This window comes from Nelumbo lutea, chromosome 7 (genome assembly GCF_056320005.1).
Source record: "Nelumbo lutea isolate HS-2025 chromosome 7, American lotus-T2T, whole genome shotgun sequence".
Classification (NCBI taxonomy): domain Eukaryota; kingdom Viridiplantae; phylum Streptophyta; class Magnoliopsida; order Proteales; family Nelumbonaceae; genus Nelumbo; species Nelumbo lutea.
In genome coordinates this window covers 5,771,393-5,882,147 of record NC_142690.1, presented here as the reverse complement: position 1 = coordinate 5,882,147, position 110,755 = coordinate 5,771,393, and the positions used below count along the sequence as shown (strand labels likewise).

Below are 110,755 nucleotides of genomic sequence, written 5' to 3'. Positions count from 1 at the left end.
GTGTTCAAAGGTTGGAGGCATCTTTGTTTCTCTTCAGCTTCAGATGGAGAGAAGACATGGAAGATGCCCTAGCAAGGGAAGGGATGGGGAGAAGAAGAAGCCCAGGAATTTTTTTCAGCAGATGGTCGTCTTGTTTGGAAAAGGATGTAGAGAAAATGAGATTTATTTGATTTTAGATATCTATGGGATACCATTACATGCCTGGAGTACAGAGGTCATTGGAGTCATAGGAAATGCTGAAGGAAGCTTTAGAAGATTCGATTTTAGGAATAAAAGATGGGAAAAATAAAGGGAATATTAGTGCATTCCCATTTGACCAAATGAAATTTTTTAGTCCCCCCATAGAAAATCCCTCTGAATGTTCTCAATTTTCCTCACCACTTCATTGGTAACTCTTAATAGGGAAAGACAATATGTTGGTAGGCTAGAAAGAACCCTCTTTATGAGTGTGATCCTCCCACCCAAAGAAAGATACTTGGCTTTCCATCTATCTAACCTCCTCTCCACCCTTTCTATTAAAGGTCTGTGGATACTGCTAGCTGTTGTTTTTGCTCCCACCAGCAGTCTAAGATAAGTAAAAGGTAGCTCCCCTACCTTACATTACTTAGGTTCCCAACTCCTATCAGTAAACTTTTTTTTCTAAATTCACCTTAAGAACCATCAACATCTCATAGTTGGATAAAATAGTCCTTAGATTCAGCACTCGATTTGCTGAAACATCTAGGAATATTAGCATTATCATCCACATATTGTAGGTGAGAGATACACAGGCTTTCATTACCGACTTTAAAGCCTTCTAACCATCCTCTCTGCACTCCTCTTTTCATAATCAGATTTAGTGCTTCCATGACTACTACAAACAACAGAGGGGAAAGTGGGTCCCCTTGTCTCGGCCCTCTAGAAGCTTGGAAAAATTCTGGTGACAACCCATTGACCAACAGTGAGAATGAGGCTGATGAAATGCACCCACATATCCACCCTATCCAAACCTCTCCGAACCCCATCAACCTTTGCATTTCCTCCAAGAATTCCTTCTACAAAAGCCATCTGAGTTTCCCCTATCACCTCCTGAATTACTTTTCTCAGCCTTCCTGCCAGCATTTTAGCCAATAGCTTATAGGGGCTGCTTAACAAACTAATTGGTCTGAAGTCTTTGATGTTCACTGCCCTGCTTTTTTTCTGTAATAGAGAGATGAATGTAGCATTTGTCCTCCTGTCAAGAGTTTTGGGTTCCCAAAACTCCTTGAAAATCTGCATGAAGCCCCCTTGCAAAAAGTATCAGCAACTTTTAATGAAATTAAAGTTGAAACCATCTGGCCCTGGTGCTTTATCACCAACTCACCATTGATCTTTTTCACAGCCTCCTTTACCTCTCCAACTTCAAGATCCCTTTCTAACCAACCTGCTGCATTGTTGCTTAGCCAATTTGGTTCCAGATCTCCCAAGGACACTCAACTCCAGTTTCTCCCCGTGTACAGCTTTCCATAGTAAGAAACCACTTTTTCTTGAATCTCCCCCCATGTGTCTATCACCTCTTCCTCCACTTGGACCCTCGTCACCAAATTTCTCCTCCTTCTCCCATTTGCAAAAGCATGGAAGAAAGAGGTATTCTTGTCTCCCTCTTTCAGCCACATAGCTCTAGATTTCTGCCTCCACCTGACTTCCTACTAGGGATGCAATGGATCAGATCGGAACATATTCGAATCAGATACGATCGGAACATATTTGAATCCTATCAGTAAGTAGGGCCTTCGGGTCTAATCCGGTTCAACTTGTTTTCTTTGAAAATTAATAAATTATTAAAAGAAAAATAAAATATATTAATTTAAATAAAGTAAAAACAAAAAATACAAGTATTTTTTAATTATTTTCATCATATATATACATGTTTTAAAAAAATAAATAATATAACAAATTTATAAAAATATAATATAAATAAATAACTAGCATATATATGTATTTTATATATATATATATATATATATATATATATATATATATATATATATATATATATCGGATCAGATAGGGGTGATTCGAATCCGACCCGATTTCTGATCGGATCCTATTATCCGATCCAACCCGATCCCAAGATCCGAATAGGGGTGATCCGAATTCAACCAAATAGGATTGGATCTCGAATCACCCCTACTTCCTCCCTCAAAAGTAGTTCTGATTCCAAAACAGCCATCAAAATTTTGGTTTCTATCCTAAACATCCTTCCTCTCTCACTCTTTCTAATCTGGCCAGTTTTCCAAGATCTCTTTTTTTCTGTCCTCTTCCCCTCTAAATACTTCCCTCCTTCTCTCTCTCAACTCTTGTTTGATAGCTTGGAACTTTTTAATCACTTTTAGGTCTGCTGGTCGTTCCACTTGCAAATCCTTCTACTTTTTACCCATTCCACAAAGTTTGGTTGGAGTACCCCCAAACATTTTCGAACCTAAAAAATTTGAACCCTACAACAACACAGAAGGATTGGCTTATGGTTTGACAATTAGATGCTCATTGGTTCTTGAACAACTTCCCCCACATAGTCTGCCCAATCTCCCAAGAATAAGAATCTGTCCAGACTCCTGAGAATAACTGGAATTTGGCCATTTGACCAGGAGAACTTCCCTCTAATCAGCAGTGGGTGGATCTATCACTCATTATTTTTTTGATGAATGAATATCTATCACTCATTATTGTTTATGAATTCGTCAAACCTCCTCATACCTACAGAAGTTCTGCTATCCCTTCCCCCATTTATTGCACTTCTCCCCTCTTACTACATTGATGTCCCCACCTACACACCAAGGCCCATCGCACTTCTGTCTCAGCCCTCCAAGTTCCCCCCACCCTCACCCCCTCGTTTGTTAATGAATTCGTCAAACCTCCTCATACCTACAGAAGTTCTGCTATCCCTTCCCCCATTTATTGCACTTCTCCTTCTTACTACATTGATGTCCCCACCTACACACCAAGGCCCATCGCACTTCTGTCTCAGCCCTCCAAGTTCCCCCCACCCTCACCCCCTCCTCATTTGGCCCATAAACATTAGTTAAACCCCATCTCCAGTCACCATTTACTTCTTGTAAGCACACTGAGACTGAGAACACTCCAACTTCCTCCCCAACCTTTTTAAAGACACCTGGATTCCATATAATTACACACCAAGGCCCATCCCTCTTCTGTCTCAGCCCTCCAAGTTCCCCCCACCCTCACCCCCTCCTCATTTGGCCCATAAACATTAGTTAAACCCCATCTCCAGTCACCATTTACTTCTTGTAAGCACACTGAGACTGAGAACACTCCAACTTCCTCCCCAACCTTTTTAAAGACACCTGGATTCCATATAATTACAACTCCCCCTAACAGCCCCATAGCTCTAAGCTCCACCCATTCACCTTCCTCTTCACCCCAAATTTCGTTTTTCATTTTTACATAAAAAAAATTCCAGTTTTTTTCTTGAAGTAACACCACCTCTGGTTTGATACTTCTAAGAAAATTTCTTCCTTCCCTCATACCCCTCACATTCCAGCTAAGAATCCTCATCTTCCTCCCCTTCCCCCTGGCCCCCAAATTTCACTCAATCTCGTACAGTCCCTCTTCCTCTCCCCCTTCCTCATCCCACCCCTTGTTTTTTTCTAGATATTCTTCCCTTTTCTTTTTCTCTTCTCTTTTCTTTTTTTCAAATTTCTCAAAAGTTATTCTCACGAAACCATCTCTTCCCCAGAAGACTAAACCGAGAGACTTTCTTATCTCGACCTCGCTCTCCGCCAATTTGTTAATATTCAATTTCCCATTCTGAACTATTTCCGCAACTTCTTGATCCTCTTGAATTTGTCCTACTCTTTCTTTCTCTCTATTCCCGTCCCTGGTCTTTAAAGCTTCTCCTTCTTCCCCATAATTCTCTCCTTCTAGACTCTGATTTATATTTGAATGTCTTCTTTTTTTCTATTATATGCCCTATCTCGAGTTCTACCTCCTCCCTCCTCCCACGATTTTCATTTTTTTTTTGTTATTTTCTCCCCTACCTCTTCCTTTGTTCTTTTTCTTATTTCCCCTTCCCCTTGTTTGGAACTTCCAACTCAAGGATGCTCAGTGAGCAAGACTAATTCACCTCATCAGTTTTGTGCTAAGATACTAGGATACTAGTATCAAGTCGCACATGTGCTTCTTTCTTACTTCCTTCTGTTGTCTTTGTTGTTTTTTCTATGATGCTTGGATCCTGGTTGTCGGAAGATCTCTACTCCTCTTGAACATTCAGCCTCCCTGATACCCCCTTCTTTTTTGTGCCCCTTTCTTGAAAATTTTCTCCCTTACTACTTTCTGCCTCTGAAAATGAATCAAACTCCCCTTCTCTCAGCCTATTTGAGGTCTCTTTGTTTTCCTGAATTGTTGTTCCATTACTTCTCTTTGAATCTCTAGTCTTCTCTTCTAATACATCTTTTTTCGAATCTCCTTCTACCATCGAGCTTGTTAATCTCTTCTTTTCTACCTCACCTCCCAAAAATTGATCTTTTTTCCGATCTCAAACTTGGTCACCACCCAAATCCAATTACCTTTTTTTTCGCATCCTTGTGACCTATGCCAGTGGTTTTCCTAGAACTTAAGCAGTCGAAGCTGGCCTTCTTCGAAAATGAAGTGCTTTTTCAAAGTTTGCCCCCCTTGATCTCTGTCTTTCTAACTCTCAATGCTTTTCTGAAGTTTACCGCTAACTTGATGAAGCGGTAATCTCTTTTTAGGCCTACCTTCTTGTTACCAATTAGCGGCTAGCGACTTTTCCACTCCCCTTCTATTTACCCCTTCCTCTTTAAAGTTATCTCCCCTATTAGCCCAGGCCCATTGACCTCCATTTGTCCTCTTTCTTGATCTGCAAACCCATCCCCTCCTTCCACGTGTGTTTTCTTTCTCAAAGATTCCACCAACTCATCATCTTCTTCCTCTTCCCTTCATCTCTTCATCTTCTTCTTCTTTGGCTCCTCCCTTGTTTTTCCACCTGCCCTTTCTCCTTCCTCCTTCCTCCTTCCTCCTTCAGTCATTCCTCCATCATCCTTCCTCTCTATTGCTTTCGTCCGATTTCATCTCCGCCCCTTCTTCCTTATCTATCATGCAGTATGTGTCGTCCGTTCCTTCAACAAACAAACTTAGAACATATCGTTATCTGCAAATCTCAGGTTCATCCTCTTTGGAACATCTAGCATATTTTCTATTTTGACCAGTATCCTTCCCATGCCCATTTTCTCCCATTTCCGATTTCTATCATCCAATTGTATGAGCTTCCACAAGATGTAGTGGTTTCCTCAAAGTCGAACGTATTGATGCACCATGCATGCAGTGGGATCCCCACTATATCCATCCACATCACACAACCCCGCCTTCCTTCTACCAGTTCTCCAACTGCTGACAATAATAGATTGGCAAAGCTATTAATGAGACTCATTACATTGACAAAAAGCTATTGATGTGACTACGGTTATAGACACAGTTATGGATGCAAGTAAAGCTTTAGGCTTGTGTTTGTTGGGAGGTGAGTCACTTACAAGGAAAATGTTCCAAGATCTGGAGGAACACAACATGATGCTTGAAAGAGAGACTGTTGAAGATTTTCAAAGTGCATGCATAGCCAATAGATGAAGGCCACAACAACTTAAGCACAACTAGTTTGGAAGAGGATGGTAGTGAAAAAACCGAAGCTTTAGTTGATACCCAACATAGTTGTCAAGGCGACACCTAGGTGACAAGGCGCCCTTTGAGGCTCACCTCGCCTAATCGCCAAGCAGTTTTTTACTTCCTACCATGGTTTAAAGCATCGATACAATACGCCCCGTATCGAGCGTATCGTACCGTATCTTTTGAAAACAATACGCTCCGAAATGCCTGTTTCTAGGGGTTTCGGAACCCCAACTTTTTTTAATACAAAAGCCTGTTTTTAGCTTCCCAAAAAACCAAAATTTGAAAAAAAAACTAAAGAAAAAAGAGTTTCGGGTGTTTCTAAGTACTAATACGATACTGCCGATACGCGTATCGTATCGATACTTTGAACCTTGCTTCCTACTATAAAATACTTTTTTGTTCATTCTTTTTTTAGATTATAACTATAAAATAGACATTATTAAACTAAAATAATCATTTTGTATGTTGATATACTAATTTCTTTTTATTATTTCCTTATTTATTAGGCTTTAATCAACACAAACATTGCTAAATTTTGTTTTGAACCCTCAAAGACTTCAAAACCTGAACTAATAAGTTTTTTTTTGGAAAAAGGTAAAGTAATTTTATTCAATGAGAAAGCCAAATACAACAAGACTTAGGCCAACTAGGCCTTCCTGAGCCCAAAACATATTACAAGAACATCCATGATTTAGTACAAAGAAGGAGAGAAACATTCTGACTTTTAAACTCCTCATTCACCAACACCCAGGAGCAAATCTTCCCCACCACTTTTTGCACAATCTCATCTGGACTTTTAGATTGATTACAGAAAAATTCTATTGTTTCTTTCCATCCAAATGGACCAAAGAACAGCCTGCGGAATAGTATTCCAAACAAGCTTGCCTTTCATGCTAAGACCCTCCAATCTCCAACTCATAAACAGCTCCTTCACAGACTTAGGCATAGCCCAACACACCTCTAGTTTCTTGAAGAAATGTCCCCAGATTGAAGAGGGGATCGGACAATGAATGCACAAATGATCTATAGATTCAGCACCCATGCCGCATAAGAAATAGGAGGGATCAAGAATCTGCATACCCCTTCTCTCCAAGTTGACCCTAGTTAGACATTTATTCAAAACCATTGTCCAAACCAGAAAGTTAACATTGGAGGGACAGGTGGGGTTCCAAATCTGCCCATCCGAGAAGTTCTCCTGACCTGAGCTGCACATCTTAAGGAAAAGGGATTTAACTGTGAATCTACCATCTGCATTCCACTTCCACGTCCATTCATCTTCCATACTCATATCAATTCTTTGATTTTGAATCTGCCCCAACAGACCTACATACTCCTCCACTTCCCAGTCTAGCAAATTCCTCCTACATAGGGGAGTCCAAGAGAAGGAGCCCCCAACGGTACTAATGTTATCAGCAACTGAAGAATCTTGATTCACTGCAATTTGGAACAGTTGGGGAAAAGCATCAGCCAATGGGGCCTTCCTCACACCAGGAATCCTTCCAAAACTTGATTCTATCCCCTTTTCCAACTTTAAACTTGACCCCATTCATGAAAAGAGTACTGATCTTACAAATACCAGCCCAGAGAAAACTACCCCCAAATGAAAGGGGATCGAGAGTTTTCCAATTTCCCCAATCCACACCATACTTAGCCGCAATGAGGCACCTCCACCAAGCATTTCTCTCATAAGCAAATCTCCATATCCATTTGCTAAGAAGAGCAGCATTGAAATCTTTTACTTTCCTAACTCCCAAACCACCCTTCTCCTTAGGCTTACACACTTGCTCCCACTTAACAATGTGAATTTTCTTCTCATCCTCCCATCCCCTCCATAAGAAGTTCCTTTGAAGCTGTTCCAACCTCTTTGCAATTTTATTTGGAATTGGAAAGAGAGAAAGAAAGTGTGTTGGGAGATTGGACAGGGAGCTCTTAATCAATGTAACCCTACCGCCAAAAGATAAATATTTAGCCTTCCAAAGAGCCAACCTCCTCTCCATTCTCTCAATGATTGGACTCCAGATTGAAGAAGATGAACATTTTGCCCCAAGAGGCAACCCCAAATACTTAACCGGAAGGAGCTCCATATGGCAGGCCATTATCTGTGCACAATCTTCCAAATTTACAACTTGACCCAATGGGATGATCTTACTTTTGTTCAGATTGACTTTAAGACCCATAACCACTTCAAACCAACTCAGAATTCCAAGAGCTGTTTCCAACTGAGGTAGAGATGCGTCCACAAAACCTGAACTAATAAGTAAGGAAGAACTTAAAATTTTATCTAATCAACACATTTTCATCTTCCATATATTCTTTTACTACTACTACTACTACTACTACTACTACTACTACCAATACTTTTTTTCTTTTCTTCTTTTCCTATAACAAAAATAAGGGTTCAGCCCCTATATTTTTTGAATTTTATTTTCCTTCTTATCTTTCTTCTCATGAATATGTTGATTTTTTATACTTTAATATGAACTTTATAACTTTCATATGAAAATTTGGGAAATGTGGTTATGGTACCTAGGGAACTGCCCTAGGATCTATATTTTCAACATAAAAAAATCCATCACCTAGGCGAGTAGGCGCCCCCTTGTCGCCTAGCCTCGCCTTGGCACCTTGAAAACTATGATGCCCAATCTTTGAGAGAAACACAGTGCTGGAGTTGGAAAGGATTCGGATGTGTGTTTTAGTAAATAGAAGATTTAAAAAACAAAGAAAGCATTGAGACATTCTGGTCTCAAAGGCTTTTGCTAGACTAAAAGGAGGCTTCTTTGGGATTAAACCAAGCAAGAAGATTTTGAGAACCAAGAAAACCTCTAGAAGCTTTTAGCAGTTAGTGGAATAGAGGTTGCAGTGTTTGAGGGTGGTTTTGGTGTTGATTGTTCAAGGGAGGCTGTTGTTTCTCGTGGGTTTTGAAGTGTTCTATTTGTGCTGTCTTTTTTTTTATTTCCTTTTCAAAGGGCTACCCAACAGGGGTAGCCCATCCCCCAACCCAGGCGCAGACGGGATTCGATCCCAAGTCTCTGCTACAACCAGCAGGAGACCTTACCAACCAGCTGGTTGGCACCTTGTGCTTCTGTTTGTGCTGTCTCCGAGGTAGAGTTTTTCTATTTTTGAGTTTGCTTAGTCTCTGGTTGTTGTGGTTTGTGTCTTTTAGTGCTCTTTTGGGCTCTTGGGTTTTGGTGATTTTGAGGCTCGGCTGGGTTGGTTATTATTTGAGAGTTGGAGTTTGTTTTTCTTTTCTCTCTTGAGTGACTTCTGGTCACTCCCCTTTTGTACTCTTTTTCTGTTTAATAAATTTTATTTCTATTACCAAAAGAAATATTTGATAAAATATTATATATACGATACCATATATACATACATGCCATGTATACATATATGCCATATATACATGTCATACATACTATACATATATATGTGGCAAAATACTATACAATTACATAAAAAATTTAAGACACTATACCAATTATATAAGATATTATAGTACATATTATAAATATACATGCAATTTCTAGGCCTAGGGCAGTAGAGCTTGTCGGGCCTAGGGATTGCTTGGCCTAGGCCCAGAGTCCACATTCTTTGTGGGCTTGATGCTGGTTCAGGCCAGGCAAGATCATAAATGATCACCCCTACTGGTACCCCACCTTCAGACACACTTAAATTGAACTCTGATGGATGCCGTTTAAATAATCCAGGGATTTCACGTATTGGGAGAGTGATCCACAGGAGAATGTCCTAATTATCCCAGCCTTATTGGTGTTGGTAACTCAATTGGGGCAGATCTTCTATCAGTTAATGAAGGGCTTAGGATCCATTCATCACTAAACACATCAAGGTTTCATATGGAAAGATTTGAAAGTGGTTATTGGACGGGTGAATGCTTGAGTTTCCCTGGATGTGGTTGAAGAAAGCTTATGAGGTTCTACCTATTTAATGGCAAATTAATGTACTATTTGTAAATGCTAATGATCAAAACAGCATAGAGTATGTATTTGCTTTCTTTCTCATATATATTTTTTTAGGTTCCATTTGGATGAAAGTTCTGAGGGCTCTTAGCATGGTTTTTTTTTTTTGATAAGTGGCTCTTAGCATAGTATTAACCAAGGCATCTAGTGACTAGCTATTTTTGCCTGTAGCCAAGCCCATATAGTTGGGATAAGGCTTGGAGGATGGTAATGATGATGGTGATCTCTATTAACCAACAACAGCAATCAGATTGTATAAACATGAAGTGCAGAAAGAAATTTAAACATTCCAAGAAGCTTGGAATGATGAGATCAGTACCAAAAAACCAAAGTCTGACAAACATGTGAATACTAACAAAGAACCAAAATTATAGATTCAATTTTGGGCCTGGTTCCCCACAAATAAGATCTACTAGAGTAACCCCTGCCCCGGCTAAAGAGCCAGCAATACTGTTGGCATGTGAACAAATGTTCAAGTTGGATCCAAAGGCCTTGGCTTCCCTTCCTCCCTCCCTCTCTAACTTTGAAGAGTAATATTTTTAGTTATATATTCTAAACAGTATTTTATTATAATTAAGCAACATAACATTTAAACTTGCTACATGTATATAGCACAACTCAATATTACATTAAGTTCAAGGATCTTCTATACAAATTGGTGTTTTAAAATGTGGAGGAATGATGCGTGGTAATAGGACCTTTGGATGCTTCAGGCATAAGCCTCAAGTCATGAGGCACCTCATGATTTATCACTTTCTTAGGAAAAACATGAAAATCAAATAGGAAAAGCATAAAAAATATTGGGAAGATGAGTGTACTTTTTATAATAAAAATAAATTCATCAAAACAAAAAGAAAGTACAGGGAAAAGGTGATAAGAAATCACCTGAGGGGAAAGAGGAATGCATCTGTATGGGAAGAGCATATAAATGAACAAATGATTACATAAATGAGGACTATAAGAATGTAAGGAGCTTCAGAGAACCTCATCGTATTATTAAAAATCATTTAACAACAAAAAATAGACAGTTTTACATATATTGAAGCATAAATACATGCACATGCATATTTTATGCATACAGAAACATATTAAGGCATTTCAAGCTGTAAGGAATGTACCTTGTACTTTCATGGATAAACCTAAATGATTTTTCCTTAAGCTTTGCCTCAAGGTATAAACGCCATACACTTTTTTAAAACTGGTAGAAATATATATATACACACACCTTACCTACTATGAGTATAGTAGGCTAATTTTAGACACTATTGCAGCTGTTAAGGTTCTTGTCAAGGTGAACTTGATAATCTGAGGATGCATCAACTATATGGCACCATACATATTTTCCACATCAAGTATAATAGACAACAAGATATATAAGGAAACTTCAATTGAAAAGATGCATATGTTTGTTGCTAAATTATGCGTTAAGATATGCATGAGTGATGAGTTGATTTTATGAACTACCATATAGAAACATAATCCAAGTCAAATTTGCATTTATCTTACCTTAATGTTTTGCTTTAAACCATAAAATTCATCTCCATGAGAACAAGAAATGGGAAGTTTATTTATTCTAAATTAAAAGAAACCTAGTAAAATAAAACTCAAACTACGATACAGTCAGAGAACAATACTTTACACTACTACAATAATCATAATAACACATCACCGTCCCTTTGAAACTGCTTCATCCAACTCCTCATGTGATGAAGGAAATAGCTCTATATAACGACTCCCAAGCGTCATCCTATCCTTTGCCATTGCTGCTTTTGAATCCTCTGCGCTTGGAAACTCCACAAATGCTTCTCCTGTTGGCCTTCCATCCGAATTCATTGTGATATGAACAGAATCTTCCGTCAGCATGAAATCTTTAAAGAACTCTATCACGTCATCCTTGCCAGCTGAAAATGGCAATCCCCTCAATCGCAAGACCCCTGTATGCTCAGCCGAATCCTTCCCAGCATCATAGGATCTTGCCTTTGCACCACCCCGATGAGGTGAACCACCACGAGCATCTGAAACTTCATTTGCTATAGCCTTGTAGTATTCTTGCCTCTTACTCCTGAAAACCTCAATGTACCGCCTGCCCATATTCTGCCTATTCCTCTGAATTGCAAAATCAACTTGAAGAGGGTATCCCAACACACAAAAAACCTCCCCAGTGAACCTGCCATTTTTGTGGACAAAGAGGACATCGACAATGTCTAGACCATGAAGGAACTCTGCCACATCGGCTTCCGTGCAATCGAAGGGAAGTCCACGCAATCGGACAACAGGAAATGGTGGGGGTTGGCTAGCATAAGCATAGGAAGAAGCATTGTACATATAACTCGAACCGGGGGCTGCCCCATAGAATGATGAAGGCTGATCAATTATTCGCTGCCGTTTTGGACCCATTTCTCGTCCATCACCACCATCAAAGTACTTCCTTCACTCCCCAGGTGCACAGAGGCAAGAGACACAACAGCCCACTCGTCAATACTCCACTTGCAAAATACCCACTCAAGAATACAGTGATTTCAAATGTTGCATCTTCTTGCATTTTTCTATTGGCATCTTTGATTTGAAAATATAAAAAACAAGCTAAACCCTAGAAAGCAGAAAAACAATAAACAGACTCCGAGTGTGGTAATTAAAAACATAAATTATAGCTCCAGCCATGCATATCCATTTCTGAAAAAAAAATAGTAAAACACCCAGAGAAGGTGCTCTCAACCCAAAAATAAACGACAAAAGAATTCGAGAATGGAGACGAAAGGATTGATGCTAACTTGTGAGTTGCGCTTTCTGCATATATTTCAGTGAAAGGTTCCAGTTTAAACTAAAGCAAAAGAAAGTCAACATAAATCTTACGAAACCCGCATACGAAAACCTCATAAGTTCAACACGAACAGCATAATGAAACAAAACGAAACGAAACGAAACATGGATTTCTGAATCAATGAGGAAAAGGAACCGAAAGTACTGAACATGCACTTACCCTCTGTAGAACATTTCTCCTCGACGACCCCTTGATCCCTGTGCTAGACTCGTGGGCTCTCTCTCTTCGAAGGAAAACCAAGAAAGAAAATAAACTATTTTACTAATTTAAGAAAAAGATAGAAAAAAAAAAAAAAAGAAATGAAAGAAAAACGACTATATATATTGATTTGATCAGAACAAAATTCAGAACGCAGAAGTGATTACTATATACAATGCGGATGGATGTAGATATAAACGGCAAGAAAACACCAGCTCCAGAACCCGAGTTCAACCAGCTCGTCAAATGCAAAATAAGGGCTGCCCTAATAAAAGGCCAAAAGGTCAAAATCGTTTTTTCACAAGATCGTAGGCGCTAATTGTAAAAGGTGCCTCCACAGCTTAAACGACCGTTCGATAACGGCTGAAGTGGCTGAAGTAGCTGAAGTAAATGACTTAATTTGTAAAATACTAGTTTGTCCGGAATGAAAAAAACAGGCAAACAGCTTAAAAAAAAAAGGTGGTTTAACTATTATAGAGAAGCCTACGAGGAAATCAACTCGGGCATTTTTGTAGACGTGAATATATTAATAATACAAGCTAGTATTAACATACTAAAGGTCCGTTTGGGTTGCAGCTGGAGTTGGAATTAAAATCAGAATGGATTCCTATAGCCTGTTTGGTTCATAGAGGAATGGGAATAAGAATTGGGATCAGCGTGAATGGGATTTTATTCCCAGGGGAGGGGCAGGGAATGGCTATTCTCTCAAATCAGCAGGAATGGGAATAGGATTCCGATTCTACTCAACCAAACAATTTGAATCGGAATAGTTCATTCCAGACCCCTATTCATGAGAATCAAGTGGGGCCTAAAACCTTAATTGTATTAGATGTCAATCCGGTTATAGGGTGATTTAATTCTTGGAAATGAATATTTCAATTCCAAACCCCTATTCCTATGAACCAAACGAGGCCTAAAACTTTAATGGTATTAGATATCAATCTGGTTATAAGTATCATACAATCGAAGATTTTGAAAGCCAGACCGGCATGACCTAAAACCATTCCCCTTAAGATTGGACATAGAAGATAAAGAATTAATCCCACAATGTTTGATGACCGGCTAATATAGATCCGAGCAACACATTCAAAAAGTAGTAGCTCATTCAGAATATCTTGTAGCAGAAACCAAATATTAATGTCAGGACCCCTTGCACAACTTGAATAAGGAGTAGTAGGCATTTCTTGATTTAATGGAAGAGCCCTCCCTTGTCTTGTTTAATTTTCCTAATTATCAACAAAAAAGAGAGGCGAGTAGTCGCAACCAACAGAAGCACATGGAATGGAAGTCAGACTCAATCCACGAGCAGTTTGAAGACCTTAAAGCATACACAAAAACACGCTTTAGAGAATAATATCAAACATGGATGATCATCAAAACTAGGAATCAGAATTTCAGCGAGCAATCAACCGGGGCCTACTATTCTTCGAAAATTTTATTGGAAGTTGGATCAAAGACTAGGATAATTAAGCTCCTGCAACAGCTTGTTTGTAGACTCAATACTTAGCTTTAGATCATCTAGTTCATTTTCAACCTATTTGCAAATAACTTACCTGAAGTTGAACCAAAATTTAATTTTCATACAAAATTACTGCTCTAAATAGAAAAAGAAAATCGTAGTACAACTATTGTAAAGAAGCATATTACAAGGCACGTATTTGCAAAACTCTTCCACCATCTAAAACTAATTAGTTGTGGTTCCCCATAGCCTATTGTAAATGGATGCATCCATTCTTCTAATAGTCCTAAACCGTATAACATGAGGTGCATGGAAGAGAATACTACTTATAGTATATGGGACAACTTCGCCTGATAATACCAAATGAAGATGCAAGGTAGGCTTAGCCTGTCTTGAATGGCATGAATCAAGAAATGAGCAAAGACCTCAAGATATCCTCAAATGCACCTATAACCCAAGCAAATTAGTAACACCCATACTTTACAAGAGAAAGCCAAGCAAATCCGAGAAATTAGAAGCTTACGTCGAAGAGGAGACATGCTTCTTTATGCTAATACCTCGAGAAGTTGTGGGGCATGCCCGCAATTCATACATTCTCGAAGCCTGCATCTATAAGGCATAAGGATATTAGCATCACCTTGATAACCGACAAACATTGTCTTCAATAAATGGTAAAAGTTGGATGAAAGACTTTTGACAATGAACGCATACCTGTGCCACTTTCGAATTTGTATCATGGCGGAATTGTGCGGCCATGACATTCATTTGCAAAGAATATCCAGTCACAAACAGGTTGGGAAGAAAAATCTCTAAAAAAGAATATAGAGGAAGGTGGTGAAAGTGTCTTAATTGGGTTGCAACATATGCGAAGCCATGATTCATTGTTGCTGAATCATCTTCGCCAACGCTTTCTTCAGGAAGTAATAATCCCCGAAGATGTTCGGATAGATTTAATAAACTAAAAAAATAATAATGATAACATCAACAATAAAGAAATGACAACAGTAAAAAAAAAATTATAGCATATAAAAGCAACATTGTTTTACACGATCACAGTCAATTCTAATGCCACAGTTGACAATGCAAAGTCATAAGAACACATCTGCAATGAAGTGCTTGAAATTGATTTAGAAGTAACTTTTTAATTTGTGCGAATCCAAAACCATCATCTCACAACAAAATCATACGCTACAATAGCAAAAGTTTGCTCATCTAGTATGGGTTGGAAAGGTACCAAGAAGAGCATATCCCAATGGAGAAGAGAAAGAAATACCAACCTTGTTGCAACACTGTCCTTTCCTTCTTCTAATTGTTTAGGTCTACCTGACAGGTTTGAATAATCTGAGCCAATTAAAATAGTTTTGGTTCCATGATTGTGTCAAAATCAATAATTGGGTCAGTTCGTGTTCTTCACTTGTCCCATACCGATTCATACCCAAAACTAATTATTTTGTTATGCATATATAATATTTCCTTCATTTTCTTATACTTGTTATCATATTATATGCTTAAGTTTGCATTTCTGCTAATTATATAGTTAAAGGTGTTTAGACTTGTTAACATATGAATAGTTTAGTGTTTTCCTATCAATTTCATTAAAGTTATATGATCAAAATTTAAATTTTATGTTACCACTTAAATAAGAAAAGTGGTTTATAGTATTATTGGTTCGATTTCTAACATAAGTTAGTGTTTAAGCAAAATGATGGTTTTGTGTCTATGATTTTGTCTCGGTTAATAATCGGTTTGAGAGTGTTTCAACATAGACCAAAACCATACCCCACCTGTCGACAGTCCTATCTTGAATGGTGGCCATCTTCCAATCGAGCCACCACCTAAAGCTTCATGTGGAATAGTTAGCAGCTTATCCTATGAAATAAATTGGAAAAAAAAAAAATGAAAGTCTCCTAAGCATGGGGTATGTCCTATACTTACAGTGTCATCGGAAACCAAAAACAATGGTAGGGTGCATGAATCAGCAACTCCTTCCCCAAATGAGTGAAGACCTTGAGATATCCTCAAATGCACATAGAATACAAGCAAATTAGTAACACCTAGACATCCACAAGAGAAAGTCAAACAAGTCAAAGAAATCAGAAGCTTATGCCAAACAGAGGACAAGCTTCTTTATGCTAATACCTTGAGATGCTATAGGGCATGTCCGCAATTCATGCATTCTTGGTGCTAGTTGCACCTATAAGACATGATGTTATTAGCACCATCTTTGTAACTTACAAACATTGTCTTCAAGAAATGATAAAAGGTTAGATGAAAGACATTGTACAACAAGCACATACTTGTGTCGCTTTCCAATTTGCATCATGACAAAATCTCCTTTGTGCGCTTATGACATTCATTTGCCAATAATATCCAGTCACAAATAGGTTGAGAAGAAAAAACTCTATAAACAAATATAGAAGAAGCTGGTGAAAGTGGCTTATTCTGGGTTGCAGCATATGCGAGGCCATGATTCATTGCTGCTTTGATTCAAACGTTTGAATCATCTTCACCAGTGCTTTCTTCAGGAAGTGTCAACCCCTAAAGATGTTTCGGATTGGTTTAAGAAACTAAAAATAATAATAAGGATAACATTGATAACAAATGAATGACAACCATAAAAAAATTTACAACATATAGAAACAACTTTGGCTTACACGATCATAGTCAATCCAAATGCCATAGTTGATAACGTGAACTCATAAGAATGCGCTTACAACAAAATAGTTGAAATTAATTTAGAAAGCCAACGTCTCATAGTAGAATCATACACTACAATGGCAAAAGTTTATACATGTAATATGGGTTGATAAGGTACGTACCAAGAGGTGTATATCCCAATGGAGAAGAGAAAGGGATACCAATGTTGTTATAACACTAGCCTTCCTTTCTTCCTTATTCTTCAATCAAGGGCTGTCAATGGTTTGAGTCTACCTAACGGGCCTGAACAGTCGAAGCCAATTAAGACAATCCTGGTTCCATGATTATGTTCCAATCAATAATTGGGTCGATTCCTATTCTCACCTATCCTGAATCGATTCATACCCAAAATTGACTACTTTGTTATGCATTCACTTCATTTTCTTATGCTTGTTATCATATTATATGCTTAAGTTTGCAATTTTGTTGAATAGGTAGTTAAAGGTGTTCAGTTTCTAACATTAAAATAGTTGTATTTTCCTATCGATTTTATTAAAGTTTATATATGATCAAAATTTAAATTTTAAGTTACCATTAAAATAAGAAAAATGGTTTTTAGTTTTGTTGGTTTGGTTTCTTACATAAGTTAGTGTTTAAGCATAAATTTTAAGTAAAAAACGACGGTTCTAGGTTGATAATTTTGTCCAAATTAATAATTGGTTCGGGAGTGCTTTAAATTAGACCTAAACCAAATCACAACCATCGATAATCCTACCTTAAATGGCGGCCATCTTCCAATTGAACCACCACCTAAAGTTTCATGCAGAATAGTCATCCGCTTATGCTATGAAATAAATTGGGGAAAAAAATTAAAGTCCTCTAAGCATGGGGTATGTCCTATACTTATAGTGTCATTAGAAACCGAAAATAATGGTAAGGTGCAAGAGTTAGCAAGCCCTTCCTGAAATGAGCGAAGACCTCATTATATCCTTAAATGCATTTATAACCCAAGCAAATTAATAGTAGCCAAACATCCACAAGCGAAAGCCAAATGAAACAGAGAAGTCATAAGCTTACATCGAGGAGAGGACAAGCTTCTTTATGCTAATACCTTGAGAGGTTGTGGGGCATGCCTGCAATTCATGCATTCTCGTAGCCTGCACCTATCAGACATAAGAATATTAGTGTTGCTCCCATAACTGACAAAGAAATGATAAAAGGTTGGATGCAAGATTTTTTATAATGAGGCCATGGTTCATTGTTGATCTAATTCGAACACTTGAATGATATTTGTCAGCGCTTTCTCTGAGAAGTGTCAATCCCTAATTCCCTAAAGATGTTACAGATTGGTTTAAGAAACAAAAAAAGGGATAACAACGACAACAAAGAAAATGATAGACTTAAAAAAATTATAGCATATAGAAACAATGTTGTACAGGTTTGAAATGAACATCCTACAACAAAATAGACCCTACAATAGCAAAAGTTTGAACATCCATATGGGTTGGAAATGTCCTTACCAAGAAGAGATCCCAATGGAAACAAAAATATACCCTTTGTTATTCTTAAAATAATGATTGTCAATGGTTTGGGTCTACCCAACGGACTTGAACAGGCTTATCCAATTACAATGGATTCGATTTCATGATTATGTCAAGACTAATAATTGGATCAATTCCTATTTTTACATGTCCTGAACTGATTCACACCCAAAACCGATTATTTTATTAAGTATATATAATATTTGCTTCAATTTCTTATAACTTTTATAATACTATATATTTAAAATAGCATGTTTGATGGATAGATAGTTGGAGGTGTTTAACTTTTAACATATAAATAATTTAATATTTTTCTATCAATTTTATTAATGCTATATGATTGGAATTTAAATTTTAAGTTATCATTTAAATAAAACTAGTGGATGTGCACATGTGATGTACATGTATGTTCACCATATTGTTGCCAAAAGAACATTTTTGAATTATATAAAGCGGTGGCTTTCAAATATGAAAAAAATAATAAAATCAAGGTCAAGATATAATGCCTAAATTCAACATTTCAAAGCATATGGGATCACAACTTTCGAAATTCAACATTGTAGAACTTTGACATAGAACATGAATACAAAAATTAATTCAAACAAGAGGATTGAATCAAGTGAACCAATTTTATTTATTTATTTTTTGCCTAAATACCTAAGTTGATGCACTACAACAGTTTTTAGACATTTGTTAATTTTCTGGAATTATAATATAATTTGTTTATCTTTGAAAAAAAGTTTTAAGACATAAATAAAATTTTAGAGAATTCATTAATAAGATTTATGATCCGATGAAGACACAAAGAAACATACCCTCTTTATAATGATAAAAGATGATAATAGAGTTACCTTTGTTTCTTATTAATAATAATTAGTTACGTTCTATCTCCTTATTAAAAATGGGATGTGCTTGAACAACCAATCGAATTTGTACTTGTACTCATTCTGAAATGAGCCATAAGCACAAAAGTAAATTAAAACAATAATAAAACCATTAACTTTGAGGTGCATGTAAGATATTAAGTCATTCAAGTATATATATGTATAGAGGGATCTTTATTAATTACATTTATTGATAACTCTAATTCATATGTATTTCCAATGACATAGAAGGAATCAACGAGGAGCCTTATTGTTGCAAGATCTTTTCATCACAATAATAATTTGTTCTTTATTGTAGTTCAACTTTTGATTTGATTTATATTCTTTAAAGATAAGACACGTAGCATGAATAGAATGAATATCTTAGATACCAACAAATCAATAACTAATGTCAATTATAAGATATATAACTAGGGCCAATACCACATAGTTCTATAGATGCTCAAATTTAGAGTTAGTTCCAAATACAATAGAACAATACAGTTAAGATGATATCTCTCCATTTTTTATTGTGATTATTAAAAAGTTCACCATATTTATAAATTCAAAATGAAATGTTGAAAGGTGTTGTTGAAATCCACCAATAGTAAATACTTTATTTTATTATTGTGCATTATAAAAGACCATTGCATAAACTTACACAAGGTAGAACTAATTGACTAATTTTTTAGGTTCTACAGTGTCTTGAGATGTCCAATGAGATGAATGGAGTAAAAGATCATTTTGACAACCTATGGTTGGTTTTGGTAGCATGACTATGTTGTTTCCGATACATAAGATGTTGAACCATTTCCGAATGCTCGAGCCTTATCTTATTAAAAGTATATAGAAGCTTGTGAAGAAAGTGTTGAAATTTAAAAGTAAAAAAAGTATGATACCCAACCATTTGATAAAAAAATCTTATATATTCCAAAAAGATAAACATTTGATTAGCATATTGATGAACTCCCCCATTTGGGGTGGGTTGCAACAAGTGGACAACTGCCCAATACACTTGGCCAATTTCAAGCAATCTAAGTCTATAACATGTGTCTCAAATGTCAAATTCTCAATATCATTGGTTGAAATAACAAATTAAATAAGGGGTATAATTGAAAAAAAAGTCTGAATATTTGAACATAAATTTTAAATTTACTTGGACAGTAATGGGTATATGATTTTGTTATGGTTAATAATCGATTCGGGAGTATTTTTACCTAGTTCCGAAATGGACCCCACCCATTGATAGCCTTATCCTAAAAGTCCATTAAGCATGGGGTGTGTTTTATACTTACAATGTCATAAAAAACTAGAAGTAAAGCTAAGTCGCATTAATGAACAACCCCTTACCCAGACCTTAAGTGATCCACAACTACACATATAATCCAAGCAAATTAGTAACCCCTAGACAACCATAAAAGAAAGCCAATGGAGTGAGTGGATAAATGAGAACATTATACTAAGGGGTAGTGCATCTTCCTTATAGTAATAGTTTGAGAGGCTACGCATGAAGTTGCAATTCAAGCATTCTTGGTGACTACACATATAAGATGCATTGATATTATGAATGCTTACATTACCGAAAAACATTGTATTTTAAAAATGAGAAAAGTTTGGATTATAGACATTTTACAACAAGTACATACATGTGCCACTTCTGAATCTGAATCACGGCTGAGTCTTCTTCGTGTCTTTATGACATTTATTTGTCAAGAATATTCAGTCAGAAATAGATAGAGAAAATTTGTTTTAGAAATGAATATTGAGGAAGCTAGTTATATTTACATAAAAGAGTCATATTTATATAAAAATACCAAATTAATAAACATTTCCAACAAATTAATAAAAACTTAAATAGAGCGATAATTATTTTATGATGTTTGAATGTTCTAGAGTCTCGATATTATTGATTGTAATGTTTCTCTTCATATAGCCTATTGTAGTATGCATTTTCTCATGTGTTCATGCTTTATTCATAGATAATTCAGCTTTTAATTTAGTGTTATCAATGTATTTATGTGATTTCTATATATTTCCCTAGCATATCCGACATTTCTATATCTTTCGTTCGTATCCATGCATTTTTGAAACATATCCGTATCTATACCTGTATCTGACTTGTCTGATACGACACCCAATACCAATACCTTGATCCTTACCTCACCTCAAGGCTTAAGCCTTTTAAAACAATTTATCTAAATTGAAAATTAATATAATTTTAAGGAAATTTCTACTAATTTAAAAATATTTTTTTGGTAAATTTCTACTAATTTCTAATACTTATTAACTAAAATTATATATTAAAGATCAAAAGAAATGATCTAAACAACTCATAATTTAAAAATGGACGTGGCATTAAGCGTAGCATGATTGCAAAGCAAGATTTATGTAACAAAACTTGTACAATTGCGACAAGAGTTATAAATGATGATGATATGTTATGACGACGATTATAAGTACTTTGTATAATCATTAATCAAAACAATTTGGTACCTATGATTTTGATTTTAGGTGGACTCAATTGACGATATATAGGCAAGGGTAGAATTTTGGTGGCTTAAATTGGGATTGAGGCCAACTTGACCCAATTCAATAACTTGGATATCGGGCATGACCCATCTCAACTTGGTATGAAAGCCTAAGTTGGAATTAGAGGTGTAAATCGGGCATGGCACGACCTAAAGGCTGTCTCGAATCATGCCTCCCTCCCCTGTGATAATTTGGGGGGTTGACCTAGCATGGCCCATGGTCTAAGACCGCACGGGCCTATGTCATGACATGTTGTGGGTTGAGTTGGTCCGTGGGCCAAGCCTTGGATTAGGCCAGGCTAAGCTATGAGAGGTCCATTTAAATAAAAAATCAAAAAAATGTTTAAAATTTTTTATTTTATATGATTTTTGATGTATACAATTACTTATATATACAATAATTAAATAAAATAGCAAAATAAAATTGAAAACAAAATTATATATATTAATATATTATATATTATTAAATAATTATTTATATAGCTAGCCGTGCTAGCCCATTGGCCATGGGTAGCACGGCTCGACAATGCAAGCCGGGCTGAATTAGCTCAAAATCGTACTAGGTCACGGGTTACACGACCCAATTTACACCTCTACCCTGAATCATACCTACACAATCAATTTTATTGCTTTTTTAGTAGATAAAATAATTAAATAATTAATAAAACAATTAAGAGTATAATAACCTACCCAACTTCATTTTCAGTGATTAAGGAATTCACAACTTAAAATCTTTTTTTTAACCGAAAAACAAAGCAATAAGATTATGTTCTACCGCTTCAGCTGTTATCAAGTGGAATGGGAAGCCTGAGCAGACTTGAACAAGTTGGTATACGCTTGGCCGACAGTACAAGTAAGACTAAAATCGTTTTGGGTTAAAAATTTGTTCTTTCAATGCTTTTAATTCATTATCATTTAATCAATGGTTAATCACGATATTCCAATTCTCCAGATGAAGCAATGTTGAACCAACCACCAAACCCCACGTCATCAGTTCAGTGGCCTAGTATTAAAGAGTAGAATTATAGAAGATTCCAGCTTGAATACCTGACCAAACAAATGTTCGGTAGTAGCAGATTCCCAAGGGTCGGGGATAATACCTGTAGCTCCCCATTTCTATTGCAAATAGGATGACGTGGATTATGGATAAAAGGCTAATGTCTGTACTTTTAAGGTGGGTGGATCCAATAAATCAACATGGCGCCAAACAATCTAGTACTCAAATTTTCGAAATGCGTCAATATAATACCTGTTATTAACGAATCGGCAAGTGTTATGGGAAAAGACACAAATACCCTTTAAGTGTTATCTAATTTTTTTTATCAACCATCTGCATGCCTGTAAGTCTACAACAACTATAGAGAGGAGGTCAAGCACCTATAAACAGTTGAACAATCCATTCACCCAGAAACCGGTGGCCTGGAGAGTGAGCTCTCCAAACAATGAAGGAGTTGTTGGATCCTATACAATGAAGGCGCCGGCGAACAGTGTTGCATCAACAGCGAGTGCGTGCGAAGGTTACTATTTTATCTCTTTATATATTAATAGTAGCATCACTTCCTTCCTCACCAAAGATCTCTAGTCTGCTACATTCTTTTTCTTCTTGGTTGTATTCAAATTGGTTGCAGAGCTTACAACGGGAGCTGGTTCAACGATGGTCTCAACCGTGGTCTCCAGTTGTAAGTTGTTTCTAGAAAGCAATAGGAAATTCGAGTGTCAGTACTGTAAACGCAAATTCAGGAATTCTCAGGCACTCGGAGGCCATAAAAAACGATCATAAGAAAGAGAGGCAACGAACAAAGCAAGCCCAATTCCAAAGCAGTTGGTGGTTCTCAGCCGCAGCCTCCCCACTTCTTAATCCCCACGCAGTGTGGTCAGGGCCCTTCTTAAGGTTTGTCGTTGGGCATCAGTGCAACCGCTCAACTCCACTCTTTGACCAAGTACTATGCATCACCACCACCGATGTTGTCATCTTTATCTTCTCCCCAGCTTCCTTCTTGGCTTTACGTCTCTCGCCCACTCCAATTTCTTGTGGATCCTGACATTCGTCCACACCTTGCTCTATTGATAACTTAGTTTTATGAGAGAATGATGGAGGTGGATGTTGGAGTTGATCTACATCTAAGCCTTGCACCCTCCTCTACTTCGTAATGAGCTAGCTGTACTACATTAAGATCGACGATGCGACTGATGAGCATCAACTCCCCGTAAGTCATTGCAACATGTTATGAGTTATGACTTGGTCTGAGCGTCTTCAAAAATCAAATATCTCACAGTCTCCATGACTCGACAGAGTAGAAATTAACCTGGTTTTTCAACCATGATCGTATCTCCTTATTAACACGAGAGACTTTATTTTCGTTTACTTTTGTATTACCCAACTAGTATTAGTCTACGCATATCTGATTTATTTTTCAATATTAATTTCAATCTTAATTTCTCTTTCTCTCTTGCCTTCTTTTCCTTTAAGAGAGAGAGGGGTGAAAGGGGAAGACCTGGGGCGGAGAATGTTGGAGATACTCCGTCATTTCAATCGATTATCAGATGTTAAGTTTCTCGGAATTGCTGAGGTTAATTGATCAGTCATCAGTCCCGGTGAGCCGTGAACAGGATGAGGATGATTTGCTTAAATTCTTAGATTATTCTTGTTTTGTATATACTTCCCTGCGCAACAACTCCAAACTCATGTAAATTATCTGCATCGTTTTTCCTTTCTAATAGAAAAATATTACACACGCCCAAATTCATAAATATTGAACAATATCAATAGGTTGAAGACCAGAGAGAGATTAACCAGAAGGTACGTGAACCAGCAGACCGGAGATCATGCTGGTTCAACGATGGTCTCATTACCATAAACAAGATGATGAACAGTATGTAAGGGTAATTTTAGCCTGGGTAAATTTTTTAAACCACCCTTATATTTTAGCTAATTGACTAAGTGTATCTTTACTATTTTAAAATTTACTGTCACCACCTTACTATTTCTGACAATTGTCTAAATCTTAGAGTTGTTAAATATATGCAGAAAAATCAAATGTCCATTTTACCCTTCTGCCATCTCTGCCTCCCTCCCCTCCTCTGAGGTAGCTGACCACTTGTCTTATAGTGAAAGAAATAACACAGAAATGGTCCGAAGCTGCGACCATTTTGATAGTGCTATTGTTCTTCGAAGCTGCGACCATTAGATATGGAACACTAACTTTCTTCACCGACAGATCTAATGGTAGTGACTTCTCAAGGTGCAGCTTGAGATCTGGACAGTAACGGCCATTGGATTTAGAGGTTGTGGGAGAAAAAAATTACCGTTGTGGGAGAATAATAATGTCTCAAGGTGCAGCTTAATTTCTTGCTGCTACTCCTTGGAAGTTGAACCATTAGATCTAGAGAGAGAGAGCAGATGTGGGAGCCACTGGTGGACGGTGGAACAGTGAAGAGTGGAGGTTGTGGGAGAAATAAGTTATTGTTCATCGTCTCCCACCTTGAGACGAAAAACAGAGTAGCAACAGCAAGAAACCTCTCTTCTCTCAATGACAAGAAATCTCTCTCTTCCTTGTTTGACTTTGGTAGGAATGGTTCTTTTTGTTTTCAACTGCCACTACTGGTGGACGGTGGAACAGTGGAGAGGGGAGGTTGTGGGAGAGAAAAAAGTTATTGTTCATCGTCTCACACCTTGGGATGAAAAACAGAGTAGTGGTGGTAAATAACCTCTCTCCTCTCGGCGACAAGAAGGTAGGAATGGTTCTTTTCGTTCTCAACTGCGACTGGTGGACGGTGGAACAGTGGAGAGCAGAGGTTTTGGGAGAGAGAAGTTATTATTCATCGTCTCCCACCTTGAGATGAAAAACAGGGTAGCGGCGACAAGAAACCTCTCTCTTCTTGGTGGAAAGAAATCTCTCTCCTCCCTATTTGGCTTTGGTAGGAATGGATATGGTGGAGGTCTCTGTGAATATATGAGGGTGCAAAGAACAGGATCTGATGTAGGAGTACCATTAGACGTGATTTTTCTCCAAAAGACTTCCTCAAAAAAATTCACTTTATTAAGGCTGCTAGGATTTGCTTGCCTCTTCCATTGTATTCTTTCTCTGATATAGAACAAGATAAGCCACTTGGTTTGCCAAGGGCATTTTTACTTTCTTGAATGTGGGGTTGAAAATAGCAGATATCGGCAAAGGTTGAAGATAGCATGCATTGGCGATGGTGTCAAATTTCTCCTTATTTCCCCTTCCTCCTCTGCTCTCTCTCCTTTCTTCGTTCCCCATCGGACCTCTCCCTAGAGATAATGCAGAGGGTGCTTACTTTGGGTAGTCACGTGCAAACTACATACGGTTTTTGACAGAGAATTAAGGGTAAAGTTAGTCAATTGTCATAAACAGTAAGAGTAGCGACAGTCAATTAATAACATGTTTGAGATTTAATATTAATAAAATTAATATATTTATTTATTTATTTTTAAATAATATCAATAAAAAAAAAACATTATTCATCTTCTTCTTCTTGCCATTTATTCACCAGAGCCACCGCCTATCGCCACCCGCCACCGCCCACCTCTACATCCGCCTTCGACAATGTTGCCGGAGGTGACGGCGGCAGCGCTGGTGGTTTTTCTATCCAACGCCGCCACCTCCGCCAACGTTGTTGGAGATGGGTGGAGACAGAGGTGGCGGCGGCGGGGGTAGAGGAATGACCACCAGTGCTGCTGCCGCCACCTTTGCCTCTGGCTACCTCCGGCAACGTTGCCAGAGGCGGAGGTGGGCGGCGGCGGCGGCGGTAAGCGGCAGTGGCGGATGGTGGCGGGCGGCGACAGACGGCGGTTATGGTGAATAAATGGCAAAAGAAGAAGATGAACAGTGTATTGATATTATTTTTAAAAAGTTAATCTATTTTTTTTTTTTTTAAATATATTACTTTTATTGAGATCACTGTATTGTCGCATTTCGAAAGTTCGATTATCGCGTTTTAAAGTTCGGGTTCTAAATTCGCACTCGGACTATCGGAAAGTTCGATTATCGCATCAGGAAATTCATATTATCGGATCAGGTTTGGGTTCAGTTCAAAATATGAATTTTGGTAGATGATCGAAGATCCAAAATATGAGTACAAGAGTTGGATCTTGGATTGTAGCGTTCTGTTTCAGAATTCACGTCGCGTTGCGAACCGAGAAGGGAAGAACTCGAAGTCTGGAAAACGTGTTTAATTCTTGTCACAAAAGTCTCTATAAATTAAATGCGCCTTCATCAGTATATGGCGTCGTCTCTCTGCCTGCGTGAGACTATCGGTGGAGGTCTTCATTGTTTATTTAAGCTCATTAGTTGCTATGTCCATTGAGAGAGAGAGAGAGCTCTTTAAGCCAGTTATGGTGGTGGTCAATCGAGGGGGAGTTTCTTATTGGGCATTAACCGTTTTCAGGTGATGCTTCGAATTTGTTGAATGAATGGCAGGAGTTTCAGTGGATTTTTATTCAGTTTCCCGCGAAAATAAATTCTTTTATTATCTTTTTCCTTTTCTGATACGAACTGTTAATGGATCCTCATGGATTTAGCTCTTTTATTTTGTGATGGGCTGATTCTGCAAATTCCTCCCTCTTTCTCTCTCTATCTTTTTTTTTTTTTTTTTTTTTTTCTGCAGGTATTCAAGTTGGTTCTTAGTTTATAAAATCGGTTTTTATTAAAGTGGAAGTGGAAAAGCAGATTCTTTACTGCATTTGCTGGAGATAGAACGTGCCAATGGGCCATAGACCGTAACGAGATTGAAGTAGCGATCCAGTTCATCTAGAAAATTTGAGTGAACAGTGGTTGATGCTAATGGAATCGGAAGGAGGAGCGGTTAGTATACGAGCCATTTCCCTTACTAATTTAAAATTCCTTCTGCGCTTAATATTTATTTTCTTCGTGTCTGAGATTCTGGGTTATTAATTCCAAGCACATTTTGTATGTTTGTTTGGCCTAATTCGTTGTGTAAACAGGAACGCCATTCAACCTATATGGCACTTGAGAAGCCAGGAGGTTAGGCAGACCACACTAAGGAGATTACAGAATTTTGTTTTAAAATGCAACCTTGTTAGTTTCTGGAGATTACTGTGGGATTCTGTGACTTCATTCTTCTTCTTGATTTTCTTCAAAGCTTTTGAAGAGCCTGGGCAATCAGGTCTGCCAGATATGTGGTGACAATATTGGCACCACGAAGGATGGTGAGCTGTTTGTTACGTGCGATGTTTGCTCGTTTCCAGTTTGTAGGCCATGCCATGAATATGAGAGGAAAGATGGTAACCAGTCTTGTCCTCAATGCAAAACCAAATGCAAAACCAAATGCAAAACCAAATACAAGATGGCACCACGAAGGATGTTTGCTCGTTTCCAGTTTGTTGAATTGGTCCTTGTTCTTTGTACTCACTGTTAGTTGGGTGCACAAAATGGTATGGGAGATGTGATGTGTTGTTCTTCTCCTTTTGTTAATTCCAGGCAGTCCTCCAATTCGTGGTGATGACATGGAAGATGGTGAAGCTGATGATGTGGCAAGTGATTTCAATTACCCTTCAGAGAATCAAAATAATAAGCAAAAGATTGCAGAGCGCATTCTCAGCTGGCGTTTGAACTATGGACGAGGAGAAAATATTGGCACCCCAAACTATGATAAGGAGGTTCCTGACAACCATATTCCCTTTCTCGCCAATGGTCATGCTGTATGCTTCCTGTTTTTCTTTCCATGCACCCATGTCATCATTGAAATTTGTTGTGGAATGATTTTCTTTTGTCCTTGCCTTTCAGGTTTCAGGAGAGCTGTCAGCAGCATCTCCCGAGCGTCTTTCTATGGCATCTCCTGGATGTGGTGGCAAGCGTATACATCCACTCCCTTTTCAATCACGTAAACATCTCTCTCTCTCTCTCTCTCTCTGTTTGTATCTGGTTTGAAATCTCTTCATCCTATGGGAAATATTCTTTTTGCAGCTATTAGTTGTCAAGGATTTGGCAATGTAGCCTAAAAGGACAGAGTTGATGGCTGGAAGGTGAAACAGGAGAAGAATGGAGTTCCAATGAGTACTGGCCATGCCACTTGTGAGGGCAGGGGAGCTGGAGATATTGATGCCAGCACTGGTGTGCTTTTTGATGACTCCTTGCTGTGAGTTCCTACTTGATTGAATATCATTAGTTTTTTATTCCTGAGTTTAGTTTTTAAGTATGAACCTGCTTTATAACAGGGTTGTCACTATCAGTCTGTATAAATATCTATCATTACAATTTGATAAGATTTAAAAAATCATGATTCTTCTTGACTACTAGTAATAAAATGAATTCTAGTAAACAATGGATTTTGCATCTATTAGAGACTTCACACTATAGACATGGTGGAACTGATTTTTCATGGGTCCCACCTTGTCAGTAGGGTGCAGAAATCCATGTTACATAAATTCATTGTTTACTACCATTCCTCCTACTAATAATTATTAATGTAATGCTCTGTGCAATGTGATTCAGTTACTTGATCATGCATTTTCTAAACAAATCCTGAAGAATGCAGTCTTATTTACATCATTTTTTTTTTTTTTGTTGTTTTAAAGAAAACAACCAACGACCTGTTCCTTAAGTTAGACCTTCTAGTGGCTATTTTTGTTGCTGATTCCATTGTAATGCAGGAATGATGAAGCTCGGCAGCCTCTCTCAAGAAAGGTCTCTATTCCTTCATCTAGGATAAACCCTTATCAATTGGTCATTGTTCTACGGCTTGTAATTCTCTGCATTTTCTTGCACTGTCGAATAACAAATCCTGTGCCCAATGTCTATGCCTTGTGGCTGATATCTGTTATTTGTGAGATTTGGTTTGCCATATCATGGATATTGCATCAGTTTCCTAAATGGTTTCCAGTGAACCGTGAGACATATCTTGATAGGCTTGCTCTAAGGTAAAGGCATTTATAAATCTTCATTCTTCAACAATTATCTCATGGAATTATGATTTTTCAAAAGAGTATCATACTATTTTTATCTTTAGAGTTCTAATACAAAGATCATATGAGTAACAGATATGACCATGAAGGAGAGCCATCACACCTAGCTGCTGTTGACATCTTTGTCAGTATTGTTGACCCTTTAAAGGAACCCCCACTTGTCACAGCAAACACTGTCCTGTCTATTCTTGCAGTTACAACATTGAGCCACGAGCTCCAGAATGGTATTTTGCTCAAAAGATTGACTACTTGAAAGATAAAATTCAACCATCATTTGTCAACGATCGCAGGGCTATGAAGGTAGAATTTTTGGTGCTTTGATCTTTAATTTCTATCCTTCTCTTTTCATCAATCATTTAGATGTTACCATCTCTGCTTGTCTTGTAGAGAGAATACGAAGAGTTTAAAGTTTGTGTCAATGCACATGTTACAAAGGCACAAAAAGTTCCTGAAGAAGGACGGGTAATGCAAGATGGTACACCATGGCCGGAAAATAACACCAGAGATCATCCAGGCATGACCCAGGTTAGTCTATTTTGAATTTGGAGTATGTGACGTGTTCAATATTTATGCAAACCTGGTTTTCTTTGAACAAGGAATACCTTTTGTAGAAAACAAACACAGATCATGCATCCATAATTCATGCTTTTTTTTTTATCTTATTATTCTTTATCATGTACGCATTTCTCCTTTTTACTATTCCCATGTTTTCCTTTCATTGTTGGTCTTTCCACAGTGATCTGCTTTGTGAATTATCGGCAATACAGAGTGATGCTAAATATTGTACTCAAGTTCAAAATCTCTTCATTATTTGCAGGTATTCTTGGGCCAAAATGGAGGGCTTGACAGTGAGGGTAATGAATTGCCACGGTTAGTCTATGTTTCTCATGAGAAGTGTCCTGGATTCCAACATCACAAGAAAGCTGGTGCTATGAATGCACTCGTAAGTAGTTAAATCATCAAGTTGAATCTTATTGATGTCTAGGTCAATCTGACCTCTAATGATCAATATATCTTTCCAATAGGTTCGTGTATCAGCAGTTCTTGCAAATGGACCCTATTTGTTAAATCTCGATTGCGATCACTACATAAACAACAGCAAGGCTTTGCGGGAAGCTATGTGCTTTCTGGTGGATCCAAATCCTGGGAAATCAGTTTGCTATGTTCAATTTCCACAGAGATTTGATGGTATTGATAAGAATAACAGATATGCCAACCACAACACTGTTTTCTTTAATGTGAGTTCCGTCATCTATTTTAGGATTATTGTCACCTCTTGTTTGTTCTTTGTGTTTCCATTGAATGATAACTTGTCTGTGTCTTCTTTCAGAATGTGCCAGTGTGTATTTTTGGTTATTCTCAAGCCTCAACTTTTAAATTTCTAAAAATGATCTAGTAACCCATTGACAGTCAGATTTTCAATTGTTCCTTTTCTGGATTTAGATAAACTTAAGAGGTTTGGATGGCATCCAAGGTCCTGTATATGTGGGTACTGGATGTGTCTTCAATAGAACAGCTCTGTATGGTTATGAGCCTCCTCTGAAACTTAAGTTTAAAAAGGCAGGCCTGTTCTCTACATGCTGTGCTGGGTCACGGAAGAAGAGATCAAAATCAAGTAAAAAGGGCTCAGACAAGAAATCGAGCAAGCATGTGGATCCTACTGTGCCTATCTTCAATTTAGAAGATATAGAACAGGGTATTGAAGGTATGGTTGTTATTGGTTTGTTATTTTTGTCTGACCAAATTTACTTGTTCAACATACAAGTGATCATGTCAAATGGGATATATTGACCTAGAGTACCATTTCCAGAATTCATTTGGCATGCTAAGAAGTTATTCATTGAAACAATTCTTGCATTTCCCTTTTGATTCTCTTTTTAGAATGTTAATAATGTTTTTTAATGAGGGGAATGGCCTTGTAAATCCCAAAAGAATTGATCAAAACCCCCAAGAAATGATTATTTTCTCTATTATATTTTTCTCCTTCCAGAATTCTATTTTTTTTCTGTTCCAAGGGATATTTTTTCAAACATTGGAATTTCAATAATTTTAAAGCATTTTGACCTTCATTTATGTTTATTGTCACCCTTTTGACTTTCTTTCTTTCCTTTTTAGTTTATCCATATCAGTTGCAGTGAACACTACCTTGAAATTTAGCTTTTGAGCAGATAATTTATGTTGCGGTTCTTTAGGATTCAATCTCATCAGGGTTTTCTTTGTCAATGTTTTCTCCTTCCTCTTTAGTTTTATTTTGTAAGTTAATCTTCTTGTATGAGTATGGTAAATAACCCCTTGCTTTGGCACATTTATGGTTTTGCAGCAATCTGGTTATTATTGGTTGCATATTCTTTTTAACATTAAACTGATCTCCCTTTTTGCATATTCCAAAACAGGTGCTGGATTTGATGATGAAAAGTCACTGCTTATGTCACAGATGAGCCTGGAGAAAAGATTTGGTCAGTCATCAGCATTTGTTGCCTCCACTCTTATGGAAAATTGTGGTGTGCCACAGTCCGCCATGCCAGAAATTCTCCTCATAGATGCTATCCATGTTATCAGCTATGGGTATGAAGATAAGACTGACTGGGGTAGTGAGGTATGTCTCTCCTAGAGTATTGTTCCTCCAATTTCCTTAATTGCTTTCATTTCTATGTTCTCCTTTTAGGTAGGAATGGCCAAAATATTCTTATTTCTTATTGAAGTGGTGTATACCTAACCTTTTAATCTTGTACATTTTGGTAAAGGGTTCCATTGTTTAGTGAGATGGTAAAATCTCAGGATACCAAGCATAAAAATGTGTGCCAAAGTTCAAGATCAGTCACTCTGCTAAAACTGTTGGGAATATCCATTCCATTCCTCCCAAGACCAGGGATATTCAACATTAGCATTTTTTTTTTTTTTTTTTATACATAGGTGAGAGGAGTTTTAGAATTTCCACATGGACCTTGGTCTCGTACTAGAACCTCTCCTAGAGAATTTTAAAATTTCCCAAGTGGATATCATAGTGCTTAGGTCCCACTATTCAAATGTTTTATACCTTTCCTTGTCTTGAATTAGTTCTTTCTTCAAACTCTAATGCATACTCCATCTATTTCCATCCTAATCTCTCTCTATTTAAATGGCACTTTCTAATAAAATATGGTTATATAATCTACAACATAATTAGGTTTATATGTACAACGTTATCAGACTAAGAAAGCTTCTTCCTTCACACACAACATTCTTGAAACAAGGTTCTTGATATAACTTTTCCAGAACATTTTACCAAATACGATTTTTCTCAAAAAAAAAAAAAAAGATTGAAAGATATATTTTTTTCTTTATATCAAATACAAAAATGACCTTACAAGGTTAACAAATATGCTAGAAGCATCTCAGAAAACCTCTCATCCATGATGCTAATTCTTTTGGTTAGAGGAGGGGGATTTGGAAATGTGTCACAGGAGCAATGGTCACCTGATTGGATTGAAAGCTTTGTAGTGGGTCCCATCACTCGCAAATCTCAAATATTTCTTTCTTTGCTTCATATGATCCATAATTCAAATGAAATAATACCAATTATCTCCTTGATACAAATTATAATATTTATAATTTATTTGAGTTTTATGCCTCAAAATGCCTTGAGGATTACAACTTGCATCTTGAGGCCCAACCATCTTGCCTCCACCTTTAGCTTTTTGGACCCTCATTCCTTACTAGGCCTGTTCTTTTTCAAATTTTGAAAGTGCACATCCAAAGCCAACAAATCAAACTCATCAGAAGAAAAAGAAATTAGCAATGTAAGTATTATTGAGTTGAGTCTAATAATTAATGGAAGTATTATGATATAAAGGTCCAAAGAAGCTTGTTTTGAATTCAGCCGATAAATGAACTGAATTAGCATGGCTAGTTTGCATATAGCCTAACTAAAGTAGCAAGTATTCTGGCATTTTTTATGGGAAAAATTTAAAATATACTTTATTATCTTCATGGATTTTCCAAGGGATTTTTTTTTGTATTAGCTATTTATGATCATGCCTTAAGAGTCAAATCCGTTTATGTTTAACTAGAACAGTTTCTTTTGGGTTCTATTAAACATAGAAAAACCACAATATGTTTTCTAGTGGTGGATGGTCTTCTAACTTCCTAATCCTTCATGCTCTACAACGAGCAATAAAAGAATAAGAAACTTCTAAGGAAAAATCTATGCTTCTGGAAAGACATATACCTGAAGAGCTTTGACCAATCAACCCTCCAGTTACCACTTTTGTGATACCAGTTGATTGGTTACAAGTTTTTTCGGTATCATGGTCAAACCAAACTTCTATATAGCATTTAAATTACATAATTTTCAAACTTGAAATAGTGAAATTTAGTGCCACTGATCAACTTGGTCTTAATTTTTGGTTGGAAGCATTGGAATTTTCTTTATTTTTTCTCTTTTCCTCTCTTTGCAGATAGGATGGATGTATGGCTCTGTTACTGAAGATATCCTTACAGGATTCAAGATGCATGCTTGTGGTTGGCGATCAATCTACTGCATGCCAAATTCACCAGCCTTCAAAAGGTCTGCTCCTATTAACCTCTCTGATTGTCTGAGCCAAGTGCTTCGGTGGGCTCTTGGTTCTGTTGAAATTCTTGTAAGTCGACATTGCCCTATATGGTATGGTTACAGTGGAAGGCTGAAATGGCTAGAGAGATTTGCGTACATCAATACCACCATTTACCCAGTAACAGCTATTCATCTTCTTGCATATTGTACATTGCCAGCTGTCTGTCTGCTTACTGGAAAATTTATCATTCCACAGGTAGTTATGACTTTCCTCCTCACTCTGAATGTATTATTTTCTAGTTTTCAGAATTCTGGTCTCAAGTGGGTTGAATATCACTGAAACTTATAAACTTGGCTTCTTTTCATTGCAGATTAGTAACTTTGCTAGTATTTGGTTTATATCCCTCTTCCTTTCAATCTTTGCCACTGGTATATTGGAGATGAGATGGGGTGGTGTTGGCATTGATGAATGGTGGAGGAATGAACAGTTTTGGGTTATAGAAGGGGTGTCAAGCCTTCTCTTTGCTGCCTTCCAAGGCCTGCTCAAAGTTCTAGCTGGGATTGATACCAACTTCACTGTCACCTCCAAGGCATCAGATGAGGAGGGTTATTTTGCAGAGCTCTACATGTTCAAATGGACAACCTTGCTCATCCCACCAACAACACTTCTCATCATAACTTTGGTGGGAGTGGTGGCTGGGATATCATATGCAATCTACAGTGGGTACCAGTCATGGGGTCCCCTATTCGGGAAACTGTTATTTGCCTTTTGGGTGATTGTCCATCTATATCCCTTCCTTAAAGGACTAATGGGACGACAGAACCGAACTCCCACTATTGTGGTTGTGTGGTCAATTCTGCTTGCTTCCATCTTCTCATTGTTATGGGTATGGATCGATCCCTTTACCACTAGGGTGACTGGCCCAGGTATTCAACAGTGTGGAATCAATTGCTAGGGGGAAGTCAAAAGACTGAAGATCAGTAGTAATGTGGAGATCTGCTGTAGGCCCTCATCAACCAGACGGTAGGTGAGAGGCTCTTGGTTTCTTTTTTTTTTTTTAAATATTTTTGCTATATGCATTTAGTTGGTGTTCTTATGGTCTTGTATGTGTAGGATAGGAAAAGGAAACTGGAACATGTTGATATCATTCAATTATGCCATAAAGTATTAAATTGTTTCTGTATCATTTGTTAAATAAATGAAAATTTTGGTTAATACTCAACAGATCCTATTTGGATTTTCTTCTGTTGTATTCATGGTTTGACAATTTAACATACACTAGCAACCAATCAATTGTAAATATGAAATGACTGAATAAAGGTGACCATCGTGGAAAGAGACCATTATGGGTGTGGAGTGTGGACTGTTATAATTTGCCATTCTAATATTGTCAATTTAACATACACTAACAACTATATAGTGGTTGTTCATAATTTTGGGGATGTTTGGTTCCATTGGCATTTATTGAAAAAATGCCACCACATCAGCGCCACATAGGTGTTGGCATTTATTGTAGATGAAGGAAAATGAAACAATTGTTTGATTTCACTGTTTATCAAATAAATGGTAGAAAACTGAAACATTTTGATTTTTGTGCATGGGCATTTGGGGAAATGTCAAATTCTTGTTTCCCCCAAGGCCCCAGCGTTTCTTGAAACCAAATGCTCTGATGTGGCACACTTTAATGGGTATTAATCTGAGGTGGAGAGTAAAAAACGTTTAAAGTGAACTTCAACCAAATAACAAAAACAGGAAATGTGTAAATTAAAAAAAAAATGTTTAAAGTGAAAAAGTATAAATAAACATTTAAAGTGAAAAAGTGCAAATAAACGCCCATGGAACCGAACACATACTTAGTTGGACTGAGTAGACCAACTCTAAAGCTGTGAGGGCCGGTCTATCTATATCCAGTCTACCCCTCCCAAAACCCCCGAGAGCAGGGACCAACATCGGATAATTGCCTTTTACTTCATAGCGTCACATTCTTGAATTAAAATTCAAAGTCCCAACTATAAAAAGATAATTGTCGTGTTTAATAAGAGAGGATGAGAACTCAAATATGGAGGAATTGAAATCACGACATTATGGCAATTTGATCCGTCCCCAACAGGGCCTGCCCCGCCCTGTTGCCATTCCTAAGCCAACTCTTGCTGAACAACTGCATCTCCATGCAATACATGGGCTGCAAGCCTGCAACGGTGAAACCTATTATCAAATATGTTGTGAACTTATCTTTGGCAAGGGTTGGCTTGACCTCAACCATGTGAGGTAGCTACTTCATTGTTTCGAATTTGTCAAAGACCTCTGAAACTTGATATGGTCGCTCAGCATCACTCCAAAAGCACGCATATACGCGAAATTAATCAAACCTGCAAACCTGCCTGCTCTTCAATGGTATAGCCACCAGGCCTCATATGTACCCAGCTCTGTTCCCATTCCAGTCACAGTTTCACTAACCTCTCACCGATTATAGCTGTCTTTTACTTATTAATATAATAATTGATTCTTTTTATAAACTTGTGTAATAAATTAGCAATTGTCCTCATAATAAAGAAACGCAATTTGGCTGTCTACGTTCAACAGCCTGTGCTGTTCACAGCTCACAGGGCTCTCCCTGTTGGTCCATACTAACTTCCTGTAATAATAAGAGTGATCAAGGCATTCTTCAAAGTAAATAGTACATTAAAAATTACTTTTTTTAACATTCTCTCTCTCTCTCTCTCATCTTTTTCAGATTCTAAGCTCCACCCTACAATTAGAAAAGAGGGACTTATATAATAGCCTCAGAAATCAAATTATGAGAAGGGCCAACAGTCTGCTCAACCCATTCCGAGGTAACATATTTGAGATGAAGTTTGGCCTTCAGATGATGAGGAAGAAGTCATATTGGGTGGGACCAACAGTGGGGTTAGGGAAAGCTAATTAAATTAGGCTCGCTGTTTAGGGAGTTTGGTGGCCAGCCTTCCACAAAAATGGTCAAATTCATTTTGGCTCCAATTACTTTTGATTACTCTTAGATGTCAATTCTGCTTTGCTGGATTCAATCTTTCGGCAAATCAATACTCAAACAGTTTGAGGGTCTCACTGGTCGTGATTTTCCATTGTCATTGATTTCTAATCAATTTCTGCTGTAAATCATGCGCTTTTCAAGCTTAGACTTGATTTATTTTCAATGAAACCAATGGTACGTACCTTGCCAGTAATCAAGTCTTGTCTTTTTATCTTGAAGATGAACCACGTGGTTTGTTAGACTGCCATGGGGTTGGCTAACAGAACTTTCTAGATCAGAAAATGTTCAGTGACTTCAGTCAAGTTTTTAGTTCTGCAAGTAATCTTGTTACTCGAGGGCCCAATTTTGTTTTGTGCAAAAATAATATTTTTGACCTTTTGTTTTTGTTTACTTTTTTTTTTTTGGGGGGTTTTGGGGTTCAGTAGATATGTGGCTTCTTTCGTATCAGAGAACTTATATTCTTAGGTATTGATGTTGGTATTCTGTTATTTGACTTTATACGAGAATCTCTGCTTGCTACGCATGGAATCTTACGTAGGATTTCCCTCACGAAAAGTATGCTCAAACCTTGGAAGGCATTAGAATCTTGCACGACTGCAGAACCCAACGAAAGTCAGACACGTGGAAAAAGAAGCCACCAAATTGGAATACTGTCGAGATGCGACAGAGACTCGGTGGGAGCTCAGCTTCGATGAGTGAAGGTTTTGAAAGGAGCCATTTGGACCTCAGAAAATCGTCTGGTGAGGGTTGAAGGATCCTCGAAAGAACGCGTTTGCATCCCAACTTCCCAGCCTCCACAGCCTGTTTCTTATTCAAGGTTCATTCTCCCTCTGCAATTTTTCCCATACCCAGTTCATGAATCTTCTTTAAATTCTCTAAAACTGATCTTTGGATTTCGTTGATACCCACTACAGGTTTGCAATTTTTCCTTGGTGGGTATCTCTTATTTCGATCCAAATTACAGTTTTAAAGAAGAAATCTTGGTGTGGTTTCCAGGAAGCTCTTTGTTTGAGGGTGTGAGAGGATGGTGGGAGCTCTATCAATCGTGGGCTCATCTATGGTCGACACTCATGCTAGCCCATGTCTTTGTTTAGATGTTCTTTCTTCATCTAGTATGAATTTCAAGAGTTCCGGGAATCTGGGGTTGTACAGAAGTTTAACAGGTAAGAAACAATTAAGGCGGCCGGGGACATTGGAATTGAGCAGCTCATTCATTGATGCCTGGCACGAATCGCGTCTTTCATTCAAAGCGATATCAGGTTCTGTTAACCAGCGTTCGAAGAAACAGAGAAAGGCTCGGCGTCTTGTGATCGTCAATGAAGTTGCAGGACAGTATGAGGATAGCTTTGATGACGTTAAAACGGTGAGCAAACCCATCTAAATCGTCCATTATTGTTATTATGAGCTTTTTATGAACTTTTAAGGTTAAATTTTAATGTGGTTTCTTTGTTCACAAAGCTCTTATGCAATTCAAAAATTTTGATTATGGAGAAATGGAAATTAATAATATTCCTCACTAACCCTTTAGTTCAGTTTGTAAAGAGTACAAATACAAATATGTACAGTGCAAATTCAAAATATAGTGTTTTGCACTCTACATATTCGTATTTGCACTCCTTCCAAACCAAGCCTTCATAACAGTTCCTTGTGGAGTTCAGTACAACCATTGGAAAACACATTCTGTGCTTCTTTAAGCACAACTTCTTTGATGAATTAATCTAGTTTTCTATGAGATAGAGGACCTCACAACCATTGGAAAACACATTCTGTGCTTCATTAAGTACAACTTCTTCGATTAATATCTGGGTTTGACGAGTTGTAATTCTAGACACTCTCGAGATGAGCAAATCTCATCAAAGTGAACTGAATCATAAGTTCAAAATTTGCACTGGATATGGTATCGGATACAAAATTTGCACTAAAAATTGAAGTATCTGAAACCATATGGCACCCTTGTACAGGTATCTGGATATCATAGCTTAGAATGAACCCATCCAAGAAAGGGTGGGGAGTTGATATCCAAGTAGCCATTCTTTCTTTTAAATGTGCTCTCTTGAAAGATTTTGGTTCAGATACAAGTTATTGTTGTATGCCTATGTGACAATAGCATATTCTCTTTAGAGGAATTTCTATATAAAATCATTGCTTGCCTTCATGTGAATATCTTTGTGGATAATTTCAGAAAATACATCTATGCATGAATTCCATTTCTAGAAAGTTAGTATTTCTGGCATTTCTGCATTTCTACTTGTTAGTCTGCTTGCTTTGATTAATTCCATTGTGACTTGAAATTTTTTTTTTTTGAGGGAATATTGGATCAGTATCATTCTCAGATTAATGTATTATTCCCAATCATACTATTGTACTCTGACCAAGAATCTATTGGCTTGCAGCAATTACTCAACTATTTTACATACAAAGCAGTAAGGACTGTTCTTAATCAACTCTATGAGATGAACCCTACACAGTACAGATGGTTTTACGAGTAAGTGGACCATTTTCTTTTCATTTCTTTGTAAAGACTCTAATTGATGTTTCTTTTGTGATTATCCAATTATCATGCATCTTGTTTTGCATACCTGTATATTTTCTAGACTTGGAGACTTTACTCATTATCTGAAAAATTGAAAAAAAAAAAAAAAATTAAGGAGTACCAAATGAAAAGGTCATATGTGTCTGAGCAGAGGTTAAAATAGTCTTCATTGAAAATCTTTAGGAAATAAGAGACTTGCCCAAGTCAATAGCAACATGGTGGATTTATGCTTATTCTTTTTAGAGGGGATTGCAATGATCGATATCATATGAAATGGTTTTAAGAGCTTTTTTGATCTTTTACATTCACTAGGCAATCAGGCATCAGCAAACTGCACTTATGCTGTTACATTCATTAGGCATGTGTTGAATTTATCGATGCTCCTAGTCATCATTGATGAAAGGATTTTATAGTTGGTTGAGCAAATTCTGTATGAAAATTTCCAATTTTGGTTACTAAATATTGGCCTGAATTTCCAATTTTAGTGATAAACCCAGGCCTGAATTCTACTTTTATTGCTTTAATACCAAAGAAGGTTGGGGCTTCTCATCCTAAAGAGTTCAGACCCATCAGTTTGGTTAGCAGCCTCTACAAGATCATTGCTAAGGTGTTATCTAGAAGAATTAGAGAGGTGCTCCCCTCGATCATCTCCCATAACCAAGGTGCCTTCGTGACGAATAGACAAATTGTGGACCAAATCTTAATTACAAATGTGAGTGTGGAAGATTATAGAAGTAGAGGTGAGAAAGGGCTAGTGTGTAAGTTGGACTTGGAGAAGGCATATGATCTGGTTGATTGATCTCTGTTGTTGGAAGTGCTAGAGTCTTGTGGTTTTGGGCAGAGGTGGTGCAAGTGGATTAAAAGGGTGCATTAGGACTTGCCATTGTTCTGTGTTAGTAAATGGCAAGGTGGTGGATCACTTTCCAGGTGTGCGGGGTATTAGGCAAGAGGACCCCCTCTCCCCTTTTCTCTTTACCCTAATTGCTGAAGTGCTAGGGAGGCTTATTGAGAGGGCAGACTCCAAAAATCTGATAAGTGGTTGGAGAGTGGGGAGGAATAGGGTTTCTGGTCACTCACCTACAATTTGCAGATGACACAATTTTGTTTAGTGATGGAGAGGAGATTAGCTGGGTGTGCAATATGAAGATGGTGATTAGGGTGTTTGAACAAATGACTAACCTCAAGGTAAATTTGGGTAAGAGCTGTGTGATTGGTATTAATACGAGTGAGGGAGAGGTGGAGGAAAGGGCTCGAGTGTTAGGATGTGAGATAGCTCATTGGCTACTGAAGTACTTAGGGCTTCCTTTGGGAGACAATCCCAGAAAAAGGAGCTTTTGGAATCCGGTGATTGACAGGTTCACTAAAAGGCTAGCTTCCTGGAAGAAGAACTACTTGTCTCTGGGGGGTAGGATAACACTGATTAAGTCAACTTTGGCAAACCTTCTAGTATATTTCTTGTCGGTGTTTAGAATCCCAGAAGGAGTTTGTAGAGAGTTGGAAAAATTAATGAGGGACTTTTTATGGGAACTTGGGGAGGAGAGAAAGGACCATAGAGCTAGGTGGGATCTAGTTACAAGGCCTAAAAGTGAAGGGGGACTGGGGCTGGGAAATCTGCAGAAGAAGAATGAAGCTCTTTTAGGGAAATGGTTATGGAGATGGTCCAAAGAAAAAGAAAATGTGGGCTAAAATAATCTTAGGTATTCATGGGCAAGAGGCAGATGGCTTGGATCCGGGACTATCATCTAGGGCTTCAAGAGCCTCCCCTTGGAAGTCGATTCATGCTGTCCTGCAGCCTTTTCTTCCATTTATCAGGTACGATCTTGGTTATGGTTTGTCTGTACTTTTTTGGGAACACACTTGGGTGGGGGATTTTCCCTTGAAAGAGCAGTTTCCCTCTTTGTTTGCTCTGTCTAGGTTTAAAAATGAACCAGTAGCAACATTTGCTACCTTGTCTAATTCCGCTACTGGTTGGAACCTGGGTCTCAGAAGGGCTCTCAAAGATTCTGAGTTGGAACCCATTTCGAATTTGCTTAAAATCTTAGATGAGGTAGTCCTTGAACCTTCCATTGTGGACTCCAGGGTGTGGTCTCTTGTCCCCTCGGGTATCTTCTCCTACTCCTCCTTCTTCAAAGCATTGACACAGTCTAGTCCGGTACCTGGGCCTCCTTTTCCAGTTCAGGAAGTTTGGGGTAGCCCCATCCCTCCTAGGGTAGGTGCTTTTTGCTAGGAAGCAATCCTAGAAAAGTATAACACTTGTGACCTACTTCAAAAGAAAAGGCATAATTAGTGTTTATCCCCACACTGGTGCATCTTGTGTAAGAAGAATGGTGAAAGCTGCTATCATTTGCTTGTCTCTTGCCCTTTTGTTTCAGATATTTGGTGTTGGTTCTTTTCTTTATTTGGTTGCAGGTGGCCCTCCCCTTCAAATGTTCAGGTCCACTTCAGTGAGGGGTCTAAAGAAGATAGGTAAAATTTTGTGGAAATGCGCTTGAGTTGCTGTTTACTGGATGGTATGGGAAGAAAGAAATCAAAGATTATTTCATGAAAAAGAGAAAAGCAAGGAAGCCCTCATAGAACTTGTATATGTCAGGGTGGCTCATTGGGTCAAGTCTTTGAAGCTTTTTGAAGCCTATTCAATAGGAGACATCATTAGAAACTAGGAAAAAGTGGCTCGGTAGCTCCTATGTCTAGTGATATCAGACCTGTTTGGACTCCACCATACTTGGGTTTCATCAAATTGAATTTTGATGGTAGTAGTGAAGGAAATCCAGGCCCTTCAGGCATAGGTGGTATTTTCAGGAACGAAGAAGGGCGTATTATTGCTATGTCCTCAGGACCTATAGGCTGGGGGGATTCTCTGAGAGCCAAAATACTAGCAGTTGTAGAAGGAGTAAAAAGGGCTAAGCAGCTGAATATTAGCAATTTGCTGGTGGAAGGTGACTCCCAACTGACTATTAGATGGTTGCAGATGGAAGAGTCCAGCATGTGAAAGTTCTCAAATGAAAGAAAGAAAATCAAGCAACTAACTCAGAACATGACTATAAGGTTTCAATGGGCTAAGAGGAGTACCAACTCCATGGCTGACTCCTTGGCTAAATAGGGGCTGGGAAGATCTAATTTGTTTTGGGCTATTCTGTAATATGTTTTTTCGGGTTTGAAAGGGAGGGTTAAGACATTTTACCCCTCCTTTCTGGTTGTATCTTACATATCTCTTTTAATAAAAGTGTTGTTATATATATATATATATATATATATATATATATATATATATATTGGCACACAACCAAGTGGTTGTGGCATTTTATGATTTTTTCTCTCTACCTTGGTAAAAGAAAGCAACTGAATTAGGATGGAGGAAGCAATCCCTTCCAACTAAGATGTCAGGAAGAAGCTTGAAGATAGACTCCTGTAACTTCTCTTGATTTGGTGCAATGCACTTGATAAATAGGGAAAAAAACTGTCTATCGAGTAATGTGCTTAGGTCAACATCCAGAAAATCAGAAAGCATGGCTTTTGCATTGCTGATGATTGCTGTGAGATGCCACGGATATTAAACATCTTTCCTCTTGAGCAGGTTGATGGTACTAATGGAATCACCATAAATAGTGAAATCTATCAAACTAAAGATCTATTGCAAGTGTGGGCTAATTTGGATTTCATAAGCTTCTGCTTCATCTGATGATGCATCAGAAGGGGATGGATAATGACAGCAATTAACCATTTTTCTTCTCACACTTGTTTCATTCACCTTTTTGACAGTTTTGTAGTGACTAACAAACCTGGTGATGGAAAGCGCTTTATCCATACTCTTGCAAAGGTACAGAAACTTGATCTGAATGAAGCTTTTGACTAGTTTATGTTTGGTCGAGTAACAAAGTTTGGAACATACATATATGATTTGCAGGAGAAACATGATCTTGCTGAAAGAGTGATGGTGACCCGCCTTCACTTGTATGGTAAATGGATTAAGGTATGCTTAAGTTTCTACTTGCAGGAAATTTGTTACTTTAAATAATCAACTCACTTGTCTTGCCTCTCTTGACAATACAGAAATGTGATCATGGTGCAATTTATAAGGAGATCTCAGATCAGAACCTGGAATTGATGCGCGAACGACTCATGGAGACTGTCATATGGCCATCTGATGATACAAACACCCCAGAGAAGATTGGGTGATGGGTTACCCACTTACTCTGATACCACATTTATGTTGCTCTTCTTCCCTTTTCACTTCCAAAATAACAGTAGATACTTACATTTAGCCCAACAAATTTGGTTTTAAAAGTTTTCATTTGAATTATTTTCCACAATCTAATAAGAAATGTTGCACAATGTATTCTTGTACATGTAAATATATCAAGTTATCAATACAAAGGTAACAGATTGGCGGCTTAATCTTCACTCTATTTCCCATTAACTATTGCGAATGATACAGCACAGACAACATGAGGTACCTGTATTTTCAATTTAAGCAAGAACTTGAGATGTTTACATGCTTTTATGGCTAAATTTATGGTTCTTAATGTATTAGTGGTACAAACAATGTGACTGAGAATCTGACCGATGGGATCAGCTACATGAATCCAGTTTGGCCATTCCATTCTATTTAGTGCCGTATCCATTGTTAAATTATAAGCGCATCAATCATTTTTTACTGCTTCAACCCATGACTGTTTTGGTCTGCCCCTAACCCTTGTAGCCCCTTCCATTTGCAGAAGATCGCTTCTTCTTACAGAAGCTGTAGATGGTCTTCTTACAGGGGACTGGCTAGTGCTTTTGGTTATTTTGGGAGTGATGTATTTCTTAACATTGTTGATTCTGGTAATGATTTCAACTTGGCTGTAGAAGGTTTGAATTGGTACTTCTGCAGTGCTGCATTCTTATAAGGCTTAGGCCCCATATGGCATTGTTCCTGCCTGTTCCTGTTCCCGGAGAAATTCCTGTTCCAGAACAGGAATTGAATTTCTGGTTCTTGGGGAATAACACTAGTGTTTGGCAATTTGTTCCTCAGGAGCAAGTTTCTATTTTAAAGAAACAGAAACAGCGTTTTTATTTAAATACGCTATTGAATCTTAAGATTGGTTTTTCAAATCCATCCACATACAAAGCATGGATTTGAAAGCAACGATTGTTTGCAGGAAAAACAATTGTAAGGAGCGAGGGGCTCTTACCTGTGAGGCGGAAAAACTTGAAGGAACGATAGTTTGCAAGAAAAACAATTGTTTGAATGCAACGAAAATGAGTAAACAGAACAGCAAAGAGATTAGCCTAGGTTGTTGAAAGCAAGAAGAAATTATAAAGGAACGATGGCAAGGAGTGATGGGCTCTTACCTGTGCGGTAGAAAAACATGAAGGATTGATTGCAAGAAAAACCCAGGGAGCCTGGTTGAAGCTCTACAATAGGTTGGGAGTCCGTTGGTGGTAGGAAGAAGGAAGAAACCCCACTCAACTTGACTTTGGGCTTTCTTAGCATGCCTTTGGTTCTGTGGGCGTTTATGGATAGGCTGTTTATTTGTACTTTTTCATTTTAAATGTTTTGTCACATTAAATGTTTCTGATTTTTGTTGTTTGGTTGAACTTCACTTTAAAACATTTTTTATTCTCCACCTCGGATTAATACCCATTAAAGTGTATACAATAAATGTCAAAGCCTATATGGCACTGATGTAATAGCATTTTTTTCAATAAACACCCATAGTAGCAAACACAACCTTAAAGAGAATGTCTTGAGATCTACGTGTTCCCAAGTTTCTCATTTCGTGGAATTACGTCCTGGCCACTCCAAAAATACAAGTTGGGAATGCATCGTTCCCACCTAAAATGTCATGCCAAATGTGTTTCCGTTCCGCAGGGACATCAAGAAGGTGAGGAATACTCCCGCGGAATGATGCCAACTTGATTTAAAATAGAAATGGGACCAAGAAAAAGAATCTCAATTTTGAAAGGCGTTGTTTGTCTCAAGCCCAAGCCCGGTCCATTGGAAACAAGCCTGAGATTCCCTTTTCATCATCTATGTCTTTTGGCAACAAGCTGTAAGTTTTTTCCCATTGCGAGCTTTTTATTTCAGCTTTCAAGCCAAAAGCGATTGGTTTTATGGTAATGGATCTTCAGATCTGGGGTCAGACTTTTAAACCTAGTATTCTAGATCTTAGATCTAGTTAAAACTTATTGAAAAAGCTTTCTATAAAACCTAGTGCCTGTTTGGCAAGTCTTTTCCAGAAGATCTGTTATAAGAATTGATGGTTAAAAGATAGGGTAAGCTTTTGCAAATATATCTTAGAAGACCAAAGACTGTTTGGTTGAAATATTTTACATAAATCTCACAAAAGATAATAAAAGCTACAAGACCGTTTGGTAATGTGAATGTCTTGTGAGTGGGCCAACAAATCTTTCATTTAACACGTGGGATCCATATACATTTTCTAAGGTGAGACCCACGTACCATTGGTGGACATGTATGTGGAGCCCACATACATTTTACAAGGTGGACCTGACATACCACTAGTGGACATGCATGTGGGGTCCATGTGTTGACATGTATGTGGGGCCCATGTACATTTTACAAGGTGTGCCCATCAAACCATTGGCGGCCATGCATGTGGGGTCTATGTGTGGACATGTATGTGGGGCCCACATACATTTTACAAGATGGGCCCCATATGCCATTGGTGATCATGCATGTGGGTCCATGTGTAGACATGTACGTGGGGCTCACATACATTTTACAAGGTGGACCCCACATGCCATTGATGGATATGCATGTGGGTCTATGTGTGGACATGTATGTGGGGTCCACATACATTTTACAAGGTAGGTCCCACATAATACCTAATGTGGGCCCACATACATTTTCCAAATTGAGCCCCACGTACCATTGGTAGGTCCCACTTATACATTCAAATAGTTTTTGTGGAAAGATAATCCATTTTCTCCCAAGTGTATGCATTGTACCACACGTTCGAAGAAGACGGAGCACTAAAAGACTGTAAAAGCTTCATTTGAAGCTTCCTGAAAAAGCCCAAATTCGGGCTTCTGGCATCTTTTATGGGCTGGAGCTTTTCCCGAATAGATCTTTCTATTGCCAAACGGGAAAAGCCCAGAATTCAAGCTTCCAAGCTTCTAAACAGTCCAAAGCCCGCTTGGAAAGACTTGCCAAATGTGGCCCTAATCTCAATAAATATCCCATCAAGAGGTAGGGTTTCGGGCCTATGTACATTTAGGGTTCGACTATGATATGAAAAAATATGATATCTGAAAAACTTCTAACCAGTCAACTGGAGTCATGAATGTGATAGCCAATTAGGTGTTATTTATCAAAATTCATGGGTGGGTTTTGATTGATCAAAACTCTTCCCCTACCATATCTTTTCTGCATCATAGATTTTCCTGTACATTTAAATCTGGATCTGCTTTCTAGTACCTTTGATTTTCCAGTAACTAGGAATGAAACTTTTTTAATATTGGTGGATTCCTAACTGTATTATGGAAAAAACTTTCTAATCCGCGCATAATACTTTGGAATGTTAGGGGTTGTAATAACCCAAATACGATGCGATATCTCAAGAAATTGTGTAATACTCTCAACCCTGATATCCTATTCCTATCGGAAACCAAATTGAGCGAGAACAAGGGATACCGACATTATGTGAAAGTCTGTGCACAAGGCAAATCTGGGGGTTTATTCTGTTGTTGGAAGGTTGACTGTTTGCTCACAGTGTTGCATAAGAATGAAAAGCTCATTTTCTGTGAAATTGCAAATGCAATCTGCCAACAATGTTGGTATATTGCCTTTACTTATGGACACCCTAATAAACCCAAATGGACCCAGTTGTGGTCCTCCTTTCTATCTCTAAATTCTCTTCAAGATGCAAGTTAGGTGTTGTGTGCTGACTTGAATGATAGATACCCTTTATAATCAAGATTCTGTGGGTCATAGACCTCAACATCACACCCCATCCCAATCTACATTTTAATCTTTCAGAAGTCCATAGTAGAGGGCCCTACTATACTTGGTCGAACAATCAGCATGGCCAAAATAGGGTAAAGGAAAGGTTAGACAGATGCTTAGCTTCTCCAAAATGGCTCCGGTGTTTCCCAAAGGCTAATGCTTTTACTAAATTTTCCTTATATTTTGATCATGCAATGATCATTTTAGAGACGCACTCCAAAAAATTAAAGGGACCCACTCAATTCCATTTCCAACCAATGTGGGCTGAGGAACAAGAATGTGAAAAAATAATTACAGAAGAATTCCCCCCCCAAAGGCTGTTGTGGAAGTTATAAAACCAAGCTGAAGGAATGGAACAGAGCCTCATTTGGTTACATCAATGATAGACTACAGCTTTTGGAGGAGAAAATGATAGCTCTTGAAGCAAAAAATTTTGATCCTACATCTTCAGAGGAATTCATTATTTTGCAAAGAGATTATGAGAAGTGGCTTAGGAGGGAGGAATTATTATGGAAATTAAAATCAAGAGAAGTTTGGTTAAAAGAGGGTGATCGCAATACTAAATATTTCCTTTACATAACAAATTTTAGGAGAAGAATAAACTACTATGAGGGGATTAGGGATGTTGAGGGAATATTCTCTCAATTGATGAGGTACCTGGAGCATTCAGAAGATTAGCAGAGTCAATAGCTAGACAAGAGCCACTGGTTTCTTTTGCTGAGTTGGAACAATTACAGCTCCCCATTCTAACCCATGAACAGAAGGAAGATTTAAAAAGAGTGCCATCTAGAGAATAAGTTTGGGAAGTGGTTAAGAAAATGAAATCAAATTCAGCTCCTGGGCCTGATAGTTTTTCCCCTTTTATAAAAAATATCGGCATATAATAGGGGACGACATATATGAGATTGTGGCCCATTTCTTCAATACATTGAATTCCCTCATGAGATAAACTGTACTAATTTGGTGTACATTCCTAAGAAAAAGAAGGTTGAGAACATTTCCCAATTCAGGCCTATTAGTTGTTGTAATGTGGTTTACAAGATAATTACAAAATGTCTTGTAAATCAACTAAAGAACAAATTACAAGATTTGGTAGCAAAAAATCAAGCTGCTTTTATAAAGGGTAGACAAGGCCTGGATAATATTATCTTGTCTCGTGAGTTGATTATCAAAATGAAAAGGCATAAGATAGGAGTTGGATGTGTAGCAATTAAGTGGATATGTCAAATGCCTATGATAGGTTCAATGGACATTTCATTATAAAAGTTCTTCAACTCATGGGTTTCCTAGAACACTAGTGTAAACTCGTACAATAGTGCATCTTCTCTCCTTTTTCGGTTAAGGCGAATGGAGTTGTCTCAGAATTATTTCAACTCAAGGCAGGCATTAGATAGGGTGACCCTTTTTACCACATCTCTTTATCTTAGCTATGCAAGCCCTATCCTCTCTTCTATTTCAAGCAGAAAACCAAGGCACTTTAAAGGGAATTAAGCTTACAAGACAGGCTCCCCAAATAATTTATCTGCTTTTTGCATATGACTTTAATTTTTTGTAGGGCTGAAGTAAAAATGCTACAAAACCTACAAGAGATTATAACCAAGTTTGAAGAATTCTTAGGAGAGAAAGTGAACTTACAAAAAAGTTCAATCTTATTTAGTAGCAACATACATAGAAGGAAGCGAAGATTCATCACTCAAATGTTGGGTATGAAACAAATGTGAATGAGCGATAAATATTTGACCACAAGATTGTGGATAGGAAGAAGCAAAACTAAGGCATACAAAAAAGACTTGCTGGACAAAGTTAAGCAAAGAATGTCTCTATAGAAAGCATCTCTTCTTTCACAAGCGAGGGGGACTACAATGATCAAGTCAATAACCCAGTCTTTCCCCATATACTCGATGTTTTCTATCATCCTTCCCAAAAAGATTCCGTCTGAAATGGAAAAACTTCGAAGATTCTTTTGGTGGAAAGGAAACTTAATAATAAAATTTTACATACACTAAATTGGGAGAAAATGTGCAGATCAAAGAAGAAAAGAGGACTTAGATTTAGAAAGTTAAGTGAGATGAATGAGGCATTGTTTACTAAACAAATTTGGAGGTTTCTAATAGAACCTAAGAGATTGTGGGTAAGGGTTATAAAGGAGAAATATTTGTAGAAATGCTCCATTTTCACCATGCAACCAAAGCAAAATGATTCCCTATGGTGGAAACAGATCTTGGCCACAGCCAAAAAGTTGAAATTTGATTTCATTTGGCAAATAAAGGATGGTAGAAATGTTAGTGTCTTTCAAGATCCTTGGATTCCATCTGTTCATGGGGGATATGCAATACCATCCTCCCTTTTTATAAACATAGACAGGAATATCAAAGCCAAGGATTTAATTCTCTTAAGTGGCGAATGGAATAGGCAAGCTTTAGACCAAGTGTTAGATGCTGAGGTGGTGAGGGAAGTGTTGAAAATACCCATTGCTTCTCATGTAACAGCAGACCAAGTGTTGTGGAAGCACTCTCAATGTCATAAATATTCTATTAAGTCCGCATATCAGTGTTTCACAAGGAACTATCCTTCATCTTCTTCTCGTACAGTTAATTGGAACAACATATGGGCCTTGAGAATCACTTTTAGGTTTCAAATGTTCATTTGGAAAGTTTTTTGAGAGGCAATACCCACAAAAGACAAGTTGTTTTTCTCAATAATGAAGATAGGTTTTGTGTTTTATGCCAAAAGGAGCTGGAATCAGAACTACATATCTTTTTTAAATGCTATTTTGCATGGGCAATTTGGTGTGGTTTATAGTTGAATCTTTGTCTCCCTACTGATGAAAGCACCTCCATTCATGACCACATTGAAAAGTGGTTAAATGGGGAAAGTGTCATTATGCTGAAATGTATATGGGATATCAGAAACAAGAAAATACATGAAAGTCTGTCCTAATCCAATCTGGGTAGTTAAAACTACTCACAACTACAATATTTCACTAGAGAATCCCCCACTTTAACAAATCCAGGCGGAATGACAATCAACATCTCCTTATACTCTGCATACAGATGGTGCTTTTTCTTATTATTCTCATCGAATAGCGAGTAGTTATGTTCTTCTCTACAAGATAAGAGGGTGATGGCAGCTGCAGCTGAATGGAAGACAGTTTTTTCTGGAGCTTCAAGAAGCAAAAAGAAGAAATATCAATGTCATCACTATTTTTTGTGATGCCATGGGAGTAGTCGACACCTTACATATCAATACTGTAGACTGTATTCGGATGAGTTGAGCATGTAAATAGACAACAAAATATGCCAACTCATGAAGTAATTATTAAGGCCTGTAGGAGGGGTTCGGTATTGGTCTTTCAATTACCCTCCCAAGGACTTGATGTACATATTTTCAAATCTATAATTTAAGTTTTTTCTTTTTTCAAAAAAAAAAGCCCGGTCCATTTATACATTGGACATGAAGGAGGCCCAATTTGACTTGAGACGGGTTGAACTGGAGTACATATTTGGACAATTAGGAATGGGCCCTACCGATTTTGATTGTAAGGCCTCTTACAACTCAAAAGGTAAAGCCAGCTCAATCTCCTTTTGGACTTTTTCTCCGTTCAAGGAGTAGGCCTAACATGGGAACACGTATTTCTATTATCCTTTTCGAAGAAAAAAAGAAAGAAGAAAGAAGACGAGTTCTTGATTCCTCGGCTCTCCACCATTGATGATTTGAGGAGCGAACAGCGAAGACTCGTGTGGCGTTAAAAGAAATCAGACGGTGTAGAAGTTCCCAAAAAACTATTGCACAACAATTGAGTTGGAATCGTCTACGGTTCTACATGTACAAAATGGTCCAAGAAATCTTGACATCAAGATAATGCGTTGGCCCCACTCAACTAGTCGTGTCTCGACATCTCTTTCATTTGGATCGGTGCACGTCGTTGATGAGGTGTCTAATAAAAAGAGGTCCCACGACGTCAGCATGATCTACATTATAGCCGCTGCTCACTTGTATGCCACGTGTTTTATGCACCGGATGTACTTTTTTGCATTTGACACGTGTACTCCAATTTCATTACAAAATTCTCCTTGCCCACCTTTATCAAGGGTGAGTCAAGACCGAAAACCCTCATCAGATTCTCCTTCTGAATAACTTATTTTTCTTTTTCCGGCGAAGAACTCCGGTCATGGCTTGCACGGAGGAACCCATTCTCTCTCGACTGGACCGCCTCGATAACGTGGTAAGTAAGAATGAGATGTTCTATCTCTTATTTGAGTGCCTAAAATGCGCCATGGGAGTAGTACATGGCCTCGTCCTTTTGCCCCAGACACTCTTTTGGGCCGGTGGGTGAGAGGGACTGAGATAGTCTGTCTGACTCTTCCATTTCTTCCTAAGTAGACTAAGTCAGTCTGGTCTACCTCCATGGCGCAAGATGGGGATATGCTTTGCCGCCTCCTTCTTCATTCTTCTCTCTGAATGGGCCCTAGTAACCCCATCAATGCGGTTTTTCTTGGCCCATCTATTTGTTCTGAAGTTTGATCGTAATATGGTTGCAGTTGAGGCACTTGGAGGAAATTAGAGGATGTAACAGGTGTTCAAAGAGCTCGTATGAATCAGCAACATCAAGTGGGCCCTTAACGAGTGATGGAGGCAACTCCTCCGTCGATTTCTCCCCCAAGAGCCTAGAGAAGCACTGCCGTCCCATTGAGCATGTCATGATGGAGACGGAAGCCAAGGGTAGTCTCATCGAACGTATGGACCATGTGGAAGACCGTCTACTGAAGGTAGGCAAAATGCCATCCTGGCCGTCTGATCCATGACCTAAGAATTGTTGAGTTCAGCCATTCATAACTAAGCTAACGGCCTAATGCTCCTTGTTAATTATCTCTTATTAGCTGTGCTTGCAGTTGGAGGTAGCGAAGGAGAAGGAGAAAGAAGATGAAAAGACTGAGAAGAAGCCCCACAAGAAGGGATTGAAGCAACTGGTCAAATCATGTGTAAAAAGAAAGCCCAAAACCAAGCACTGATGACATGCTGCTATGTAATTTTGTTGTATCACTTTTTAAAGGCTAATGTACATGGGTTTGATATATATATATTTTTTGGCTGTCAGTGCGTTGAGCTAAGGTGTCTCTCCTTAAGTCCATTTCATACAACGTATGGGCCTAAAGGATGTGCCCAATTGTCTGATTCTAAGCTATAAAACTGTTTCATTGTTGTCGTCGTATCGACCCAACTTTATCTAACCAGTAACCACGCCAACGCGCGCGCACACACACACACGCATGCTCAAAGGAGAGTAGGAAACCCCAGAGATGAATCAACAGTCCAGAAACGAGAATTGAATTTTGGGCATCCAAAATCACAGTTAATTTCAAGACAACCGGTCAAAAATAACTTAAAACTGTACAACTCACCTGACACAGCGTATCGTGCCTGTTGTCTCTGAATTTTCATTGGGATCCCGATCAAACACATTTGCCACATTACACATTGTTACAAGAAGGAATAGTACAGGCCAAAAAACCAAACAAGGATAGTACTGCAAAAAATGATGGATACAAAAATCGGACTCAAAGATAATGAATATCAACATGGGAAGGATATCTTAGGAGAAGACTTGGCTGGTTGAATCAGAAAGATGGGCGGGGCCTGCCTTGCTCGAACAAGAAACATCAAAAAATCTGGCATGGCTTCTAAGTGAATGGAGATTGGAATTGGATTCACATGAGCTGCTGAATAAGCCAGAGCATCAGCCGGCCCACCATGTCCTCGTCGCTCAAAAGAGAGTTTGGTGTAATCTTACAAAACACTGATTTCGGAGCAAAAAATGTACCCGGTTGCTCTTCCCGGTATTTTTAAGATTAATGGCCGAGGAAAGATAGGTGATCATGTCATGCTGTTGCAAGTTGTTCCAGCACTGTTCTTACTCGGAACTGCAGGACTCAAATGTTTGATCATAATAATTAGAAGACTTGGGAAGAACAATTTAGGAATAACAATTCTCATGTTATGAGTGCAGGGTTACCTTGGCATCCAAGCATGGGTCGTTAACCATACTCTTTATCTGAGAAACTATGCCAGCACTCCGCAGTTTCACAATGCGAGCAGATGCACCGGGACTTTCTGGGTGGGTGAGATTTACTATGCACCATACAGCAGCGGTGCGTAGCTGACCATCACTGTCCTGCAAAAACTTCATGACAAAAGATTGGGTGCCTTCACCTGCTTGAGATTGAAAGAGTTGGTTCATCACGGCTTCTTTATGTAACTCATTTCCACTTGCTACGTTGCTGAGCACGTACATTCCCTACATGACAAATGGGTTGCATGGAACATCAGAAGCCAGAAGAAAAACAGATTAAATCCTTTGAGGTCTTAGGACCTTCCCCTTTTCACAATAGGAGAGAGGTGAAGAGAATCCTCCTTAACGTTTCATTTCTCGAGCACATCTTCGTAAAACTAAATAAATCTTATTAAAAGGTACTAATCATACAGCACAAAGGCAAGATGAAAAAAAAAATGATAACCTGAATGCAAACTTCTGATCTTGAACAGCTTTGCAGTTGCCTTGCAACAGCATTCATAATAATACCATCCTCTGCAAATACATGTTCAATTGAGCTGATGCGTCCATCAACAAGATTGCGGACAAGTGCTAGACTTTGTTCTTGGATAGATAGCTCTGAGTCTGTAGTGTAATGCAATTTTTTTTATGCCATAGTGTAATGCAATTAGAAAGTTTCATTTATCCGAATACATATTGAACTGCTATTAAGCATGAATAATCAATGAAACATGAAGATAATGTTACCACATATAAGGCTGACCAATCCAGATGGTGTCAACTCCAGAATAATGCCTTCCTTGTGACTGTTGTCCGCATGAAACATCAGATTCCTTAAAGCCCATACAGCATTTAACCTGAGAGTTGAATCCATTGATTTCGTTAGCTGAATAAGATGTCTCACACCTCCACATTGGATGAAAACTGATTTACGGCTTGCAAAATCAATTACTATGTTGCTAATAGCACCAAGAGCGGCAACCTGGAAAAATATATTATCGTTGAGGTAGATCAGAAAATATCCCAAATTTCTAAAGCACTAACCAGGAAACCTCTTTTATATACTTCTAATGTCACATATACTTCCATCATTCATGGAAAAATTTCAGCCAAAAATACCCTGCAATGTGTTTAGCATAAAATCTTCCTACTCGGCATCTTTTTTATCCATAACCATGTTTTGTATTAAATGAAAACCAGAAAGCTTCCCTTATATCTTGAAAAAGATACAGAGAGAAGTACAGGCAGCAAAAGCTGGAAGAAACCACTATTTTAGTACAAAGAAGAATGAACTGAATCATTACATCGCCCCATAACTCTTACTAGGCATCCTTTTTTTTTTTGAAAAAGTAAAGTATCCTCGTATTAAAGGGAGGGAGAGTTTCCCTCCAAAATCAAATCTTCACAAAAAGAGGGCTACTTACTAAGCCCAGGATATAGGTGATCTGTTGCCAATGTACATTAGCCAGATGAAACTGCAAAATCATGGTTCACTATAATTTATTGCCATTGGTTATACAGAGGTCCCCTCCAAAATCGTTATAGGCATTTTTCTAGTACAAAAGACTTGAAATTTTGGATGCCATTGTTAGTATGTGGCTGATGTGAGCCAGGGAAGCAAATATGTGGCCAATCCAGATGGTCCATAAAATTTACCCACAGGCTCCTGTTGCTATCCTCTATTAGTGGGGTAAATTCAGCCCCAAAACCCTTGCCACGTGGTCAAAATAAACTCTGCATTTTGGACAAGTTTAAGATTAAAATATTAGAAGTTTCAACAGACAATGTTACTAACAGAAAGCAGGGCACTGGGCTGACGTGGACTAAAGGACTGAAGAGGTGATTGATTCAGAGGATCGAATAAATGGCTCCAAGTGGCCACATCATCCCTCACACATGAGAAAGAAAAGACAAGTCATGTAGGGAAGCTCTCCACTTGACCAGATTAGTGAATGTTTTTCTACACATGCACACATACATGTATAGGATCAATCTTTTTCTCATGCTTGACAGCCTTGTATACATCCAATTTAGTAATTATAAAAATAGTATAAAATATTACTTAATACTTAATATAACTACCTGAATTGATGTAGAAGAGTCGTGTAAAAGATGAAGCAAGGGAGTGATGATAGTTTCATTCATAAAACGACCTGCACTCAAATTCTGAACATCATCTCATTAGCAAAATATTAGCAAATCATTAAGATTTTTAAATATAAAAAGTCAGTATTCATGCAAACCTTAACTGACCGAGAGATGTTTCTTATACACAGGCAGGCCACAGCCTGCACCTCTGCATTCTCATGACTTAGTGCATCAATTACCAAGTTCAAAACCTATTCCATTAGAAATGAGTTAGGGATGGCAAGGGGAAAACAAATATTGATGTATTACTACTACAACCTTGGATCATCTTAAAGTAACAGTACATCATTTATTTAGTCACAGATGACCACTTTGATATTTTCAAGTGAAAATAAATAGCCTAGATAATGGAAAAAACTGAAGGAGAAAAGTTCTAAGCAGCATTAACCTTGATTTTCTTAGAGTTAATTAAACTTTTGTTTTCTCCATGGGATGCATTTGTCTTGATATAAGAAAGTGGAAAACAATGTTTTCATTGTAGATGGAGTGGAATTAGAGATTGAAAAATTTCCCACCCCTTTAAATTGAAACAAAATTCAGCCATGACGGTTTTGGAGGTTAACTTGTAACAGGAAAAAAAAAAAAAAAGCCTAAATACTGCCCAAGAGAAAAGAAAAAGAGATTGGCCAACCTTCTGGTCATATGATGCAGTCAGAATAGGTTAAAGCCCCTAGGCATAGGCATAAGTACACACAAGACTCCCAGGTTGCCCTTGGGCCCCAAACATGTAGAGGTCTTCATGTTAAGCCCAAGAAAACTATTCTTGCTATTCAGCATCAGTAGTACCCAGAGTCCATAACCAACAGCTTTAGGAGGTGTTTGGTTTGTGGTTGTATTTGTGTTTTGTTTGGTTCATGAATGCAACCACTGTTCTGTATCCTATCTGTATGTTTATTGCTCATTCCGGAACCAGCAATAATGGTTCCAAAACCAATAGCATCCCTATTTTTCCAAAGCTATGTTAGATAGTTTTTGAAAAGCATGCCGATGTCATCCAAATGATTCGGTGTATCACACTCACCGTATTCCCATCCTTGCAATAGGAAACCATGTGACCATCATCAGTGGTGGAGGCAGGAATTTTCTCGTTGGGGGGGGGGGGGGGGGGGAAGAGATGGGGGAGAATGGCGAATGGAGACCAGGTGAAATTTTATATAGTGCACCTACGAGAAGTATTGTCCATCTCAAATCCAACCTAAAAGTTCGGTTTGAAGTTTCTCTTTAAGGTTGGGGTTGAAAATATGAACCCTATTTAACTTCAGGTTGGACTAAGATCGAGGTATTGTCCAATCCGACCCCACAAAATAAAGTAAACAAGTCATTCCAATTCAGGCCTAACCTGAAAATCCAATCCAAACATATAGGATTGACCTGAAAAAATTAATAATGGATTAGGTTAAAGTTAGAATTGGGGTTTCAACAAATCAAATTGGGTCAGGGTTGAGATCAAGTAACTTGGCTCCACCCCTGAACCTCATGCTATATTAGTCCATATTTTAAGCATACCATAAAATGATGAACTAAGATCCAGCCCAATTGGACCCATAGACAATTGATTAAAAAAAAAAACTCTATGACCAAAATTTAATAGTGATAGATGAAATTCCATACATGTAGTCATACAGAAAAGCTAACTAATTTAGTCTAGAAATTGAACCATAAATAGAACAGTGGTTGTTGTATTGTGTGGTTCAGAAAATAACCACAACCACGTGAAAAGAACAGTTTACATGGTTCAAAAAGTTATTGCCATTTCCAAAAAAAGTGGTGTGGTTCTAGAACATAACTAATGAAGCGCGATCCGGCCGGTCTTAGCTGTCAACATCCTTGCTTCTGAACTGGGTAGCAGGGAATCTGAAACGGAGGAGATGAGGAAGCTCCGAGGGGAACCCGGTGTAGCGGCTCCGAAGCTCAAGTTAGAATCCTTCAAAAGCAAGATAACACCAGATAGCGCAAAGTTTGCATACCTTGTTTGTTGGGGGCAGGGGGCTCTTATAATCACATCGCGCACTCGCTCCGAGGCCCTTGTCAGGTCGGGTATGATTACCCTTGCGCTTGTCAATTCGGCCGTCGTCCTTTCTGCTGGGACAGAACCGTCACTGCCTAACCGTCTCTCTAACTGGAGATTGCGGTGTCAGTGGCAGTGGCAGGTGGCCGTTTAAAGTGCGGCCTCCAAGCGTCAAATCCCAAGTCAGTCAGGTGCGGCGCCCTCGGGCACGGACTTCCTCAGTGTCAGGCATGGTACGACTTGTTTGGTTTTGGTGCCCAGAAGGTGATGCGGAATGGTGAGCGAGGCGAAGTCTTGAGTTCGGAGGTATCTATAGGGCAGGTCAGTTCGGCGGGGTGTATCCCGAACTGTTACAAGGCAGGCCAGTTCGGCGAGGTATACCCCGAGCTGTTACAAGGTTGGCCAGTTGGCGAGGTATATCCCGAGCTGTTACAAGGGTGGCCAGTTCGGCGAGGTATATCCCGAGCTATTACAGGGTTGGCCAGTTCGGATTACTCTGGTTTTGGGCCAAGGGTGAGTCCGGGCCCCCCGTAGGGAGTTCGATCCGCTGGTGTCCCCTTGTTCACGCCTTAGGCTTGGCCCTTTTGTCGAGCTGTTGTTTCTGCCACGTGTCGCATAACTGTGAGGTCGGGCCAAATCTTCCTTCATCAATTGCCCCCCACTCCTCGTGCCAAGGGTCTTGCCCTGGTGCGGGGAGTTTCGCGAGGTAGTAGGTGGATTTGTCCCGTCCATCGAATCTTGACTGCGCGAGTTGCTTTTGCCAGGGTTCTTCGGTTTCCGAGAAGGCTGGAAACGTGCCTACTCATAAATGCTGATGGTTGTGACAGCGCGCGTTTTTTTTTTTAATTTCAAAAATTCGCGCCGCTGGGACGTGACAACGGGTCATTCAAAAAGGCGTGCCACTGTTGTACGTGCGCGGGCGGCTGTCAGGGAGACATGCGGCGCAGTCAGTTTCGGAAAGACGCGTGTCGGCGCGACGTCGGTTTCAAGGAGGCGTGCGCTGACGTTTCGCTCTTTTCGGAAAGACGTGCGCCAATCACGTCTCGACCTTATGAGACGTGCGGTCAGCGAAAATGTGGGCCGTCGGATCGTCTTTGATCTGCACGGTCGATTCTTGGTTACTGTAGCTATAAATAGTGGGGGACCCCTGTCGATTTGTCACTTCTACAGTTTGTCTACTGAGCTCGCATCCAACTTTTCAGCTCGCGTCCAAGTTTTTTCCAGCTCGCGTCAAGGCTGGTTACATAGCCTTCAAGGTTTTTTGGCTTGTTCCCGTCTCCGGAGCCTTCAAAACTTTCTTCCGGTGAGTACCTTCCTGAATCCACCTTTTCCTCAATGTCTAGCTTTGATAGCTCAGACGACTCTTCAAGTAGGGCCGACGTAGGTTCTACCACCGAGCCGTGTCCCCTGACTGCCTCAGTGATCCTGAGTTGGAACTCGAGGACTATGAACCAGTAGGCCGAGCCGCTTCGGGCAGTTTGGCGTCTACCTCTCGCCGAGGTCGGATGCTAGACAGGTTTGGTCCCTCGACCATGACGCCTGAGGGGCTTCAATCTATACTTATGTCTTACAACCTTCCTGGGGGGTATACATATTTTATTCCTTCGGGTAGCTTTCCTTGGGAACACGGTCCTGATGAGATCGTGATTTTTCGAGAGCAGCTCGCTGCGGGGTTGCGACTTCCTTTCCACCCCCTTCTCGTCAAAGTCATAAACCACTTTGGTGTCACCATTGGCCAACTTCATCCGAACTCTATTCGGAACCTGGTGGGGACAGTTTCCCTTTTTTGCGAGCAGAACTTCCCCTTAGACTTAGAGATATTCTCCTCCATCTTGATGCTTAAGAGACAGGCGGGTTCTCTTCCTGGGAGAAGACGGGCGTATTACCTTTCTCCTCGCCAGGACTTTAAGCTTCTGCACGATCTTCCTAATAAGGTCCCGGCGTGGAAGCGGGACTACTTCGGTGTGCGAAGTGCACAAGGATGGCCCTTTCAGACCGGGTGGGGTGAGGCCGCTCCTGATTCAGGTGTTACTCTCGATAAAGAGACGGTGAAGGGCCTCTAGCAATGGGCACGACAAGGTTTGAAGTGCCACCACTACATAACGGAGGCCAAGCTTATTGCGGCCGGCCTGAATTCGGGTAGGTTTCTAGCTATGTGGTTTCTTGCTTGCTTTGTTCTTTCATTTTTTCTGATGTCGGACTCGTTTCTGCAGGTGTGATGGATGCGGAGAGAACTCGTGGGGGGGCGTCTATTCCAAGGTATGAAGAGGAGGAAACGGGTCGCCAAGCGAACTCGTACCGAGCTGCCCCTGGATGAGGAGCCCCAAGTTCCAGACCACACGCCGGAGGATCTGCCCAGGAAGCCCGAGGTGACTCCACCGATGCATGAAACTGTTGGGGCGCCTTACGCTGAGACCACTCATACGGGCGCTCCTGCATACTCAAGTGCTCCTGCTCACTCTGGGTCCGCTCATACGCGGGCTGGGCCCTTGGGTTCGGGAGCTCAAGGGGAGTTCAAGAGCGTGTTGACGTCGAACTACGCTCTTCAGAAGAGTAGGGAGGCTACTTTCCCTGAGGAGATCGCGGCGTGGACCAATCTTCCTTTGAATCAGGTCGCCTGCCGCGCCGTAACACATGCTATGGTGGTAAGTTAGATTCTGTCTGCCTTTTTCATTTTCTGTCGCTTTTGCTGTTATTGCTCACTTGTTTCTTTCGGTAGGTGAATTCTTCAATTCATGCCTTAGCGGCCCAAGTGGAGAGGAGCTCGCGACAGGCGCGAGCTGCTGAAGCTGACGCTCATGCTGCTGAAGAAGCTTTCCGTGCTGCAGAGGCAAATACCCGAGCTGCTGAGGCGGCCGCTTATGCTGCCGAAGAGGCTGCTCGCGTCGCAATGGCTAGGCAGGCAAGGTCTCAGCGTGACGCCGAGGCCATGGGGGTAGTTGTCAAGCATATGGCGGACTTGAAGTTGGATTTGCAGCATCAAGTCGAATATCTTCAGGAGGACATCAGGGAGAGAACACAGATTTTTTCCCAAGGCATTGAAGACGCCAAGAAGAAGGCCGTTGAAGACTACATTGCCTCTCCGCGTTTTGACGATCTGATGGTGGATTCTTACAGGAGGGGGTTCAAACTAAGCAGGTGGATGATCCGGAACACGTACCCCGACCTCGATGTTAGTGCCATATCTACTTCGCATATAACTCAGGAGATGGCCAATGCTGTTGATGGCGAGCTGGACTCTGAAGGAGAGGCAGGGCCTTCGGGTGTTGTTGAAGTGACTTCTGACAGCGAAGAAGTAGCTCCGGGCATGTAACAACCCTTTTTTTTTTGCAAGTCCCTTCTGATGGCCAATGTACTCCTGTTTCTTGCAACGGAATGGATAATCTTTTTGCCCGTGTTCCTTTTCCCCGAACTGATTCTTTGTCGAACTGAATATGCCACTTTCTTGTCCGGATTATTATACTTCCGCGACCTGTTTTGCCGCGAAGGCTTTTTGCAGCGAACTGATTTTTTGCCGAGCTGATAATATGCTTGACTTCTTTGCTTGTTTACGCCGAGGTTCCTCTTGGCTCTGCATCGTGGCACATAGGACCTGATTTCGTCCACTTCGCTTGGCGGTTTATAGGTAGTATCGCCTTAAGTTCACGATGTTCCACGCTCGAGGTACTTGTTTGCCTTCCAAGGTTTCGAGTTCGTATGCCCCCCCGAGCGCTCTTTTTACTTTATAGGGCCCTTCCCAGTTTGGTCCAAGTTTGCCCACGCTGGGTTCGGGCACCATAATCTTACGAAGGACTAGGTTGCCGAGTTGGAAGCTTCGTTGCTTTACTCTGGTATTGTAGTAGCGAGCTACCTACTGCTGGTATGCCGCTGTTCGGATGTGCGCGAGGTCCCTTACCTCGTCCAATAGGTCAAGGTTGGAACGTAACTCGTCTCCGTTCGTCCGATCGTCGTATGTTTCTAGTCGCAATGTTGGTACTTCGATTTCCGTCGGGATCACTGCTTCAGTGTCGTAGGTGAGGTTGAAGGGGGTTTCTCCCGTGGCGGTTTTTTCTGTAGTTCGGTGAGCCCATAAGACACTTGGTAGCTCTTCGGCCCATAATCCCTTAGCTCGATCCAGACGTGCTTTCAGTCCGCGCAAGATGACTCTGTTCATTACTTCCGTCTGACCGTTTGCCTGCGGGTGTGCGACTGATGTGAAGTTTTGCCGAATCCCCATGTTCTGGCACCACTCTTGGAACTTGATATCCTCGAACTGCTTGCCGTTGTCGGAGATTAGTACCCGAGGTAACCCGAAGCGACATACTATGTTCTTCCAAAAGAAGTTTTGTATGTTTCGGGCTGTAACAATTGCCAGAGGTTCGGCTTCTATCCACTTCGTAAAGTAATCTACTGCAACAACTAGGAATTTTCTTCCACCTGTTGCTGGTGGGAATGGCCCCAGGAGGCCGATGCCCCATTGTGCAAAGGGCCACGGGCTGGCGAGGTATTTGAGGTCGGAGGCAGGTTGATGGTGGATATTGGCGTGCTTCTGACACTTGTCGCATTTTCTGACGAGCTCGACAGCTTCTGCCTTCATCGTTGGCCAGTAGTATCCTTGTCGAAGTGCTTTTTGGGCGAGTGCTCTGCCCCCCAAGTGTCCGCCGCACAGGCCTTCATGAGTGTCGCGGAGTACGAACTCGGCTTCGGCAGGTCGCAGGCAACGCAAGTAGGGGAGCGTGTACGACCGTCGGTATAACCGTTCGTCTATTATGACGTATTTGGCTGCCTGGCGCTGCACCCTCTTGGCCGCATTGCGTTCTACAGGGAGGGTTCCGTCTATCAAGAAGCTCACGAGTGGGTCGATCCAGCTCGGCCTCAGTGTTCTCTGACCTCGGGATTTGCCCGATGAAGTGTGACTGGAAGTTGAGCAAGGCTTCTTTTACTTTCGCCAAATATGCGATCATGGAGAGCTCGCGTGCTTCATACTCGCCCGTAACTTGATTGACCACGAGCTGGGAATCGCTGCAGATGACCAAGTGTTTTGCCTTTACCTTTCGCGCTAGGTCCAGCCCAGCTATCAGTGCTTCGTACTCTGCCTCGTTGTTGGATGCCGCGAACTCAAAGCGTAGTGTGTATTCTAATTTTGTGCCGCCCAGGCCGCATAAGACTATTCCAGCTCCACTGCCTTGCCGGTTCGAGGAACCATCCACGTGAAGGATCCAGGGCTCCTCATCCCAGTTCGCGTTTCGCCTAACCAGGAGAGATGCCACACTGGCTGCTACTTCACAGGGTTCAGACTCTATTGGCTCGGGAGCTCCGGGTTCGCCCGAACTGGGGACCTCGGGCTAGACCTATGGGGCTTCGTGGCTGAAAGTGCACTCGGCGATAAAATCTGCCAAAGCTTGGGCCTTAATAGCAGTTTTTGGCTTGTACTGGAGGTCGTACTCGCTGAGTTCGATGGCCCATTTCGTCAGTCGACCGGAAACCTCGGGTTTGAGTAAAACTTGTCTCAGAGGTTTGTTAGTCAGGACGATGACGGTGTGAGCCTGGAAGTATGGGCGGAGTTTCCGAGCTGCTGTCACTAGTGCGTATGCTAGCTTTTCTATCTGCGGGTACCTTGTCTCTACTCCCTGCAAAATTTTACTAACATAATAGATGGGTCGCTGGACCCGGTCTGTTTCTTTTATTAGTACCGAACTGACCACCTCGTCGCTTGCCGAGAGGTACAGTTCTAGGACCTCGCCCTCCTCGGGCCGGGCTAAGGTTGGCACACTAGCGAGGTAACCTTTTAGCTCGTCAAACGTGAGCTGGCAGTCCTGGGTCCACTCGAACCCTTTGCCTTTGATTGCTTTGAAGAAAGGTAGGCAGCGGTCTACCGATTTGGACATGAAGCGGCTTAGAGCGGCTATGCGGCCGTTTAGCCTCTGAACTTCTTTTACTTTCCGAGGTGGTCTCATATCTAGAATGGCTTTTATCTTGTCCGGGTTGGCCTCAATACCGCGCTGATTGACAATGTACCCTAAGAATTTGCCCGAGGTGACGCCGAAGACACATTTGTTGGGGTTCAATTTCATGCTAAACTGATGCAGGATTTGGAAGACAAAATCTATGTCTTGTATTAATTCTTGTGAAAACTGAGTCTTGACGACCATGTCGTCTACATAGCACTCTATCTTTGTGCCAATCAGGGGCCGAAACAGCCTATTTACAAGTCTTTGGAAAGTCACCCCGGCATTTTTTAATCCGAAGGGCATGACCTTGTAGCAATATAGGCCGAACTCGGTTATGAAGCTGGTTTTTTCCTCATCGGATGGGTCCATCCGGATTTGGTTGTAGCCCGAGTAGGCGTCCAAGAAGCTTAGCAACTCATTTCCCGAGGTCGCGTCCACTAGGCGATCAATTCTGGGGAGGGGGAAGCAATCTTTCGGGCAAGCTCGGTTCAGGTCGGTGTAGTCAACGCACATGCGCCACTTGTCGTTTGCCTTTTTTACCAACATCGGGTTGGCCACCCAGCTCGGGTAATGGACTTCCCTTATGAAGTTTGCTGCGAGGAGCTTCTCGACCTCCTCGTCGACCGCCCTCCAGCGTTCTGGGGCTAAGTTGTGTTTCTTCTGTCTAACGGGTCTGACTACAGGGTCAGTATTAAGTTTGTGAGTTATCAGGCCGGGGCTAATGCCGGGCATATCGACCGCGGACCAGGCGAAAATATCTAAATTTTGAAGTAAAAAACTCACAAGTTCGGTTCGTAGGGGTTCCTCGACGGAAGCTCCGATCTGAAGTGTGCAAGCTGGGTCCGTAGCCGAAGTCGGGATTGCGACTGTTTCCTCCGTGGGCGAAGCTCGTTCCTCACCTTGCTCCACAGGCCGCTCCAGTTCGAGGTCGTCGGCCGCCTTGGTTTTTCCCTTCAGGGCGGCAACATAACACTTGCGGGACTCGAGCCGGTCGCCCCGCGCTACCCCCACACCGAAGTTCGTAGGGAACTTCATGGCCAAATAGTAGGTGGAGACCACCGCCCGTAGGATATGCGTGATCGGCCGCCCTATTATGGCATTGTATGGGGAGGGGGTCGCGACCACCAGGAAATCATGGTTGAGTCTGACCGCACAAGGCCATGTGCTGACTTCCACAGGTATGTTATTTTTCCGAGGGGCCTGACTTCCTCTCCGCTGAAACCCACCAGGGGAGTGTTCGCGGGCTTCAGCTCGCTCCTCTGTACCTATAGCTGGTCAAATGCTGATTTAAAGAGGATGTCCGCTGAGCTGCCCGAATCTACGAGTACTCGTCTGACCTCGAAGTCGTTGATCCTTAGCTTAATGACAAGCGCGTCATCATGGGGGTAGCGGACCCCTCGCGCGTCGTCCTCCGTGAAGAAGATTGGTTCTTCGGTCTTTGGTCTCTTTGGGGGGTTCCATTCCTCGAGGGCCGCTTCGCGAACTGAAGTCTGGGCCGCTGCCGAGGTACACCCTGCTACCACCGAACCTCCCGCAATTACATGGATGGTTCCCCGAACTGGCCTCTCTTCCGGAGATTGTCGCTGCAACGGTTCGGCAGGTCTACTGCTAGACTCGGGGGCATCCTTTTCGTGCTCCCCTTGCCGACCTGCCTTATTGTTATTATTGTTGTGCTGTACAAAGTTTCTCAAGTATCCGCGACGGATGAGCCCCTCTATCTTGTCCCGAAGGTTATTACACTGCTCGGTACTATGACCATGGTCTCTATGGAAACTACAATACAAATTCTTATTTCTCTCGTTCGGATTTCCCTTTAGGCGAGGTGGTCACTTCACGTACGGGGCGTCCTTGATCGTCATTAAGATCTCAGTCCGCCTTGTGTTTAACGACGTGTAATCCGTCTGAACTGTTAGGGGAGCTCGGAACGACTGGTTCAGCTTCGGCTCCCGGGCCAGGTTTTTTCTGTCGACCGGGTTGGAGAGCTCGCCTTCCCTCTTTCTTTTCTCGTTCCCGCCTTCGGTTCGTTGGTTGATTTCTTCCTCTGTCCTCATGAACTTGTCCGCGAGCTTGAGGAATTCGGCCACGGTTGCGGGCTGGTTAGCCACCATGTGCCATTTGAATTCTTTGTGTTACCCCTCTTTTGGCCGCCACGAGCTGCACTGCGGGGTCCAACCGCAGTATCTGCAAGCATGCTTCGTTGAATCGCTTGATGTAGCCCCGGATGGATTCTCCTTCCCTTTGGACTACTCCGAAGATGCTTTCCTCTGTTCTAGGGCACCGTTGAATGGTGACAATGTGTGCGGTGAAGATCTGCACGAACTGGGCCCAGCACTTTATCGACCCGGGGGCCAGGTTCCTGTACCAAGTGCGGACTACCCCCCTGAGGATGGTGGTGAAGGCCACGCACTGCACGATTCGCTGGCCCTGGCGAGGTGCATTTGGGACTGGAAAGCGTCAACGTGGTCGTTGGGGTCGAAGGACCCGTCGTACTTGTCCAGAGGTGGGAGCTTGAAATTTCTGGGTAAGGGGACCACCAGGAGTTCTGATGCGAGGGGGGAAGGAACCGAGAGAATCGGGGCAGCTCCTACCTCATCCGAGCTCGTCTCTTTGCCTCTGAGCTCTGACAAGACACGGGTGGCGGTTCGGCGACTTCGCCGGCGCCTTCGTTGTTGAGTGGGCCTTGTACTGGCACTGCTGGCCTCCGTGTTACCGAGCTCGATGGGCCCGGAACGCTGGTAGTCTGCCGCCAGGGCGCCGAATCGATTTTTCGTGAGCGGGAACTCAGGCTTGGAGCGTCGGGGTGCCGATCTCGTGGGCGAGGTTCCCGACCCGCCTACGAGTTGCGAGGCGGGGATGATATTTTTCTCTTCGGCCTGGGGACGAGGCCTGGCTGTTAGGGGGGTTCTGGGGCCGGGAGGCCTTTCCCTGGTGAGCGTCAGGGTGCCGATCTCGTGGGCGAGGTTACCGACCCGCCTACGAGTTGCGAGGCGGGGATGATATTTTTCTCTTCAGCCTGGGGACGAGGCCTGGCTGTTAGGGGGGTTCTGGGGCCGGGAGGCCTTTCCCTGGTGGGGGCGTCCATCCTGCGGGGAGGCCTTGACCGGCCTCGGAGCGGGGTGGCGAGGTGGAAGTAGTGGTTGGTTCAGTGGCAGTTGGGGGAACTGCTGTTGATAGTGATACTGGGAGATGTTGTGCAGTACTTGGTGTTGGTGAAGCTGGTGCTGCTGGAACTTTTGCATTTGGGCTTGCATTGCCCGCATGCACTGCATCAGGTCGTCCAACCGGTTTTGGCTGGCTGCCAGGGGGACGGCAGTCGGTTCAGTAAAGGTTGTCTCAATAGGGGGAGGAAAGGGGATGCTTGTGGTAGGAAGGTTTACGGGCGCCACTGCTTGTGGCGCGTTCAAGCTGGGGATCCCATCCACCAAAAGGGGGATGGTGAACTGTCCAGCGCACACCACGGGGACTTGAAGTTGTTCCCCAGTGGTGTTTGTCTCCGTGCCACGTCCGGCGTTGCTGGAGGAGGCCATGAGTGTTGGGTTTTTTGAAAAAAAGGGGTTATGGAAGTTTGGAGGGAGGCTTTTTGAAGCGTTCCCACAGACGGCGCCAATTGATGAAGCGCGATCCGATCGGTCTTAGCTGTCAACGACCTTGCTTCTGAACTGGGTAGCAGGGAACCTGAAACGGAGGAAATGAGGAAGCTCCGGGGGGAACCCGGTGTAGCGGCTCCGAAGCTCAAGTTAGAATCCTTCAAAAGCAAGATAACACCAGATAGCGCAAAGTTTGCATACCTTGTTTGTTGGGGGCAGGGGGCTCTTATAATCACTTCACGCACTCGCTCCGAGGCCCTTGTCAGGTCGGGTATGATTACCCTTGCGCTTGTCAATTCGGTCGTCCTCCTTTCTGCTTTGACAGAACCGTCACTGCCTAACCGTCTCTCTAACTAGAGATGGCGGTGTCAGTGGCGATGGCAGGTGGCCATTTAAAGTGCGGCCGCCAAGCGTCAGATCCCAAGTCAGTCAGGTGCGGCGCCCTCGGGCACGGACTTCCTCAGTGTCAGGCATGGTACGACTTGTTTGGTTTTGGTGCCTAGAAGGTGATGCGGAGTGGTGAGCGAGGCGAAGTCTTGAGTTCGGAGGTATCTATAGGGCAGGTCAGTCCAGCGGGGTGTATCCCGAACTGTTACAAGGCAGGCCAGTTCGGCGAGGTATACCCCGAGCTGTTACAAGGTTGGCCAATTGGCGAGGTATATCCCGAGCTGTTACAAGGTTGGCCAGTTCGGCGAGGTATATCCCGAGTTGTTACAGGGTTGACCAGTTCGGATTACTCTGGTTTTGGGCCAAGGGTGAGTTCGGGCCCCCCGTAGGGAGTTCGGTCCGCTGGTGTCCCCTTGTTCACGCCTTAGGCTTGGCCCTTTTGCCAAGCTGTTGTTTCTGCCACGTGTCGCATAACTGTGAGGTCGGGCCAAATCTTCCTTCATCAATAACCATCCTTTTTTTGAACCACAAACCAGACACCATCTTAGTCTTTAAATTCATGGCCTATGGTTAAAGCCTGTTCAAGTAAAAGTAAGTTCATTGTTCAAAAATCCATAAGGGAAACATTGTAAAAGATTTTTCTTTTTAAGAAGATATTAAATTAAGAAAACAACAAAATACGGTCATGTTTGACAACATGGTTGGTTTTGCTTTTGAAAACAAAAAACAACTGCTACATCAGCAAAATTAATAGAACTTGATCTTTCCCTGCACAGCATATGTAGAGTGCATCAATTATTATTCCCCTTCTCACAAGCTTGTTGGCAGGAAGGTATCATTCTAGAAGAAATGTTCTTAGAAGATATTTATAATTTTTCTTTTTCTTTTTTGTAGGAAACTTGTTAGGCAAGCTAAGTTTCTTTTTCTAGCCTTGCTTATAAATTGTGATGTATACTATTCTAACAAAGTAAGGGAAACTTGCCAAATTTGTTCTGCAATATGTTTTCTTGGAGAAGAGAGATACTTCTTCCTCCTGGTGGTGAGGCTCCACCTTTCCCCTTTCCCCCTCTTGATTGATGACTGGTGAGACTCTAACAGAGGATTGAAAGGTAGCAGTGATAATAAAAGTTTAAAAGTTATCCTTCTCTCTTTTTCCTTTCTACGTTTCTTCTTTATTTTGTTTCCTTTTTGTGTAGAGCACCATTAAAACACCTTCAAAGCTCTTGCAAGTCCAATAACTTGAGTAGAAAGTCACCTTGGAATGTGCAGCTATGCAAACACCCTTGCTTTGGGTTCTATAGCAGTATAGCTGCAACATTATAGGTAGGGGTGCAAATGGATCGGATCATGATCCAATCCAATCCGAAGTCCGACCCTATTTTGTCAGATTCAGATATCTTCATTTCGGATCTTCGGATCGGACAATAGGATCCTATCAAAAATCAGATCAACATGTATATGTTATTTATTTATTTATATTGCATTTTTGTAATTTATTATATTATTTAATTTTTTATAAAAAACATGTATATATATATGATGAAAATAGTTGAAAAGGTACTTGTATTTTCTGTTTTTCTTTATGTAAATTGTTATATTTTATTTTTCTTTTAATAATTTGTTAATTTAAAAAATTTAAATCAGATCCGAATATCCGACTTCCTCATTGGATTTGAATTCAAATCCATGTTTATGAGATCCGATCGGATCTGCTCTTAATAATATCGAATTGGATTTGGATATACCCTTATTTGGATCCAATTCAATCTGTTTGCATCCCTAATTATTGCTTGGCAAGAGTGGATTGGAAGGAGTGAGTTGTAGTGGGGTTATTAGATATTGGGATAGTTTGTGATCATCAATAGCTGTTATATGTCTTCCTTTTCTACATTTTTTTTTTATTTTTGGTTAAGACTTCTCTTTAAATGGCAAGCCTTTGGTTATATGTCATTCATTTATTTTCAATAAAATTTTGCATTACCAGTCAAAAGAAAAAGAAAATAAGACATAGTAAAAACAAACTCCAGTAAAATGGTAAGGTAGAAAAGAAAAATATTTATTCATTCAGATTTCAGAGTAAGTAAACATGTACAAGTATGATAATTGTACAATAAGTCACTATACAAAGTATATCCATTCAGCACCAGTTCTGCCTGAATTGCAAAACAGAGTGGCAGGGTCAAAATAACTATGAATGACACCCTATTATATAGTCTTTATCAAAAAATAATAATAATTATAATTATAACCACCCTATCATATAGTATGATGGCTTCATGGGGCTACACAATGGGAGGTAGCCTGTCCCCCAAGATCCATAACCCCCCTCCCCCAAACCCTGGTGAAGGTGGGATTCAGTCCCAAGTCTCCACTAACCAGCCAGTTGGCCAATTCTAGTATGATGAAATGTACTCCAAATCCAATTTGAGTTGGTTCTTCTATCAAAATTTGATGCACATAAAGTTCCTATTACAAAGAGTGAAACTGCATTCTAGTAATGAGATGGAACCGCCATCCCATTTAAATTGATTGTCTAACCACATTTCAGTCGTATCATGAATGATGTATCTGACTAGGATATTCTCCTTTTACAAAAAGAAACATCCTCCAAATGATCCTCATTAAATGAGTTTTCAACATGTTCTTTACATTTTTTAGTTGTGAAGTGCCAATTCCAAGAAAAACAGAAACTGGTGTGAGCCAGCTAATGCTTCAAAAATTAAAAGATCAAGTGTGATAGTCATTCAGCTACCACAAATAGAAATTCATGTTTTTTGATGACTTCTGTCATTTAGCACAAAGAGAATACTATGACAAATGACTGAACCATTCAAATGGTAGAATGAGCATGCAGGAGATGTTGTTCAAAAGAAAACTAAAGAGCTAACAGGTAATCGACCAGTGGAAATCAATGCATTCTGTGAAATAACAAACCTGCAAAGAAAGGAACCTGGACCTGCAGCTTTCCAACTTTGAGCATAGTTCAGCTAATGCTAGCAATATTCCGTGGAAACGTTTTGCCTGTACTGGACCTTTGTGCAATAAGTTGCAAAGTTTATCAACAGTATCAACCTCAAATGCTAGTTTCTGTACATCTTCCTTGTCTGCAATCAGAGATGCCAAAGCAAATGGAGCTTCCTCACCAACCTGACCAGACTCTTCAAGAAGTTCAACTAATATCAATATCAATTTGGTTTTTATTCCTACACCTTGAAAATGACAAGGAGAAGCATTCCCTATAATAATCAAGCAGACACAGGCAAGAAGTCTTGTCCGAGGACTTCTTTCCTTTGTAAAATCAGTAATAATACTCAAAGCTCTTCCATTATCAAGTGCTACAAACTTTGAGATGACATCCAAATTGTTTTTGAGAACTGTGGCTAGGGAATCTAAACTAGCATCCCTTTGATTTAGAGAACCTTCAAGCAGACTGACAAGCCTACGTAATACCCCAGCATCACACAACAACTTTTGCTCATCACTTGTCTCACAAGAGTGTGTTATGATGCTTGCACCAAGTTCTGTAACATTTTCATTCTCATTGTTCAGAAGTGAAAGAAGGAACTCCAACTTTTTCTCTTCAAGAAAATGATATTTTGGAGCCAGTTTTGATTGAAAAATCATTCTTAGAGAGCGGGCACCAGCATCCACCACCTGATAGAACATTAATAAAGAAAAGTACAAAGTGACTTTGGGCAATTCAAATAGGTAGAAGGAAATTAATTCAATTAAGTACCAAATATGTAGCATAGTAATAATATTACAATAAGGAACCTGCCTTGTGATTTTCGTCAACAAGGTGGGTGCATTTTTTTATACAAGCCTGGGTATTCAGGCAAGGGGTCCAACCAAGGGCACCTGTACTTTGAAATTTATTATGCTAAGATTCTTCTTTTTTGTTGTTGAGGGAGGGGAGGATTAATGAGAGATTGAGAGATTTAAATATTAAGACAAATTAGGGGAGCAATAAATAGCTTTTAATGTACAAAGAGGAACCAGATGCCCCTTTTTCAGTCAAAGCATCATCTCTATCATTGACCCTATGCAACATATGGATATGTCATGGATCAAATCTATAATAATTTGCATTTCTCCATGGCACCTCCATCTTACTGACTATTGAGGCCTATGGAATGAAATTCTTGGAGATGCTTTCTACTAGTGGAGAAGTAGAGAAATAGGCTGAGTTACTCCATGCTAATACTTTATTTAGAGTCACTGCACATGATAAGACCATATGAGCATTCTTGAATTGGAATAAACTTGTTCGGATTCAAATAGTTCTGAAATTCTTGATTTCCATTTTGCATGAGCAACCTTCAAGGTATTGGTGTCCAATAGTTCTGACACCAATTACCTTGTCTTTTGCTACCAAAATTTAATGCTAAGTCCACCATGTTAAGCTTATCTTGTATTGATGGATTCAAGTCTGGATGATGGAGGAGAGTTGCACCAAGTTGTCAAACCATTATAAAAATAAAAAATAAAAGAAAAGAAAAAAGAAATGATTCCTGGAATTAATGGAATTAACTTAAAGGATATCCAACGCCCACAAATTATAGCTGAGAACTGAAGGAAACCATAAACTAAAACTTTCATCAAATTCCATTTAGCTGACCTACTAATCTCCTCCAGAATTCCATTCTAATAACATCTTCCCAGGAATCCAAATATCTAAATATACTTGAGTATTCTACATAATAACATCCGCATTTCTTTATAGTTTAAAGGAAAAAAGTAAGGAGCAAATTACAAAATCAAACACATTTGCTTCTTCCAATCTCCATTAACCTTCTTTCATTCAATTATAAGCACCTAACTCCAATTCTGAAAACTGCAACTGACCTCCACAATCACTCAGAACATTAAAAGCTCAATTTCGATGATACGGAAATAGCTACTCATTCGTCTTGTTCGATCGTTTATTCATCAAACAATCAATATGAAGTCTCTTACAACCAAAACTTCATGCATTATTAACGTTCGGTTTCCAATTTAGCGTGGGAGCAACGGTTAGCACAAATAATTGGTCACGCTATGGTTAATTCTCTGAAATCCAAGAGTTCCTCGTTAATTCAACCATTTCATAAAAAAACGAATTTTATGAACAGAGATAAGCTAAGTGAGTTAAAACCACCTTCTCGTCTGTATTGGAGAGGATGCGAAAGAGGTGAGGAAACGCCCCAGCATCGAGAACGGCCTTGACACCGGCGTCAACGCCGCAGGCGAAGCTGCCAATAGCAGCGGCAGATTGAACAAGGAGAGAGGCATCGGAGTCGTCTGCGGTAGCGAGGACTTCGGTGATGGTAGGGACGGCACCGAGCTTGATGTAAGAGAGCTTTTTGGTTCTGTTGCCGATTATCTGGTTCTTAATCTCTCTTAGGGCTTTTAGCTTCGCATCGCCCTCGCTGAATTTCAAGCGAGCGATCAGGTCTTCCGGCCGATTGGTGGACGCCGACGTAGGCATGCTCGCCGGAATTGAGCCGGAAAAAGGACTCGCACAGGATCACACGTGTGGTTAGTCGGAGATTAAGATGGTGATGAGAGAACGGTGTGAAAGACAGCGAGTTCCCTTGCGAGAAGTTGATTTTTGTTATTTCAGTTTTAATTGTAGGGTTAATTACAGACTTCCACCATCTACATCAGGGGTAGATTGGGTAGTAACACTTACCTCGCGTACGGATGTCAACGGGTCGGGTTAATGTTACAAGGTCTCACCGTTTGGTATGAATGGATAGTCCCTTGTAATTTAAAAAGTAAAAAATAAAAAAAATATTGATATTTTTACTGTTTGATTATTATCTAATCCTATTTCTATTATTTTTAACAATTTACCAGCTCTACCTCTATTATTAGCATCCGATTAATGCTTCATCATGATTTATATACATGTAAATCTATGTGATTCCGCTGTAACCAAAGTTCTACTTCAAAGATAGAAACCAAAAATTTTCTCCCAAATAAATAGAAAAGAAATCCAAAGCAAAACAAGAATAAACCCTACAAATCCCAACTCTCCTGGAAGATTCCCGATTAAGAATCTGGAACAAGATGAGAGATCAGTGGCCTAACAAGCCCTGCATCTCGAGGTTATTAGAATATTTTGCAGAAGATGTAATTAATGATATTACACTTTGATTCAATGGAGGGCTCAAAAATAAGAAAAGAAAAAGGAAAGGAACGAACAACCGAAGCCCTACAATGGCAGGAGGCGAGCGTGAGAGAAAATTTGTTCAGAGGAGGATAGCCCTGTGCAAAAACATTGTCTTTTCAAGTAATAGGCGAATCAGCATGTCTGCATACATCATCAGCATCAATCATGATGATGACCAATCAGCTATATGTTGGATTTTAATCTCATAAGAGATTAAATCCAACGGGTTTGATTAGTCAATTACATGAAAAATTGTAATTGTACACCTGGTTGAAAAATCAGTTTTTCTCTTATAAAAAAAAAAACTCAATTTTGAACTTGTCCCACATTGGATAATTACAAGGTTTGTTTTCAGTATTTCAATAGAAGCTGGTTTATATTCTTTAGAATTAGTAGAGGAGGGTATAGGGATTCGATATCGTGCACGCGTGTGCATGGCGCAATGATGCGTTTTAGAGGCGCATTCCGATTTTGGTGTGTTGATCACCGTTGATGAGATCAACGGTTACAATTTGATCGGGTGTGATCAAGAAGCACAATTCAAAGTTAACAGTCACCAATTGTTACGTTCTCTAAACCAGCACCTACCTTTTCCTCATACATCTTCACAAATTATTTAAGGAGCATGAATCAGACTCTAAAACACACAATTTCGAAATTCACTATCTCTCTCTCTGTCCGATCTGCTACAGTCTCACAGAAGGTTTATTTGGAGACTCTTCAACTTTAATGGTTGCAGATTCTCGCCCAAGGCTCTATTGTATCCTGGGAACGAATTTGCCTGTAACCCAACAGCAAACTCAGCAAAACTGAGTAAGGGCAAATAACATTCTAAAGACTATCTTCAGATGCGCCTCAGAGTTTCTCCTCCAAAATTACAGTGACCCCATCTTCCCCAATACTATATATGCCTTATATGCTCTATCACTAACTACTAGGATATTAGACTTGTTGAACTTCATTGCAAATTGAGGTTTTGCTTTCAATCCACCACTTTGAATCAGGCGCACAAATTTCAAGAGAGTTTCTTTAGAAAGGCTAAGTATCCATTCATTTAGCTCAATTGTATCAAACCCCAGATTTTTCCATTCCTCCACATTTTGTATGAAAGCAGATGGGTCCTCCACGAATCAAATGTTCAGCCCAGTCTTCTGTACCAACCTCCAGCAAACTTCGACCCATCAACAAAATCTCCCATACATTCAAAAATATCTGAAGAATATTTTGGCCCAAAAGAGTGTAATGAAATCCTGTCTCCGTGAGTCTATACCTGGAAGAAAATCCTGTCTCCAACGCCAGCGGTGGTGTCCGTATTTTGGACCCCCGTCTCCGTCTATATAACCTCTTCCTCATTACATAGTTGTCAACCAAGTGATTGGTAAGGCAAAGAGAACAAAGTTGAGCCTTCAAATGTCAGTCTCTTTTCATGGTTGACTGTGGGTTTTATTTTGAAATTTGAAGGATAGTAAAGGACAAATTTTATATTTTATTTCGTAAATATTTAATGATAATGTCAATTTTTAGAAACAATAATACTTTAAGACAATATATAAATAGTAAAGATATAGTTAATTAATTTCACAAACAGTAAAGGTAGTTTAAGATATTAAAAAAAAAAAACTCAAAAGTTATTGTTTGGGTCAATGATTCAATTGCTCGGGTCAATAGGTTACTGATTAAATAAATAATTTTTGGCAAATATACCGTTTAAAGGTGAAACAGAACTGATTGCCTAAACGTTTAGTTTTCGACAATTTGAAAACCATGTAACTATGGTTTAGGACAAATTTTTTAAATTACCCCTAACTTTTAAAAATTTGACTTATTTACCCTTATTGTTTGAAAATTAACTTAAAACATTCTTAATTTTTTTACAATCGATTAAATTCTTTTACCGTTAACATCTATGAAAAAGACCATTTTATTCATTAATTTTTTAAAATAAAACATTTGAATAAAAATTTATTTTATTTGTTGTATCTTCCTAATCTATTTAATGCTAGCCAGATGTATATTTAGCACTAACAACTGAAAATAAACATTACCTACGCATAGTTTATGCAAATCGCCATTACATTTGGGAAATCCATAGTGAAGAATAATTGAGGGCATCCCTACAGTTGCCGTTCTTGTCCACTTCAAACAATGATGGAGGGACAATAGGAAGAGAAGCGGAAATCTCTTTGTCGACGTCGGCCATAGAAGAAAGAGAAGAGAAGCTCAATTTTTATTTCCTTCTTCTTCTTCCTAGAAGAAAGAGAAGAGAAGCGGAAATCTCTTTGTCCCTCATTCTATAGCAAAATCCTTCTTTCAAAAACCCCTATATTTTCGATCAGATTAGGGTTTCGAAAGTCTTCATCATCAAAATCTCGCCCGATCAGAATATTTCGTGGTTGTGAAGATTTCTTTTTAATTTTTAAGGAGACACAATCTTTTAGGTCGCGAAGGTTTCTTTTCAGAACTTTCAAGGAGAAGAATAAAGGAGGATAGAGGATTGATAATTCCCCTGGCCAGCCGTCTTCTCATGTTTTGTATATCAGTGAAAACAAAAAGAAGTTCAAATTTCTGGGTATTTTGCAAAGACCCTAACATAATTTAATACCAACAATGGTGGAGGTTTCTCTGTCCCATAGTGTGCTGAAATAACAGAGCAAAAAATGGTGAGCTCTGTATTGTAATCTGCAAAGAATGGTGAACTTTGTATTGAAATCTAAAGGGCAAAAAGTGGTTCTGGCGATAACACAGAACCCTCCGCCGCAAAATAAAAACTTGCCTGATCTGAGAGCTCGCATACAATTGGTCAATTTAGTCTTTCCCCAAATCTCAATGGCTTATCAGCTTTTTGCTATTCTACTCGTTCCTTGCAACTAAAGAAAACAAAAAGAATTTCAAAAACCTAAGAAGAAAGTAAAGGTATTTTAGGAATGGGAAAGAGAGCCGGAGACGAGGGACAAGACGAAAATCGGAGACAAAAACTTATACGGAGTTGGAGACGGAATCGGAGATGAAGACGAAGATGGAGTAGGAGGCAAGAGAGAAGATGGAGTCAGAGAGGAAGACACGGAATCGAAGACGGAGTCAAGAGACAAGAAACGAAGGCGGGGTTGGAGGTGAAGACGGAGACCGAGATGGAGGCGAAGATGAGTGCAAACATAAACATAAGGGTATTTTAAGAATTTTAGAAAATATATTATCACGTGATGTAACATGTGAATGGGTGTTTTTATACAATTATCGAAAATATAAAGATTTTTTAAAATAATATATAAACAGTAATGATAGAATTAATCAATTAACTAAACTACAAGAATAATTTAAAAAATTTGCCCATTGTTTAACGATGGACTTATGGTAATTACAAACCGACCAAAGTTCAAATCTTTCAGTGGGAAATATGTAATCCACCAATATGAAGCAATATGTTGCAAAATTTAGAACATTGGTTATAATGACCTAATGGGCCAAGTAAACAAAACCCAAACTTAACTCAGACTAAACGATGAAAACCTTAACCCAACCCTATGGTCGGGCCAAGCTGGGTTTGTAGTTTCATCCAACCCACTAAACTTTCATTTGACAAAATCAATCCTAAACTTTCAAAATCCATCACTTTGCATCAACCATTATCATTTCATCAATTAGTTTATCCTAAAAAAGCATTTGATCAATAATTAATATATATATATATATAATTTATTACATTATTTCATTTTATTATTGCATATATAAACAATTATATACATCAAAATTCATATAAAATAAAATTTTAAGATTTTTATTTATTTTTTTTATATATTTTTTAATTTATGTTAAAATTTTCGTTGTTTTTTCAAAAAAATTTAAAAAACATGACGACCATGTCTACAGCCCATCTTGCCCCAAGGCTTAGCTTGTGGCACGGGCCTACACGGGCTCGGGCTCGAGCCATGGGCCATATTGAGCCGACCCACCAAAATCTCCTAGGGGAGGGAAGCACGGCTCGTGGGCCAACACAACATGACCTGCACTTTTCACGAGCCACATGCGGTCGTGCCGTGCCGACCTAACATGGCACGATTTACACCTCTAGGTGATTTGTTGGAAAAATATGTGAATAAAATAATGTAGGTTTTTGGACACTTGGAACTAATAGAGTTCAAAGTGTTTTTGCTCTTCATTTTCGATCATATTCAGTCTTTTGCCTTTCATCTCAAGAAGTTTGAACAACAATATATGCCAAAATTGTACTCAATATCATCTTTATCATAACTGTAAAGTTCTATTATCTCTTTCTCTCTTTTAAGTTATGAAAATACATTAGGAGTTTTGGTTTCACATCATGCTTTAGTTTAAAATTGAGTTTCTTTGATAATTATTTATGTTTAATTAATTTTAAGCAATTAGGGTTTTGGTTTAATAAGTTTCAAGCACTTTTCATCTTTGGGTTTAATTCAATATTCAATCATGTGTCTTTAGTAGGCTTACATTTGCCCAAATCAAGTTTGTATTTGTAATGTCTAAGCCTTTTTTTTGGTGTTTCGTAATTTGTAAGTTCTCACACACCTAATTCTCTTAACTATCAACAAAAAGCACCATAAAAATACCAAAACTTAGTGCTTGTTCTACATGAAGATCCAAGTTGATTGCTTTCAACATCCTGCTAAGAGCAAAACCCTCGTGCTGGTTTGCTTTTGGCAACCTCTAGGTTTGCTTTCATTGAGAGCAAACCCTCTGCTGCCAGGCTCTTTAGTTGAACTGAATCCATGCCACTCCGTTCCAACTAGGATTAGTCCTTGCATTTTAATATATGACTGGCACAAAGCATTGTGGTTGGTTCTACAGCCCTCTAAACTATTGTACTAATGCTGTAATATGGAGCTTTTTGCGTATTTATATACACACGCATTACATTATATGTCAAATGAAATCTTTGATCATGTTTTAAGTCATTTTTGTTTTTTTTTTAACATTGCCACTCACACTCAACTAGGATGAAGTAATTGAAGTATGATTTCATTTTGGGACAATCAAACAGATTGGCACTAACACAAGCAGCTAAGAGTCAAATAAGTAACTACACCCAACTTGATTAAGATCTATATTTGGTTGTGGTATCATTCATTGATTCAAATATCCCATGCATCGCATGGGACATTCTACTAGTCAATGATAAAAGACCTAATCTTAGATAGCAGAAAAGTAGATTGCCATTAGAGATCCTCATGAACCCATTTTTTAGACCAAAATATATAGCAACACAAGCATTTAAAAACTAACTCCATTGGTGATGTTTTGGCTAACAAAATTGCTCTATAAATGGCCATGACTTCAGCTTCAACTGCACAACCAGAAGATGTGGGAAACTCCTTGTAGTAGCCTTGATAAATTGTCCATTAGAAGCAAAACAAACACAACCATACTTGCTATCGTGAGAGTTAATAATTGGAATTGCACATTTTAAGAGTTGATGGAATCAATTTGAAATATAACATTATCTTTAGAACTAGAGTCCCAAACCAATGAGCAAAATCACAATCAGAAAAAAAAAAAAAAGTGCAAAGGACTATCCACATACTCCATAGTTTAGATTACCATAGCCTAACCATGTATCAATCTCCATTAAAAAGGAAAAAAAAAACTTATATAGGTAACTTTGACTCTTTGAGATCCCAAATCCAAGAATACTTAGTTCCTGCCATGATTTCTTACAGATAATGAAAATTCTCTATTAGTACCTTGTACTTTGGGCCTAGTGCCACTTTGATCCCCAAACTTTAAAATATGACAATTCAGTACTCAAACTTTCAAAACGTGCCAATCCAGTACCTACTGTTAATCAACCCATTAACCAACTGTTAAGTGGCATTTGAAAGGACAATGCCTTTCAAGTGTCACTTAATTCTCTTTATCAATCATCCAAACGTTGATAAAAAATGAACAGTCCCAAATCCTTTCCTCTTCTATTCAAGAAAGTTGGGGTCACATCTAGATGGTTGATAAAGGATTTGGGACTATTCATTTTTTGTCAATGTATGGATGATTGATAAAGCGAATTAGATGACACTTAAAGGGCATTTGTGTCTTTTCAAATGCCACTTAACGGCTGGTTAATGGACTGATTAACAGTAGGTACTGAATTGGCACATTTTTTTTTTAAGTTTGGGTATTAAATTGTTGCATTTTATAGTTTGGAGACCAAAGTCACACTAGGCCCAAAGTATAGGTAACTAATTGGGAATTTTACAACCAGAACCACTGATAATTACTTTCATGTTTTAGAATTGGAAATAACTTAATATGTTCAACCATGTCTGGGTTGAAAAAGGAGACAATTTAAAATCATCCCAGTCCCATGTAGAATGCTCATCTATATTAAGTTAATTCCAATTCTAAAACATGGTACCTTCCATATTGAATTGTGATCATTCACTTTTACCAAATAGCCTAGCTCCGTATGAAAATTGATTAGCAATTTTGAAACAGATTTCCAAAGAATAATCCCACTATACAACTCTCGAGGAAACTTATGAGTTTAGATTGGCGCCACATGTAGTGCACCCCCCACATGCATATTTCATCATGTATTGGAAAACATCTCCCATACTTGTCATAAGTAGACCTATTCATGGGCTGGGCTTGAGCTTGGCTTATCAAAATTTGAATGGGACCGATCCAAAGCCTTAATCCAACACAGTGTAAAGTCAGATTTGAAGCCCGGTATGTGATTAGGTTTAATCATGGGGAGATGTTCCCAATACATTGTTGGATTATGCTTGCTGTGGGGCACCCATGTAAATTCAAAACTTATCCTTATTCTTCAATATTTTCCATCCAAATTCTAGTCTAAAGTGAAGATTTATTAAGCTGTGTTTGGTTTCAGTGCAAATTTATTTGCATTAGTATAAATGCATGGAAATGCAAATGTAAAAAATGCAAACTCTTATTTAATTTTGTTTTGGAATTTACTTTATTATGCTTCATATCTTAATTTATTTTATTTGTATTGCAATCAAACAAAATAAACTAAAATTTGAAACAAAAATAGGTCAGAATTTACAATCAAATCATTTGCATTGCCATAGTTTTGCGTCAATACAAATTTATTTGCATTGCGACCAAACAAATCCTAATAGTGACAAATCGCCAAGCAAACTGCTTAAGCAATGCCTAATTAAACACAGTAGCTAGCGTTATGAAATCCTAAGCCACTTTTAGATTTGGGAAGGCATAATTGATCCAAATAGCACTGATGGGCCTTTTCTTTCCCAGATTAACCGGACTACCAAAAACTGGCGTTGAATCCTGTCAATACTTAAAGGAAATTGAATGGTTTTAGGTCATGTTTGGTTTGAAGGAAAAGGTAAGGAAAGGAAGGAAAAATTAGGGAAACCCATACAAGGTTCTTATATGTTTCCTAAACTTTCATTTCCTTTCCTTTCCTTTTCCTTCAAACCCACCACAACCTTAGGGAAATTATTCAAAACCCACCATCACTTTTTATGATTTCTCTTAAACTCACAACTTTTCAAAACGTCCAAAAATTCACCATGCCAAATGAGTTTTATTTTCCAAAACTCACCTCCCGTTAGTGCATTGTTAATGTTTCTTAACATAAATGGCCATGTCAGCATAAATAACACTTTTCATGACCAAATTACCCTTGAATGGCGAATTAGGGGAAAATGGTCATTTAGGCTAGGGTTAGACCAAAAGTCCCTCTCTCTCTCTCTCTCTCTGATCTGGCCGCCGCACCATCTTCTCTCGCTTAGATCTTGAAGGTAGTCACTGCATCACCCTCTCTCTTGTTCTAATCTGGCAGCCGCACCACCTTTTTTTCACTCAGATCATGAAGGTAATCATTGCATCACCCTCTCTCTCATTCAGATCTGACCGCGCACCACCTTCTCTCGCTCAGATCTTGAAGGTAGTCACCGCATCACCTTCTCTCTCGCTCAGATCTGGCTGCTGCACTACCTTCTCTCGCTCAAATCTTGAAGGTAATCACTACACCACCCTCTCTCTCGCTTAGATCTGGCCACTACACCACCTTTTCTCGCTCAGGTCTAGCCGCCACACCACCTTCTCTCTCGTTCTTGAAGGTAGCCGCACCACCCTCTCTCTTGCTCAGATCTTGCCGCCACCGCACCACCCTCTTCGGATCTTGTTGTCGCAGTAGCACCTTCTCTCTTGCTCAGATCTTGAAGAAGACGATCTACTGGTTTGAAGATTTGAAAGAAGATGATCATAAATTTCAAAGATTTTTGATGTTTTGAAACATTTGAATGTATTCTTTTGAATATGGAATGTAAATCCCCGTCGAGGGTTCTACAAATTTATGCAAAAAATATTTTTGTAATTGTTTATTTGATTGTCTGAATTTTTTTTTGAAATTTTGTTGCAACAATCATTGGATTCAATGTCTAATTTTTGTTTATTTTTTTGAAAAAAATTATCATTTTATTAGTTTGTTTGTAATTTTTGATTTTTTCTAAAATATATAATTAAAAAAATATTTTTTTTTGTTTTTTGGTTGATATTTTTTTATTTTTTATCATTTTATGTATTTTATGTAGGTTTTTATTATATTTTTGAAAATTTTATCACTTCATCATGTTTTTTTACGATTTTTTTATAATATATAATTTTTGATTTTTTATCATTTTATGTATATTTGCAATTTATGTTTTTATCCAATCTTTATATTTTTCAAGTTTCTTTTGTCTTTTTTAGTTTTCAATTTTCTTGTTTTTTGCATTTTTAGTGTTTTGTTATAATTTCCAATGTTTTTTTTCTAATTTCTATTTTTTACATTTTCTATTTTCTACAATCTATAAAATTTTCTGTATTTTTTGTTATTTATTTGCAATTTCTGTGTTTTTCTATAATTTTAGGTGTTTTCTACAATTTTTATTTTTTGATTTTGTTTTCAACTTCTATAGTTTTTTTTTTGTAATTTCTATGCTTTTATGTATTTTATATTTGAAAATATTTTTTGAACATTTTCCTTTTTTTATGTTTTTGTAGTTAAAATATTAAAATATATATGTATATATTTTATATTTTCTATGAAGGGTAAAATGGTAATGTGTTAACTCCTGTTAGTCTGTTTAACGTTATGTTAGTAATATGGTGAGTTTTGGACGTTTTGAAAAGTTGTGGTGAGTTTAATAGAAGTGGGTTTTGGACAACTTCCCATGATTTTACTTCATGTTATGGTGTTATGAATCCATTTCAAACCTCATGTAAATGGCTTGACATTTGATCTAAAAATGATTTGGAAACACCATGATTGATTTGATATGAACACACCACGGTTTATTTAATTTGATACAAGGAATTTAAGGCTAAATTTGGGAATACTTAAAAATAAGTGATTATTCAAATAATCACTTTTTTAGTTATTTTGGACTGAGAGTTTGAGACCACATTAATAAACAGTTATTTGTGTTAATAAGTTTGAATGAAAATAAACACTTATTTGAGAAGTCCAAATTTTGAGCTTATTTTTAAATATTTATTCCTTTTTGGCCTATCTTACCCATCGTGTCATTTTGAAAGTACTTATACTACCTAGTTTAAAATAAGTGATTTTCACCAAACACAAAGCACTTACTTTTCAAATAAAGCACTAATTTAGACTTATTAGTTAGACACTCCATATGGTTTTCATAATTTACTGAAACAACCTTGGATATTATTAAGACACCCATCATACTTTGCAACCATATTACGACCCTGTTTGATTTCACTTCTAAAAAGTAAGTCTTTTAAGAGCTTGGACCACACATTAAGTGGTTATAAAGTGCTTATATGTGTTTGGTAAAAAAACTGAGAAAGAAATACTATTTTTTTAAAATAAGCACTTCTTTAAAAAGTGACATCAAGGTTGCTTTTCTTTTAGCATTTCTTGGAGAAGTGCTTCTTCCAATCAAATGGCACAATCGGTCATTGTCCTCCCATTCGAATACAGCAAATCAGGGAGTGATGCCTTTAGTTGCATGTCCACCGATGATGATTGACGGTGAGGAAAAACGATCGGTAGACCTATTGTTTTGCCCTTTTTTTGTGTTTTTTGTGAAGTTTTTCTTTGATTTTAAGTTATTTTATTGTTTTTTTTTAAGTAAAACTCTCATCTTCTCTTTGTTCGCAGATATAATTTTGGTAAAGTTTAATGGTGACAATCCCACCATCCAACCGCCTACAACAAGATGGTTAGTTCACCTAAACTCCTCCCCTCCATGTTAAGTGTTCTATTTGTTTTTTTTAGATGATTATTTGTCTGATTTGATTTTTTTTATTGTTTTATATGAGAAATTTGATTTTTTTGCTTACTTCTTTGGCATTGTCTATAAATTGGTTTCTATGCATAAGTAGGATTTTTTGGGTGATTTTTGTTAAAAATCATACAAAAAATTTGTTGGAATTAGATGAATATTTGGTGATATTGAATTCACATTATATTTTGGTATGTAAATATTTGTGATATTTTATTTTTTTAATTCTGATTAATATTTAGTTAAATGTTTACATATATTATTGTTGTTGTTGTTATTGTTATCATTGTCACGATGTGATGATATAGCGATTTTCATTGAAATGTATATTATAATTATATAAAAATCATTATTTATATGTATGAGTGAAGCGATAGATAAAAGTGTCAACATAATCACTTGTGGGGAAAGTAATTCATCAAACATCCCCACCCATAAGCAGTGCTAAAATAAGTAATTTTAGAAAATGCAACAAGGGTTCGCGGACTCGTGAAAAATACTTTTTTTGACCCTAACGTCTTTTTTGACCCTAACGTCCGAAAACTGGCAAACTCAGAAGAGAGACGCAACCCAACTGCCGCATCGACCTCGTCGTCCTTTTTATTTTTTCCCGCCATATATAAACCACCACCCTCAATGGTGATATCTACCTCAATAAGCTTCCCAAAGGCATGTCTATCACCCACGCAAACTCAGAAGAGAGACGCAACAGCCTGGAATTCAATCATCAGACAACACGTTAGGTTGAGAAATGACCAAGGAATTCTTGCTTCACATGCCCAGATGGATGCCCTGGGCGTTTTGCCTGATAACGTGGTTTTGCCACTCATCCTCAAGGCATGTGCCAGGCTGAAGGCAGTTGAAAGAGGGCGGAAAATCCACTCGGATATTCAAAATACTCGGTTAATCGAAGATGTTCGGGTTCGGACTGCTTTAATCGATTTCTATAGTAAATGTGGTTTTCTTGAAGACGCTCGTCAACTGTTTGAAGAAGCGCCGACTAGAGATGTGGTTTGTTGGAATGCTATGATTTCTGGGCATGTGGAAAATTGTTGCTACAAGGATGCTATTTGGCTGTTTGCGCGGATGCAAAAGGAAAATCTGAAACCCAGTTCGGTTACTTTGGTGGGTGTACTCTCAGCATGTGAGGAGCTCTCTGAATTGAGACTAGGACAGGAGGTACACTGTTACTGTCTAAGGAGTGGACAATTAGGTTTGAATCCTTATGTTGGTACTGCTTTGATTGGTTTTTACTCTAGGTTTGACGAGAGGGTAGCGGCACAACATGTGTTCAATTCGATGCTGGTGAGGAACATAGTAAGCTGGAACGCTATGATCTCCGGGTATTTTAACATGGGATATAGCTATGAAGCTCTTAAAGTTTTGGTTCGAATGTTGACCGGTGGCATCAGGCCAGATTCTGTTACTATGTTGGTTGCTATCCAGTCTTGCATGGATTCCGGGTCTCTTGAATTGGGGAAGCAAATCCACCAACTTGCAGTTAAGCTTGGTTTTTCCTCTGATTTATTCATAACGAATGCTTTAATTATTATGTACTGTAAGAAAAGAAGCTTTGAATTTTCAAAGGTACTATTTGAAACCTTGTCGGGCAGAGATGTTGCTTTATGGAATGCTATGTTGTCAGCCTGTAGAGAGTGTGGATTCCATGACGAAGCATTCACTTTGTTTTCTAGAATGAGAGCAGAAGCGGTTAAAGAAGATGTGACCACAGTTGCTATTATGTTGTCAATATGTGCAGAATCAGCTAGTGGTTTGGAGGAAGGCAAATGCTTGCATGCTTACTTTATCAAGAGTGGTATGGAGATGGGGTTGTCTCTTGGCAATGCACTACTTAGCATGTACACTGACATAAATTGTGTGGAATCTGTCCAAACTGTTTTTGATGAAATGCGATATAGAGATGTTGTGTCTTGGAATATTTTGGTTCTTGCATTGGCCTGTAACAAATTGATAGATCAGGTGCGAGATGCCTTTACACAGATGCAACAATGCAATGTCAGACCCAATTCTTTCACAATGATTTCTGCTCTCGAGGCATGTGGAAATGAAACCTATCTTACTGTTGGACGATCCATCCACTGTTATGTGATTAGACATGGTCTTGAATTTCATTCACCATTATGTACAGCACTCACAGAAATGTATATAAACTGTGGCAATGAAGCAGTGGCTAGGCATCTTTTTGAGAACTTTCCTGATAGAGATTTGATATCATGGAATGCCTTGATTGCCAGTTATGTTCAGAACAATTGGCACAACAAAGCTCTACTGGTCTTCCACCAGATGATCTTCGAAGTGGAGCCCAATCCAGTCACTATCATAAATGTTCTCTCATGTTGCACTCATTTAGCTTATTTACCTCAAGGCCGATCAATACATGCATATACAATAAGAAGAAAATTCAATATGACTTTTGACATGTACTTGGGAAATGCTCTTGTGACGATGTATGCACGATGTGGTAGCTTGAAGAATGCTGAAATGATCTTTAGACATCTGCCAAGAAAAGATATTATCTCTTGGAATGCCATGATTGCTGCATATGGTATACATGGGCGTGGAAAAGATGCCCTTCTTGCTTTCTCAAAAATGCAAGAGGATGGTATAAGACCTACCAGTGTAACCTTTGTTTCACTTTTATCCGCTTGTAGTCATTCTGGTATGATAGATGAGGGTTGGCAACATTTCCATTCCATGACCAGGAACTATAACATAACCCCTGAAGTTGTTCACTATGCTTGCATGGTTGATCTACTTGGACGTGGTGGCCATCTGGAGGAAGCCAAATATTTTATTGATTCAATGCCCATCAAACCAGATGCATGTGTATGGAGAGCTCTTCTTGGTGCTTGTCGGGTTTATTCTGAAGTCAAACTAGCTGGGCCCATTTTTGAGAAGCTTGTTGAATTAGAACCCCTGAATGCTGGAAATTATGTATTGTTATCTAATATATATGCTGCAGCAGGTCTTTGGGAAGAAGTAAGAAATTTGAGAGCGCAGATCAAGGAAAAGTGCCTAAGTAAGCCCCAGGGAAATAGCTGGATTGTTACAAGAAACCGAGTTCACTGTTTTGCTGCTGGGGATAGGTCACATCCACAATCAGATAGGATATATATGAAATTAAGTTGTTTAATTTCTTCAGTCAAGGAAATTGGGTACGTTCCTGATCGACTATGGGTACTTCATGATGTTGAGGATGAAGAAAAGGATCTGAAGCTTTTCAGCCATAGTGAGAAGCTGGCAATAGCATTTGGCCTGCTCAACACTTCTGGTAGGTCCCCAATCTTAATCACTAAGAACCTCAGGGTATGTGGTGATTGCCATACATTCAGTAAGCTTGTCTCTAAGTTTGTTAGGAGAGAAATAATTCTCAGGGATGCAACCCGTTTCCATCATTTTACTGATGGTGTTTGCTCATGCAAGGATTATTGGTGATGTTCAAGGAATACCTAGAGACAGTTTTCTGGTTGGGAGGGTTGGCTCATACCTTGGGTGCTAAGTGGAGAACCCTACATGATTATGGAATTTCAATGAAATGAATATCTCTACTTTACAGCAACTTAGACATGAAGAAATGGAGGGGGGGACCTAATTCACACTCTTGTCAGTGATGACTAAATTTAGTGGAAATATGAAAACTAAATGCTCATCCAATAATCTGATGATATTAGATCATCTAACAAGTTAAATGTATATGAGGGAGGAAAAGAGGAGGAACAAGAAAGACACTCTTTCTATGGTGAGGGAAGTGAGTGTACAGATGCTTAAGGCTCCTTGTTTTGTTGGGCTAGAAGTCAGTTACACATAGGAAGCAATGACACTAGTAGTTGTGGTTTGAAAATTTAATGCCAGGAATCAAGCATTAGATAAGATTATCAGGTGGTCCATCCAGAGCTTGGAAATGGGGGAATGTATACCACATGCTTCTCAGTGGGTTCCTACAGGTAAGGTATTTCTGTTTCAGTGCTCAAGTCATGGGGTTGTCCATCACATTGAACTCTTTTTTCTAGTTGGGGATAGTTGAGGAACCGTTTGATTCCTGAGAAAGGTATGAGAAACTGGGAATATTCCTGAATGATTCTTTTGTCTTATATTTGATTTGAGAGAGAGAGTAGCATGGGATAGGAAAACTGTGAGACTCAGGGTCTCAAAAACAAGGACACAGGGTCACACCAAATCAATGTGACCTCATTGAAAAAAGACACAACTAAGACATATTCGAGAATCTTTTCAGGGGCTTGTTAGAGGTGTCTCATCTTTCTTCCTCAACCCAGCGTTCATGCCCTTCAACAATCAGAACTCCATCCATAACCATTAATGGTAAGACCAGAATGGCCTTCTACTCGCAATAGTGATTCGATTAAGTCCTCTTTTTCATATTTTTGATGGGAAATTCTTTTCCCCCAATCCATTGTTTACCCCCTCCCAACAATCGTTGTATCTAGAAATGGTTTATCTTGGGCAACACCAGTTGGTTTGGGCATACCTGTTTGCCCATTTTTTTTCTTTGGTTTTTTTTTTTGTGGTTTTAGGGAACTGACAATAACTAGATGCCCCTGTTCTGAAAACCACTGATTCTGGCAGCGTCTGCTTCATGCACATGGGGTTTTGTGATCTAGATCTGCTATATTTGGATTTTTGTAGATTTAAGCACTTTTCTCCACCCTATTTTGCAGATCAAAGGCTGATTCCAAGCCTAATCTGTGAGGTAATGCCTAATCTTTTAGTTTGTCCCATGAATGTGCTTAATCATGTGCACAGGGGTTTTATGTTTGAATTTTCTCTGTAAACAAACATTGAAAACTTGATTTTCCCACATATTTAGTGCAATAAACCACATTAAAGATGCCCCAATGAGAAAATAAGTTTTCTGTTTCTCATCTCATCCCTTCCCATCCTTTCCTTTCTCAGACCAGTCTTCTCAGGAACCAAATGGACCCTGGATGTCCCTCTATCCACCTTTACTCCCTACCTTTCCTCTGCTAACCTGTAGTAGTTGACAATGACCTTTATGTGATTATGTCCAGAAGATTGTATTCTCTTTTAAATTTTAATTCACTCTACTTGTTTTTGCTCTTTTTTCTCACTATCAGTCTGTTTTGCCTTATATTCAGGACCATAATGGAGATCTAGAAATTGGTTTTCATGTTTTATTTCCTCAAAAGTAGCTGGGTTTCAACTTTCAACTGCACCTGTTTAGTGCCTCTTCTCAAAGTTCATGTTGGCTCTGTTGTGACTTATTTCATATTGCTGATTGGGAGAATGGAAAGGCTTCCTTTTTTTTGAGTAGGAGCCTACAGGGAGTTTTCAATATGTTCATACTCCATTTTTTTTTTGTAATGATTGGTATAGAATTATATATGATAGCAACTATACACTGGCTAGCTCTTAATGTATAGTGACTATTGTTGGCTGGCTTTTTGGAAAGCTTGTTTGAGGGATCCTATCTCTCTTTTACAAATATAATGTATTATTTCACTTGTTTTTTTTTTTAATGTCTCATTTCATACAACACCATGCTTGTTTAAGTACATGATCTCCATTATTCAAAGAAGCCTTTATGATTTATCATTTCTGTGATTCACTTTCCTTTAACAAAATTTTAGTTATCTTTACTTCATATAGAAAGAGGGAACAGTGCACTTTTTTTTTTTTGCTAATGTCTTTCTTACAGTTACTTGGTTATCCCTAACCTCTTTATTTTTATCAAATTGTTATTTTCATACTTCTGTTCCACATTATCAATCCTACTGTAGCTTTTGCCTGTGTGCAAGGAGGTTCAAATGCTCTGTCTTCACAAGACTTTATTGAGATACTGATCAGAAGACTGTTAGATCATGGTTTGATGAGTATACGATCTGTAGCAACACTACTTCTGTTCTATTGAGATTGAAAAGGTTCCAGGTATGTCATGGCTTTATGCTATTTGAATGTTCTTCTTTTGGCTTGTAAATCCAAAAATTTATTGCAAAGATAGAATATAAGGGGTGCAAACATATACAAGAGGAAAGGCACCCCCCACAAACATAACCAGTGTTTCACAGAGCACCCACCAACCACCAGAACCAAAGTAACAACCCACCACCCAAAAAGGAACCTACAAATAACCCTATGAAAAGCAACTCAAGACCCCAACCCACTTAGACTTTTTTTTTGGATAGATGGTAAAAAGTTTGTATTAAGTATAAATTGTAATGGAGGGTGAGAGACCCTCAAACATGTTCAAACAATATGAGTAATGACCATTATGAATAATAGAATCAGGAATCCTTTATGCAGGAGGCGAGAAAGATTAGAATCTAGGTGTGAATTTAGAATAACTGCAGTTATGCATGCTACCAATTCTGGTTTTGAATCTTTTGATATAATTCTTCCATGTAAGCTGCTATTCTGAGGGAACTTTCCAGAGTGATGTGCAATGCAAATTTAGTAGAAAGCACCACAAAACAGCAGCCAAGGAATGATTGAAGGGATGGAGTCCTTGAAAGTTCTCTTGATCCAACTAGCCTCACACTGCCAAGAAATTATACCTCTTGGGTGAGTTAACATTTTTAAACCATCACCTTCCACACTGAAGGAGAATTGGAGAATTCACTTTTTCTTCTTGTTTATGCTAATTTTTAATCAATAAGAAATAAAAGAAAAAAATCTCTTATTTCCCCTAACAATTTAAGTACTGTTGGAACTTGAACTCAGTCAAAATGATCCACTTTGAAGATTAATTCCATGTAGTTTTACTTTGTTTTGTTTACTTTCATAGATCAATTTCCACAGTTTTTTTTTTTTTACATTTTGAAAACGGTATTGATTGTATTAGTTTGTTTCTAGAAAGATTATATAACCCGACAGAGGTAGAGATAGAAGGAAGAAGCCCAGTTCTCAAGATCTTAGAAGAAGAAAGTGATGTTGTAATTCAATGTGAGAAAATAGTGAAGCATCACTGAGGCTCATCCATGGAACACACCACATTAATGAATCATGTAAAAACTGCTCTCTCTTTCTCTAATATATCTTCCCACCCCATTTGTCTATGTTTTTGTCTTCTTTCCCACTTTGTTGTTGTTTGTTTTGTTCACAAAATCCACTGATGTATAGGCCATAGGGTAACAGAACCTTCTAGGGTTTCTTAAATGATCTTTCTTTCTTTTCTTTTACTTTTGGTTGGGAATGGAGGAACGGACGAGATTAATGGTGGATTAGGACAGAAATGAAATGTTGAGCATTAACTTAGTCATGAATTAACAAAAAAGCAACTATAAAACTGCAAAAGCAACACCATGACCACATTGTTATTGTTTTTGTTGTTGCGATTATCATTATTAACAACATGAAGCTCAAAGAAGAATGTGAAAGCATGCAATTAGGCAAGATATAGATGTCTACTTATGTGTGCCTACAGGTAGAAAATGCTCGTTCTGGTTTTATATAAAATTTGTCTTCAACTTCTGACCTATGGGTTAATTATTTCTGCCTATGCACCTTTTTTTTTTGGTGTAGTTTTAGCTGTGAACTGTGGATACAGAAGCAAGCATCATGTTTGGCGCAGACACCATGTTTGTATTTTACCACATTTAAGAAAGGAAATAAATCTTAGTAAACTTCTAATGGCACCTGTTAATCTATTTTTCATTTTAAAATAAAATAAAAAAAGTATAGAGGGCCAAATATGTCCATGTGTGTGGAACATCTTGACACAGGTGTCTTGTTAACAATTGTGTTAACACACAAGAAATCTATAAGGAGAAGTATCCTACATATCATAGGTTTTAAGGCATCACTTTCTCGGATGAATTTCAGAATTTTCTCTTCATCTAGACACTTGAGTTCTTACTCATTTGAGTTTCATTCTACCCTTTCTTTTTATCTTGTGAAATATTTATTATTGCAAATATGGATATGGCTTGTTGAGTTTCAGTTGGAATTTATCAGCGTTTAGACTACAAGTTCTACCAGCAAACAATGTCCAAGTTATTTTTTAATCTTTATCTACCTGAACTGAATCTTTAAGGATGGACATTCAAATGCTTCTTTAAGATAGTTAAAATAAGGGTTGGGTTCTGAGATTCTTTTTCCCCTTTTTAGTTGGTGATGCGCTTCTGAGATCCAAGCAAGCCAAAGCAAAAAAGTCCTATGACTTATGTCCTTGAGAAATTGGATGCTTCTCAAGCAAAGTGCACTGCATCGTAGGCAGAAGTTAGATGGTTAGGATAGGGTTTTATTAAGCTGAGTTGTTAAATAACATGCAGAGCTCTTGCTCAGTTCCTCTTCGAATTTTGTGGATCTCAAAGCAATCACTTTGAGTACTATAAAATTGCAACTCTGATTTTGGCTTGATAAGTAATCTGAAAATAGAGTTACTTGATTTTAAATAATTCGTCACATGGGAAGATCAATTGACAATTTGAAGGATTTTCTCTTCAACGGTTTCCCCGTTTGCTCATAAATGTTCCAGATTCTTCTTCCATATATTATGTCCTCTATGATTTGTTGGGTTGAATAGAAGTTTATTCGAGGGATGAGTTACCAGGTTCAGAATTTTCATCTAATGCCTCTAACCATTCTTGGAGTAGGCAGCAAGTTATAAGGGCCCAGACCCATCTACTGGATCTTCCTGTCCTCTGTCCCTAGACCCAAGATGCTTCCTTAATAGAAAAAAGTTTTGAAGTTGAGTGCTCCTTTGCTCATTGAATTGGCCTTGATTTCTCTTTAGATAGACTGTTCTATTTGAGTTATTGTTATTTACTTCTTTATACTGCTCTCAATGCTCAAGTTGTCAACCATGGGGTAGGATTATTGGAGATACTTGCAACTCGGTTGCAACTAATGTTTATGATGATTCAATGCTGTGAATGATTTTTTTTTATAATTAATGCTGTGAATGCATTTTAACTATATGCTATACAGTTAGGTTCAGTTGTCGATTGACATAATGTGCATTATTTCGTTTTGTTTCTTCTTTTCTTCCTTGGATCATGCTCAGCATTTATTTATTACCACCGGATTATTCAAGGAGGACATAAAATGACTTATGTTCTTTCTTGTCGGGTTATGAAATTCTATAACTATAACATGTTGGGTTCGACTATGATATGGAAAAGATATAATATCCAAAAAAACATCTGACCAATCAAGTAGAATAACAAACGTGGTAGTGAATCATGTGTAATTTACCAAAATTCATTGGTCAAAACTCTTTCTATACCATATCTTTTCCCCATCATAGATTTTCACTAACATGTTTTTATCTATTAAGACTAGCGGGGACCCATGTGATGCATGGGATTTGTTAAGAGAAAGCTAAATAATAGAAAATGGTCATTTACTAAAACACCCCTTATAATTTCATGGATTTATTAAAAATTATCCAATAGTTTGTATTTTACTAAAACACCACTTATAATTTACTATGGATTTAATTGATCTACCATTAGATGACAATGCAAAATGATAGTGTTGACCCTAATGTTCATTTAAATCAATTTTGTTAAAGGAAAATAAAAATAAAAATATTATTTTTGCCCCTAATAAGACACGAGCAACCACTCTATTGGCTATATTTAGTCAATTTTGTTTTCTATACAAAAAAGTGATAAGGGTATTTTTGAAATAAAAAATCATGGCCCTAATGGCAAACCAAACATTCCTTAATGAAATGTTGATTAAGTAAATACATTGTAAAATATATGAGATATTTTATTAAAATAAAAACTATAAGGAATGTTTAAGTAAATATGCAAAACTCTAAGGTGTGTTCTACTAAATGACCCTAATAGAAACGCATAAGAGTATACAACTATTTTATATTTTCAATTTTTTAAATAATTAATAATTAGTCATATTTTATATACTACTTTTAATAAAATTTTTATAACACAAAAATAACAATAACTAATTTCATTTAAATTAATTCATTAAATTGATGAAACCGACCAACCCGATCAACTTGAGCTGACCACATTGGATCATTTTCGCTTTGGCCATTTGTAAATCGACCAAAATCGGATAACTTGACCATTGATATATATTAATATTTTATATTTTAAAAATAATTTTTAATATGAAAAGTTGAAAATTTCCTATATTTCTTAGTCTAAAATGTTTTATACCATGAATTTCATCTTTAAATTTATTTTTTAACAATTACACTAATTTTTTAAATTTAATTTTCAAATTTAAATCTTTGGAACCAATAGATCAAACCAAAAAAACAATCCAAACTAGTACTTAAGTGGGTCGGTTTTCACAAATAATCAGTCGGTTTCAACTGACCATGTCAATTTGGTTGGCAAAACAACCTACAACCGAATCGAACCAATTCATGAACATTAATAACTTCAGATAAATTAATAGTCTCATCTTTGATAAATAACAATATTTTAATCTCCAATAATTGTTGAAAATTTATAGCAAAAAATACAATAATATAATCTCTAATAAATATTAATCAATAAGTTATATAAAAAATGCAATAAACACATTAAGTACAATAAAAAAATTAAAAATTTCAATGATAGTAGTTTAATCTCCAATAATTATTGAAAGTTTTTTGATAAATAACAAAACAAAAATAAATTTATACATAATTATATTGAAAATACAATTATCACAAAAAACAATAAATAGTAATATTAGAATATATAATTATATAATAAATATATATTAAGAGTTTAAAATTATTATTAATAAATATTAATTTTTATGATAGTTATTTTCTCAATTATTAATTGATATAAGTGAAATTAGTTACTTACAATATTATGTAAAAATATTAAATTATTATTAAAGTTATTTAATTATTAATTTTGTAAAATATTAAATTATTATTAATTTACGTTATATTTATTTTTCTACTTTTTCATATTTTTTTAAAATTTATTACATCTTTATTTTAACTAATTTAAAATCTAGTTTTGTTAAATATTTTGTTATTTAAAATATTTAGTTACTTAACTACTTAAATAATATGTAAAATATTTAAAATTTAAAATATTAATTATTTATTGAATTTAATAATCCATAAAATTATAATTTATACTATTATTACACAGTTTTATTATTAATTTTGTAAGATATTGAATTGTTATTAATTTCAATATTATGCTATAATTATTTTTCTATTTTTAAGAAAAATTTTAAATATATTACATAATTTTTTATTTTAATTATTTAAAATCTATTTATGTTTGATATTTAGTTATTTAAATAATATGTAAAATATTTAAAATATTTTGTTATTTACTGAATCCACTAAATTATAATTTATACTATTAATACATAATTTCATTCTTAATTTTGTAAGATATTAAATTATTATTAATTTTAATATTATGTTATAATTTTTTTTCTACTTTTATACAATTTTTTAAATTTATTACATATTTTCGTTATTTTAACTATTTTAAATCTATTTATGTTAAATATTTAAATAATATGTAAAATATTTAAGTTTTTGTTATTTGAATTTTATTTATTTAAAGCTATTACATATTACTATATATTTTGTTGTATAGTTATTTATATATTTATAATATTTGTTTATTGAAATATTTAAATAAGATTTTATTTTTTATTGTTAAGTTTTTATTATTTGAATAACGTTTAAATTGATAATCCGGAAAAGCAGAATTTAAATTATTGGTACATAATTTCGTGATATATTTTGTAAAAATACAAAAATTATTTTTTTTGTATTTTTAATAAATATTTTAAAGTTATTATATAATTTTGTTAGAATATTTAAATAATTCTTAAATTTTTTAATCCAAACTTTCTTTAGATAGATATTGATAGAAAGTTGGGAAGAGGATAAATAGGAATTATAGATAATTTAGGAGAGAAACTTTTTACTAAATTAGATATAATTTTTGAAAAAAATAGAAACTAGAGATAATTTTGGAGATGGTGGGGGAGGTAGTTTAGGAGAAATTTTAGGATAAGAAATTATTTAAGTTATTGGGAAAGTGCATCTCCTTGGTTGTTTCAAAAATGACATGAAATGAAAAAAATCAAAAAATAAAAAAAAGGAAAAAGAAAATCTTGACTGATTTATTTTAATATATATATATATATAGATTCTCAGAAATGTTCAAAACTTCATTTATATAGCACTCATGTTATATCTCCTTGCATGTCTCAATCCCTAACCAGCTCGGCCTGGGCCCATGCCTGAAACCAACCTGAATGCATCAGATGACATTGTGGGCTGGGCTCGGACTGGGAATATTAGGCTTAACCTCGGACTCAGGCCTTAAATCCAAATCTTAGGGATGGGTCCGAGTTGACCATAAGCCTGACCAAACCCACCCGACTTGCACCCCTAGTTCTGTATAAGCCATTCAGAATAGCTCATGTCATGACATAGTCTTTCAGTTGGCGCTCTGTACATTAGTGTGGGCTTTCTGGCTTTCTGTGCGGGCCCACCTCGGTATACCAGAAGCCCCTGCCCGAAACCCTCTTAAACGGGCACTTAGATTCTCTTCATCCTGAACTCTGAACTATTCTGCGGTATGGTTTGGTCGAGTTGGGCCAGCGTTCCACTAGTTGTAACTGAAGTGTAGTAAAAAAAATGGGTTGGTCAGATGCAAACCATTTACTGTGTACTAATTGCTAAGATCTTAAAGACAATTGGATGGAATGTTAGAAAAAGACACTCAAGGATGAAAACATGTCCGCATCTTCCCTTGGTTTTTTTTGAAGGTCACATTCATGAGCATGATCTGAGTTGAAGCCAAGCAGCTCGTCGGCCAAATCCCAAATGTGAACTGAATTCTTGACTCTTGTCTTTGTCCTTTGTCTTGCAAACCTGACAATGAAGAGTTACTTTCCACCAAATCTGTCCTTGGTCTGCAAGACGATTTATTGAATTGTCCAAGCACTCTCTTGTTTGAATACTGGGACTGGAGCCACTAGTCTTTTCATCAATTTCCCAGTCACGTGGTGAGAAAGATGCCCGCAATTTCTCAGGTATTTGCTCATCTTAAGCTATTGCATTAGATTAATCTCTTCCTGTAATATGATAATTAAGTCTCCCTAACAAAAGAGCAAAAAAGGTTCAACCCTGTAACCAGAGTGCATTTATTTTGTCCTGCACATGGCATTAACTATCAAGAGAAGACAAGATCAGAGTTCAATTGCAAACCATAAATCTCTCTTTGATGAATTTAATATCTGTTTCTCCGAGACCTAAGAAAGGTTTAAGCAACATCACACCAGCATAACTGCCTTAGATTCAGGCAGTTTGTGAGCCATCATTTAAAGGTTTCCAGCTTGTAGAAATTTCCCCCTTCTGTCTTTTTCCATGTATCTTAATTATCAATATGATAATTAATTGATTTAATTCCCTTGATTTGTCATGAATGATCAACTTATTTAAAAGAAAAAAAAAAAGAGTACTTAGGAAAGACGAAAAGTAATAAGGGTTCCAATGTCTCGTTCAGTCATTTTCAAAATATCCCAATGTATTGTATTTGAACCCATCAAAATGCTATATACAGGGATTTAGGGGGCTTTCTTTATGTCCAAACATTAGAATTTAGAACCCCTTCTCTGAAAAGATTAAAAAAAAAAAAAGAAAAGAAATAATAATAATAATAATAATAATAATAGAAGAAAAAGACTCATCCCTTCCAATTAGGAGATACATAACATATCAATACTTTGAAGAACCATACGTAGAGGTTTTTGTGCAAATACTTTGATTTGGCATAGAACCGAATGATTTGTTATTCAGGGAGATCTCACTGAAACCCACCCCATAAATTTTAATTTTACCTTCACTTTTAGTTGATGGAATAGGCATTGACATATAATAGTATGGCGTGGATTCTTGATCTCAATATTTGGCTAGGTTTCCTCGTTTAAGTTAAATCACCTGTGTCTCATGGTATTGGTTGGGGTGTGCTCTTCTTTCTCATGGATGACGAAGAAACTAACTTTTTCTAATTTCTATCGCTTTCAAATTTCAATCGCCACGTCACAAACAATAAGTAAAGGAGGAAATAATTTTGAACCCTAAGCTGCTTCTTTGCCATATCAGACAGACGGCTTGACCCGCCATGAAATAATCCCTTACTACTACTTCTTTGCCAAATCTCTTAGGCGGTGGCAATTATTGACTCGGCTTCCAGGTATCAACCCGCCCGGTTTTTTCAACCTCGACACTTCGACAGCTTTGTTTATTTTTCCAAGTCCTAGCATGACTGCATGGGGGGTTCGGGTTCAGAACCCGGACCCACCACTGATTTGGATTTGGGTACTGATCATCCCGGCATCGCTTTTCTTTTTCAACCCCACACCCATGTGAACTCTCACTGTCTACTCCAGTTTTGATCCGGGTTCGGGTCCATCTCATCCGGCCCACCCATTCTAAATGGGCGTCCAACCCATGGGCCATTCCTTTTAAATAATAAATATAAGTCTGAGGTAATGTTAGGGCCCTGTTCGCTATCTGGTATTTATTAGGGTAAGTTGGTCAATCTGGCAATTGATCACGATTTCTGTATTTGTATATTACTATACTGGGTCCAATGGTAAGCGATATTTTTCTAAGACTATTAGGATTAGGGGTGATCATGGGCTGGGCTTTACACTTATGATAAGGGCTAAAGCTTAGGCCTGAGCTCGGCCTGGCCCGGGGTTCCCGGCTTGTAATATAAGCCTTAACCCAGGTTTACACGGGCCAAGGCTGGGCCGGGCCTGATTCTAGGCCAATGTCTTTTATATATCAAACGTTATATATCTATAGTATTAAATGACATAACATGCATATAAATTTTTATTTTATATATTATATAATATAAAATATTACATATAATATAAATAATACATGTCATGTTATAATATTTATATATAAAATATATAATATAATGTAAAATAACATGTATACATATGTATATATTATACACAAAGTATATAAATTTAAATATATGTGGGTCAGCCCGGGCTTGAAGTATTAAGCCCAAGCCCAGCCCTAAAATTTAGGGATTTGATATGGGCCCTGGCCTGAACACAAAACCCAGGCCCAAACCTAAAATTTTCGGGACGGGCTGACCCCTAATCAGGATGGATAAATTGTTTACCCATGCATCAATAATCCCTTCTTCCCGCCTCTCCCTTTACCCAGGTAACCTATTAAGGCCAAGAATGCTGGAACCGAATTTAATCGGGCAAGTGAAATATAGAAAACACTTGCCCAGACCCCAGATAAATTCACTTATCCACGTAAATGAAAACAAATGGGCTCTAAATGGGTTAGGTTCATTTGATTTAGTCAAAATTTGTTAAAGTATCTCAAAGGGGGACCAATTGATTGGAATTCCATACATAGCATGTGTGAAAAGGAGGGTGAACTACCCATGTTGTGGGCCCGCTCTACACACCTTCTGGCCCCATCGTCAAGTAGATCTGTTTTGCCACTCAACAGGACTGTGATTGGTCAGACGGCTCTGATCGTCCCATCTGGTATCTTTTGGGCCTGAGAGAAAAAAATAAAAAAAAAATTGATTGTTTAGGTCCTTATGTAATAAATTTCTATGGTCCACAGTGTTCCCAAACGAAGTGAACAAAACATTGGAGCCAAAAGGAAAAGGGTTAAGGGGATCGTCTTTGTGCTAGGAGATTGGGGCCCATGACTTATACGGGTCTGTGTTGGAGCACCTATAACTTGCCAACTGTCCCATTTCAGCGCATTCAGGTCCCCAAATATAGTTGGGTATCGCATAATTTGCTGCCTGTCCCATACTCCAGGGATCTGGGCCCACTTGTAAATGGGCCTGTCCTAGTAACTGATGATTAGATTGCAGCCGGCAGCCTATACTTGGCTCCGCACTTCTCTTTCTGAAGCCGTCTAGCATAGGACTCCAGAGTCTAGTCTAGCTGCCTAGGCGGCTAGGCTAGGTTCTCTTTTAGTAACATTCCAAAAATGTTTTCTGCGTCCACAGTTACACACTTGCACCCGTGATATTGGGCCAATCACATTGTACCACGTCATCTGGTTGGACTTCAGACGGGCAAAAGAATTCCTCCACGCGGCAGAAAGCAAAGCCGCAGAAGTGGAGTATAAATCGAAACGGTTGCAGTAAAAACTGTATGAAGCTATTTTTTGGTCTAAATCCATTTTGGTGGGTCCTCATCTCCTTAGAAGACGACATATGGACAGTCGTCGTGATCTCACACGGTTGACTATTCTTTAGCCGAAGCCCAAGTGAAATTGCCCACACAAAAGGGAAAAAAGTAAAGCAGAATAAAAAAATAATAATAATCGCCAAAAAAATTTCACGGGGAAGAAACTAGAAGTCTTCAAATTGACCGCACGATTGAGGTCGGCGATGCGATGCGACTAATAGATTGACAAATGAAACCACGATGGTGACCCGCCACGCAACCAGGAGATGCCAAGTGCGCGGTGATGGATCTACCACTTTCAATCGGCGGGGCCCATGCCGTATCGCTTTAGGGTGTGTTGTGAAGTCAGAAAACTGCCCTCATTCATTGCCTCTAAAATGACAACAATGCCATTGGTTGGTTGGACGGTGGAGCAACAGGACCGTCCTCGGATCGGATTAAAGGGGCCATATTGGAACAGTGTCGCATCAGGGCCCACCACTGAAGATGATGGGTGGGACCCAAGTGAGATCTCGTTTCCGCATCCTTTATCCATTACAGTTGAGGAGATCGGCTTACAGTCGGTGGAGCAACGCTCGTTTCTACAGTTGAGGAATATCTCCGTAGCTACGTATTTTATTTCATAAAAAGATATTCTTAATATAAGGCTAAAAAAGGCTGTTAGAACGGTGTGAACATAGATTGCACTGACCGCAGTTCAAGCGCATGTGAGTGTCTGCTTCCACATCTCAAAACCTTGAGGAAAGTGAAAGCATGCTTTGGGAATGGGCTTTCTTCTTGGTAACACAGCAAAGTGGCAAACAACCCAAAAAACACCTAGAATGGGAGCAACCGTGGGCCCCCAGCCCACGTGGGGTAAGAAAATTACATTATAACACGTGTAACCAGTTTATTTATTGCAAGTCATGCTCCTCGTTGAATTTACCTGCATTCGAATTACTAAAATACCATCTAGAAAACTATAATTACTAAAATACCCCTTGTCGATTACCACTTTTTCTTTTTTTCGCGTGCAGCCACAGTGCATATTGACAAAGAATCCATTACCCAAGGCGTATTCCAATCTGATGGTTGTTAAAGAAGGAGTTGCACAATTTTTACGCACGTAGGGCTGCTACCGGATCGGGTCGGATCGGATTACCTATACCCATTTTTTTTTGGTATTTTGGTGATACGCCCCAATCTCCAATCTTGATTCATCAATATTCAATAATCAATAATGGGATTTTTAAATAGCCAAACTGGGATTCAAATCGACTTTCGTATTTCCCTTCTGATATTATTAATAATTTAATGTCAAAATGATTAAAATATTTATATTATAAAAAATGAAATAAAAATGACCATCGAAAAAATAAAATATGTAAACATAAACATATAAAATTAAATACTATGATATAGAATAAAAGATGTATATTAAAAAATATTTCAGTGGGTATTCAATTTGAACAACATGGCTGGTTTTATTTTTGTAAATCGTGTTGCTGAACACTTAACGCCTTTTAATTTAACGATGGGTATAATATCAAATGTAATTGAGTGATAAAATAAGATTCATGTATCTAATTCTATATAGTTGGGGCAAGGCTTAGATAATAAGGATGGATCTACATCCAGCTCAATTGTTAATTCATTAATGAAAATTAATTTTAACGGGATCAAATTACAATACTTAATATTTTTAATTCAACTGTGGATATGACATAAAATAGAATTGAATGATAATGTAAGATTCATGTATCCAATTAAATATAGTTGGGATAAGGCTTAGATGATAATGATGATGACCGATAAAGATGGATTTACATCCAGCTCAATTGTAAACTGATTGAATTGGGATCAATTTTAACGGGATCGGATTCGAATCCAGATTTGGATGTCTGTGTGCATGCACATACTTTTTAGAGGGATTCCATGCCTCTAAAAAGGAAATTATGATTTATGATGGGGAAGGGCAATAAGGCAGGAGAAATATTGCTTTAAGAAAAGGGGGATTGGGTGGGGGGGGGGGGGGGGGGGGGAGGAAAAAAACAAAAGCCTTAGAGGTGAAGCAGAAAAGAAAAGGTTTTTTTGGTAGCTAACAGAAAAGCAAGGCTAGGGAGTTCTTTTACTTTTATATTTATTCAATTATTCTTCTTCCCACTTTCTTCCTTTCTTTTCTTTTCCCTTTTATGTACACTTACCTTTTCTTTTCTCTTGGAAAAAAACAAAAGCCTTAGAGGTGAAGCAGAAAAGAAAAGGTTTTTTCGGTAGCTAACAGAAAAGCAAAGCTAGGGAGTTCTTTTACTTTTATATTTATTCAATTATTCTTCTTCCCACTTTCTTTCTTCCTTTTCTTTTCCCTTTTATGTACACTTACGTGTGGTAGTGCAGCAATTACCAAATGAAGCTAGCTTTCATCTTATATTCCACTTGAATCACCAAATTCTCTTTTTCCCTTTTGAGAGCAAACACTGTAAAATGAATGAAATAAAATCTTATTATTGGTTAGCATTTGTATTTGGATTTGATCTGACAATCAGTCGCATGAGAGGGCGGGGCTGTAAATAGAATGAAGTAGGATTTAATCTGAATTCTAAACCATTTGTATTTGGATTCAGATTGTACATGGGTTTGGTTTAAATATTATATACCAAATACATAAATAATTAAATAAATAACCAGAATATTATAGTTTATTGATAAAATGAAAATGTGACTTGAATATTATAGAATTAATAAAATAATAAAAATAATTTCCTTGAAACTTGAACTCATGATACTTTAGTGAAAAAAGCAATACTACTTAAAACAAGTTTACCATAAATATGTGATTATTGTACCAAAAGAAAAATATTTTTATTTTATATAGATATATAAACACAATACATCTGGGGTAAAATTATTGGATTCAAATCTTAAATGGATTGGATATGAGGTGGGTTTAAATTTGACAAGATCATAAATGGATCTCATTTTCTGATCTAATCGGATCACCTAATGGATTGGTGATACTGTTAGCAATTTGTTCTTGTGTGTTTACCAAAGAAATTCCATCAATGTGAGAATAGCTTATTAGCAATGTGTTGTTGCATCTTTATTTTGGGAAGGGGGAATCTGTTGGATCCAGGATTGCCAAAGTATTAAACCTCAATAAAGTCAATTTGGAGCCTGATGCAATTTGACTTCCAAAGATGCATATATATGCCATGGATCAATCATCCATGCTGGGACCGATCAGTGGTGCCCTAGCTAAAATAAGTGGTGTTAACTCGGTCTAGACTGAATAGTTGAACAAATGTGAAATGACCCAGTGACTCAATGAACTTACTGAGTTTTGGTTATGTGATAATTTTTACAGACTACTGAACAATCCAACCCACCAGTTAATTGGTAAAACCATGGGCCAGTGAGCTTTCTAATTAATTTCCTGTTCTGTCAAATCTGACTACATTACTCGTATAACTCATCCAGAAAAAAACAATGTTTGCTTATGTTATACATTATTTATCTAGGTCTAAGGTGTCTTATGAGATATATTTAAATAACAGGAGTAAGTTCAGTAAACCCTAAGACTTATTTTTTTTATAGAAATAAGAAATAAAATACCTTCATTAACCAATAAATTAAAAAAACACCTAATGCTTATTTTTTTATAGAAATAAGAAATAAGATACTTAGATACCTTCATTGAACAAGAAGTTAAAAAAAAAAAAAAAAAAAGAAAAAAACTTAGGTTACAACTGCATCATATCATATGTAAAATTGCCTGATCCTGGACTAAAAATGACTGTTGTTGTAGTTTGGCGATTTTTCATGGTAACCGTAAGGCTGTTATTGTCGTAGCCACAGGACTAAGAAGGACTAAATTCCATGAATGTTTTCCATCTTTGGTAGGCCAAACCTATGTAATAGGTTTGATGCTGACATTGGTGTATATCCATCTAGCCTTTCTCTAGCACCTACCTAGCCCCACAAACTTAATAACAAAGCCATATTTTCTAACCCCCCCCCCCCTCCGAAAAAAAAAAAGGAAAAGAAATTAAGCTAATTAGAAAGAAATGTTAGTTGCCAACTAACAAATCTAGGTGATCTAGAGACTAAGAATTATTCTTATCATAATAAGTTAATGCATTTGGTTTTGTACACTTTTGGTTATATATGCTTTCTACTCTCTTGCCTCAAGTTTTCACCTTTATTTATGTGATAATATCCTATTTTAATTATTTTCCATACCCATTAGTATTTTCTTAGATTAAATAAAATTTTATCATCAAAAGTCTAGCCAGATCTGTCACATAAGTATGTGAGCTACTTTTTTCATTCCAATAACATCTGATTTCATAAAAAAAAAGGGAAAGCAAACCACTATTTCCAATACATGTATTTTATTCTGCCATGGTAGTTATTTGCTTTTTATGTTTTTTTTAATTAAAAAAAAGCATTTATGCAAATAATTGAAATATACATTCATTAAAAAATCCTCAAAATTGTCAATTTTTAATAGGGATGGCAATTTCCACCATCCTCGAGTACTTGACTTCCCCGATAGGGATGGGGATTGCTTTGGCGGGGTAGGGATGGGGAATGAGATCCCCGCCCCATCCCAACCCTGTTAATATATATTAAATAATATTCATATTAAATATATATTATTCTTTATATGATATTATATATATATATATATATATCAAATAGTATTTAAAATACTATTTATATTTTAAAATGTTTATTTATTTTAAGTAAATTTACTTTCAAACAATATTATTAACTAAAAAATTTTTGAGATTTGGGTCTCCATGGGGAGCTCATCCTCGTCAGGGGTTGGGGATGGAAGACAACTTTTATCCTCGACAGAAATTGAGGTCAAAGACGAGGATTTATTCCAAAATCGGAATTGGATAGGGGAACATGATCCCCGCCACGAACCTGCCCATTGTCATTCCTAATTTCCAATGCACATATTAGTTATTATATGAAATAAAAGAATGGTTTAACTGGTCAAATAAAAGAAAACTGAAACTAATTGAAATAGTATATTTCAAAATATTACTTTATTTATATTAATAAGAGATTTCAAACACACAAAATGTATATAATTTTTTAATCCTATAGGACTAGGATAAACATTCCTCAAAACTGTCTACTCACATTTGCAATAAATAAGGGTGACCATTGAGATGAGACACGACCCTTTGAGGAGGGCATTAGCCAACTAGAGACACCCCATTGACAGAGATGGTTACAACTTACGACACCAACACCTTGTGTGGAAGGTCACAGGTCCAATCAATTGGAATAGCAAGCTCACTTTACTTCTATTGTAACTTGTACCCGATGCCCTAACATTTGCACCTATTGAGTTTGCTTTTGGAGAACATTTTGATGCTAATGACACACCATATGTATGGAAGGTAATTGGTACACCCAAAAGTATTGGTTGTTGAGTGTTTTAATTATTGGGTAACTAAGATGCTCTAATGTCATTAAATAATAATTAACCTTGGGAAATATTTATCAAGTTGGTAGAATCCATTAAAATTTACACAAAAAAAAAAAAAAACTTGTTTTTGGCAAGAATAGTGTTTAGTGTTGTGCACCAATATAAATCAAAAGGGAATAGAAGAAAGAAATGATAAAGGGAAGCTCTACCCCAAATAATTTCTTGCATGGAATGTTGTAAACCATATACCCATTTTGATCATAATCTCCTATAAAGGATTGCAAATTGGCAATCACAATGTCTTCAAGTCTTAAGCTTCATCCAAGAGACCTAATAGTCTAATAAATTGAATGATATTAGCTTAAGTAGCCATGTCACGTCAAAATTGACTATAGTCCTTTTTGATTGTTAGGACAAACATGAACAATAGTCTAACGAAAAGGCCCGGATATCTTATAATTTATATTATTTGATCGGTTCTTCTGTGATTTCTCCTAGAAAGTTTCGAACATATAAGGCCGACATAACATACATAAAGTTGATTTCAATGAAAGTATTATATTAACTGTTTGGAAAATACAAAATGGGTGGTAGTATACCCAGGGTAATTATGCTACCAGACATGCTTGTAGAAATTTTTGTTCAAGAACCCATTGTCCAGCCCTTTATAGAAAGTACTTTTATGGATGAATGGTATTTGTAAATTCAGCCACAAAGCAAAAATAAAAAAAATAAAAAAAACTTTTTTACTATTTACCTTTTACCAATATAAGAAACAATAATCAGAATTTTCATTTTTATTTTTTCAAGGCTGATGTCCGGAAAGCAAAGATTTCACCAGAAAATGGTAATTATAAATGAAATATTTTAGATTGAAAACTTTTCTACTCCTGTGGTGAAACAAATTAATGGAGCCTAAATTATTTTTATGCCTAAGAAATTTAAACAAGATAGAATTGCTCATAAAAAAACAAGCAAGATTTTATTTTGTTCCTTTCTAGTCGTAGAAAGACAATTGGATTGACCCATCGACTACTTGAAGTTTCCATGGAAATGAGAAAAAACAAAAAAGAAAAGAACTAATGTTGTGACTCTAGTCCATATAGCTTCTCCATATTAAATAATATGGTTTGTGGTGCTTGATTCTTTGGGTTGCGTTGGGAAACAATGCAAATAAGTGTAGTTGTAAATATGTAGAGTGTACAACAGTTCATATAAATTGTGAAATTGGGTTAATTTTGCATTGATAAATTTACCTTGTTACCAAATATATTTTTAACTATAATGGTTGCAAACATGAATTCCAATAAAGTATATGTTTTTCTTTTTTTTTTTTATCAAAAGCCCATTTGAATGCAAATTTACTTCTTTTTTATTGATGTACTTTTACATCTCATTATCAAATCAATGCATAAATGTAATGTTGCCAAATACAAGCAAAATTGAACCAGAGTGCAAATTTACCCTGAATCGGGATTTACATTCCATTTGCATCGCTTCCAAACACAGCCTTGGTAATTGGGACTTTGAAACTGTTGCATAGGACAATATCAATCCTGTACATCCTTATAAAAAGCTTAGGCTGTGTTTGGACTGTGTGAGCAAAATGGATTTAAAATTTAGGCTTAATTTGAAAGGAGTACAAATATAAATATGTACAATATAAATTTATACAAAAATAATACAAAATATAAGGTTTTGCGTTCTACATATTTGTATGTGTACTCCTTCCAAATGGATCCTTAGTATTGCTTTGATTCCCAAGACACGAATTAATTAGCCTCCTATATGGAATTCTGTTCTACTAGAATACTAAATTCTAGGATTTGTGTGTGTGTTTCTCCGATTTCCATGACATGGCAAAAAGTGCCAAGTATTAACAATGTCTAGACATTCATGAAATTAATAAACAAATCAAGCTTAATTCATTTAAAAAGTGTAGTTGGATTAGAGGGTAATCTTTTCTTATTTTCTATTTTAATAACCGGAGAATTCAAATAACTGTACTTTGCAAAAGGACAGAAATACCCCGCAGGAAGGTTGGTAAAATGCAATACAGTTTAAAGGTGTTTTGAGTGCAAACTCTTCATTGGTCAAGAAGCATTGTGATTCTTGGGCAAACATGAGATAAATTTTCTCCTCTACCAATTCCAACGGAATGTCATCATCAGCTACATGAGTTTTGTTTCTCCATCCACTTCAGGGAGGACCCATATGTTTCTTCAAATTGTGTTGTTTCCTTTGATGATGATTTGTAGCAATCCAATCCAATTTGCACGGATTCGTGCTTTATTTTATTAACTACTAATTAATCCCTTCATGCTCAAGATACATAGAGCGCCTCTTAAGCTTCTGCTTTTGGGCTTTTCGCTGCAGAAACAAAAATTGAACCAAAAAATGTTCTGAAGCGAAAATACTTTTAAGCCCCAAAGCACAAAACCTAAAATTGGGGCTCTGTATTTTAGAGCTTCGCAAACATGGTAGAGAAGACATTGCAAGGTTCAAATTTTCTTTTAGCTTTTTTTTTTTTCTTTTTCAAACTTTCAGGTCCACCCCAAATAAAGGTATTTAACATATAAAACTTTCAGGTATCGATGGCCTGCCGATACCTAACAAAATTTTGAACGTTGAAAGACAGATGAGAAAATGTTACAAATAACAGCATTGATTGTGATATTTATTCGGATGACAAAAGAGCAATGATTATCATGTATACTAATAAATAATAATAGTCTCTTTCAAGGACAAATATTAATGAGGATCAACAATTGCACTGCTGAAAATTGATGGGCAAAATTGCAACTGAAGGTAATTTGAAATCCCTTCGGCTTTTGATACAAATATAAGAAGAGATGGCAAGAGAAGTGATAAAATTTTATCCGACGGTGTAAAAATGTGGAAATTTCTCTTTTTTACACCATGTTTCATTTCATTGAATACAACATTCTCTCTTGCCATTTCATGGATTCAAGGACAAAAAAGGAAGAACAATACATACATACATGTGGTGGGCCCAAGAGGGATAGATACCCAACAAGTTTATATTATCTTAAAATCAGACATCTATACGCAATAATTCCTTTAATGGGCCCCCAGCCCAACATGGTCCTTTTTCCAACCACTAGGATTTAAGACTAGCTTCGGCCTTGGGATGGTTACTCATCGTTCCATCCGTGGATTTTTTTAGGGCTGCCCAAATTGCAGTCGACAGATGGGGACTAACTTTAGATTGACACGTGTTCCTGACGTTTTCTATCAAGAAATTTTGGTTATGGTGGGACCTAACAATGAGTGCGGCATCTCGTGCCTTTATTTCATTCCCAAAATTCTTTCACGTTTTCATCTGTAATCTCTGTGTGGGAGGAATTTATTAAAGTGCAGCCAATGGATGCTTCGCCATTTCCTTCTCTTTTTTTTTTCCCCACTTGAGGGGTAATAGCCTAACAGGGTAGCTAGCTAGGGATTTATGGAGAATGTTGCGCCATTATTTATTTTTTTTTTCAAAAAAGGAACTTAAGCCGATCATAATTGACTTATAGTACCCAACTAAGGAAAAATGGACAAGAAAGAAAACCCATATAATGAAAGTGAAGTTCGACATAAATAATGGTCTGTAATTTTGGGGAAATTTGTAAAATTTCAGTTTCCTATGGATGGTAACCAGAATGAAAAAGTGACAATTTCTGGTTAATCCATAAAAAAAATTGGGAGTTTTGTCTGAAAACTAACAAACACCCTAAACTATTGATAAAACAGGTAAAACTTATCCAATTTTTCAACGACGAAGAAAATTAGTTTAAGGTTTAAAATGGTTGAGATTTCCCGTGACCGTGGTTGCAGTGAATAAGCAACTGTTTTAAATCAAATACCAAATGATGTGATGTTTTAATTTTCACATTATTGGATTTTATTGAGGGGGATCAGTAAATTTTGATGATAGCCCATTTCATCGGTTATTACTTTTATGAAGCGGGTTGATATATATATATATATATATTTTTTTTTTTGCTATAATGTCTTTTCCAGCATTATAGTCAATCCCGTCCATTACAAATCCCTTGGTAGGATGGTGATGTTTTGATGTTAATATTTATTTATTTTCGCTAGGCCAACAGAACACTTTGATGATAATATATTATGATTGGACGACTGGGATGACCTTGGTTCCATGTTCCACGTCAAGATAAACATCACTGGTGTAATAGGTCAAATATTGCTGTGACTGCTGTCCTTTGTGTTAGTACCCTTAAATTTTGATCTAAGAATTGGTTGGGGTTGGCACTTCATATTTGAATTTGAAATCCGTGTGCAGTTGAAGGATTTAATATCCAATGGCTCACACAGCAGCTGAACGCTGTGCCCACTATTTACGGTGTACCCCTTTTTTGTGTTGCTGTGGGTTTTTGAAACAGGCATAAGAACATCGGTTTCCGTTTTTATCCGAAACATTCTTGGGTTTGGGTTACTTTTGATTTCACGGGGCTACACAAGAGGTGTAGTTCATCTCCCCTACCCAATACCTACCCTCCAACCATGGTCGCAAAGGGGTTTGGTCCAAGTTGATGGTGTGAAAGAGCAAGAGAGCTTAGTGCTAAATTGCACGTATTTGTTCAAAGCGGGCAGAGGTGGAACGCAAAAATATTATGTGTAGTGTTACTTTTGGTATGTATTGGTCTGTACCGATATGGTTGGATACAAGTCCCCTTTTCTCTCATTAATTTTATATTTACTCTTATATTTAAATGAATTTCTCTCTCATTAATTAGTTAATTATTCCTACAATTAATGCATAATTTTAAATTTGAATTTCAGTTTTAGCCTCTAATTGTATTCTCTTCTCATTAATTTTGTTAATTAATAACCCTCTTTCTCATTAAATTCGTTTTGTTAATATAAAACTATAAATTAGCAATAGTAAGATTCGAATCCTAGACACTAAGCTTTAAAAACTAGAGATTCACCACTAAGCCACGCCTATTTGTTTGCTATTTGTTTATGCATTTTTATTTTTAAGTAATTTTTTT

At 38.1% G+C, this 110,755-nt stretch overlaps 7 protein-coding genes and 1 long non-coding RNA gene across 21 annotated transcripts; 5 read left to right on the top strand and 3 right to left on the bottom strand.

Annotated features, from left to right (window-relative positions):
• Positions 1 to 11,100: 11,100 nt before the first annotated feature.
• Positions 11,101 to 13,002, bottom strand: LOC148844826 (uncharacterized). 6 transcript variants are annotated; one of them, XM_088954077.1, is made up of 3 exons: positions 12,819 to 13,002; positions 12,613 to 12,676; positions 11,101 to 12,060 (listed from the first exon to the last, which is right to left on the bottom strand). In XM_088954077.1, the coding sequence occupies exons 2-3, from the start codon at positions 12,624 to 12,626 to the stop codon at positions 11,298 to 11,300; spliced, it is 777 nt and encodes a 258-aa protein (XP_088810203.1). In that variant the 5' UTR covers positions 12,627 to 12,676; positions 12,819 to 13,002; the 3' UTR covers positions 11,101 to 11,297. The 6 variants fall into 6 exon arrangements, with proteins under 6 accessions (XP_088810203.1, XP_088810204.1, XP_088810205.1 ...); XM_088954078.1 differs by having other exon boundaries at positions 12,826 to 12,962; XM_088954079.1 differs by having other exon boundaries at positions 11,101 to 12,453; positions 12,819 to 12,943.
• Positions 13,003 to 24,876: 11,874 nt separating this feature from the next.
• Positions 24,877 to 28,792, top strand: LOC148844825 (cellulose synthase A catalytic subunit 3 [UDP-forming]-like). 2 transcript variants are annotated; one of them, XM_088956123.1, is made up of 6 exons: positions 24,877 to 27,088; positions 27,308 to 27,504; positions 27,645 to 28,038; positions 28,141 to 28,319; positions 28,447 to 28,543; positions 28,627 to 28,792. In XM_088956123.1, exons 3-6 carry the CDS (start codon positions 27,867 to 27,869, stop codon positions 28,659 to 28,661), a joined length of 483 nt encoding a protein of 160 aa, XP_088812249.1. In that variant the 5' UTR covers positions 24,877 to 27,088; positions 27,308 to 27,504; positions 27,645 to 27,866; the 3' UTR covers positions 28,662 to 28,792. The 2 variants fall into 2 exon arrangements, with proteins under 2 accessions (XP_088812249.1, XP_088812248.1); XM_088956122.1 differs by having other exon boundaries at positions 24,878 to 27,088; positions 28,141 to 28,361.
• A 796-nt stretch (positions 28,793 to 29,588) lies between these two features.
• LOC148844824 (cellulose synthase A catalytic subunit 3 [UDP-forming]-like) lies at positions 29,589 to 35,378 on the top strand. The gene is given in 9 exon segments (XM_088956121.1): positions 29,589 to 29,815; positions 29,818 to 29,924; positions 30,012 to 30,149; positions 30,442 to 30,567; positions 30,650 to 30,862; positions 31,068 to 31,329; positions 32,018 to 32,220; positions 34,061 to 34,411; positions 34,527 to 35,378. Coding segments are annotated over 9 exon segments (2,112 nt in total). The 5' UTR covers positions 29,589 to 29,688; the 3' UTR covers positions 35,112 to 35,378.
• A 2,149-nt stretch (positions 35,379 to 37,527) lies between these two features.
• Positions 37,528 to 44,094, top strand: LOC148844823 (chaperonin-like RbcX protein 2, chloroplastic). Of its 2 annotated transcripts, none has more exons than XM_088954964.1 (6): positions 37,528 to 37,983; positions 38,163 to 38,529; positions 39,560 to 39,651; positions 43,459 to 43,516; positions 43,604 to 43,669; positions 43,750 to 44,094. In XM_088954964.1, the coding sequence occupies exons 2-6, from the start codon at positions 38,191 to 38,193 to the stop codon at positions 43,873 to 43,875; spliced, it is 681 nt and encodes a 226-aa protein (XP_088811090.1). In that variant the 5' UTR covers positions 37,528 to 37,983; positions 38,163 to 38,190; the 3' UTR covers positions 43,876 to 44,094. The 2 variants fall into 2 exon arrangements, with proteins under 2 accessions (XP_088811090.1, XP_088811089.1); XM_088954963.1 differs by having other exon boundaries at positions 37,832 to 37,983; positions 38,081 to 38,529.
• Positions 43,904 to 45,180, bottom strand: LOC148844822 (uncharacterized). The gene is made up of 2 exons (XR_016102219.1): positions 45,031 to 45,180; positions 43,904 to 44,886 (listed from the first exon to the last, which is right to left on the bottom strand). It is a non-coding gene; the product is annotated as an uncharacterized LOC148844822 (long non-coding RNA).
• On the top strand, positions 45,179 to 52,758 carry LOC148844821 (uncharacterized). 3 transcript variants are annotated; one of them, XM_088954967.1, is made up of 4 exons: positions 45,179 to 45,731; positions 51,809 to 51,872; positions 52,189 to 52,416; positions 52,540 to 52,758. In XM_088954967.1, exons 1-4 carry the CDS (start codon positions 45,712 to 45,714, stop codon positions 52,657 to 52,659), a joined length of 432 nt encoding a protein of 143 aa, XP_088811093.1. In that variant the 5' UTR covers positions 45,179 to 45,711; the 3' UTR covers positions 52,660 to 52,758. The 3 variants fall into 3 exon arrangements, with proteins under 3 accessions (XP_088811093.1, XP_088811091.1, XP_088811094.1); XM_088954965.1 differs by having other exon boundaries at positions 52,528 to 52,758; XM_088954968.1 differs by lacking the exon at positions 45,179 to 45,731 and having other exon boundaries at positions 51,009 to 51,872; positions 52,528 to 52,758.
• Positions 52,759 to 52,948: 190 nt separating this feature from the next.
• On the bottom strand, positions 52,949 to 73,391 carry LOC148844820 (uncharacterized). Of its 2 annotated transcripts, none has more exons than XM_088955738.1 (8): positions 72,897 to 73,391; positions 70,694 to 71,413; positions 55,943 to 56,038; positions 55,782 to 55,865; positions 54,447 to 54,681; positions 54,163 to 54,323; positions 53,661 to 53,942; positions 52,949 to 53,568 (listed from the first exon to the last, which is right to left on the bottom strand). In XM_088955738.1, exons 1-8 carry the CDS (start codon positions 73,224 to 73,226, stop codon positions 53,527 to 53,529), a joined length of 1,950 nt encoding a protein of 649 aa, XP_088811864.1. In that variant the 5' UTR covers positions 73,227 to 73,391; the 3' UTR covers positions 52,949 to 53,526. The 2 variants fall into 2 exon arrangements, with proteins under 2 accessions (XP_088811864.1, XP_088811865.1); XM_088955739.1 differs by lacking the exon at positions 72,897 to 73,391 and adding an exon at positions 72,605 to 72,736.
• Positions 73,392 to 84,662: 11,271 nt separating this feature from the next.
• On the top strand, positions 84,663 to 92,514 carry LOC148844819 (pentatricopeptide repeat-containing protein CRR2, chloroplastic-like). 4 transcript variants are annotated; one of them, XM_088956092.1, is made up of 2 exons: positions 84,663 to 87,458; positions 89,944 to 92,514. In XM_088956092.1, the coding sequence occupies exons 1-2, from the start codon at positions 84,803 to 84,805 to the stop codon at positions 90,072 to 90,074; spliced, it is 2,787 nt and encodes a 928-aa protein (XP_088812218.1). In that variant the 5' UTR covers positions 84,663 to 84,802; the 3' UTR covers positions 90,075 to 92,514. The 4 variants fall into 4 exon arrangements, with proteins under 4 accessions (XP_088812218.1, XP_088812219.1, XP_088812216.1 ...); XM_088956093.1 differs by lacking the exon at positions 89,944 to 92,514 and adding an exon at positions 89,302 to 89,757 and having other exon boundaries at positions 84,664 to 87,458; XM_088956090.1 differs by lacking the exon at positions 89,944 to 92,514 and adding an exon at positions 89,302 to 89,757 and having other exon boundaries at positions 84,666 to 88,131.
• Positions 92,515 to 110,755: the final 18,241 nt, after the last annotated feature.

What these genes read in the sequence shown, in the direction of transcription:
- LOC148844820 (XM_088955738.1), bottom strand. Translation starts at nt 73,226, where the DNA reads ATGCCTACGTCGGCGTCCACCAATCGGCCGGAAGACCTGATCGCTCGC. An exon ending in TCTCCAATACAGACGAGAAG is followed by an intron (nt 71,414 to 72,896) that starts GTGGTTTTAACT and finishes ATGTTCTATCAG; the next exon opens with GTGGTGGATGCTGGTGCCCG. An exon ending in CCAGGTTCCTTTCTTTGCAG is followed by an intron (nt 56,039 to 70,693) that starts GTTTGTTATTTC and finishes CTAATGGAATAG; the next exon opens with GTTTTGAACTTGGTAATTGA.
- LOC148844823 (XM_088954964.1), top strand. Translation starts at nt 38,191, where the DNA reads ATGGTGGGAGCTCTATCAATCGTGGGCTCATCTATGGTCGACACTCAT. An exon ending in CAGTACAGATGGTTTTACGA is followed by an intron (nt 39,652 to 43,458) that starts GTAAGTGGACCA and finishes CCTTTTTGACAG; the next exon opens with TTTTGTAGTGACTAACAAAC. An exon ending in TGTATGGTAAATGGATTAAG is followed by an intron (nt 43,670 to 43,749) that starts GTATGCTTAAGT and finishes TTGACAATACAG; the next exon opens with AAATGTGATCATGGTGCAAT.
- LOC148844819 (XM_088956090.1), top strand. Translation starts at nt 84,803, where the DNA reads ATGGTGATATCTACCTCAATAAGCTTCCCAAAGGCATGTCTATCACCC.
- LOC148844825 (XM_088956122.1), top strand. Translation starts at nt 27,867, where the DNA reads ATGGTGAGCTGTTTGTTACGTGCGATGTTTGCTCGTTTCCAGTTTGTA. An exon ending in TTCTCGCCAATGGTCATGCT is followed by an intron (nt 28,362 to 28,446) that starts GTATGCTTCCTG and finishes CTTGCCTTTCAG; the next exon opens with GTTTCAGGAGAGCTGTCAGC. An exon ending in TCCACTCCCTTTTCAATCAC is followed by an intron (nt 28,544 to 28,626) that starts GTAAACATCTCT and finishes TTCTTTTTGCAG; the next exon opens with CTATTAGTTGTCAAGGATTT.
- LOC148844821 (XM_088954965.1), top strand. Translation starts at nt 45,712, where the DNA reads ATGTCTTTTGGCAACAAGCT. An exon ending in ATGTCTTTTGGCAACAAGCT is followed by an intron (nt 45,732 to 51,808) that starts GTAAGTTTTTTC and finishes TTTCCGGCGAAG; the next exon opens with AACTCCGGTCATGGCTTGCA. An exon ending in TGGACCGCCTCGATAACGTG is followed by an intron (nt 51,873 to 52,188) that starts GTAAGTAAGAAT and finishes ATATGGTTGCAG; the next exon opens with TTGAGGCACTTGGAGGAAAT.